Below are 119,298 nucleotides of genomic sequence, written 5' to 3'. Positions count from 1 at the left end.
TGTAAGTACGTTCTCCTACCATTATGGGCAAGACCATTTGAACTACTAATCGTTCATTACCGGAGGGAAAGGGATTGTTAGTAATGGAGATTGAGAATCCCATTGCTAGCAATATACCCAACTAGGTCGACCTCCTCGCGGTTCTCCTTGGAAACTATCATAGTTAATTCCTGATGAATTCATCATGATGGGCTAACTGGCCTGTTTTCATTCTCATCTATCACTCTTCACTGGTGCTCCGCCAGCGTATCCCGTTAGCGCATGCAGGGTTACCATACCATTTTCAGCCATAAAAAAAAATCGTTCATTACCAAAAAAATTCTTTATTTGTATTTACGTTAAATCACAATTTTAGTTTAATTCCAAAGATTTCAACCATGATGCAATTCCCGGTCAGCAGTATTAAAATATATTTCTTTATGACAAACATAAACTGTACTGTATTTTATAATACTATAAATAAATAATTAATTAATACTATAACTTCTTTCCTTTTTTTTTTTAATTAGTATTGAGAAATAATTCTTGTAAAAAGTAATTTACAGTGGCACCCTGCACTTTGGTTGTTTTGTTAAGAGAGGGACTGGCTAAAACCAGCGCTGTGCAGCTATTCACATTGCGCTGGGACACTCACAGCATCCGCTGAGCCGGTTCCTTTCGCCGAGTATGGGACACTTTTTGTATATGTTATTTATATTTTATATTGTAATTGTACGGCAATAAATGTTTCTATTCTATTCTAATTAAATTAATTATTTTAAATTAAAAATTAAATTGATTAAAAGGAAAAAAACAACTTGGTGGTGGTAAATATTTATTAAGCAACCAATACAATACATCACAAACTTTTGATCTCGTATGCTAATAGGTACGTCATTGAATTATTACTAATATTATTTCACTTGAGCATCACAAGCGGGTTTTCAGCTGCAGACGTAAAAAATATAGCTATGTCTACATTATTAAGTTATTCGATTAAAAAAAAAAACTCGTCGCTCTGTTTGCGATACCATAATTTTTTTATGCAACTTAGAATGACAAACAGGCTGACGACCTGCCTCATGGACAGTGGTAAATGTCGCCCTTGATACCCTTCATGCGTTGCCATTCTGAGGGCTAAGGCGTTATGCCTCTGTACCCTGTAATATTATTTAGCATTTAGACTTTTAATGTCTGGAGATTTGGCTACCAATCCTAAGGACTATTACAATACTTAAATAATATAGGATCCTATATTATTTAAGTATTGTAAATCCGTTATACCGCTTCAAAACTAAACTCCTGCACTATTGGTAAGTCTGTTAGAATTTACCACTTGCTTAATTTATATATTTATTTTAACCAAATTTTACTTCAAAATCGTCATAGTCGTAGAATACTGACGGATCTGACAAAGATTACATATAAAGATCCGTCAGTATTCTACAATTATGACGAAGCGAGGTATAGAGGTTTCTTCAGGGTCGGCAATGCGCGCGTAATGCCCCTGGTATTGCGGGTGTTCATAGGCTACGGTAACCACTTACCATCAGGTGGGCCGTATGCTTGATTGCCACCTCAATGGTATAAAAAAAAGTAACGCTCAAATGTAATAAAGCAATAAGTTTTTAACTAATAAAGTCTTTTATTGCAACGCATGAAGGGTATCATGGGCCCAGTAGTTTAATTCTAAATTACATTAAAAAAAACTTTTCATAAATAGAGTGATTAGTTAAGTGATATTTACAATCATATAAATTGAAACATTTATTTATGAATATAAGTTGACATTTACAAAATTAAAAATAAAACACACAGCTGTCTCTTTATATTAATATGTAGATTCTTATACTGTATAAAAGTGTCATATATAATATATTAATTTATTTGGTTTATTTATATATATATATATATATATATATATATATATATATATATATATATATATATATAACATTCAAGAAGAGTATATTCCTTCTTAAAGGGTCGGCAACACACCTGCAATTTCTCTAAGGTTGCGGGTGTCTATGGGCGGCGGTAATCACTTACTGTCAAGTGAGCTGCGTGCTCGTTTGCCCCTAATGTTATAATAGTACATTACTGCAGCAGCCAGCAACTGAGGCATTGATGGACGAACGTGCAAATCTGGGCCGAGGCGAAGCCGAGGCACACATACGTGAGTACATATATATATATATATGAAAGTTGTAATTGAATTCATTGTCAAGCCAATTTCGATTTTGTTGCAATACAATAAAGTATATTGCAATCATCGAACACTGAAATAGCGCGAATGAAAAACCGAGTACTATATTACGTGTAATAAATAGCATATAAAACTATTATAATCATATAAATGCGTGTCATTGTACCATTGCATTATGGGTTTTGCATGGCAATTACTGGCGCCCCCCAGGAGGGGGGCTTATGTGTTTTAGATAGGCATTTATTAAAAAATAAAAGCTACCCAAAATTATATTTAACAATGAGATGGATAAATTCGATATTTTTGATAAAATAGAATTAATATTTTTTAATTATCAATTATACTTAATTCTATGATTAACTTATTTATTTTTTATTTATTTATTTACTACATTAACTGGATGAGCTTCACAGTTTTCTAGTTTAATGAGATACATACATATGCATTATACTAAATGAATCGTAATATGATTTTAATACTAATAAGTGTGATTAGGCCACCGCTTCCTTTCCCGTGGGTATCGTAAGAGACGACTAAGGGAGGGCGAGGGATGGGCAGCAGCTTCCCTCTTAAAACATCTCCAAAGCCTTACAGCGGTTTCAAAAGCAAACATAGCAACTACTGACATAATCCCACATTACGAGAGAGGCCTAGGTTCAGCACTGCAGCACTGAATGTATGACAGATGATATGATATCCCCCCCCCCCCCAAAGGGGAGGCAGTGGACATAAAGGCTGATATGACGATAAGAATTTTAATATAAATAAATAAGAGCGCCCCCTTAAGGTGTTATCTTTTGAAAAACTGTAAGCAAGCATCACAATCGCCACAAACCTGACCTGACCGCTTCTCCCAAAAGTTGGCTACACCCATGTGTGTATTCCACCCATTCCTTTTTTTAACTTAACTTCCCAGAACATTAAGTTGTACTTTGTGATGTAAAAGTGCCAATTAAGCCCGCCACCTCAGACTTATCGCCATAATCTTACTTGGCCCTCCCCTCCCCCCACCCTAGGCCAAAAGCTGGGTACGGCCATGAGTGGTCTTATAAATACAATAAATATTTCTGTATATTAATTAATTATGACATTCATTTTATAAAAAAAAAAGTTCATTGTAATAACTGTGAAATATTGTTATGAAAGAGCGGTTTCACCTAACACAAGCAATCTCTGCTTGACAGGAGATAAACTCTGTAATGTACTACTTTTGTATAAATATGTTATTATCAGTGTCATCGAATTATAGACAAAATTCGTTCCTTTGGCGAGCTAGCAATAACTTTAATACTATTTCTAAAACTCTTAATATAGATCTATTTTCGAAAAACATAATATCAGTGGGAGACCAACTGAGTAGGCAATTGTTTATTCATAGTCAGTTTGAATAGCTATTGTATGGACAAGGAGGCCATATTTAAATCAAATACTTGTAATTAATTTTTACTTTGTATTGCATTCATAATTTTTTTTTGTTTTCGATCTTGTTTGTTCATTTTTTTTTTTCAAGCTTTTAACTTCACTTTTTTTGTTAACTCCTATTTTTGTTGCTTTGTGTACAGCGCCTTGTATCTATATTGTTGCTACTTGTGAAAACCTATTAGTGGCTTATTTTGTGATCCTAAACTGTACTTTTTGCTCTAGTGTAGCCCTAGTTTTCCTGTAAATAAATAAAAATAAATAAATAATTAATTATTATTTTTTTTGTTAGCTCTTAAAACGTTCTCAGTTCGTGCTCTGTGATATAAAAGTGCCAATAAAGCCCGCCACCTCACACGTGACAATACTCTTAATCTACTAGTCTAATTAACTTATAAGGCGCATATTTCCGCTCATGCATTGCGTATTTACCTCTCTATTAAAACACATTCACCCATTGACGAGACATTATTCAGTTACAGTTATTATGAAATAAAATTTCTAATTATTCAAAAATTAAGAGTTGATAACACATTATCACAGGGAGAAAGGGATTGTTAGCAATGGAGTTTGACAGCCCCATTGCTAGCAATATGCCCTATTAGGTCGACCTCCACGTGGTTCCCCCTGAAAACCATCGTGAACAATTCTTGTTGAATTCATCACGATGGGCTATCTGACCTGCTTCATCCCCACCTATCATCCTTCACTGGTGCCCCGCCGGTGTATACCGATAGCGCGGGTGGGGTTACCATTCCATTATCACCCATTGAAAACCACATTATCACATTTTAGTTGATAAAATTATTAGTCCATAAAGTTCATATATGGTATATATTTTTATCTAAGATTTTTTTTTCTAGTAAAATAATAAACACAGTCCTAATATAACATAACAAAAATAAACAAATATAACTATTTGCTGAGCCAATTGACCAAAATTATTAAAACCAAATAACAATTTATATATAATAAAGTTATTATGTATAGACATTGTTAAAAAAAAAAATATTTTGTAATAGTAAAAGTAAACTGTAAAAGTTTGTTATCCAAAAAATATCGGATCACAGACTTTTAACACATTCGAAAATAGATATCCGACCGATATGGGCGATATCGAAATGGGCGATGACCTATTTTCCGTCGTCAATGTCCAGTGGAACCCAATATATAGATATCAGATCGGTATCCAAATTAAATATGCCTAGTGTACATGCATGCCGATTCCGTCCCTTTTCCCTCGAAGCACACGACCGATTACTTACATTATTTTAATAACCCAAATGTAACAAACAATACTTTTAATACACAAAACAAAATTCATCGAGATCAATGCATTATTATTTACTTTTTTATATTATTATATAATACTTAATTTTTATTTATATATATATTTTCTATTGATGATCGTAAAAAGCAGAATAATAAATAGTATTCGAAAATTCGAGAACAATATTTATATATTTTGTACAATATAAATAATCATATAAATAATTTCAATAAAGCATTAATGTTCGCTCGCCTTCGAGTTAGTACACCTATAGAGTTATACATAAAAAAAAAGTTTGAGATTAGAAATATTTTTTTTATATTCAACTTTTGAAGATTAATTAATAAATAAAAAAAAAACTAAAAAAATCGTATAAAAATCAAACCAACACAAAAATATAAAATAATTAAAGAAAAAAAGAAATTTGAGGTAGTTAACATAATAATAAAGAAAATATAGTTAAAGCGTGCTTTAAGTTGTGGAAAAGCTATTGACTTTTATACTATATTACTGTTTAACCAACCTTAAAAAAAGGAGATGGTAATATGTTTATCGTGTTTTTTTTAATATTATAAATTTCCACTTAACCAAAAATAAGAAATAGCTAAATTAAAAATAATATCACATTTCTAAATTAAATACAAATAATTCGGTTTAACTGCAGAGAGAGAGAGAAAAATATATAGAAATTTGCATTATATATATATATACATATACATATATACATATATATATATATATATATATATATATATATATATATATGTGTGTAAAATGAAGCCTCTAAATAAATGCACATTCTTAATTGTATTTTAATATTTTGAAGGCAGGCACCATATCGTATTATTTTTCCATCACAATAAAAAAAAAACAAACAGCTAAATATTATACATACATAGTTTCAATCAGATGCTTTTGAATTTACATGCAAATCCACGATACAGTCGTGAAGAGCTCCATACAATTGCATACACACACACGCTGCTCCTCTTGTTAACGACCCGTTTATTTTAACCCTCTCTAATATATTCTAATAACTTTGAAATTCAGAATTTTTAAATTCACATTTGGACTATTTATAAATGACTATCTTTTACCCGCGACTTCGTCCACATGACCGGGATAAAGCTAGTAAACACTAGCTGGAATAAAAGTCGCCTATATCCCATATAGTATATGGACACCAAATAAATACTTTCGTATAGATATTAAATTATTGAATTTTCCATATTTAGACCATTTATAAATGACTATCTTTTACCCGCGACTTTGTCCACATGACCAGGATACGTTTACTAGTTGGAATAAAAAGTCGCCTATATCCCATATAGTACAATCAAATTTCATAGCGATTGGTTAAACCGTTAAGACGTTAGAAGGTAACAAATTCATTTTCACATTTATAATTTTAGTAAGGATTTTCACCTAATTCCTGCTTTGGAGGGTATAACCGTGGTTCGATAAGCCACGTCAGAATCCTTCGCGTATAACGAAGGCAGTCTAGAAATGACGGTAGAGGGCGACAACTTTACACGAGTAGTACCGGAGAGTTAGCTAGAAATGCAAACAGATACGCAATTTTTTTTAGTTCTGGCTACAATTAGAATTCATGACCTTGGGTGTTTGTAAGACAACTAGGTCACGAAAATCTTTAACCCTTCTTTGCATGATTTTTTTTTATTGGTGAAATAAATCAAGGTTAAAAATCATATTCAAAATTAAAGAAAAAATGGTTAAAAAAATAAATTTGACAGCTATGTTTTTTTATCTGCAATGGACATTAAAAAGGTATCCATACACGATCAACTTAAAGTGAACTAGTTCTTTTACATAATTTTTGAGCATTCAATGTTATGATGGAAATTTCCACCATTATGCAAAGAAGTGTTAAGAAATGTTTAGAATTGTAAACTTATGTGTCTTGGGTTGCCTCATTTGAATTACTAAATAAATCCTATGGTACGGTATTACCAAACCAAAGACCAATATGGCTTACTTTGGTCTCTTACTATATCAGATTATTTCCCATTCGCTCTCGAAGTTATCGTCTGGAGATATGATATTTTGTACATTATTTTTGCTCAAACCATTTTGCTTTTCTAATTTCAGTTCAATATTTTCGAGATTCCAATTGTTCGGTAACTGTACCAGTTTGGGCACTAAATTGAATGGGCTAATAGTTTTTGCTATTTTAACGTTTTCTACCGGTCGATCTATTTTAACCGGTTTTTCTTTTTTCACATCCGCTTTTAGGTGTTTCGGTGTAACCGGTTTTTCGGTTTCGTTTACCGGTTGTACGTCAATTTGTTTGTATGTTGGTACTACGGTAATATCGTTTGGTACTGCGTCATCTTCTTGCGGCTTGTGACCGGTGATGCTGAGTGATTCGAGGTTCAGCATCTTGGCTAGAATCTTCTCTTTCTCCTCTATTTCTTGTTCTAGAAGCTCGTCGTTTGGTGGTGCATTGCTGGAAAGTTAAATGAAATCATTCATTGTTTATGTTAATAAATTCTCAGTTTAAATAAAACTAAGATTTACACGAAGGGCTCCCGCTGAAAATCAGTGCTGTAGTTCCTCGGCTGCAGCGTAACGCTGAGCGGGGACGATTTTACTAAACGTTACAAATTTAAATTAACACATACACCTCCTATACACTTTTTTTTATGGGTGGTAATGGAATGGTAATCCCGTCTACGCTATCGATATATGGTGAAAGATAATAATGAATCTGAAGATGAAAGCAAGTCAATTAGCCTCTCGTGATGAATTTAACGATAACTCAGCACGACGGTTTTCAAAGGGAACCGCGTGGAGGTCAACCTGACAAGTTATATTGCTAGCAATGGGCTTGTTCCTTTTAATAGATGATGATGGAAAGGTGATCCCGCCTGCGCTAACGGCATACACTTTTTTGATGGGTGAAAATGGTATGGTAACCCTGCCTGCATTAACGGGATACGCTGGTCGGGCACCAGTGAAAGGTGATAGTTGAGAATGAAAACAGGTCAGTTAGCCCATTGTGATGAATTCATCAGGAATTAACCATGATAGTTTCCAGGGGGAACCGCGAGGAGGTTGACCTGGTTGGGTATATTGCTAACAATAGAATTCTCAGTCTCCATTACTAACAATCCCTTTCCCCCCGATATTCGCACTATTAACAATCCCTTAAGGGCTGATATGATGATAATGATAATACATACTCATATATGCTGACGTTCATCAAGCATGGACTGGTATAGCTGACGTTATCCAATTTCCTCACGGGGGTCGCAAGCCGAGGAGTACTGGCCCCGGAGCCGCCGTCTTTCCTCCTGCTCCTCCGGCTATGTATCAGTTCCTCGTCACACTTCTTCTCCATTATACTGTTATACAACTTCAGCTTCCTCTGCAATTCCTCAGATTTAGCTCGTCTGATCTCGTCATCAGCGGAGACGTCTCTGAACTCGTTTATAATCGATTCCAACACATTATTCGAGATATCATTCGGTAGGTGCTTGATGGGCGGCAGTTCGAAGCACTCCTCGGCACTGGCGACGACGCCGGTCTCAACGTCGTTGGTCGTGAAGATGGAGATGGGTTGCTCGAGCACGCTGGTGATGTAGGGTACCGTCTGGTCGAGGGTGATGTCCCGCATGGTGTTCACCGCCTGCTGCAGGGACGTCGTCAGCGACTTGGTCATCAAGTTGATCGGTTGCTCTGTTCGGGAAGGAATACGAAGTTGCTTTAAAAATAACCTATTTGTAATTCACCAGAGGGAGATTTTGTACAAGCGTCGTTTCCTATTCGTGTTTCTACCGTGAAGCAATTGTGTTTGCATGGCTGTGTTTCGGTTTGAAGGGTGGGATATGGCAGTGAATTTACAGGGTACAGAGGAATAACACGTAAGTTCTTAGAAATGGCAACGCATGGGGGGTATCATGGGCGAAACAGTATACTCTGTTATGTCCGTGGTACTGCTCATGTCTATAGGCGACGGTTACCACTTTCCATCAGGTGGGCCGTCAGCTTGTTTGCCATTCTAAGTTGTATAAAATATCCTTCTCCATCCTATGTAATACGTATATATAAAATTTCGTAGTGACTGGTTAAGTCGTTAAGTCGCTATCAGGTAACAAACAAACTCACTTTGACCTTTATAAAATTATTAACCCTTAGCACTTGAACGGCGCTGCAGCGGCGCCCGAGTGTTTTAAAACTTTAAATCGAACTACGCTGCTACGACGCTACGGTCTTTTGTAACTGGATCTCCTTATTTACAACATGCGATAAGATAGTTTTCTCCGAAGGCCGAAATCGTCTCGAGTTGCTGGTTCGCGCAAGCGAAAAAGGCCTAGAGTGCAAAGGGTTAAGGATATGAGTATGATATTATTTTTTACCAGAGGGAGACTTTGTACAAAAGTCGTTTGCTTGGGCACCTCTGTCCCATTCGTGTTTTTACAGTAAAAGCAGTTGTGTTTGCATGGCTGTGTTTCGGTTTGAAGGGTGCGCTACGGCAGTGAATTTACAGGGTACAGAGGGATAACACCTGAGTCCTCAGGAATGGCAATCCATGGGGGTATCATGGGTGAAACAGTATACTCTGCTATGTCCATATTACTGTTCATGTCTATAGGCGACGGTTATCACTGTCCATTAGGTGGGCCGTTAGCTTGTTAGTCACTATTTTTTTTAATCCTACACATAGTTTTTTTTTTAATCTTAAGGCCTACATAAGTGCTAGTCAATAAACTTTTTTTACGGACAAAATTTCTTTTTGTGTAAGCTTTTTGCTTACACAACATGTGTGCTTTACAGCATGCTATTTTAGGGGTTTTATTGTGAATATTCTAGGTGTGTAGGTCTCGGCATAGAATAAGCAACCTCTTCATTTCCCGTGGGTATAGTAAGAGGTGACTAAGAGAACTTGGCATGCGCAGCATGGGAAATGGGCGGCAGCGTCCCTCTTAAAACTTCACCAAAACCCAAACTGCGTTTGCCAACTTGCATACCAAGCGTGGCAACTACCGGCAAAACTTCCCTGCTGGGGAAGGCTTGTGGACAGTTAACGTTTACATCCAGCAGTGGACAGTTAACGGCGGATATGATGGTGAAGATGATGGTGATTAGTCTAGAATTTACGCTGGGATTGTCCCTCGTTGGTATTTAAAACTGAGGGTAAAGCCGTGTGCTTGGGTACCTCTGTCCCATTCGTGTTTCAACCGTGAAGCAGTTGTGTTTGCATGGCTGTGTTTCGGTTCGAAGGGTGGGATATGGCGTGAATTTACAGGGTACAGAGGAATAACACCTGAGTCCTCAGGAATGGCAACACATGGGGGTATCATGGGCGAAACAGTATACTCTGTTATGTCCATGGTACTGCTCATGTCTATAGGCATCGGTTACCACTTTCCATCAGGTGGGCCGTCAGCTTGTTTGCCATTCTAAGTTGTATAAAAAAAATCATGTCCGCAAACAATTTTGCCCCTAGTTTACGCAGGCAATTAGTTTTTAGATTTGCAAATTAATTGGTCTGGCTCTCTAAGTATAAATATTGAATATATAGCAAAACAAAAGCAAGCATTAATACATAGCGGGCTTCAAACTATAGACTGCATAGATAACAAAATTATTTTCGACATAAACACACAATTTCCTTTTAATTTTGGTTAGAATTATACATTTATAATTAATAAAGATACCTTTATAGCTATAGAGAAATTGCTTTAAATTTGACGCACTGGTAAAAGTGATTAATATTTTCTCTCCTGTATGCCCATGTAGGATTCTACTCTGTGGTTCGAAGCCAGCAACATAGCACCATTGCTCAAATACATAAATATACCAAGCGAGAAGCGAAGGTGTTGCGTTGGATTGAAAATAAAAATGCATAAATTACTACCAAAGTATATTTACATATAAGTACAATGGCCATGCTAACATTCAATCTACACTCTAAATACATTACAATAAAATACAATATCCAATAAGCGTTAACATTAGAAATGATTTTTTTAAGAATACTAGAACAGGGCAATCAATATTTGATAACAAAACTTATTTCAATTTACTGAACGGACGGCATAGCAAAATATTAGGACCAACTATGTATAGATGTACTAAAAGTAAAGGTATCCATCACAGTAAAAAAATACGATCGAATTGAGAACCCCCTTTTTTGAAGTCGGTTGAAATGCCCCTGATTTCACCTTTTGGACGAGATACATAAGCCTACGAAATAATAGATATGGGTAGTAGCATAAAGAACGGACGGAAACAATTTTGAAGTCAAGTTCCAAATTGCATTACACGTAATATATCCATATGTATATAATTAAAATGTATGTATATATAATATTTCCACTGCCATATCTAATATTTTTGGCTTTATTATTATTATATTTACGTTAAAGTACACCCAACTTAGCATTTGAGATATCGTGCTATGAATAAAAAACAAAATATTGTCGGAGACAATGCTTAGATGAGTGGTGACAATCAACAATATCACACTATTATATAACATACAAAAGCTTATACGAGCTGTGAACAACATATATTTTATATATTTAATAGTCTTAATTGAATAGTTGATTGTGGTATTTTATATAAGTTTATATAAGGCACTTTATATATGCTTTACATATTGAAATATAAACAGTTGTGATGCTGTGATGTACATGTATATGATATGTGATATATCGTGTATATTAGATATAATAAAACTGAAAATTATATATATATATATATATATATACTGAAAATCAGCGCTGAACGAACATCAGTCCAGCAAAAGCTGAGTTTGTACCTATTGCCAGGCGCATACGATTAATGGACAATATATTGATATATATATTTTAAAGTAACTGAGCCACAATTGATTGAAATATAATAACTAAAAACTACACTCGCGAGCAACTAAATCGACCCAACCCACGACGGCGCACATATGCATTGATTTTACTAAAACGACAAATGTCAATTATAAAAATGATATTGCATTCGAAAGCTAAAGAATTATGCTCTCATTTAACATCAATACCCTTAAAAAAAAAAACTTAAGCGCTGATTTAATGACGCATTTTAATTGGGCGCCAGGGAAAATTTGCTCTATAAGGTATCCACGAGTTGCGCTACCTGCCCCTGCTACAAAACCTTGCCCAAAAATTATAATAACATAATAAGTAGTATTTGATATTTTTGTGCAACATAGGTTTTTGTATTTTATGCACAAAAAATATTAATTAACTCTTGCGCCACCTGCCCACTTCTATCTGTTCTCCTTTAACCAAATGTTGTCTGTAAGAAATTGCCCTAGCAATAAGACCACTTTTTGTACCTTTATGTATATATTTTAATCTGTACTTTATGCTACTGTATTTTACTTGAATTGTTTTATGTTACTTTATTTTATGTTACTGGTGCAATAAAGAGTTAAATAAATAAATACAACTAATTCCCAAGCATAAAGTTTGATGATAAAAATTAGATTAGCTAATCTAAACATTTTAAAATACGGTAAGAAATTTTGTAAATATGAGCGTGTAAATTACTCACCTGTGACTTTTGAGAAATAACTAGTTATGTAAGAAAACATTCTTCAAACGGTTAAATACTTAGATAGTTAATTCACAATTGGTTAACTTAGTAATAACCGGACCTCGTATCGTTACTGTGTTTTTCTTGCTATCGAATATTCCATAACACTTAGAATATTGTTAAACAAAATAAAAACACTAAAAATGAAAATGGAAAACTCAACAAATGACACATCACAGAACAATTTAAATTACTTTTGCTTTTATAAAATAAATTTGAAAATTGTATAAAAAGAACAAATAAAAAAAAAGTAAGAACAAATTAAATTAAAAATTACTTTGGTTTAAAAACAAAAAAAAAACATTAATTATATTAATTAAATGTAACATTCGTACGACTCGTCATAAAATAACCCACTGACTGTATATATTATAAAAGATTATATGAATATGGTTTATCGCATATTAGATATGGAAGGAAGTAAAGGCAAATTGTAGATATAACTGGCAAAACCACAGAAACACAGAAAAAAAAAATAATGCACACCTAAACAATATTAGAATGTGGTTTAAAATTGTATATATATTTTATTAATAAATACTAAAGGTTTTGTTCGGTACATATGGATTTGGACATCTATGCATGATACAGTATATGTGTGTGTGTGCGTGTGCGCGCGTGTGTGTGTGTGCGTGTGCGTGTGCGCGTGTGTATGTGTGTGTGCGTGTGCGTGTGCGCGTGTGTATGTGTGTGTGCGTGTGTGTGCGCGCGTGTGTGTGTGTGTGTGCGTGTGTGTGCGCGTGTGCGCGTGTGCGTGTGTGTCACGGTAAGTTACTAATTTCAGCGTAAGCGACGCAATGAGGAAGATCTGACTCACGGACGGGACTTTTCGTTTATCAATCGAAGAAGGCACTTTACGTTACGTACCTACGTACTTGTTAATTTTAGCCATAATAGTTATACTTCATGTTAAATATTTAATGATTCATACTTGGTACTTTATATTCTATATGTATGATTATGTTCGACAAACAAAAAACCGATTTCTAATTGTGGCAAAAAAAGTTATATTGATTTAAAAACTAAACTAGTAAATAGATTTTAATAAAATTTCTATAAGACCAATCTGTAAGTATATTAAGCAAATAAGAAAATAAAAAAAAATAGGTAAACGTCTTGACGACATATTTACTAACATTTGTTAATAGTTAACGAACTGGCCACTGCATAGAGGTGAATGTATTACAGCATGACACATGCTTTAAAATACTAAACAATTTAATAAATACTGTTATGAAATATTGTAAGAAATATAATTGATTTAATAAAGTTCTATTGTAGTTAACACACAACAAACCTAGGACTGCATCAACCTCCGGCCAGGATTAGTGCGTCATACAATGAAATTAATGCCAAATTACCTGAAATTGATATAGTGTACGATAATTCGAATTCCTACAGGAATAAATTGCTGAAGCACTTTGTACAACAATCTTATGAAAATTAACTCTAATTGCCATAATATATATTTTTTTAATATTTTTTTAATTTAATTCACTCATAATCTTATTTTCTGATATTGCTCACAACTTAGATTACATGTTTATTTTTGTTATTTACTTAATTTTCTTACACTGTATAATTATGTTAAAGCAAATGTTGTGAATACCTATAATAGGCGTGTGCATTAATATTGTATTGTATTTGATGTTTGTTATACCTATATGTTATAATGCAATATGCTGTTGGTGTTCCTTAAATAAATAAATAAATAAATAAACACGCTTTAAACAATTCGTGTTTCTACTTATACGACATATAGACTTTTTAAAGAGCATACCAGAAGGTAAAATAGAGGGCAAAAGAGGAAGGGAAGACTGAGAAATAACTACATTGGGACAGATAAAGAAAATACTCGGTGTCATGTCGTATAGAAAGATCAAATATATGACCTGGAATAGAACTGGCTGGAAGAGAATGCATGTTTTTTTTTTATGCAACTTGGAATGGCAAACAAACTGACGGCCCACCTGATGGAAAGTGGTAATTATCGCCTATAGACATGAGCAGTACCATGGATATAACAGAGTATACTCTTTCATCCATGATACCCCCCCATGGATTGCCATTCCTGAGGACTCGGGTGATATTCCTCTGTACACTGTAAATTCACTGCCATATCCCACCCTTCAAACCGAAACACAGCCATGCAAGCACAACTGTTTCACGGTAGAAACACGAACGGAATAGAGGTGCCCAAGCAAACGACTTTTATACAGTCTCTCTCTGGTAGTTACACCGACAAGAGCAAACTCTTAAATGTAAAGAGATATCCTTGAGTTATACAAAGCAATTCTATTATGATTTGTATATGGTTTTAGCCTCCCAAAAATACAACACGATGTGTGACAATAACTTCATGGACGGATATATTAATTTCAACGGTTTTTTTTTTATTGATGGGTGAAAATGGTATGGTAACCCCGCCTGCGCTAACGGGATACGCTGGCGGAGCACCAGTGAAGGGGGTGATAGATGAGAATAGAAACAGGCCAGTTAGCTCATCATGATGAATTCATCAGGAATTAACCATGATAGTTTCCAGGGGGAACCGCGAGAAGGTCGACCTGGTTGGGTATATTGCTAGCAATGGGATTCAACTGCTATTAAATACTAAAATATCACTTATAACAATATCGCGCCAAATTAAGACTCCTGTCTGCAGACTCTAATTTATAAAATAATATTAAGTAATTCTCCTTAATAAAGTTCGTTTTTGTAATTTTAGTAGGAGAAAATAAAAATGCCTCATATGTTTTTATTTTGTCCTATTAACAGTAGATACTACTGATATTAGCTGTGGATAACTTCAATAGGTCGGGGGGAAGAGATTGTTAACAGTGGATTTTTACAGCCCCATTGCTAGCAATATGCCCTTATAAGGTCGACCTCCACGTGTTTCCCCTTGGAAACCATCGTGAACAATTCTCGTTGAATTCGTCACGATGAGCTAACTGACCTGCTTCATTCTCATCTATCATCCTTCACTGGTGCCCCGCCGGTGTATACCGATAGCGCGGGTGGGGTTACCATTCCATTATCATCCATAAAAAAAAACTTCATTAGGTTATACCATTCCCATCCCATAGCATTATAGGGTCAACTCGACCTCCAAGCGGTCTCTCTTGATACCGTTCTTATTAATACCTCGCCAATTTATCACTATAGACCGATTGATCTGACTCCGAGTAAACCAATAGTGCAAACTGAGTTACCATTTCATTTTTACCTATTAAAAAATTCTAATAAAAAAACACTTGTGTGTATTTAAATAAAAATGCCAATAAGCTGGCAACCCAAATAGTTTTTTTAATGGGTGATAATGGAATAGCAACCCCACCCGCGCTATCGGTATAAACAGGTGGGGCATTAGTGAGGGATGATAAGTGAGAATGGAGCAGGTCAATTAGTCCATAGTGACGAATTTAACGGGAATTGTTCACGATGGTTTACAGGGGGAACTACGTGGAGGTCGACCTAATAGGGCATATTGCTAGCAATGAGGCTGTTAAACTCCGTTGCCAACAATCCCTTTCCCCCGCAATCTACCTATAAGAAAGTAGGTAATCGTTGTCTTCAAACTTATTTAAAATTTAAACAATACAATTCCTATAGATTAATGATGAAATCTCAAATTTATACAAGACTAATTAGGCTTTAATTAGCTAGCAAACTTAATTACTATTCATAATAAGTAAGGGAAGGAATCAATTATAGACTGTCTACGTTAACATGGCACGTCGCCTCCAAGTTTTTACTTCAGTGTGTGCTATATACAGACATTGGTGATTTATTTGTGTTTGTAACATGTTTTTTTTTATTGGATGAAAATGGAGTGGTAACCCCGTCTGCGCTAACGGGATACGCTGGCGGAGCACCAGTAAAGGTTGATCGATGAGGATGAAAACAGGTCAGTTAGCACATCATGATGAATTCATCAGGAATTAACCATGATAGTTTCCAGGGAGAACCGCGAGTAGGTCGACCTGGTTGGGAATATTGCTAACAATGGGATTCTCAGTCTCCATTACTAACCATCCTTTTCCCCCCCTTTGTAACATGTTTAGTAGACTATTAGATTCCTTGTTTAATATTTTTACTCAAACATTTTTAATTCTTTGTATTGTGCAAGAGACGTGTCATGTTATGGTAGACAATCTGTGGTAGAGCCACGCTGTAATCCTATATGGTATTGCAGCATGAATGGGCCGGCTCGACCGGGGAAGTACCACACCCTCACAGAATACCGACGCTAAGTGGTTGCATTTTTAGTGCGATCACATTCCGTATGGTGAGTGAGGGAGTCCGGTGGCCCATCCCAAACCCATCCCATACCCATCCCTTTCCTATTCCTAAAATCCTTTCCCCAACCCCGTCCCCCTATCTTACAACACGCAACCATGGCAGTGGAATTAAAAAAAAAAATAACATACCCCAGGGAGGTACCAGTAACCATGTTGCTGGAGAATCCTCCCTCGAGCAACCACGCTCGGGCTGCCCTGCGTATTCTGGGGGGGGCAAAATTCCGCTCTTTGGTACCAAGGGCAAACGGAGCAATATTTCTACGGCATCCCCTTCGCTCAATGTGAGCTTCTGCAACATCAGGGGATTACATTCTAACCTAAACGCTGTCCACCACCACCTAGAAACGGCGCGGCCGGCATTGCTCTTTCTAACGGAGACACAGATATCCTCTCCAAACGAAACTTCATACCTGACGTACCCGGGCTATAAACTTGAACATTGTTTTGTTTCGCGTGCCGGTGTATGCGCGTATGTCAGAGAGGATATCTGTTGTCGCCGCCTTGGAAGTCTTGAAGGAACGGACCTGTCTATTTTATGGCTGCGTGTAGACTGTAATGACCATCCTCGCGTCTATGCATGCCTATACAGGTCCCACAGCGGTAACATCGAAACCGACCAACTCATTGAGCACGTCCAAATGGCTACAGATTCCCTGCTCGAACAGATTCCTTCCGCTGAAGTCGTGATTCTTGGCGATTTTAATGCCCACCATACCGAATGGCTTGGTTCACGTACAACCGACTATGCGGGAAGATCTGTTCATGACTTTGCTTTGGCTTATGGTCTGACGCAGCTTGTTTCCTCGCCCACGCGAATACCTGATGTGTTGGACCATTCACCTTCACTGCTGGACCTTCTGCTGACCACCCACCCAGACAACTATGTGATTTCCGTCGAAGCTCCGCTTGGATCATCGGATCACTGTCTGGTGCGGAGCGAGGTGCCTCTCATGAGTCCGATTCCACCACGTTCTACGGGTAGACGTCGTGTTTGGCACTACAGGTCGGCAGACTGGGATGAGATGCGGATTTTTTTCGCATCTTACCCATGGAGGCAGGTTTGCTTCGCACTGGGGGATCCCAACGCCATCGCCGATTCCATCGCCGATGTGGTGCTCCAGGGAATGGAATTATTTATTCCTAACTCTGTGGTACCTGTCGGTGGGAAATCCCAGCCCTGGTATGGAGCCTCTTGTAGAATAGCATCTCGCCTGAAACAGGAGTGCTTCCTAGCCTGGGCCAAAGGTGTGGCTTCGCGAGATTCTAACATCAGTGCCCTTAAAAGAAGTATAACTTTGCCTCTAGGTCCTTCAAAAGAGTTTTGGCCACAGCGAAGTCAGAGCATATTGGTAGAATTGGCAAGAGATTGGCTAGTTTACCTTCGGGATCTCGAGCTTTCTGGTCTCTTGCCAAAGCTGCACAAGGGAATTTCTGTCAGTCATCTTTTCCACCATTGCGCAGGGAGGATAACTCGTTGGCTCTGAACGCCAAAGAGAAGGCCGATCTCCTTGGATCTCTCTTTGCATCAAACTCGACGTTGGATGACGGGGAGAAACTACCGCCGACCATCCCGCGTTGTAGGAGCTCTATGCCGGATGTTAAATTCACGCTAGGATCAGTGTGTAGAGCACTTCTCTCCCTTGAAATCCATAAGTCGAGCGGGCCCGATGGCATTCCTCCAATTGTGCTTAGGACGTGCGCACCAGAGTTGGCTCCGGTTCTTACGCGTCTTTTTCGGCTCTGTTACTCATCAGGTATAGTCCCAAAGTTTTGGAAGACTGCTCTGGTGCATCCGATCCCTAAAAAAGGAGACCGCTCAGATCCAGCTAACTATAGGCCCATAGCTATCACTTCCTTATTCTCGAAAGTCATGGAATCAGTTATTAACCATCAACTGCTCCGGTACCTAGAGGATCGCCAGCTGATCTCAGACCGCCAGTACGGCTTTCGACGGGGACGCTCGGCTGGTGATCTTTTAGTTTATTTAACACACCGATGGGCAGTGGCAATCGAGAATAAGGGAGAGGCCTTAGCTGTTAGTCTGGATATTGCGAAAGCCTTTGATCGGGTGTGGCATCGGGCACTAATCTCAAAACTACCTTCGTTTGGGTTGCCTGCGAGATTGTGCAGTTGGGTCGCCAGCTTTCTTAAGGAACGTAGCATTAAGGTCGTAGTCGACGGAGCATGCTCTGACTTAAAACCTGTGAATGCTGGTGTCCCGCAAGGCTGTGTACTATCTCCGACACTGTTTCTTCTGCATATCAATGATATGTTACAGATCAGTGATATTCATTGTTATGCGGACGACAGCACAGGAGATGCATTATACACCGGTCATGCAAAGATCTCGCGGGCACATACCGATGAGCTTCGGAACAGACTTGTGTCTGAAATCGAAACTTCACTCGATAAAGTTTCGATCTGGGGTGAACGCAATCTTGTTCACTTTAACCCTAAGAAGACACAAGTCTGCGCGTTCACCGCAAAAAAGACACCGTTTGTCGTATCACCTCACTTTCAGGGCACTTCCCTTGATAATAAGTCGAGTCTGGGGATTCTTGGCGTCGATATATCTAGCGACGTCCAGTTTTGCGGTCATCTGGAGGAAAAAGCTAAGATAGCTTCCAAAAAGTTGGGGGTGCTCAATAGGGTGAGACGGTATTTCACGCCAGAAAACCGCCTGAAACTGTATAAAGCTCAAGTGAGGCCACACATGGAATACTGTTCTCACCTGTGGGCAGGAGCGCCACAGTACCAACTCCTTCCGTTAGACCGCATTCAAAGTCGGGCAGCTCGAATTGTTGACGATCGGCGTCTTACTGTCCGGCTCGACCCACTGAAACTGCGTAGAGATGTTGCATCTCTGTGCGTCTTCTACCGAATTTATCATGGGGAGTGCTCTGAAGAATTGTTCGGATTGATACCTGCTGCAGATTTTCACCATCGTACAACCCGCCATAAACTAAAATTTCATCCCAACCATCTGGACGAGTGGCGGTCCTCCACCGTGCGTTTTTCAAGGCACTTTCTTCCACGCACAACCACTCTTTGGAATCAACTTCCAGCAGCAGTATTTCCGAACCGATACGACAACATAACCTTCAAGAAAAGAGCATATTCCTTTTTAAAAGGCCGGCAGCACACCTGCAATGCCGTAGGTGTTGTGGGTGACCATGGGCGGCGGTAGTCACTTACCATCAGGTGAGCCGCATGCTCGTTTGCCCCCTGTGTTGTAAAAAAAAAAAAAAAAAATCTATATACATATATATATATATATATATATATATATATATATATATATATATATATATGTATTTATATATAATGTATAAGTATAAACTATACAAAATGGAATATATATATAACTACTAATTAAAAAGCACCCTGTTACAACTATAATTAGCAGTATGTCCGAATATACTCAAACATACTGAATACTGGAAGTTTCACAATTATATACTACATAGTCTATTTCAATAGAATTTAGTGAACAGGTTTCTTTTTTTTATTTAAACCCCGATATGCGACCACATCATTCTGAGCGAACACAGATACGACACGCTCCATGAATACGCGAAAAGGAACGTTCCACTCTCAACGGTTGACCCCATTATGGCAGCTTATTAGTACTTTTTCGCGATACGCTTGAAAGGCTAGAGCAGTGTTTTTCAATCCTTTACATGACGCCACCCCCTTATTTTGTAAAAATGTCTTGCGACCCCCTTAGTATGTAAAAATATCTTGTGACCCCCTTAGTATGTAAAAATATTTTGCGACCCCCTTAGTATGTAAAAATATCTTGCGACCCCCTTATTACGTAATTATATCTTGCGACCCCCTTAGTATGTAAAAATATCTTGCGACCCCCTTAGTATGTAAAAATATTTTGCGACCCCCTTAGTATGTAAAAATATCTTGCGACCTCTTACCCTCCACGGTTTCGAATGTGTATGAATTTTATTATAGTACAATTATGAAATCTGTACAGTTGTATTTATATTCACAGTTAGGTATCGATTAAATAAAATAAATAATACATAATAAAGTATCTAAAACAAATATGTAAATCTATGTTTTAAGTAGTCTATGTATTTACGGAACTGTTGATTTTTCACTGCTTCGCGACCATCCGCGACCCCCTTGTAGAGGCTTGGGGACCCCCTAAAGGGTCGCGACCCACACTTTGTTATGTCCATAGTACTGCTCATGTCTACGGCGACGGTTACCACTTTACATCAGGTGGGCCGTCAGCTTGTTTGCCTTTCTAAGTTGTATAAAAAAAAACTTTAAAAAACACTGGGCTAGAGGTTATAGTACGAAGGAAACCCGTCACGGCAAAGGCCATTTCACATTGTTACGGTACGGTTCGCGTAAGAGTTGGCAAGCTTATTTGTCATTAATTTTTATTGAACTTTATTGTTACTTCATTTTCTCGCACTGTATAACTATGTTAAAGCAAATGTTGTGAATACCTATAATAAGGCGTGTGCATTAATATTGTATTGTAATTAATGTTTGTTATATATGTTATAATGCAATATGTTGGTGTTCCTTTAAATAAATAAATTACTGTCTAAATAAAATCATTAACGAGTCGAAACATTTAATTAATTAATTTACTGCTATTATATCAGCTGAGTGAATTAGAATTCATTTATTTGCTAAAATAAGGTAAATTTTATAGATGTTACATTAGAAGAAAATTAGTCCAGTCTTAGTCTGTCACACTGTAGGCGTGCAAATATAAAAACTCAAATATAAAATAATAAAAAATAATTATATAAACTGTCTTTTGGTTGGGACAATTATTACTTTTTTTTTTTATACACAGAGGTGGCAAACAAGCATACGGTCCACCTGATGGTAAGTGGTTACCGTAGCCTATGAACACCTGCAATACCAAAGGTATTACGCGTGCGTTGCCGACCCTAAAGAAACCTCTTTCCCCCCTTTTGAAGAACCCCATGCTGTAGTCTCTTGGGAAAACCTCAGCAGGGAGCTCATCCCACAACCTGAGTGTTCGTGGGAGGAAACATCTCTGAAACCGCGCAGTACGCGACCATTGAGGCTGTAGGACATGAGTGACATGACATTAATTTGTTTACACTTTCACTAAATTCTATTGAATCAGATAAATTAAGCTTCAACGCCCCCTTACGTGTAAGTAATACCCGGTGCGTGTGAAAAGGCACTTATGGTATATTAGTTGCTTTATCGAATTTAAACCGTACTGCAGTGCAGTCTAAGTACACTTTGCAAAAACACTGATCGTGCATATCCAAAATTCACATTTCACAAAAATATTCTAGTTAAATAATTTAAAAATCATGCAAATATGTATGTTATGCTCACATTAATCTCGATGACAAGTACAGAAGAAATTACATAAAATACATTGATAGAATAACTAAAATTTACCTTAAGTACAACCATGCAGAGTACAAAATTCAATAAAAAATAATCACCATAAAGATGCACCATAAAAAATTAAGGAAATGCCTTACAAATATGCTACTATAAACTACTCAGCATAATAAACTTAGTATATATAATTTGCATGCTATAAGCATTTAAAATAAAATCCAGACTAGGGGATATCAAATTAGGTACAATTCATTACTGTAAGTCTTCATGTTACTACGCTACAAGAAACTACATAATTATATATATAAAAATACTTTTATGTAGTCCTATTGTATATTTGTAAAATTATGTAGACATATATAAAGTTCATTGTAAAAATTAAAAAGAGTAAAGTCTATTCTGAAATGCATTTAAACGCAATTTCTAAAACTTATCTCTAATAATGACCTCAATTTTGAGGTCCCATTTCTGTAAATTTAATTAATATTTAAATTTTATAGTTTCGCAAAATTACATTTTTATAGACCGTCATAACATAAATTTATAGTAATTTAGAAAGTCCTTAGAATAAAAATTTCGCTATGGCAACAATTATCATTAACTGTAGAGACAGGTTTAGAAAAATGGCGCCTTAGAGTCAACTTTATTTTCTAAAGTCAAATTGGATTATTTTTATTATAATTAAAACTTTTCTTTATTCTTTCTAAACTAAATAAGAGATGTTATAGTATGATTTCTTTACAAATTTGCACTTTATTAGGTAACATATATTTGTGCACGTCGACATTTTTCCTAAAAAACCGTCGTAAAAACATATTGAAGTGTTTTGTTCAATCCTCTTGTACTAATTTCCCCTATTTGAATTTAAAGGGCAAATTACTCTAATATTTAAAATTGATTTATAGGAAGTTTTAGTTTATATATATATATATATATATATATATATATATATATATATATATATATATATATATATATATATATTTCATTCTCAAAAATACTAATATAGTTTTAAATCTATATATTATTAGTGTAATTTACTTTTCGCTTTTAATTTTTTTTTTTTGTTTTTCGTTGGCTCCTCATAAAAAAGCAACTTTTTATTATAATTCTTAACTTAACAAATTTACAAAGTTTAAAGATTTAAGTATCTAAATTGGCCCCGTATTAGTGTCTCACTAGCTTACTTTCTTATAAGTATGATGGCAAATATGATTTCGTTGTCTTTTTGAGTAGTGAAATGTTAAGGACTGTTTTACACCCGACGGAGCGCAGTAAATACTTATGAGACTTAGGTATTATTAAGTAGTTAATAGTTAAGTACTTATATATTGGTGTAGAGAAAAGATTGGAATATATTACAATTTATAGAAAATAATTATAGAAGTCGACTCTGTTATTCTTAATTTTTGGTAGTCAGTTTTGAAGACATCATTCAAGCATATTGTTAATTTAAATGAAGAATATGGTCCACCAAGCAATTAATATAGCGTAAAGGCGCTCGCAACATTCAAGTGACCCTAAAGAGAACTTTATTATGTTAACTTATTAGATTACTTGCCTTACGTTATAAGGTTTTGTCTAAGACGCTCCATTATGAAGGCGGAAATCAAATCACGTATATATAAATATTATTACGATACACTTCATAACATCAAAGATCATTCTGGAAGCTTCTAAAAACCACTTACCTACCTAACATTCATTATTGTCGATTTAAGTCAATAATTGTAAACTAATAAAAAAAAACTATGTAATTTGGTAACAAAAAACGTGTCAGTGAGCTAAGCGCTCCGTTCGGTGTGGAATTGACTTAACCTAGCTAGCTAACTAGCGGTGTGCTTGGTGAACAGACCTGGCGCCAGCGCGGCCGGCTCGGGCGAGTGCGCGAGCCGCAGCAGCGACCGCGGCCCCTCCAGCACGAAGATCTCGTCTTTGTTCACCGACACCGACAGGATCCTGGCAATATATATATTTTTATAAAACTTAAAATAACAAACAGGCTATCCTATCCTATCTGATGGAAAGTGGTAACTGTCGCTTATAGATATGTACAGCGTTATGGTCATAACAGTATACACTGTGACGTCAATTGTTACTATTCCTGAGGACTGTGGAATTAAGTCTCCGTACCCTGTAATTTTTACTGTCATATCCTATTTTTTAAACTGAAACACAGCCTTGCAATTACAGCTGTTTCATGACAGAAATGACAGATTGGGACAAGGATTTCCATTCAGTCGACTCTTGTATAAGTCCCTGTGGTAATTCTTCTGAAATTTGTGATCCACGAACATCCTTAGACTAATTAGTCATTAAATATGTATGCAGTATAAATTGTTCATTATTCTATTAATGAAAATTTTATATAGCACTATCGACCCGCCCCGGCTTTGCACGGGTACACATTACATCACGTCACATTAGTAACCTATAAATTTATCAGTGTTCCTCTACAATATTATGCATGTATTATACATACAAACCTTCCTATTGAATCACTCTATCTATTTAAAAAAAATCGCTTCAAAATCCGGTGCGTAGTTTTAAAGATTTAAGCATACATAAGGACGGACAGACGGCGACAGCGACTTTGTTTTATACTATGTAGTGATGATACACAGAAAATAAAAAAAAACAAAAATAGCATTTACATAACATTACGTATTCATCATATAAAAACTCCTGCATGTAAATAAACATACATAAATAGTTATTTTATTATTTACCTCATACCACACCTTGACATATAACAGTATAATGAATTTACAAGGAAAATAAATCCAATTTACAGGAAAATTTACAAGGAGGATATTTCAATTATGTAGATACCATAGTAGCTTGTATTATTTTATAGTAATTAAATGTGTCGTATTTTCCTGCATGCCACACATAGTAATACGACATATTAAATTCCAGCCTGAGTTTGCTCTTTTTGCGAAATAAAATATTAGTCTCACTTCAATATTAAAAATACTTTACGCAACTTAGAATGACAGACAACCGCTTGTTGCAAAGATAATAACAGTACTATGGAGATAGCAGAGTGTAATTTGTCGCCCATGAAAACCTTTCCCAATGATGATTTCCCAAAGTGGGTTGATGTCAGGCAGGCGGCCGGTCGTAAAACTATAAGCCAATTTTTTTCATAATATGAATAAAAAACCATATTACGCCGACCCCAAATAATAATTGGGATAAGGGTAGGAAGATGATGATGGTACCCTTTATTCGTTGCCATTCTTGAGGACTATTTTTATTATTATGAGTATTATTTTTATTTTTTTTTATACCACTGAGGTGGCAAAAATAACATACGGCCCACCTAATGGTAAGCGGTTACTGTAGCCTATGAACACCTGCAATACCAGAGGCATTACGCGTGCTGTGCCGATTCTAAAGAAACCTCTTTACCCCCCTTTTGAAGACCTTTCGATCGACCGATATTTCTTTATCACCCCTCACTTCACTAGTACCTCAACAGCGTATACCGATAACGCAGACGTTCTAGAACTTAAAAAAAAAACATGAACTAACCGCCTGAGGTCATCCACAACAGCGACCGCGGTCAACGACCTCGGGTCCAATATGTACAGGAAGTGCTCGTTGTGCGACACGAGGAAGTGTTCGCGGAACACATACAGCGGCCCCAGGTTGTACTCCCCGTCCGAATGAGAGTGCTTCCGGAGCGAGGGGTTCAGCAGTTCGGCGACTGTCAACGGATTTGATATTGCTTCCTGGAATTAAAAAAAATAATAATAACACTCATTTATAAACACGGTAACAAGTAATAAACTAAATTTAGGTATCAAAGTGCTTTATATATATATAAACGTTTACCATCAAACAAGCATACAGCCTGTCTGATGGTAAATGGTCACTGTCGCCTATGGGCGCCTATAATGCTAGGGATGTTACGTATGCGTTACCGACCTTGAAGAAACCTTACTACACCTTTTTTGAAGAACCCCATACTGTATTTTCTGGGAAAAACCTAGGCAGGAAGCTCATTGTACAGCCTGAGCGTTCGCGAGCGAAAATTCCTCTGAAACCGTACTTTTTGTGTTGTCACATACTAATGAAATGAATTCTTAATTTAAAATGAAGAGACAATACTTTATTTGGTGGAGGAATAGAAGATTTTTCAAAATTCTTTTTTATTATGGTCTTATAAATTGTTATTTATATATATCGTCTTTGTATTTATGACGCTAAGGTTAAAGTTTAATGACAGAAGACGTCTGGCATAGAAAACTGACACCCTAGATACGGTCGAGGTAATGTATATGTTGCAGTCAAAACTCTTAACCAGACAAAAGTACTATTGACTAGCGAAGTCAGTCACAAGTACTTTCGACTGAACAGGTTGGTCAAAAGTGGTTTTGACTGAAAATTATCGGTTATTAGTATTTTTGACTGCAAATCTGCGGTTAGGTTAGGTACTTTTAACTGTTATTTTAGTAAAAAGTATTATTGACTTAAACATATGGTCACAGTCAAGAGTACTTTTGAATGACTTCGCTAGTCAATAGTACTTTTGACTGGTTAAAAATTTTCAGTGCAACATATATATGGTATGTGGGAGGTACCTTGAAAAGTAGCGTCTGGTGCACGGTGCCGGCGCGGTCGGCGCGCCACAGCCGCAGCCCGGGCCGCGCGCAGTACGCCGCCGGCGCGGCGCCGCCGCCGCCGCCGCGGGCGTACGAGTACGCGAACACCGCGCCCAGCGAGCACAGGCTGCCGACAGACACGACATTACCCTCTACTGCTTTTAAATGGACTGTATTGAGCTTACACTGGCGGGTCACCATTGAGAATAGATAAGTGATATACGAGGTTTGTCCGGAAAGTACGTATAAAAGTTTTTTAAAAATTTTATTTTACAATTATTCAGGTAAATCAATTTTATCCCCTTCAAAGTACTCCCCCTGTGACATAATGCACTTGTGCCAACGCCGTTTCCACTGTGAGAAGGCTCCTTGAAAGTCCTCTGGTTGTAGGTTTCTCAGCTGCCCCGTCGTAGCTTTTTTTATCTCATTTATGTCCCCCAAATGCCGCCCCCGAAGTACCAATTTGGTTTTTGGGAACAAGAAGAAGTCACACGGGGCCAAATCCGGCGAATAGGGGGGTGTTCGGTCACCGTAATGGAATTTTTACTCAAAAACTCACGGACAACAAGAGAGGTGTGGGCAGGGGCATTGTCGTGGTGAAGAATCCAACGCCCCTCTCGCGCCAATTCTGGACGAACTCGTGCCACACGAGCTTTGAGGCGTCTGAGCACATCGACGTAGAATTTTCCATCAACTGTCTGGCCTGGAGGGACGAATTCTTGATGGACAATCCCCCGAACATCGAACTCTTTCTCGGCCCTCTCTGAATCTTTTTAGCCACTTGTGGACGGTTGGTTCCTTCACAGCATCATCCCCATAAACTGTTCTGAGATCGGCAAAAATTTCACGGCCATTCTTGCCGAGTTTCGAGAGAAACTTGATTACGACGCGCTGCTCTTCAACGGAAGCGGGCTCCATGCCGACGGGGTTTCGTTAAGAGGTAACTTCACAGATGGCGTGACAAGCCAGTTCGCACCGCACGGCGGTCAGACCAGAACTGAAGCATTGTTAGGGACATAAGGAAGGGGTCCTGCGCTTACCTGGCCTCCCCACTCCTCTTTCTCGCATTCCAGAACACTTTTATACGAACTTTCCGGACAGACCTCGTATTATAGTAACAGACAATTTTTTTTTATGGATGATAATGGAATGGTAATCTCGCCTGCGTTATCGGTATACGCTGACAGGACACCAGTGAGGGAAGATAGGTGAGGATGGAAGCAGGTCAGTTAGCCTACCGTGACAAAAACACATATGAGTAATGTATACATATATTAATTACAATAATGGGTACTATGTCATCATATGTCGCGTACAGTATGAAGCGAAAGATGGCAACACCGGCTGTGCCCCACGATTGGTTCACTATTTTACTTAAAAAAAAAAAAAACTTTTGCTATAATACGTCAAAGGACGACTTTTAAAATTCAGATTGGAATGACGCAACGGCTCGCTCGCTACGACTTTACGATTAATAAAGGTTTTTTTTTTGTTTAAACCCAAAATCAGAACACAATTAAACTGTCAAGATAATAAATGTCTTGGCATTTTGCAATTGCTTATAAATACTTATATTTTTTATGATATTTAGAAACAGAGGTGTAAATTGTATCACCATCCATGACCTTGAGGTCAGAGAGTTTTTAGGTTTAGTTTTACAAGAAATACATTTCTTTAAATAGTATTTTTACGTCACCAAAGGGCCTTGTGCCCATATGCAAATTGGGATTTGCCCAGTTCTGCTTACAATTCCAAATGATGCAAACTTACTACCAGTAATTAATTAGTTAACTTGTCAAAGCGGAAATAAACAAATAGAGTATTATATAACCAGGCAATCATAATCCCCAAAAATACATGTTTTTTTCTATACAACTTAGAATGGCAATCAAGCTGACGGCGCACCTGATGGAAAGTGGTAACCGTCGCCTATAGACATGAGCAGTACCATGGACATAACAGAGTACTGTTTTCTGTTTCGCTCATGATATCCCCCATGCGTTACCACTCCTGAGGACTCAGGTGTTATTCCTCTGTACCCAGTAAATTCACATCTACCCTAGTTTGGAGACTGATGGTAATGCAGACTTTTTTCTCCTTCAATATAAATTGTAAAAATTGTAAATTGTACTTTATGCAACTGTATCTCACTTGAAAAAAACATATTATTATTATTATTAATACTAATGCATACCTCTTGCGCTCCTTCTTGCCGAGCTGCGAGACGTGCCAGCGGGCGTCGCGCCGCTCGCACACGATGCTGCGATACACGCTGGACACCAGCAGCGTGTTCTGGTAGTAACTCATCTGGACTATTTCGTGCTCTTCGTTCACTATCTCCATTGACTTGCATAGATGCTATATAAAGACAAACATAATAGATTGCATAAAAATGACTTGTAAAAGTACAAAGTTTACCAGAGGGAGACTTTGGACAAAAGTAGTTTGCTTGGGCATCTCTGTCCACTCGTGTTTCTACCGTGAAGCAGTTTTGTTTGCATCGCTGTATTTTGGTTTGAAGGGTGGGATATGACAGTGATTTTACAGGGTACAGAGGAATAACACCTGAGTCCTCAGGAATGGCAACGCATGGGGGTATCATGGGCGGAACAGTATACTCTGTTATGTCCATGATACTGCTCATGTCTATAGGCGACGGTTACAACTTTCCATCAGGTGGGCTGTCAGCTTATACGCCATTCTAAGTTGCATAAAAAAAAAGACGTGGGTAAAAACTAATAGATAATTTAGTGCTCACCATATAAAAATCTATCTCAGTCATGATGATAACACCATTCTTGTCACCAGAGAACAGTCTCATGCCATTTTTAGACCATTCTATTGCTGTTATTTTGCTTTTGTGAAGATCACCTATTGTATACCTGTAAAGTGATTATAATTTACAATATAACAAGTATGAGAGAGGATTATCAGAATATAACAGAGAATACTCTATGTTGCGGTTTGAAGACTGATGGCAGTGAAATTATAGAGTATGAAAGTATTGTATTGGAATTCTAATTTCTTCTTTGCTCTCAAGACAAACTCAGAGTGGCAAACAAAAAACCCATCTGATGGAAAGTGTTAATTGTCACCTATAGACACAAACAGTACCATGAATATAACAAAGTATACTGTGTCGCCCATTTATATGTTGTCATTCCTGAGGATTAAGGTACCGTAGTAGAGGTATAACTTCCTCTGTACCCCTGTAATCTCATTTAGCATTTAGCCAAGTATGTCACTATTTATTTTTCTAAACCTATATAGATTTGAAATAGGTTGGTAGCCTATAAGCCTTACAAAGTATGGTGACATGGCATAGACCTCAGGAATGGTAATGCATGAGAGGTACCATGGTATCAGAGTGTATATTGTAATGCCCATGGTGCTGTTTGTATCTATAGCCTATGGTAACCTTTTCTTACTTTCCATCAGATAGGCCTTTAAATAGCATTCCATTCTAAGTATCATAAAAAAAAATTAAATATTGATTGGTTAAATTAAGATTTTATAAGTGTAATTTTGTGTAAGTATAAACCACCACAGAGCAAAAGGTCCATAAAAATTATATAGCCTTACCTCTCAACTTTGGGTTCTACTTTAGGTTTAAATGTATCCGGAACATTCTCTGGATGCTCCTTCGGTATTTGGAACACAGTGACCTGACCAGCAGCATTGCCAGCACCCACCATGAAGTCCACTGTGCTTACGATCTTCACATAAGTTATGGGGCTCGTTGTTGTCTGTATATAACAAGAGACTTATTGTACATGATCCATTTCAAGAAAAAAAATATACTTCATTTTTATTTATGTTTATTTAGCATTAACAAAAGTTTGTAAGTCTAAGTAAGTACAGCTTCACAAAGGAAATCTAACATTTATTCATTGTATAGTATTTTAAAAAAATGTCAAATAAACTAGTTCAAATTCAAATATTTTTTATTAAATAGACTTATTTACAACTTCTTTTAAATTATCATTTTTTATTAGATTCTTTTATTGCATTTATTTAGAAAATAAAACAAAATCCATTTAGACACCTATGATTAGGCAATTGGCGATTTATTAACAGACAGAATTCACAAAGTAAAAAAAATATAATTTGCAATGATAAACTATTATTTTAAGAATTTACTATCCTCAAAATGTTGTTAATAAATTGTTATAAAGAATCTATCAATCCAAGTTTAGTAAAAATATTGTTTATCACATAAAAAAATTTTTTTTGGTAACTAAAAGTTTTTAAATTGAGAATTTCAGTTCCATTTTCAAATTTCAAAAACAGAAGATGTTTTTAAAACCTAAAAAAGGAAGTAACAAATAAAGACATAAATAGTAATATGTAAATACAAAATTAACTGGTACAGATAACAAATCCATTAATGTATAAGTAAGTCATATGTAAACAGTGATAGAGCCATTATCTCTATAATAGGTATACTTGTGTTTTCCTTATTTTTCAAGTGATAAAAGTAATATTTCTGTTTATTTTTCTTACATTGGTATCTACATAATAAGTTATAATAATAATTGTTGTTATTCAACACATATCAACAATTATATATTATACTTTACTGATTTAAAACATGTCAATAAAAATAGATACAAATTATTCTACATTCATATTGATATACAAATGTTAAACCCAAAAATACTTATAAGGATACAAAATTAAAAGAAATAAGTAGTTGTTGTGGGACATAACATGACTGATAGACAATTAATTACTGTATATATTAAAATAAATTTGTAATAGAGATGTTTACAAGCAGTATGTTGCAAACATCACAGATGATTAAAAATGAGGGTATAATATGATCGAATGCACTCTATTTTGAATACCATTTTTTCAGTTCCGTGTGCGTATTTTGGTTCTTTTTTGTATATCAATACACCTAAACTAGTACGGTGTTGTGAATAAGGTAACACAAGATGTGATTTAATATTGCGACATAAAAACAAGTCACCTATCTTATCTATCGAAAGTATATATAAAAGTGTTACAAGGTAAATGAAAGCGAAATTAAAAACATATGGATGTTTACGTAGGTATTCTCCTACCTCACATCTTAAACGTTGGATGTTTCCTTTTTTCCGATCGTACCAATACACCAAGCCGACATTTGTTCCCAGCGCAATGTATTCACTGACCGCATCCACACAAGTTAGGCAGAGTTCATTAGAAAATAAACCATTTTGAATGCGAGGTGGAATTAAATTTAAAATATGCGAGCAAGGTGTCCATTCACGAACAAAACCCTCTTCTGCTCCTGCAGTCACTTCCATTTTTCTAGAATTTTAATACCGTAAATTTACTGAAGAAAACACTCCTTGAAGATATTTATCATGTCGTCTTATTATAAATTATTTATTTTATTTTAAACAAATTAGTATACATAAAACTAGACTAGAAAACGTTTGACAATTGATTGATCTGCTTTTGACAGTATACTCTTTGACATTCTACGGATAGCCAATATTAAGATGAAATCATAGACATTTTGCCTTTAAAAAATCATAGACACATTTCCAATTTCCAATGTCTCCATAGGTACGTAAATTGTAAGAATTTGTCTTTTGTACAAAATTTACTCAATATTGCTACATGCCTATGATTAGGCGCCAGGATCCATAAATTATTTAACAATAATTATAGATTCAGAAAACGTTAGTTACAATACTTTTCGTTTATGGCAAGCTTAATATATTCCCTGACTTTCCATACCAACATAAGAAAATTAAGTGTACACTTGTCATTTTCTTGTTAAACTAGGTTCATAAGGGAAAGCATCTCAGTACTTAATATTAATAACAATAAAATAAAAATGGCAGATTCAGCCACAGAAATACCAAGTATCCTGGAAGAGAGTGTTAAGGAAACCGTCAAAAATGTCACGGACAAGCCGCCCACAAGTATTGAGGGTCTTGCTATCGCATACTTGAGTTTAGTTATTATGGCTATATTACCCATATTTTTCGGGTCATTTCGGTCTGTAAAGTATCTGAAGGAGCAAAAGGTGAGTTTCGTCACAACTCATTATTTTTGAGAGTTTCTAACATAATTTTCATGAATAAAAAAGTGACCAATAATAAAGCTACACATAGTTCGTCGTGGCATATGTTCCTCATTGCGTGTAGGTACGACGTACGTAAACTTTGCGTACGCATAAATAACCTAATTGTAATATGATAACAATAATTAATTTTCAATACACTTCGTTAAGTGTTGTTATTGTAAATTAAAAATAACTTTATTTTAATTATTTAAATCTATTTGCATAGATAATAAATATTTATTGTTATTTTAAATATTTATATAAATTCTTGCATACTTATATACATTATAGGAGAATTAGAAACCATTTTGTAGCAAATAAAACATGATTAAAATGCTATTAATTTTTTTTTAATTCAGATACCATTTGGAAAAATGGATAAATGTAACTAATGAGACTATTAATTTGTATTATAATTATGTAACCATAAATTTATTTATGGTTAATTAACAGTTATTTGGTAATTGATTAAATCATAAAACATTATATAAATGATACATAAAAACTGATAATTAAATGATAATAAAGAGAATCATTTTACTTTATCAAAGTGACATTGTTTTCTTGACTGTTTGTTTATTGGACAGTAACAGACATCATCTGTATGTTATGCATGGTACAGGTTACAGCTGTTACTTTGGTAGTTTTTGTTGTAAATGGACTATAAAGTAAAATTATTGGAGTCAAAGTTAAGCTAATAATCAGAACAGTCTTTAACAGTTGAGATGTTAAATCCATTGAATTTTTGTAACCTTTTATTAAACTGACATCTGCACCATGCATACAACTTAGAATGTAGACATCAAATTTATTTTAGTTGAATAGTTGAAGAACAAATTATATTAAATTATGAATGAATAACTAACTCATTCATTACAATCCTTATTCATTGCCCACTGCTGAACATAAAGCATCCCTACAAACGGCTATCAGGAAGTCCTGAGCCATCTGCATTTACTGTCTGCCTGTAACACATTTGAGATCATGACTCCATTTAATGATAAGTTGTTATAATAGTAGCATTAATTGTACTTTAGTAGTCTTAATGATGTAATAAAATAGTAATTAGACCATATCCATACATGAGAGTTATTTAAGAAATAATTATATGAATTATTTTGATAATAGTAGGGGAAAAGTGGTTAATAAATAAACTGTATTACTATGGCACACACATGAAAAAAGGAATTTACTGAATTTACTGGGTACAGAGGAATAATATCTGAGTCCTCAAGAATGGCAACACATGGGGGGTATCATGGGCGAAACAGTATACTCTATTATGTCCATGGTACTGCTCATGTCTATAGGTGACGGTTACCACTTTCCATCAGGTGGGCCGTTAGCTTGTTTGCCAGTCTAAGTTGTATAAAAAAACCATAAAAAAAAGGAAATTGTTGTTCTATATATTTTGCTTTTTGTTCTTTTTTTATGTTGCTTTTTTTAGTTTTTCATTCTTTTATCTGTTTTACTCTATATTATGTGTATATTTGTATTGTAATTTGTGTGCTGTAAGTAATGCAAATAAATTATCTATATAGTTAATTGTAGGTACTGAAACTGGCCCATATAGTAATGGGACTTACCCAGAGCAACAAGTAATAAAAAAAAAGAGTAGAAAGGGTTTCGAGTGCCAATTTTGTGTAGGTGAGAGCAGTGTGGCATTACATATTGGTCAAATGATGAATTTTAAAGTCATTGCAAAACTTTTATCCATAGATGGTCAAATCTATATATAAAAGTGTTGCACAATCATAACTTATAGGAAATATAAAACAGATTAGGCAGCAGTGGATAATAGATAATTTGATAATTGAAATATTTAATGTTTCCTTCTACAGGAGTCTGGCCAAAGTCATGAGACGATGTCCAACAAGGATGCACTCATGTTCCCACTCATTGCATCCTGCGCCCTCTTCGGTCTCTACGTGTTCTTCCAATTCTTCTCCAAAGAATATATCAACCTTCTTCTCACTGGATATTTCTTCTTCCTCGGTGTGCTTGCTTTGAGCCATCTTCTTAGGTAAGTAACTATTTAATTCTTTTATTTTATCAATATTAATATGGAAACTATGAAGGTGCAAACCTTTTCAATTACTTTATTTTTATTATTTTTTTATTTGACTATATAAGTATAATACAATTTTCAATTTTTTTAAAAGATGTGTAATGTTTTTCCTTATTGACAACCATCAGAGACTACAAATTGATATAAAGAGATTTATATAAGTTAATGCACCTAATTCAATGTACAGTATATGAGGTGCAAATTGAAAATCAGTGTTTCTGCTTCCGCGGGAAGTTTAAGCTGAATTGGCATACTTTCATTTCCATAACACTAACCGATTTTAACTACACTTTATATATATATATATAAATATTATTATATATATATATATATATATATATATATATATATATATATATATATAAATGTAATTTTTTTTTCTATTTTTTTTATAATGTTGCTATTACTTGCAGTCTAAGTATATGTAAGTGTTGTAGATTATTGAAATAAATTTTCATTCATTCAGTATAAATCTCTAAAATCTAAAGGAGTTGCTACATCTCAAGCTTTTCAAGTAACTGCTGATTTTTTAAAGATTTATTTCCCATCAGTCTAATCATATTATTGATGGTAACCATTCGAAAGTCGACACTACATGTAACGGTTGAATTTTTATTTCCCACCAGCCCGATCATATCGTTCATGGTGCCGGCGTCGGTGCCCAACGTGCCGTATCACATCCACTTCACGCGCGGTGAGCGCGACGGCCGCACCGACATCGTCAACTACAAGTTCACCTCGTATGACGTCATATGTCTCATCATATCGCTCTGCCTCGGCGCTTGGTACCTCTTCAAAAAGGTATGTTGGTCCCAATAGTAATCTTACTGATATAATAAAACTAGATGGTGTCTGTACATGGGAGATATTTAAAAAAAAAATATGATGGATTGCAGTGTCCCTCTTAAAACATCCTCAAAGGGCTAACTGCCTGGGTTGCCAACCTGTAAGTGTACCAATCACTGGCAAAATTCCCCTTATGAGGAAGGTTTAAGTCCAGCAGTGGACAGTTAATGGCTAAAATAATAATAATATAATATAAATGCGAGGATTTTTATTCTATTCAAAAGTAATAATTTTCTTATTGTTGAAAAACCTTTTTATATGTAATTTCAAATGGCAAAGAATTTAACTACCTACCTGATGGAAAGTCGCCTATAGACAAGAATAGTACTATAGATATAACAGAGTATACTTTGTAAGCCCATGATATCCCTTATGCGTTGCCATATTTGAGGATTAATGTGCTTTACCTCTGTACCCTGTGATTTCACTGCCATATCCCACCCTTCAAACTGAGGGGGGAAGGAATTATTAGTAATGCGGTCTGGCAGATCCATTGTTAGTATATACCCTGTCAAGTCGACCTACTCATGGTCCTACCTGGAAACCATCGTGCTGAATTCCAAGTGTATTTATCGCGACGAGCCGATCTGCCTTTTCATTCACACCTATCGTCCCTCACTGGTGTCCCGCCAGTATATACCGTTGGCGCAGGCGGGGTTACCATTCCATTATCACCTATTCATCTATCACCCTTCAAACTGACTAGTTGTGTTAACTATGCAAACACAAATCCTTTTATTCACTAATTTTTTTTTTCTCATATAATAAATAATCTTTCATTAGCAGACTCGTGTCAAAATAAAAGATTTATTATCACCTCAATTGTACATAAAATACTTCATAAAATACTTCATAAAATACTTTACATACATACATACATATCTGTCACGCCTGTCTCCCATTAGGGTAGGCAGAAACAATGGAACGCCAAATGCTTCGATTCAAACAAACCTCTTTCGCTTCTTCCACATTCATCAATCTTGTCATACACGCTCGTCGGTTACGGGTACTTTTAATTTGGCCCTTCTTCAGCACGTCGCCTATTTGGTCGACATACGTCCGTCTAGGGCGGTCCCTACCGACATCTCCATTCATTCTTGATCGATAAATCTCTTTCGTAATTCTTCTTTCATCCATCCTCTCCAAATGACCAAACCAACGCAACATTCCTTTTTCAATTTTTGTCACTACATCGTCTTTCAGTCCACACTTCTCTCTAATCACACTGTTTCTTACTCTATCTTTTAAAGTAATACCACACATACTTCTCAAAGCTCTCATCTGTACAGCATTTATCTTACTTTCATGCTTCTTCTGCCATACCCAAAATACTTTATTGAGGCCTTTTTAAATTTAATTTGACATATATAAATTCTTACCCTTTCTACAAATGTATATAAAATTTTCGAGTTACAAGTATTTCTACAATTCTCGGTTAATCAATCCTTCATTCACTTCCACTCTTCTTCTCTCTAGTCTTTTAATTATTCGTGTCATACTTTCATTAACCTGGTGTCTTTGAAATGCAAAAAAAATGTCTAATTCATGTTATGGAAGCACTTCCAGTATGTGGCACGTCTAGTGATCTTAAATCAGTGTAGTTATGTATCTGTGTTTAGGTCGCTATGGTAACTAGATGTTCATATATGGTTGTTGATTGTAACATTAAATATATTATTCTTTGCTGATTCTTTTTAATAATTCATACTTAAAAAAAAAAAAAAACTCGACTAATTTCATCTTAATTACCAACGGATATTCAATAGAATTGATAAAGACGTATTAATAAAATCTATTTGGTAGTTACTCGTATTTAATTTAATTCAAATTAATATATTGCCCAATACCACTTTTTATATTTTTTACCTTTAAGCAATGGAATTTACAAACTTAACAGAAATTGACACCTTAGTCTCAACTTACACTCTTTATCTCCATATTGTTCATTGAAATATCGACTTTATCGGCATTACATGTCATATAAGTATAATCAAAATCGAATAAATGTATTCGACGACTCGTCTTTTTCTGCATCGCCAGGTGGGCGATACCGAGAATCGGTCATATTACTGCTTACATGTTGTTTTTGTTCTTACGTACTTAGGCATGAGAATTAAATTTAATATACATATGTGGTTGGTAAAATTTAATTATTCTTTGAATTATAATAAAAAAATATACCCCTCGTGGTGAGTCATATTGTACCTTTTTTTTATACGACTTAGAATGGCAAACAAGCTGACGGTTCACCTGATGGAAAGTGGTAACCGTCGCCTATAGATATGAGCAGTACCATGGACATAACAGAGTATACTGTTTCGCCCATGATACCTCTTATACGTTATCATTCTTTAGAACTAAGGAGTTATGCCTGTACCCTGTAATTTTATTGTCATATCCTATCCTTCAAACCGAAACATAGCCATGCAAACACAACTGCTTCGCGACAGAAACGCAAATGGGATAGACGTACCCAAGCAGACAACTTTTGTACAGTCTCCCTCCTTTCCCTAATATAATATAATAATTTAAATCTTTCTACATGCAGTTTGTAAACTAATATAAATATAATTTATACAACGAAATATAAATTACTAATAAATAAATTATCGCGGAGAACGTAACACTCAACACCTCCATATTTTAATAATAATATTAGAAAATGTGTTAAAAAAATCATTAACAATAATATAATTTTCAGCACTGGATCGCCAACAACTTATTCGGTATTGCATTCGCCATCAACGGGGTGGAACTGCTCCATCTGAATAACGTGGTGACAGGGTGCATCCTGCTCTGTGGCCTGTTCCTCTACGACATCTTCTGGGTATTCGGTACCAATGTGATGGTCACAGTTGCCAAATCTTTCGAAGCGCCCATCAAATGTAAGCAAAATTTAATCTAATTGGATTACTATTAATCAGTGTAATCTAATATTTTTTTAATGTGTGTAAATGGAATGGTAACTCTGCCTGCACTGTCGATATATGCTGGCGGGGCACCAGTGATAGATGATAGGTGAGGATGAAGGCAAGTCAGTTAAAGAAGCTTATGGTGGTGATATAGGCTGCAGTGTCCGTCTTAAAACATCACCAAAAGCTAAACTGCGTTTGCCAACTCCCCTGGTAAGCGTAGTAACTAACAAAAAGTGTATTAAAAAACAAAACCCTGATTATGAGGTAGGCTATGTTCAGCAGTGGACAGTTAATGGCTTATAGAATAAACAAAATTTGAGTATAAAGGATTTCTGTATGAAAAGTTTACTAAATTACATTTCTAAGCTTTTTATTTTTAAAATTTATTTAATTTAATATTTTATTAAATAATATTATATTAAATAAATTTTTATAATTTAAAATTTTCTCTTTGTCATACCAGTTACGAGTAATAATAAAAACAGTTTGGTACAATAATATAGCTTAAAAGATTGACTTATTGCTAAAGCACTCTTTTCTGGACAACCTTTGGGTAGGACAGAAAAGAAAGAAGGGTCAACACGGTACGTGTTTAATATTTTTTTTTTTTAATATTCCAGTGGTGTTCCCCCAAGACCTACTAGTCAACGGTTTCAACGCGAGCAACTTCGCTATGCTCGGCCTGGGCGATATTGTGGTACCGGGCATCTTCATCGCCCTACTTCTCCGGTTCGACAAAAGCCTGAAGCGCGGCTCCGAGTTCTACTTCCGCGCCACCTTCTCCGCGTACATCCTGGGACTGCTGGCCACCATCCTGGTGATGCACATATTCAAGCACGCGCAACCCGCGCTGCTGTACCTGGTGCCGGCATGTCTGGGCACGCCGCTCACGTTGGCGCTACTGCGGGGTGATATCAATGCTTTGTTCAAGTAAGTGAATTCTCGTCTTTTCTATCCTAAAGAGGGTTACACTCATAGCATACATTCTGCTAAATGGCTGCTTGATATTTATGCTTATATACGTTTATTTAATTTTGCCTGAATTTCCTTTTGTTTGTCTCGTCTGCTCAGGCTTTAAAGTGTGACGAGAGATTATTCGACATAAATTTTAATAATTGTCTACAAAAATAATTTCAATCATGATTATGGGGCGAACACAACAGTAGACGCTATTGCTTGCAAAAACAAACATTAATATCGGTTCATTCTAAAATTTCATTTGGTTCATTGACTACTCATATGTGTAACGTGGCCACAGATAATTTTTTTGAGAAATTGGAAATCTCTTAAAACTAGTTGCATTGAGAACCTCTTTTTTAAGTCGGTTAATTAATATTCATCTGTTCCAGTTACGAAGATCAACCAGCAATACCTGAGACAGCGGCCAGCGACAGCAAGTCAAAGAAGACTGAGTGAATTGCAACCTTAATGCATTCATAAGCACAAACCGCAAGCACACTTGTGTTTTAAGTACATTACAATATATATATTTATTTTTTTACATTCACGACAATGCTACGGGACCATTATAGCATGGACGAGTTAATTTGCATTTTAATTTAAATAAGGGGATGTCTATTATGTAAAGGCTGTTTTTTTATTTGAACCCCTTAATCCCCTTTGACAAGATTGAATGACCCCTTCCGCCCCTTAAGTGCGATTTATGGCAATAAATTATTTTGCTTTATTAGAATGTTTTAGTGAAATAACATGAGAATTAAAAGTTGAAATAAAGTGGGAAAGATAAATTAAAAATCTATAATAAGGACGCCCTCTAAAAATAAATTTAAAGCTGACTTTAGAAAATGAAAAGCTGACATTATTTACTTCCCTTGTTCTTCCATGGTGTTCTTTGATGTGCATTAAGGTTTACAAGTATGATTAAATTGTTATATTAATCCGAATTTCTCATACAGGTGCAGTTGGTAAAAGTATATCCATATGAAATACAGTGATAGGTTTCATGGAACTCCACCATTTTCCCCATAACGAAAACTATGTAAATAAAAATTAAATGCTAGTTGAGAACAGCTGGACTGATTTAGCCAATTTATTATATAGCTCGGGTTTTTAGGTAGAAAAATGTAGAATTTGGACAGGATGTCTGTTAAATTAGCTAGTTTAGAAAACTGAAACTTTCATACTAAAATGATTGTGTGAATAATAAAAAATAAAAAAAAAATTATGACAGTTAACACACTATTTGTATTTGTCTGGAAATTTGTATATATGTTGTATTTATAAGAAAAAATATAAGTTTTCAGGTCCCCATAGTCGTTTAGTTTGGGATTAGATCATGCTGAATATATTCAAGTTTATTTTTTTTAGGTTATTCAGTTTTATGAATGCTATCACTGAGTTTTTTATTGTACACTTTTTTCAACTAACACTGTACGTTTATTGGAATTGGCCAGATATTTATATACGGTCGAGGTCGATGCATTTCAGATATTTTTTAATTAATAATAATTTATAAATATGACTGCAAAAAAAAAAAATATCTGTTGGAATTTTCCCAACAGGGGAAAAGCAATAGGTTATATGTGACATACATTCTTATATAACTTAATATGTAACTCCTATTTTGTTGGGCTCTGACTGCGCTGCGCTATTGTAAAAGAGCCCTCAATACTTTAGTAAAATAGTTTCATTCAATTATGTACTTTTATACTTTTTTTTTTTTAAATCCAATATGTTATTGTATAAAAATATCTAAAAGGCTATATTGGGTATAGCAATTGCTTTTCGCATTCTCATAATTAGGTTGTATATTAGAATAGAGATGGATGTTTTATAAATTAAATATATTGGACCGTGTAAACATAACACTGTTATTTAAAATATATTTTTTTATTTTTTTTTTTTTGTTTTCTTATATTTTTTTTTCAAAGTTCTATATCTTATGTTGATAATTTTCTTAGAAATCATTGTAAATATGTATTATTTTCATAGAAGAATTGTTAACATTAGTTAAGATTTTGTTTTGTTAAACCAATTATGGTCAGGCCGAGATTTTTTTTCAATTTTCAAGTTACCAAAACCGTCACAACTGTAAGGAAATCGCTGTTGTCCAATAAAATCTACTGTTTCGATGATCTATACATATAAACCATAATGATAAGATACAATAAACTATTTACAATACACTTTTAGTACCCTTATTGCCCTGCAAGGGTACCTCTTTAGTATAATTAATCCTATAGTTTGTAATTTTTTATGCTACTAATTCATGGCAGTAGCAAGAGGGGTCGGAGGGTGGCATTGAGGGGCAATGCTTTACCTTTAAAGGCCCAATGCCCTATCAAAAAAATCTTTTGACCTACCTTCAACTAGGATCTAGCTACGGCCCTGTACTAATTGGAACAAGTCGAAATATAATGATGCCCATGAATATTAATAAATTTCCTATAGGGAAATCGTTAAAATATGAAATAATAGCTTATACAGCAAACGTTATATTTACAAAAAAGCTACATACAGAGTTAAATAACATATATGAATGGTTATGGTGGTGAAGGTCCCCCCTCTACGTTATACTGCGTCCAAGGAGCTACAACGCTGATTTTCAGCGAACATCCTTCGGTTAGACCTTAATTTTATTATTATTAAGGTATCATTACTCACATATTGAATACAGCTTATTTACTACATATTTTTTAATACAACTTACAATGGCAAACAAGCTGACGGCCCACCTGATGGAACCGTTGTGAGTGGTAACCGTCGCCTATAGACATGAGCAGTACCATGGATATAACAGTACACACACATATTGTTTCGCCTATGATACCCCCCATGTGTTTCCATTCCTTAGGACTCAGGTGTTATTCCTCTGTACCCTGTAAATTCACGCTATATCCCACCCTTCAAACCGAAACACAGCCATGCAAACACAACTGCTTCACGGTTGAAACACGAATGGGACAGAGGTACCCAAGCAATCGACATTTGTACATTATCAAGGTAAGGTCATTAAAATAATAAATTTTAAGCCTTCCATACAAATTGCGACAGTCACGTGGTCGATTAAGTATGGAAAATCTAACGTGAAGTACAAAATAACTGTAATCTAAGTGAAAACAACAGAGATTATGAACTTTTATAATCCTCCATTTTAGGAGATATTTCGTTGGCACGTTATCTCTGATTATACCCTCTATAAAACTCGACGTGAAGATAGTGATGTCAAGTAAAATAAATATGACTGTATAAATCTTAAGTTCCTGACTCAGACTATTTAGTACGTAATATGGTATACTAAGTCTGTGGTTCCTGACCATATTGGTATACACGGGTATACCACTCCATCTTCATCAATAAAAATAATCAATATAGCATTGTATGAGCTATGTACAGATATGTAAGTACCTAGATGGTTTTATAAAAAGGTAAATAATAAAATTGGAAAGAAAACCACATTTGTTTTATTTTTACCACATTTTAATATCGAGTGAATATATTCTATTGGTATGTAGATATAAGCTCTGACAGTCTGATTATTTAAGTGCTTAAAATTATTTGAATAAATCTTATTTCTATTATATTTAAATGCAATGGAGGAGACAGGATGTACTTGACAATATTTAATAAACGACACTAACAACGATGATTATATATATATATATATATATATATATATATATATATATATATTTTTTAATCTATTCGTAACAAAGGTGGAAAATTAAATAATTCTACTTTTATAGTTTGTGATTTTTTTTTTTTTTTTAATTTTTCGTATATAACTGAAGAATATTTTTATAAAGAAAAGTAAACGACAATCGTAAATTGCGACTCTATGGAAATAAAAAAAAAAAACAAATTATTTATTTTTCCACTTGCCACATGCCAACTATTTTACTTGTATAAAGTTATCTATAAATAATAATTTTATAGCAGCCTTCCATTCCAATCAATTTCAGTCTCAATAAACATATTTATCCGACTTAAAATTTCACACAAACACATAAGCCCACGTGATGGAAAATAGTGCCTATCGCTTATAGATATGAACTATCATACCATGGCCATCACAGAATACACTGTAACTCCTCGGGTGAGAACATTCAAAACTAATTTACTAGGCCTGTGTACTCTGTACCTTGTAATTTTACTATCAATTCTCACTCTAAGGGACTACTCACACTTATTCAGCTCCATTCGCGTTTCGCTGAACGATTTTGCTCACACTTATACAGCTCTGCTTCTATCAGCCGCGTACGGCGTCGTAAGAATGAGAAAAGCCGTCATAGCGTGCTATCTCCGCTGAAACGCTTGTCCACTGTGTGCGACGTTGAATATGCTGCATTTCGTAAAAATAAAACAATTATAATTACTATAAAATACGTCTGCACTCTTTAATCCTTGCGTACATAATGATTACGCAATAATAAATCAAATTAATGCAGAACAATACAGGTCGCAACTTGTCGACGAGTAGTCGCGAAACATCCCTGTAAAGAGCTGTTTCGCCGCGTTCGACGCTGAATGCGGCGGAACAGCGCTGAACGCGGCGGAACAGCGCTGAACGCTCTCTATAGCATTCGCATGATAAATACACATTTATCCTCATTGTTTCATGACGCGGAAAGCTGAATGGATGCGTACACGTCTCCATACAAAATCGTTTTCTATGGACAAACGTTGAATAGAGCTGAATAAGTGTGAGTAGTCCCTAAGCCGACCCTCGGCCACACAAGCACAGCCGCTTGGCGGCTGAAACACGTATGGTGGTAGATTATTTTAGGCGCATACATTAAATTATAGCCATCTGTATGCGCAGATATCATCCACTCTCGAGTTTTACTCTAGTAATCAAACATCACAACCTTTTTATTAGTCTTTAATATTAATCCTTAGACATACATATAAAAAAATAATAATAATTTATTATTTATTGGGCGTTTTTATTATTTACCATACGGCACGATATCGTACGATTTTATTATTTCTATTTAGATTTAGATGTAGAATAGCAGACATTAATGCAAATCAATTTCACGTTGCAGTGAGTATTGGTAACATATCCAAGTAACAGAGTATTGGTAATGTATCCAAGTAACAGATAAATATATATTTAAAACGCGGAAGAATTTGTTTTTTTTTATTTCTTTTAACTTTATATTTATATATATATGTGTTGCGAACTCCTTAGTTATTTTTAAAGGTTTTTATTTTTATTGTATTTTTATACACTTGTTTCCACCAATTGTCACTTTTGCTCTTAGCTGTCGTAGTCTATCTTTCGTAGTTTTCTTTATTATAGTTATTTTCCTTTTAAACCCATTGTTTGATTACATCATATACATCAATATACAGTCCATAATATCGCCCACAATATATATATATATATATATATATATATATATATATATATATATATATATATATATATATATATATATATATATATATATATATATATATATATATATATATATATAATAGATTTAAAAAACCTGTTATTATTGGGTAGCAGTTATAACAAATATTATGTTTGTCCTGTTATAACCCACGTCTAGTTTCGATATTACTATACGATACTGAATTTCTGTGAATATCAACATATTTAAGGGGGTTGGCATTGCCCACCCCAGAATTGTCTGGTGCCCACCCCAGGATCAAGAGTGGAGCTTATGAGCAAAAACATGTCTGGGAATACTGAAAAAAATATCTGTTGGAATTTTCCCAACAGGGGAAAAGCAATAGGTTATATGTGACATACATTCTTATATAACTTAATATGTAACTCCTATTTTGTTGGGCTCTGACTGCGCTGCGCTATTGTAAAAGAGCCCTCAATACTTTAGTAAAATAGTTTCATTCAATTATGTACTTTTATACTTTTTTTTTTTAAATCCAATATGTTATTGTATATGATGCCCATGAATATTAATAAATTTCCTATAGGGAAATCGTTAAAATATGAAATAATAGCTTATACAGCAAACGTTATATTTACAAAAAAGCTACATACAGAGTTAAATAACATATATGAATGGTTATGGTGGTGAAGGTCCCCCATCTACGTTATACTGCGTCCAAGGAGCTACAACGCTGATTTTCAGCGAACATCCTTCGGTTAGACCTTAATTTTATTATTATTAAGGTATCATTACTCACATATTGAATACAGCTTATTTACTACATATTTTTTAATACAACTTACAATGGCAAACAAGCTGACGGCCCACCTGATGGAACCGTTGTGAGTGGTAACCGTCGCCTATAGACATGAGCAGTACCATGGATATAACAGTACACACACATACTGTTTCGCCTATGATACCCCCCATGTGTTTCCATTCCTTAGGACTCAGGTGTTATTCCTCTGTACCCTGTAAATTCACGCTATATCCCACCCTTCAAACCGAAACACAGCCATGCAAACACAACTGCTTCACGGTTGAAACACGAATGGGACAGAGGTACCCAAGCAATCGACATTTGTACATTATCAAGGTAAGGTCATTAAAATAATAAATTTTAAGCCTTCCATACAAATTGCGACAGTCACGTGGTCGATTAAGTATGGAAAATCTAACGTGAAGTACAAAATAACTGTAATCTAAGTGAAAACAACAGAGATTATGAACTTTTATAATCCTCCATTTTAGGAGATATTTCGTTGGCACGTTATCTCTGATTATACCCTCTATAAAACTCGACGTGAAGATAGTGATGTCAAGTAAAATAAATATGACTGTATAAATCTTAAGTTCCTGACTCAGACTATTTAGTACGTAATATGGTATACTAAGTCTGTGGTTCCTGACCATATTGGTATACACGGGTATACCACTCCATCTTCATCAATAAAAATAATCAATATAGCATTGTATGAGCTATGTACAGATATGTAAGTACCTAGATGGTTTTATAAAAAGGTAAATAATAAAATTGGAAAGAAAACCACATTTGTTTTATTTTTACCACATTTTAATATCGAGTGAATATATTCTATTGGTATGTAGATATAAGCTCTGACAGTCTGATTATTTAAGTGCTTAAAATTATTTGAATAAATCTTATTTCTATTATATTTAAATGCAATGGAGGAGACAGGATGTACTTGACAATATTTAATAAACGACACTAACAACGATGATTATATATATATATATATATATATATATATATATATATATATATATATATATATATATATATATATATATATATATATTTTTAATCTATTCGTAACAAAGGTGGAAAATTAAATAATTCTACTTTTATAGTTTGTGATTTTTTTTTTTTTAATTTTTCGTATATAACTGAAGAATATTTTTATAAAGAAAAGTAAACGACAATCGTAAATTGCGACTCTATGGAAATAAAAAAAAAAAACAAATTATTTATTTTTCCACTTGCCACATGCCAACTATTTTACTTGTATAAAGTTATCTATAAATAATAATTTTATAGCAGCCTTCCATTCCAATCAATTTCAGTCTCAATAAACATATTTATCCGACTTAAAATTTCACACAAACACATAAGCCCACGTGATGGAAAATAGTGCCTATCGCTTATAGATATGAACTATCATACCATGGCCATCACAGAATACACTGTAACTCCTCGGGTGAGAACATTCAAAACTAATTTACTAGGCCTGTGTACTCTGTACCTTGTAATTTTACTATCAATTCTCACTCTAAGGGACTACTCACACTTATTCAGCTCCTTTCGACGCTGAATGCGGCGGAACAGCGCTGAACGCGGCGGAACAGCGCTGAACGCTCTCTATAGCATTCGCATGATAAATACACATTTATCCTCATTGTTTCATGACGCGGAAAGCTGAATGGATGCGTACACGTCTCCATACAAAATCGTTTTCTATGGACAAACGTTGAATAGAGCTGAATAAGTGTGAGTAGTCCCTAAGCCGACCCTCGGCCACACAAGCACAGCCGCTTGGCGGCTGAAACACGTATGGTGGTAGATTATTTTAGGCGCATACATTAAATTATAGCCATCTGTATGCGCAGATATCATCCACTCTCGAGTTTTACTCTAGTAATCAAACATCACAACCTTTTTATTAGTCTTTAATATTAATCCTTAGACATACATATAAAAAAATAATAATAATTTATTATTTATTGGGCGTTTTTATTATTTACCATACGGCACGATATCGTACGATTTTATTATTTCTATTTAGATTTAGATGTAGAATAGCAGACATTAATGCAAATCAATTTCACGTTGCAGTGAGTATTGGTAACATATCCAAGTAACAGAGTATTGGTAATGTATCCAAGTAACAGATAAATATATATTTAAAACGCGGAAGAATTTGTTTTTTTTTATTTCTTTTAACTTTATATTTATATATATATGTGTTGCGAACTCCTTAGTTATTTTTAAAGGTTTTTATTTTTATTGTATTTTTATACACTTGTTTCCACCAATTGTCACTTTTGCTCTTAGCTGTCGTAGTCTATCTTTCGTAGTTTTCTTTATTATAGTTATTTTCCTTTTAAACCCATTGTTTGATTACATCATATACATCAATATACAGTCCATAATATCGCCCACAATATATATATATATATATATATATATATATATATATATATATATATATATAATAAATAGATTTAAAAAACCTGTTATTATTGGGTAGCAGTTATAACAAATATTATGTTTGTCCTGTTATAACCCACGTCTAGTTTCGATATTACTATACGATACTGAATTTCTGTGAATATCAACATATTTAAGGGGGTTGGCATTGCCCACCCCAGAATTGTCTGGTGCCCACCCCAGGATCAAGAGTGGAGCTTATGAGCAAAAACATGTCTGGGAATACACATTCGTCCATTTTAAGGGATACACCCGCCTTTTTGAAAAATAATCCTGCATACGCCAATGATAATGGCAAATTTAACTCTCCTATTATATCGCAACGATAAAATCGTACAATACCGTACATTAAATACCGGAAATTAAGAAAACGCCCATTTTACGATTGCTTGGCAAATACATCAATATCGGGACCGAACCTCTAAAAAAAATTAGATTTAAACCGAGAATTGTTGGACTTGAGACTGTTAAACAATACTCAAGACTCCAGTTCTATCCTGACCATATTATATCATAATCAGGTAACAAAATATCTGCATACAAATATTTAAAAACATAAAACTTTTTTTTTTTACTCGGATACAGTCTGCTTGTCCTGGACTGGACATAAGACATTGTCTAGTGTCTAACAATAAAATACGGGATGAAATCAAAATATTTATGGGTCCATGGGTCTACAAACGCCATTTATGCCCAAAAAACTTAGTTAAAAATTGAGAAAATATTTTGAGTCCACCATACCAGCATGGCGGCTCAGGTGATCCAAGACAACGGTCTTGACCCCTTTTGTTAGATAGGTCTCTCCCATAGACCGCCATAAGGAACGCGTTATTAGAGTTAATGGAGGAAACCTATGTTCAGCAGCGGACAGATAAGAAGGTAGTATGGGAGAGTACATATTTTTGTTTTTTTTTTAACCTATTGCCACTTGAGATAAAATATTACACTGATAGAGCTCTCTCTCTTAAAAATATGTTGTTAATTTCGATATCATACTGTAAACTCTATTTACCGGGGGTTCAAGGGATTGTTAGTAATGGAGACTGAAAATCCCATTGCTAGCAATATACCCAACCAGGTCCACCTCCTCACGGTTCCCCCTGGAAACTATCATGTTAATTCCTGATGAATTCATCATGATGGGCTAACTGGCCTGTTTTCATTCTCATCGATCACCCTTCACTGGTGCTCCGCCAGCGTATCCCGTTAGCGCAGGCGGGGCTACCATACCATTTTCACCCATTAGAAAAAAAAAGAAACACTATTTACCGTATTTTTCTTATTATCCGTATTTTATCGTATTTACTCGAATCATCGACAGCACATACAGTACAGTAAGTATTGATATATAGACACTGATTAAGTATATTTCAATATATTTTTAATGTGTAATTCTGCATTTGGGAACCTTACATTAATAATAGGTTGAAAAAATAAATATATTTCAGAGGGAGACTTTGTACAAAAGTCGATTGCTTCGGTACCTCTGTCCAATTCGTGTTTCAACCGTGAAGCAGTTGTGTTTGCATGGCTGTGTTTCACCTGAGTCCTCAGGAATGGCAATGCATGCAATCGACTTTTGTACAAAGTCTCCCTCTGGTAACGTCTCCATATGGCTCACTAAATGCTTTTCGAGTAATTTTTTTAACCTATTAGTAATTTATTGATAAGATAGGTGATATGGAGGGTTTAAACACGGTACATACTCGTTAGGTTGACTAGACGAAATGCTTGGATTTGTTGTACTCAATTTACTCCGCAGGTAAGTTCCTATTGGTATAGCCTAGGCCTACACACTCTATCACGTGGTGGTCATCACTCGACTGGACATTGAACTTTGTCTGAAAAAATAAAGCAAAATCACATTAGGGTGACGACAGATGACGTTAGTGCGGCGATAAAGGTTTTTTTTTTTTTATACCACGAAGGTAGCAAACAGGCTTACAGCCCCTATGATGATTAACGGTCACTATAGCCTGTGGACGCCTGCAACACTAGCGGTGTCTTTTTTTTTAATGGATGATAATGGAATGGTAACCCCGCCTGCGCTAACGGTATACACTGGCGGGGCACCAGTGAGGGATGATAGGTGAGGATGAAAAGACAGGTCAGTTAGCCCATCGTGATGAATATATCTGGAATTCAGCACGATAGTTTCCAGGAGGGACCACGTGAAGGTCGGCCTGACAGGGTATACTGCTAGCAATGGGACTGGTAGTCCCCGACACTAGCGGTGTCAGGTGCATGTTGCCGACCCTGAAGAAACCTTAATACATTCTTTTTGAAGAGCTCCATCTTATACTTTCTAAGGAAAACCTAAGGCAAGGAGCTCATTCCACAGCCTGAGCCATCGTGACACGAAACTTCTTTGAACCCGTACTGTACACGACCATTTGGGTTTTAGCGTGTAAAGGTGGAATTCCTATTGATGGCGAGCGATGCGATAATAAAGGGTGGCTGTGGGCATCACTTCGAACAATATAAAAAATGGAAGTTACCTTAGCAACTAGTTCAGCAACGTGTATAGCCGTTTTGGTATGTAACGTCAACTCTTCAGTTTTCACAGCAGATTTTCCATGCGCCAACGCCATGTACAAAATTACTTGGTCCTGTGAACAAATAAATAGTGCCGGCGTTAACTAGGATAAGAGATATCTGTTTGCGCCTTTCCCTTTTGTGTGTATAAAAGTTTATGGGTGCAGGAACTCTTCGATAACTCGTTTATTGTTACTTTTGTGAAATATGAATTTATTATATGATATTTATTAGGATGATTCGTCTGCTAATTACAGAGAGCGAGTGAGTGAAGCACTTGCCTGTCACCGCAGTACCACACCGTCGATGTCGCACTTCGCTCCGGTGACGTTTTATCCATTTTGCTCAATAGATGGCACCAACAATATCTTAAATGATAGTCTAGGATATATTCCATTTGTCTATCAAATTTCATCCCAATGAATATTCAAATATTTTTACAGTACGCACTGTACACATATGCTACGGCCTGCTCCCGATGTACCTCACGCCGCTACCCATCCCGCGGGTAGGGGGGAAAAGGATTGTTAGCAATGCAGTTTGACAGCCCTATTGCTAGCAATATGCCCTATTAGGTCGACCTCCACGTGGTTTTTCCCTGGAAACCATCGGGAACAATTTTTGTCGAATTCGTCACGATGGGCTAACTGACCTACTTCATCCTCACCTATCATCCTTCACTGCTGCCCCGCCGGTGTATACCGATAGTGCGGGTGGGGTTACCATTCCATTACCGCCTATTAAAAAAAAAAAGAAAAAAAAAACCCGTCGTCCATCTCACGGCCTGCCCCCGTTGTACCACACGCCGCCGCCCGTCCCGCGGGCTGCCCCTGTACCCACCTGCGAGTAGCGGTCGAGGCAGGCGCGGCCGTGCAGGCTGGCGGCGAGCTGGCGGCCGAGCTGGCGGCCGACGTCCCGCGGCGCCGTCCCTCGCCGCCCGAGGGCGCTGCCGCCGACCGTACACCTGCCACTGGCGCCTCCAGGACCGCTCAGCGAACACGACACGCTGTGTATGCCACGAGTATAATTCATTAGTTAATATTCTGTAGACGGATAGCGAGAAATGCGAGGAATGAGACTGAGGCGTTTACGATCCGGTTGAATTAAATTCTGAATAATATTAATATTAACGAATCTCTCTAAGATACGTTTAATCTATAAGCGTATAGTCCCGGCATAGAATGGGCCAACCCTTCCTTTCCCGTAGATACCCAATCTATGGGGTTATTTTTTTATGGTGGAAAATGGAATGGTAACCCCACCTGCGCTAACGGGATACGCTGGCGGAGTACCAATGAAGGGTGATAGATGAGAATGAAAACAGGCCAGTTAGCCCATCATGATGAATTCATTAGGAATTAACCATGATAGTTTCCAGGTGGAACCGCGAAGAGGTCGACTTGGTTGGGTATATTGCTAGCAATGGGAGTCTTAGTCTCCATTACTAACAATCCCTTTCCCCCCAATCTATCGGGGATAATGATGGTACAGCATATATAAATGAAATCTTGTCAAGTATGATTGGGCAACAAACATTAATATATGTACAGTATTCATGGGCTCAGCTAGACTCAAGCTTAAGGTAGGGCAAAAGAACTTTTTGGCAGGGCAGAAGTCATAATTAAGTAACTTCGAAACAACGAATCTAATTTTCTTCGGACCTTTCATTTTAAGGTAGGGCATTGTCCCTCAATGCCCCTCCTCCAACTACGGCCATGATGGTATTGCTGTAGTCTTGACTTAATCGCGTGTTTCAGTCATCGTAATGCCAACATTATACTCACACAATACCGCTACAGTTGTCCGGCGCAACATTCCTGTCCTCCTTATAGCACTGGATGTTCAGCTCCTCACATTCAGACTGCAGTTGTTGCTTCACACCATCGCACATTTCGTATGCCATCTGTAAAATTGTATGACTATAGAACACATAGTGTAAGTGCTTTATATTATTTTCAATTTCGTGTATAATATATGTAGTATATTTTATATATTTAAGAGATTTATCGAGCAAGAATGAATGGAGATGTCGGTAGGGGCCGCCCTAGACGGACGTATGTCGAGCAAATAGGCGACGTGCTGGAGAAGGGCCAAATTAAAAGTACCCGTAACCGGCGAGCGTGTATGAAAGATTGATGAATGTGGAGGAAGCGAAAGAGGTTTGTTTGAAACGAAGCATTTGGCGTTCCATTGTTTCTGTCTACCCTAATGGGAGACAGGCGTGACAGATATGTATGTATGTATGTTTATATATATATATGTAAGTATATTTGTTATTTATATATATTTATTCGTTTATATATATAATTTTAGTATGTATGTATATCAATAATTACTAGTACCGCATTCGAGTATCCTGACACTTCCCTATGGTTGACTGAGAGAGAATGCTTTTAGCATTAAGTCCGCCATGTACACATACATATATACCAGACGAGACCTGCATAAATACCAGACGAGAAACGCTAGCAAATTAGGGAGACTTTGTACAAAAGTCGATTGCTTGGGTACCTCTGTCGCATTCGTGTTTCAACCGTGAAGCAGTTGTGTTTGCATGACTGTGTTTCGGTTTGAAGGGTGGGATATAGCGTGAATTTACTGAGTACAGAGGAATAACACCTGAGTCCTCAGGAATGGCAACGCATGGGGGGTATCATGGGCGAAACAGTATACTCTGTTATGTGCATGGTACTGCTCATGTCTATAGGCGACGGTTACCACTTTCCATCAGGTGGGCCGTCAGCTTGTTTGCCATTCAAAGTTGTATAAAAAAAACCGTACCGCGAACTTCAATAGTAACAAAGTAAACAAAAGCGAACTTATCTCTTAAAGAGCTTCCTTCCAGTCAACCTAACACAGTGGCATAGGAAGTAGTGAGCGGACAGTAACAGTGCTAAACAGAAAACTAAACAACAAAAATAAATATTTATGTACATAATTTAAAAATCATTATTATAATCATTCAATTACCATGACCAGAGACAGTAGAGTTACCTTTAGAGGCAGCACACCAGCCACGTAGCTGATCCCCTCTACATTGGTGAGGGTGCCTGGGTCCAGTAACGTGATGCTGTTCAGCCGCTTGATGGGCGTCACGTCCACGGTCACGTGACCACCGCCCTTCGGATAATACCTGCGACATAGCATAACACGTAACTGATGAATAGCCCCACAGAGGAATGGAACATTTTATAATCTCCTCCATGGAGACAGTTGAAATGAAAATAGGTGCTGTATTGAATTTATACTATAAATATTTATTTTTATGATAAACTTTACGGGGTAGGCATTGGTTATATTTTAATCTATTCTCCAACTCATCAACCATCATCTCCTTTCTCTTTTTTTTTATACAACTCAGAATGGCAGACAAGCCGACGGCCCACCTGATGGAAAGTGGTAACCGTCGCCTATAGACATGAGCAGTACCAGGGACATAACAGAGTATACTGTTTCGCCCATGATACCCCCCCTAATCTCTTGATACGAGGAATGACCTTTAGAGAAATCATCACAGCATATTTTATATGGTTGCAGGCTATTTAAGCAAAAAATAAATATAATTACCAGGAACATATTAAATTGGCTGTAATTTCGAATAATAGGCAAGCAAAAGAGGGTCTTAAAAAGCTTGTACTAAATATACAGAAGTAAAAATTTAATATAAATATCCAAATATAAAAAATAAAAAGAAAAAAAAATGAATATAAGAAACTTACCCTCTCTTATGTATTTTTAAAGAAAAATCTCCACCGAATTTCTGCAGTAGTGGTCTAAAGACCATATCCATATAGTCGATCTGCGGCGCCATGTCTGCGTTGGTACCGCCGCGAAGGTCCAGGGTCACGGGTCCGTCTGCCATCAGGGCGCAGGGTAACGCCACTTGCAGCAGAAGACTGATGGAACTGTGACAATCATATTAACTATTATGGAAGCCATAAGATGCCATGAAGGATTAACTCAAAACAATGCAATTACTTTACAATCTAATGTACTAGACACCAGCTGTTCTCCTTTATCTATTGTAAATTTCCTGTAGGCTTGTGTAATATCAGTACTGCGGGGGGATTGTTAGTAATGGAGACTGAGAATCCTATTGCTAGCAATATACATAACCAGGTCGACCTCCTCGCAGTTCTCCCTGGAAACCATCATGGTTAATTATTGATGGGCCAACTAACCTGCTTCATCCTCACTTATCATCAAACTCACTGGTGTCCCGCCAATGTATACCGGTAGCGCGGGCGATTATACAACTTAGAATGGCAAACAAGCTGACGCCCCACCTGATGGAAAGTGGTAACCGTCGCCTATAGACATGAGCAGTACCATAGACATAACAGAGTATACTGTTTCGCCCATGATACCCCCCATGCGTTGCCATTCCTGAGGAAATACATATATTGTAACGCAATTATAATTTTGAATGAATACACGATCACATCTTCAAGTGAAAGAGAGGGACAGTGTGCGAGAGAGAGGGATGTATGTTTTACCCTTGAGATTACGATTTAGAAAACGAGCTATAAAGACGCATATTTGTAAAGACGATAAATAAAAAGTTTTCTTTTAAAAAATTGTCTTATGAAAAATATCAATCCCACATATTATAATGTATTTACCCAGCAGTTTGTGTATCAGCCATATAGTGGCCTCCTTTAATCTTTCCTGGTGAAAACTCTATCTCCGTAGATCCTATAGTTACACCCTTCAATTTTGCCTGGCACATCTCTCCCACTAGCTGGATTCCTGAAACAATATAAAGTTTCTTTATGCTATACTAGCAACCTGCCCCGGCTTCGCACATATTCTTTACAAAAAAGACATAAAATAGCCTATGTTATTCCGAGAAGATAAATTATTATTATTATAATACATTATTTTAATCTATCTCGTGGAGTTCAGTCAGCGTTTGCAATGTAAGTGCCAATTAATGTGTTTATTTACGACATCACATTAGAAACCTCTAAATTTATCAGTGTTTCTCTACAATATTATGTACGTATTATACATATAAACCTTCCTATTGAATCACTCTATCTATTTAAAAAAACCGCTTCAAAATCCGGTGCGTAGTTTTAAAGATTTAAGCATACATAGGAGCGGACAGACAGCGATAGCGACTTTGTTTTATACTATGAAGTGATTGATAATCAAATGGGGGAGGTTTATGTTCAGAAGTAGACAACGATTGGTATGATGATGATGATGATGATATTGATAGTAATATACAATATTAGCAAATAAGTCTGACAGAATTATTAATTAAATATTATACTTATAAAATAAATAAATAAATAATTACTAATATTATATATGTATGATATACACTGGCGCGCATGATACGTCAACCTGTTAGGGTTTTTTTATACAACTTAGAATGGCAGACAAGCTGACGGCCCACCTGATAGAAAGTGGTAACCGTCGCCTATAGACATGAGCAGTACCATGGATATAACAGAGTATACTGTTTCGCCCATGATACCTCCCCATGCGTTGCCATTCCTGAGGACTCAGGTGTTATTTCTCTATACCCAGTAAATTCACGCCATATCCCACCCTTCAAACCGAAACACAGCCATGCAAACACAACTGCTTCACGGTTGAAACACGAATGGGACAGAGATATATTGCTATGGCACTATTAGACTCCATTATTAACAATCCCTTTCCCACAATTTGTCTGTTACTTCTCACACACACAATAAAAATAACATCCTTTTTTTCTTCTATTCTGCAATTGATTTTTACTTATAGAAGACTCATAACACTGATTCTTTAAGGTTTTTTATGCACGTTTTTTTTTTCTCTAATAGTTCTAAATTTAAGCAACCATGTGCTGATAATGTTTATACCTTTTAAATGCTGTGCCGCTAAGCCTGGTTTCCTTCGGCCAGCTCTTATATTGTATACATGTACTGGTACAGACAACAGTGCACTCAGAGAGATCGATATGCGAAGTATTTGACCACCCTGCAATTAATAAAAGATTTAATGCAATTTGAAATGGCAAACAAGCTAATAACCCACCAGATGGAACATGACAACAGTCACTTTCAGACATGAACAGTACCATGGACTTAATAGAGTATACTGTATCGCTCATAACACTCTTCATGCATTGCCATTGTTAAGGACTAAGCCTATTAATATCAATATAAAGAGCCACAGTCACTACAAGATATAATTCTATTTTATAATACTTTTTTTTTATAACTAAATTTGAAAACGATCAATACAAAAAAAAAAAAAAACTCTTTTAATATGTATATTTATGCAAACAAGCTGACGGCCCACCTGATGGAAAGTGGTAACTGTCGCCTATAGACATGAGCAGTAGCATGGACATAACAGAGTATACTGTTTCGCTCACGATACCCCCCATGCGTTGCCATTCCTGAGGACTCAAGTGTTATTCCTCTGTACCCAGTAAATTCACACCATATCCCACCCTTCAAACCGAAACACAGCCATGCAAACACAACTGCTTCACGGTTGAAACACGAACAGGACAGAGGTATCCAAGTGACCTTTGTACAAAGTCTCTCTTTGGTACGTACTTTATGTACTGTTATTTTGATAGAAAGATATTACAAGATTATGCTAAGCATTGCCATATTTAAGAATATTTTCCAGTGGATCTGACTCTTTATTTATAGCGCATATAGGCCATTTTGAGAGGATGGATGAAAGAATTAAAAAAAAGCAGCAATGATTGAGCACTAATAAATGGATGTCAATAGGGACTCCTAGACCAAATAGACAATATGCTGAAGAAGAACTTTAATTTGGCTCTTCTGTAAGAGAATATATGAAAAGATTGGCAAATGTTGAGGAAGCACAAATTCCATTATTTCTATGTATTGTATGTACTTATGTATATATTTTTTAACATATCTTTGTTTACAGCTAAAATTTCCACTCTTGGGATGGGCATCAGACAAAACACAGATCATCATCAGCCTTACTAATGTTATAAATGTGAAAGTGAGTTTGTTTATTACTTAGTGCCCTAATTGCTTAAGCAATTCCAATGAATTAGGTAAACTATTTGGGATGGAGAAGGACCAACTACTTTTTGTACCAGGCGGTGGACACATTCCTATCCCATTAAGGGCAATCCTGAAAACAAATTGTTTATGAAAATTAAAATTAGAAATTTTTTATTACCCCTTCTAAGACGCTTCCATCAATGTCTAAGAATTCAGACATGACAAATTTTGTTGATTTTATTACTTAACTAAATTTTAATTTATTTATCTATATATATTATTATTAAAAATAATAAATATTTTTAATCAAAACACTCATAATGGAATAATCACGCAAGATATGTAATAATTAGTCACTTTGACGATCGTTTTAATAAAAAAATTTACGCGAAGGACACAATACGATTTTTATGAATTACGGTCTATGTTATTTAAACAAAGAAGAAACAAATAAATTTCTATGTTTCGACACAGAAGAAAAAAAATTACAGATGCCGGTCGTTCAAAGAGTAAATCGTAATTTGTCAATTTCATAATTTGACAGGATCGACCATAGACACAGAGCAAGTAATTATTACGTTATACGAGTTGGCAGTGGCCTTATATCCACAAAACCTGGAAAAGGAAATACATACATGCCTTTTCAAAGTAATAACACAATAAAAATAATATTTGTACGATTAGCTATACATGCCTCCATTTAAAATATCGACATCGAATACAAAATTTTCAACTTTTATAAAAAACATGTACTATAATATAAAATTAAGTAAGTTTAGTTACTTTATTTTGTGGTACTTCATTTTAAATCAAATTTTTTTGATAGATAATTTGTATTATTCACAAATTCTCTTTGGGGTATTGAACAATTGTTTGAAAAATTTCGTAAATTTTATATATTTTATTTTTTTAATGGATAATAATGGAATGGTAACCTCGTCTATGCCAACGGTGTACGCTGGCGGGGCATTTTTTTTTTTTTAATAAAGATTGATAAGTGAAAATGAAAAAGCAGATCAGTTGGCCCATCGCAATGAATACGTTTAGAATTGAGCACGATGGTTTCCAAGGAGAACCACGTAGAGTTCGACCTGACAGGGGATATTGCTCGCAATAAAATTGATAGTCCGCATTACTAACAATCCCTTTCCCCATATATTTTATATTATAAAGCAGCTAGAAATTTTTATAACGATATATATAGATATTAATAATTTGGATGGAGGACTATTTTTTTTTTTTTATGCAATTTAGAGGGAGGAAAGGGATTGTTAGTAATGGGGGCAAATAAGCACCATTATTAGCAATGTACCCTCTCAAGTCGACCTCCACGGGGTTCCCCCTGGAAACTATCGTGACTAATTCTAGTTGAATTCGTCACGATGGGCTAACTGATCTGCTTTCATCCTCATCAGTCATCTATCACTGGTGATAGCGATACCTGCCAGCGTATCCCGATAACGTGGGCGGGGTTAACATTCCATTATCATCCATTAAAAAAAATTGCAATTTAGAAGGGCGAACAAGCTCCATTCATATATATACATTCTATAGACATGAACAGAACTATGGACATAACAGAGTATACTGTGTCGCCCATGATACCATACGTTATTATTCTTGAGGACTAGTGTTATACCTCTGAACCTTGTAATTTCATTATAATATATAAATATTTGTACAAATATTAATTTACGTCAGTATGTTGTTGCTTGAAAAAGATAATATGCATTACATTTTCCAGATTTCATGGACATAAGGCCGCTGCCTACTCTTATAACATAGTGACTACTTCCTATGTGCTGGAAACTTTAAAAAATATTTTCAAAAATAAGTTTTAATAGAAAAATAAAAAAATTGTCTTTCAAATATTTTTTTTACCAATATTGGCTATTCCTATGTTTGTTACCTATTCACGGGAATCACCATGATAAGAACGGAAGAATCATAGATTATAGAAGTCGAGAAGATGAACGATTCGTTATTTCATTTAATTCAGCGATTGAATGATAGATTGAATGAGATAAATGGAGTGATATTTGTGCAAAATGTCAATAATTGTTTTGTTTGCTATATTTTGCACATTTTTTTAAGAAATTTCACCGTAAAGCAGAAAATACCTAATTTAAATAGCTTCAGGTGACGCCAGAAACTCATATTCATGGAAAATCTGTACTTCTAAATTGATTTTTTGTGAAAATGCAGAGGAAAGCATGTTTCCCCGTGGCAAATTGCAGTATCAAAATGGTATGCAAACTTGTTGTTCAACTTTTACGATTCATATAACGCTGTTGTTGTTTAAACTGTCACTTGCGGTCTTATGTTTACTGTTTCCGGCGTAGTTTTTTTTTATTTTTATTGTATTTCTCAAAAATAAGTTTTATGTAAATGATTGTTTATTTGTCAGCCGGATAGCATAAGTATGCCTGTCCCGGAGAATATGCTATGCGAAGATGAAAGTGAACAGCAGCAACGGCGACAGCAGCTGATAAACTTCGGCCACTCACAGTGGGGCTTCAATAATTGGAGTTGGACAGTGACCAAGCAGGAACTTGGTAAATACCTTACTGTTACCTCTCATATAGGTATTTTTGTTTATAAGTGGAAAAACCTCTTTGGTCATATTTGTCTATAGTATTTTATATATATTGTAATGGTCAATTGCTTTATGGATTATTTTTCGCGCGTATTTGTTCTCTAATTTGTATAAGTAGGTATTAAAAAAACCTGTTCTATAATATACCTTTATGTCCCATTAGGAGTCTAGTTGAAAATTTTTAAATATTAAACTTGAGTAATTTTTGAGATTATGTTGATTGTCTGCCAGCAAATTATTTTTATGATATTTTGAATTGTTGTTTATTTTGTTTAATATAAATCGCAATTATGTGTATAATAATTAAATATAATCTGACATTTAAATTGACATTAATGCATGTATATTAGCTACCTATCAATATGATTTTGCTACACCTAAACAGGGTTTCATGTACTCATCATAAGTACTCTATAATATGTACAAGAATGCATTATAATAATAAATAAATAAATAGTTTTTGCTTTAACATTTTAGAAAATACCTATAAATGACATCTGTACTGTGTAATTCAGGACATAATTAACTTTAACCCTTGTAATACAACTAAAGGGCTTACCAGTTAAATGTCAAAAGTATCAAAATTTCAACAGTTTGTAGGTTTTTTTTTATGATGGATGAAAATGGTATGGTAACCCAACCTATGCTGACAGGATACGCTGGCAGAGCACCAATGAAGGGTGATCAATGAGAATGAAAACAGTCCAGTTAGCGCATCATGATGAATTCATCTGGAATTAACCAAGATAGTTTCTAGGGAGAACCGCGAGGAGATCGCCCTGGTTGGGTATATTGTTAGCAATGGGATTCTCAGTCTCTATTACTAACAATCCCTTTCACCCCACAGTTTGTGGGTTATGCATATGAGTTATAAAATATTGTATAAAAAAATTTTTAATGTGTCTAATGTAAATTATGTACAATAAGTACTTAATCATATTAAATAAAAACAATTGTATTAAACCACATTATGATCATGTTATTATGTATATAGTTTTTTAATTGTTAACTATGTTTATTTTTTGGTTTTGTCTGTGTGCCTCTTGGCATAAGCTCTCTATTCAAAGCAGACTTTGAAAAAATCTGATTTTTATAATAAATATCAAAAATCCGATGTTTTGATATATATGTGATATATATCCCAGCTAAGAAAAAGAAGTGAATTCATTCTATGAGGGGATAACACACTTAAAAATGTGAAGGGAATTTGTAAAATAAAATAAGTGTCAAATTATTACTACATTTATTATTTAAAAAAACTTTTAACAAGTAACAAAAGAATTACTTAGTGTTTATTTGAGATATATTTTTTTAATGAACAATTAAAAAAACAAGTACCTATTATTATAATAATAATATTTTTATGAGGTTGCCATTTTGGGAAACAATCTAAATTATTCTGAATTGTAGTTTTTCACTATGTGTTGCCAGGGTAAACATTAAACTCCAAAATTTTTAGTTCAGAAGACAGGAAAAAATCAATTGATATTTATCAAGATAAAAATGAATTGATATATATAGTGACATATATATCTTTGAACCCTGATTCAAAGTAATCTTAAACTGTCTTAAAGATGTCTTATGCAACCATGACAAAATATTGTTAGTAGTGGGGCTTATTTATTTATTTCTATATTATATAATATCATCATCATCATCATCATCATCATACACATATTATATACATCAGGGGTGGCCAATGTAGACTGGACTAACAATCAACTGGTTTATCACAATTATTAGTCCAGTAAAGCAAGGCAAAATATAATATATTGCTATTCTAGCGGAAGATGTTTAGACGCATACTTACATTATTATAAATAAGTAGTTATTAAGAATAATTTTCGGATTTATGTATTCTCTCTTAATAAAATAAAAAATACTACAGTACTACATAATAATGTACTGAACTGTGTTGTTTCATTTGAGATTTCAAGAAGTATGTAATTGGTAGATCGCACAGGGTTTCGTTAGTAAACAGTAGATCTTGGATCTAGTTAAGATCTTGGATTTAGTAAAAAAAACACACAGAGAGACATACCACATACACCACACACACGCATGTACACACACACATTCATAATACTTATTCATACATGTGTATTGGTGATGAGATCTAAAAGAAATAATTGCATTATACAAATTAGTTACACAATTGTCAGTACTGTTAAAGAACCTATGTTTAATATCTATATGCATGTATATGATAACACGGGTACTGCTTCTTACAGGACAGGCTAAGCCTAGTGTAGGAAGCAATGATAAATTTTGTGCCAATACAAACATACTTTGTTAAATAAATATATCTTTATATCTTAGTTAAATCGGTCACCTCTGATATATATGTTTAAAAAAAATTGTTTTGCAGATTTTGTTGACTTTACAAATGGAAAGTATTGTGCGGGCGTGGTGGCATTTGTCTCAGTTACGGTGAAAAGTTTTGACATACACAGAGAGAACATAGGCTACGCCACATCTATTGCCAATAATAAAGGATTTGCAATTTATAAATCTAGAAAGGTGAGTTTACATATTTTAATATGAAATTCAACCTCAATCTTCAATCATTTTTACGATAATGTTATGTTGTTTTTAGTGTTTTTCTATTTCTAAATAATAGAAATACAATTCTTAAAATGATCCACTTGTTTGATTAAGTATTCTACAAATGCCAAAACATTAAACTGTAATTTGTTTAAAACTTAGAACTCCAGTACTGGTATGATTATGGGTAGTTAACAAATTTTATTAACTCATACAATATTTTCTATTTACAGTGTGCTGTAACAAATGCCCTGCGAGAGACGCTGCTCAGTTTCGGCGGAAGCGTCGCCACCGAACTAATGGAGATTTTGGAGATCAACAAGAATGACATAAACGGCGTCGCCGCCGCCCCGCCGTCCGAGCCGCTGCCCGAGAACAACCAGAACCTGCCCAACAAGCCCACCGAGCCCAAGAACTCCCCGCTCAACAAGAACGCGAGGAAGGACTCGTCGGACAGCTGCGGCTCGACCGCCACCAACATGCGCTCGCCGCACCCCGCCGTGCCCGCGATCAAGAACGCGGCGGCCGGCGCGCCGCCCGTGGCCAAGGCGCACCCCATGCCCGCCGGCCTGCCGCCGGGCCGCGCGCCGCCGCCGCCGACACGCGCGCCGGTCGCGCCGGCCGCGCCGGTCGCGCCGGCCGCGCCGCCGCCGCCCGGCCCGCCGCCCGCGCAGCCGCCCGCGCCGCCGCGCGCCGCCAACCCCAACGTAAGTTTCGTGCTGCCCATGATGGGCGGCGTGGTGCCGCCGCTGTACGCGCCGCCGCCGCGCCTCGCGCCGCCGCACGTGGCGCCGCCGCACCTCTTCCCGAACACCTACTACGAGTACTCGGCCGGCCCGTGGCACTTCACGTACGAGAGCTACGACCGCCACCACGGTAACGTAAACTTGAACTTCAACATTCCGCCGAAGAACCTGGTGGTGAACAGCCGCTCGGGCTCGGTCGAGTGCAAGAACGCGTGCGGGGTGCGGCAGGGCCAGGCCGGGCCCGAGGGCGAGCCCGTGCAGTACGCGCCGCCGCCGCAGAACCAGGGCTGCTGGATCAAGCCGACGATCTTCTACGATGGGTTCTGGACCGAGCAGAAGGTGAAGAAGTGGGTCGCGGAGCAGGTGGAGAAGCAGTTCCCGGAGGACGCGTCGCTCAAGTCCTCGTCGCCAAGCAACAACGGGCAACCCGAGCCGCCCACCTCCAAGTCTTAAGTGTTTATACCGCGAGATCGACGATGTCTGTAGACCTGCCAAACTTAACAGATAATTAAATAATTTTATATATATACTAGCTGACCCCGTAAACGTTGTTTTACCACTTATTGCGAAATATAAAAATCGCAATTAAAATACAGGGGTTGATCGTAAAACGATGAAAATTTAAAGTTGTATGTATTTTCAATGCTAAATTATAATAAAATAAAAAAAATAATTGTCAAAAAATTTAAAAAAATATTTTGGGGTGGGTCACCCTTATCATTGAGGGGTATAAAAAATAGATGTTGGCCGATTCTCAGACCTACCCAATATGCACACAAAATTTCATAAAAATCGGTAAAGCCGTTTCGGAGGAGTTTGGTAACAAACACCGTGACACGAGAATTTTATATATTAGATAAAAATGGTTGTGTAACAGGCAAGAATGTTAATCGTCTAAAAAGATTCTTTAAAAAAACATTGGTTTGGTGAACATGATTTTGGAAATTAAAAGCAAAATAAGAAATAGTTTGCAAATTAATGATAAGTACAATTTATGCAATGATTATTGTTTTGGAGTTTTATTGCTGAGCGTCTTCGCTCTGGAATATTAAAAAATATTTAATTATTTTTGTTGAAATATACAGACATTGTCGGTCTATGGTACGAACACTATACATACACACCCCCTTATTCATAAAAAAATTAAAACACCATATAAACCTATTTTAAAGCTGTTAAATGTTTTGTCTTTTTCATTTGTGCTAAATCCTTAATTTGAAACAAATGTGTGTCACATTAGCAGTTAAAAAGGTTTTGTAAGTGGGTTTTAGTTTTTTATGAATAGGGCGTTAAATCTACAGGTACCTTTTCTCATGCTGATTTTAAGTAAAGCTCTCGTTTACACGTTTTATGGTTTTTATACCACATTGTCGTATAGTTGTATAGATTATAGACTAGTTTACTTCCGGTTGCTAGTTAGTTTTAGGTAATATTAGGTGTGTTGGAGGTGTAAGTTGTATCTCAGAAATGGTACACTATTTTTTAAAGAATTTTTCCATGTTATATTGAAATGTTAGTGCTAGATTGATGTTGGACGGAGAATCGCTTATGACCTTTAGGCCATAAACGATAGTGAATTATGTTTTTAGAACAGAAATTGCTAGACAGTATACGCATCTGTGCTCACCGCAGTTATATTAATATTTAAATTTTCGCGCTGCGTGTTTTATGGTTTCTAAGAGATGGGAATTAAAGCCATCATTTAGCTAAACTATGATTTTTTGGGATTTTTATATCTTCCTATTAATCCACTGTGTGGAACAGTGGATTAATAGAAATTGATTTTAAGAAATTGATACCATTTATTATAAACGATGCAGGATTACACAGTTACGTTTCTATTACAAGGCAGAGCAAGGAAGGGAATCAAAGACAACAACAAAAGATACTTTTTTTTTCTTCTTTTGGCTTTGGCTTTACAGATACTTGCACATTAAAATACTCTGACAAATGTTGCCATGTTAGATACAGTGTTGCCACCACTGAAAAAATTATAGTCCAACATGGTTAACTGGTTTAACTGGAGTTATTTAAGTTTATATAAATGATCATATAAATTCCCATCTCTTACAAACCATAAATCGCGTTAACAGATGACAGTTTTAAATAGTATTTTTAAATAAATCCAATGCACATATTTGATATTTACTATAATGCAACATTTCTATACGAAATATTTCTTATTGTACCGAATTAGTCAGGAATCGATTGGATCTTAAATCTGTTACATTGAATAAATTTTTATCTAGAATCTAGATAGAATTCATTACGAATTTTTCATGCGTAATTTTTATTACCGCATCGATTTTACGACCACGTATTGAATATTATTTACGCGTAGTTTTTCCCGCCTTAAATAGATTTGTAGTTTTGGAAACTGTCGACAATTCGTCTCCACAGGTTCACCTCTATTCCATTCGTGTTTTCCCGCTAAACTGTTGTGCTGGCACGGTTGTGTTACGGTTTTAACCATTTGGATATAACAGTGAAATTACAAAGTACAGAGACGTAACATGACGTAATACGTTAGTTCACAGGAAAGCCAGTAGCGTATTATTCGAACTGTACTGTTCAAGTATCGTATATAGGCGACGGTTACCACTTTCCATCAGGTGGGCCGACTGCTCGTTTGCCATTCAAAGTTGTATAAAGTTTAGCTGCTAAATTGCCACTCAACTAAATTACTAAACGGTATGAAATAAACAAGTTGTTTATTGAACGGGTTGTCGGTACATTTTAAATATCCAAATATGACATTTAAGACAAAAATATATCATGAAATGAAATGATCAATTAATTGAAACGGAAATGTTGGTTTAAGCAATAAATATTAGTCAGTGTTTACCAAAGTAAATGTTATATTTGTAAGCAATTAAAAAAAAATTGTTTTTTTTTTATTTACTTATACAATTTATTAAGTCCCTTTTAAAGAAACTAAGTGTGTGCTGTGCACGTAGAAATAAGAAGGGCTTCGAGTTTTTAAACAACAAATAAAAATTTGTTAATTAAATATATATATATATATATATATATATAAACGCTATCTAGCTTCACAAGTTTGTGTAACTTGTAAGTAACATATAGACCGTGTGCTATTTGAAAAAGGAGTCAATTCTATTCTCTCTGCTTACCCCGCAAAAAACTCGGTATGAATCTCTAATCTCCATGCGTTAGACTAAAGCATGCATTTATACAGCTGTGGTGAACACTGTGCTAATTACAAAGTTGGATATATCTCCTAAGTTTTTCGACTATTTTCTAGTGTTTATTATATTTTTTTAAATACTATATAGGCATAGGAATTGGGTAAATGTGTCTTCATCTTTAAATGTGGAATTGCGAACTGTACATAGGTATATATGTAGTTTAAAAATAAGAAGTATTGTGTGAACTTATGCGGTACCTATGTTTTTTTTTTATTGTAATAAATTGTTTGGAATTGCAAAATGTTTGATTGTTATGTTTTATGTTCGACCATTTATTTTTGTTTCGACCTTAGATATAATGATAGCGTACATTTTTTTTAAATAAGTGAACGGAGTATTAGAGGGATGAATTCCACGGAATATTTAAGTTTTTTTTTTGTTTTCTTGTTAAAATAGGTTATTGAAATTTCATATGCAGGTGTTTTAATCTTTTATTTTTTATTCTTACATAGATGTTTGTAAATTATTCTAAATTCGAATTTGAAAATTGGAAACTTTTGAATTTTCAAACTAGGTTTTTCCCGAATATAACACGTGAAATATTTGAGTATAGTAAATATCTTAGCACAGATAATATAAATTTTAGTTGACAAGTTGTGACAACAAATTAAGAATAAACATGATAGTAATATTGCCATGGATTATATAGGTCTCTCTTAAAGTCCATAAATATGTTAATTGTGAAATTAATCAAATATATTTTTTTTTTAATTTGCGAATGTCCATATCACTGGTTAGTTAATTAGAATTAGACTGCCAACATTCGAAGATTGACTACTATAATTATTGCCAGAAGTTTCACAACCTTCCATATTAGCCATCAATCACCGACTGCCATTCTGTCCACGCACGTTTTGCAACACGTGTTTCACGTCTAAACGAGAGAAAAATATATATATAAAAGTTATAAAAGCTGTCAGTACGTCAGCAACAAGGGGTTTATGATTTAAAATTCACCATTGTAGATGAAAACGTTATACTATCCTCATTTCAGCCATAATTCGTCCACTGCTGGACATAAGCCTCCCCCATAGACTATACTACTATACTTATTGAAAATTGTTCAACAAATCCTGTTATGTTGGTGCAATAAAGTGTTAAATAAAAAAATAAATAAAATAAATAATAGACTGCCATAAAAAAAGGTCCTGAACCACCTGCATCCACTGACTCCCTGCAACACATTTTAGGGTCGTCACTGCATCTAGTGGGGGGACTATACTATACTATATCATACTAAAATTCCTTAGAATTCATTCCATAAAACTGAAGTTTTTCATAGTCACGATACGTCAATTATTTTTGTACTTTGCATAATATTAATCATTTAACCGCACAGTTTATTATTTATTTATTCTTTAACGTACACATTGTGATAAAAAAAAATTATGTAATGTACAAAGGCGAGCTTATCTCTCTTAAGATTTTTTTTTTCCAGCAAACCTTTTCATGCGAATTAAATTGTTATTTGAAAATAAAAATAGGCAGTCCAACGATTTGTGCACTTTGCAATAAAAACACTTAAAATATTACGAAATGTTTGAAACATTGTTTTTAAATTTTATGTTCTTTTAAGGATAGTTGTTCAGTTTTATGTTTTGAGGGTTTTCTGTGTTTCGAACCAGTCTGATAACGTCAAATATCAATTTTTAAAATCCAAATATTTTTTTTTATATTTTAAAAGCGCTCTTGTAATCAATTATAACATTATTCCTGCTCACAGTTGCACATAATATATCCCTAAATATGCAGCAGTCACTTGTATTTAAAATTTTGCTTTACAATTAATATAATTAAAGGTTGTGTCCCACAAAAATCGACTACAATTTTGATAAAACCAGTTTTTTTTTTTAATTTTTTTTATACAACTTAGAATGGCAAACAAGCTGACGGCCCACCTGATGGTAAGTGGTAACCGTCGCCTATAGACATGAGCAGTATTATGGACATAACAGACAGTTGTTTTGATCTAAAAACTACTGAACTGATTTTGATAAAACTTCTATGGGACCAATTTATAAGTACATACTTTCAGATAAACAAAGAATTTTCCAAATCGGTTTAGAAGGGACAGAGTTATGAGGTGACAGATTTAGAAAGAAATAAAACCAAATTTAGAATGTCCTTCTTTTTGAAGTTGGTTGAAAAGGAGGTTCTGAAATTGGTAGTTTAGTTTTGAAATCGAAATAACGGGTTTTACCACAACAGTGGTCGGTTTTTTGTGAGTCAAAATTTTAATTATAACATTTCAGTTTTATCATATAATTTCGAAATTTTAATACTAAAAATATGGCACTACTATGGTATTTTTAGTTTAATAAAGTTTATTATAAATACTTTTTAAAGAAATTTTATTGTTAGAAAACTTGTTTCCACTTTTGTTATATAAAACATCTGAACCGACCAATGGATAATGTATCCACGTACATTGATCATAAGACTCAGTTCCCGTAAACAGGAGGTGGCGGACGGTGTGAACGAGGAGGAGGCGCGCGCGGAACGCAAGCGGCGCCAGAGGCTGGCGCAAGAGGAGTTCCGACAGAAACAACTCTCTAAACAGAAGGCCGGCCTCGGTTAGCAGGTTTCATACACACACACAGCGGACGTAAACATTGAGAGAAAATGGGTTATTACACTATAAAATTAAATCATTCCGTATATTTGGGGTCGGGTATGACTTCCTTTTCCATAAATCCCTATCAACCATCATAGGTATGATACATGCTCATTCCTCTTTCATGTCATGTCCTTAATTTTTCCATATGATCCATCCATCTTTCCCAGGTTGTTCCCTTTATATATGTCCATTTTTTATATTTACACTATATCCATTGGTGTATTTCATATTATTTTCCTGAGAGGGCCTAGCCTCTTATAAAAGGTATATTATTCGTGTTTCAACCGTAAAGCAGTTGTGTTTGCATGGCTGTGTTTCGATTTGAAGGGTGGGATATGGCGTGAATTTACTGGGTACAGAGAAATAACACCTGAGTCCTCAGGAATGGCAACGCATGGGGAGTATCATGGGTAAAACAGTATACTCTGTTATGTCCATGGTACCGCTCATGTTTGTAGGCGACGGTTACCACTTTCCATCAGGTGGACCGTCAGCTTGTTTGCCATTCTAAGTTGTATAAAAAAAAAAGACGTCATGTCCACAGCACGGGTGGGCACAGCTTACTGGGCCTATACATACATACATATCTGTCACGCCTGTCTCCCATTAGGGTAGACAGAAACAATGGGACGCCAAATGCTTCGATTCAAACAAGCCTCTTTCGCTTCCTCCACATTCATCAATCTTTTCATACACGCTCGCCGGTTACGGGTACTTTTAATTTGGCCCTTCTTCAGCACGTCGCCTATTTGGTCGACATACGTCCGTCTAGGGCGGCCCCTACCGACATCTGACTGGGCCCCTCTTTAATTACGCCTATGACCATATATATATCAGATATATATGGCATTTTTTTATAAATACCATGGGATATATAAATATTATGCCATCTAGGCCCAAACTAAGCAGAGCTTTTATTGTGGGTAGCTAGTAACTACTAAACAACAGATACCTAGAGATATTTTTTTTATTTTACAAATATTTTTAATTATAAATTCATATTCATATTTATAAAGGTATAAATATCCAGCCAATTTAATAGAGATGTAAAATAAAATAATATATATATTTTTAAAAATATATATTTTTTTAAACTTAATTATAAGCATTTTGGAATAGTAATTTTTTTATGAATCTACCGCTACCCAATTTCAGTTGAGAAGAACAGGCAAGAAACTCCGCTGTTGCTTTTTTCATATAAAAGTCGAGTTTAGAACAAAAATGTGAATACATCAATATATTGATAAAAAAAAGATCCTACTAGAAACACCTGTTCACGAGTATGACGGATAAATATATACTATGAATAGGTACATATTAATATTTATATTTATGGAAACTTAACTTACTTTACGAATGCGAATGTGCTATTATTGTGAAATTATATAAATAAACATATATTACATTAATATATAGGTATTAAGTATGTTTGTCTGTTATTTAATACGCTTAGTACAGTCTGTTTAGTTTTCGGCTAGATGGCGTTGTATATGTCCAGTAGAATATATGATTTTTTTTATGGATAATGGAATTGTTACCCTAACTGTGCTAACGGTATAAGTTGGCGGGGCACCAGTGAGAGATGATAGGTGAGAATGAAAAGGCAGGTCAATTAGGCCACCGTGATGAATACACCTGGACTTCAGCACGATGGTTTACAGAGGGGCCCACGTGGAAGTCGACCTGACAGGGTAATTTGCTAGCAATGAGACTGGTAGTCCGTATTATTAACGATCCCTGCCCCCCCATTTATATGGAGTAATAAAATTTTTAAAAATACTCATTTTAGATAGATAAACTTTTTATTTGAGCCATTTATGACACACGTAAATTTACAAATGAGTTTATACAATCAGATTATTTACAGTTTTCAAAATATACAACAAAAGATAAAATATGAAAATATGGTTTCGCCATGTGTGTCGCAGTGACCCAAATAGGCTACAGCTCAGTAATAGTTTTGCTTAAAAGCAAAGCACTGATTTTCAGCTGCAGCCTGAAATTTTACCATTGATGATTGTGTTATAGTGTAATAAACCCATAGATATTGGCTTGAGATCTGGTTTACATATTTGGTTAGAATAATAATACACAGTTATGTATGGCTGTGCGTTGGTATGTAAGGATTTCATGTTGTTTTATAAAACAATCGATTGGGTGAAATGTCAGTGTTGTGCATCCTAATTTGAATTATTTTTAAGTGACTTAAGAAAGATATTGTGAATTCAATTGTGTTTAGTGTTGTCTCTAGCGCATTAGGAGATAGTCTATGGTTAGAATTTTTTTTTCTTAATTAAATTACTTTTTTACTTTTATTTTTTATTTTTTTAGACGTGACATGGGTCCTTCTGACACCTATACTTGAATTATACCTATTTAGATAAAATACTTTAACAAGTTGAGTGTGAAACGATCAGCTATGGTCAATACGTTTTTTTTTCTTAGTGTTTAAGTATCAAATCTCTGGTCCTACACACCGTATCTATGAAAGCCTGCAGGTATCATATTTTTAATTATAATACATATATTTATTTATTTAACCCTTAAATACCTGAAGTTTCAAATTTGATACCGGGGTTATAAATCGCATTGGGCGCCTACAATCGATTTTATTTTAATATTTGTGCTGTTTACATGTTACCAAATGTTTTTTTTCAAAATAAATATATAAAAATATCGTTTTGATTTTTTTTACTATTTTTCGCCATTAGTAAACACAGTAAAGGGTACACTTATATATTTTTTTATTTGATTTAAAAATCAGGCTTTTAAGGGTTAACACTTTATTGCACTAATATTACAGGACTTGTTGAAGGATTTTCAATAAGCATACTGTAGTACATAAGGCGGTCTTATTGCTAAGCAATCTTTTATAACCTTTGGGTAGGAAGAATTAAAGAATGAACAGGTAGGTGGCGCGTTAAAAAAAAAATACGTATTTGATTATAATAAAAGCGCCCTATATTGAAAAAAGGTTGTTTTTCTCGAATACTAGATATTATCGATCCAAATACTCATTAACTAAAGTTGAAACTGTAACTAGGGAGGACCCGGTACACGATTTTTTTATTTTCATCGCCTTTTCCCAATTTCCGGCCGTGTGAAAGAATTCTTGATGATTATAAATAGCTCATCATCATCGTCATCATCTTTCTACCCTAATCCCATTTATTATTTGGGGTCGGCGTAATATGTTTTCCTCTTCCATTCTTCTCTATTCCCAGTCATTTCCGCATTCACTGCCATTCTGGCCATATCGTCTTTCACTCAGTCCATCCATGTCTTTTTAGGTCTTCCTCTGCCCTTATAGCCATTTACATTCATTCTTAATACTTTTCTAAATAACTAATGCATATTATTTTGTAAAAATATTGGCATGTTCTGTTTTTTATTTCTCGAAATAACAGTGAATAAAATATAATAGTCATCATCATTTCAGCCGTTATTTGTCCACAGTTGGACATAAGCCTCCCCCATAGACTGCCATAAAGAACGGTCCCGAGCCACCTGCATCCACTGAATAAAAAATAATAGAAAGAAGAGAAAGTTTTTGCGTTAATTGACTAGCTAAGTAATGCCCATTTTACACGACAGGCCAGATTCTACTTTTATTTTACAAAGCTTTTACTTAGTAGACGAATTTTTCAATAAAAAAAAAATCTATTATAGTTGTCGACGCATAAATTAATCAGTTCCTATCAAAATGGGACATTTGCATGCTATTCTGTAATGGCTAAATAGGCACGAAACTTTATGTAATATAAGACCACCGATATTTACCCTATTTAATGCAAATAAATTTATTATTATCAGCTGTGTTCTTCTCTAGAAATCTGTCCGATTCTAGAATAAGGGCATACATACGGGTATGCGACCCCGGCGTCCCGAGCTGCTGCAGTGTCCCAGTCCTTTTCACAAGTGCAGATTCCTCCCCTCCCCCCCTCTTTCCTTTCCCACATAAGTCCCTTATTCCTTTCATTCACCAATTTCCTTTACGCATTTCCAACGTTCCCTTCCTTTTTTCCTCAATCCTTTCTTCCAAACCGTCGCTGGCGGAAACCACCAACAAATGCGTTCCCAAAGAGGGTTGACGTCAGGCAGGTGGCCGATCGTAAAACTAAAAACCGAATCTTTTTGTAATATGGATAAAACCATATTACGCCGACCCTAAATGATTGGGATAAGGGTAGGAGGATGATTATTTATTAATCATGTTGAAAAATATGTAATACGTATGTGGTATATATACTTAAATGACAATACTTCGCTGTACCGGCCACCGGAACGAGGGAATACGCGATATAATGTTTTTATGAATATAATACGCCATATCATATGATAAGTGTCGAGTTTGTTATTCGTTTTGCTATATTAAATTGCTTTAATTTGCATTTTAGTTTTATTATTTTACTTACATGAGTATTTGTGGGTGTCATAATTTGAAGCTTATGTCTGTCCGTGCGTGTGTGTCTGCGTGCGTGCGTGTGTGTGTGTGTGTGTGTTGTGTGTGTGTGTGTGTGTGTGTGTGCGTGCTGTGTTTGCGTACGTGTGTGTGTATGTGTGTGTAATCCTTACTAATATTACTAGCTGACCCGGCAAACGTTGTTCTGCCGTTTAATTTTTTTTTTTCTGGATAGGGACACCCTAACCATCTAGCGGTATGAAATATACTTTACGACCTATTCTCATAACTACCAAATATACATAAAAAAATTCATAAAAATCGTTCGAGCCGTTTCGGTGGTATTGGACCCCAAACACCGTGACACGATATTTATATACAAGGAAAATGTGAAAGTGAGCTTGTTTGTTTGTTTGTAAACTTATAGTGCCTTAACAGTTTAACCAATCGCTATGAAATTTGGTACTATATGGGATGAAGAAGGATATAGGTTTTTTTTTCATCCCAGACTTGTTACATATATCCCAGTCACGAAGACTAGGTAGCAGCTAAAATCTAGTAAATATAAAATTGAATATAATAATTGATAACGTCATGCTAGACCAAAGACTGTTCCTTATCTACAAGCCTAATTGACTTGGAAACAGATGATGTATTGATTTGCAATTGATTAATGAAAGAAAAAATATGGTAGAGAGATTAAGATTGGTGAGGTAGACATATCAGTAGAGGCTGCTCGCTATTAGATAGAACGTATGTCCATCAAATAGGTGACGTGGTAAATAGAGGAAACTACAAATGTAGTAAGTTTATTTAATTCCCGTTAACATATATATATATATATATATATATATATATATATATACCTACACTATGTTAATTAACGTAACCCATTCTTTAAAACTGATGGTAGTATTCATTAATAGTGTATCAGAACATTTTTTTTTAATAGAAATAAAAATTGTAAAAATAATTTTTTTTATAGATCCTATTAACTAATATTAACATCAGTTTTAAGGAATAGGTTATGTTAGTTAGCATACTATATAGAAAGTTTTTAAATAGTTGTGTATCTTTTGTCTATAAGTCGTATAATTTCCATAGTGCAAACTCTGCTTTGAAATTAATGGCGCTGTGTACGAAGTCCCATAATATAATATTTATTTACCTCATTTCAATATAACGTTCCCAGTTTAATAGACCTATTCTCGACTTGAGTTTAGATCAGCATTTACCAACCATTCCCTTGTCTGCAGATAGCAAACAAGACTTGAGCAAATCCTGCAGTATCGACAACTTGTTACTGGGTATACCTACACAAGACATTGTTATAGAAGAGAGCGGTGTGGCTGTAGACACATCGAATGGCAAAAGAAAATCGCCAGCGCACGCCGGGAACGTCACCAAGCGACGGCTGAGCTGCGTTAAAAAACTTGATGTTGTACATACAGAGTGAAGTACAATAAAGAGGCATAGAGGGCAGCACTGTAGCAAAATAACGGACATATTAGAGAGTTGTGAAATGGGAGAACCGTTTCCAAAAGAACAGAGAACACTGAAAAAATATCTGATTGAAGTTATTTATTTATTCCCTCTTAAAAATATAATGAACATTTAAAACCTGTCTAAAAGAGTCGATTCTGAGGTGCAAATAATTTAAGAAATAAATTAGTTAAGAAACTACAGTTATGTTTTTTACGAATAAATCTCATTTCATTTCATTTCAAATTACACCTATATATTAAAATTGCATTGATATAACAGCAAACTCTGTAAGTACCAATATCGCCGTGTAGTTTCAGCATAGAATAGGCCACCCCATCCTTTTGCTTGGGTATCGTAAGAAGCGACTAAGGTAACTTAATGATCGAGGGAAGGACAGCGTCCCACTTTAAACATCTCCAAAGTTTAACTATGGTTGCCAATCCACCCTTCAAGCGTGGCAACTATTAGCACAACCCCTCTTATGGTAGAGTCCTATGTTCAACAGTGGAAAGTTAACGGCTGATGCCAAGACGAAGTACCAATATGAAATAATTTTCTAATACATTTCGGTCAAAGTTAATATAATTTTACTTTAAAATGGAACTACAGAAGAGTAATTATCAAATTAAAGAGATAGATTTAGAAAACTGACGTCTCAGAATCGACCCAATTTCTTTCAAATATTTTAAATACATTTTGTTTGCAGATATTTTTATACTCGTATTGATGACGTATTATTATTATTACATACAATCAAGTGAACACAAAATTGAAACGAACAAATAATATATAACCGTTTCGAGCTTTCTCATTTTTTAATTGTGGCAACATTTTTCAAGGTTAAAATTTTGTTACCATTTTTCACGTTGCCATTTCCCTGGTACAATATAGGAAAGAATGATAAGTAAATAATAAAACCATTGCACTAAGTAATCAATTTTATTTTTAAAATCACTAACGTGTTACGCTCTTACACATTACTATGTACATGGGATATTACTAAAATTCACGTAATCAAGTTAATGTATTCAGGTAAATTAACTCTAATATCTACGACGAAAACAAATTAAAATATACCTTGACACAAAAAACTTACGAGCTACATTATTTATGTTCCGACTATATTTGACAGGCAGACATAGACTTGTACATTAGTAGGTAAGTAACACAACATATAAGCCCGTAAGAACAAACATAAAATAGTAATAAAATTAATTCTGGTTTCATAATTGAGATTTTTCGTATTGTTCTTTACAGATAAAATTGCCAGCCATTATTGAATCAATTTTTTAAAATACACTATTGGTAGCCATATCTAACACCTGTCAAACACGTCTGTAATATTAAAATACATAACTTGGTTATTCATGTACTACTTAATATAAAATATATCGAATTCTGTACTCATTAAAGCACATTCACACGTCAAAAATACATGAACACAAATACAATTTGCGGCAACTTGTATAAACAATAGCATAACGTGTGTCGACTTTGTTTGAAACAAAGTGAAAAAACAACACATACACACACATTGTAATGTTTGTTCAGTTGTAAACACGAACTTCGATAAATTATAAGTATATTGTATCAGCATATTTGTTATTACAATTTGCATGAAAGAATATTATTATTATTATATAATAAATAGTGCTGATATTAATGATTAAGGTAACAGGTTATGGGCCCATTCTTATCCTCAACTACTAGTCACCTAAATTCTACAATCGGTGTTCAATCCAAATCGGTAAATAATAAAAGACTATCGATCTATTGATGTTTACCGATGTGCGTCGAAAGGTCGACTTTAAATTTAGGCTCATTAAAAATAATATAATTACATATATCAACTTTATTAAAAACAATATAACGACCAAGCAAGCGTTTATATGCACACTTGATCTCTATTTCAAGTTACAAAGTTTAGAAATAGCGAAGTTAGAGTTCACAACTATATATTATAATTTTAACTTAACAATATTGTTGTCTCGTTTTAACACGAGTAAAAGAGAATATTATTAAAATAAAGACGATGCGTCACCGACAACTACGTGTTTTAATGCTACCATACACCATTCACATACACATACAAAATTTTCAACTACTTAAGATGTAACAAGCAGAAATTAATTAAAATCATAAACTTCGCAAGCACGAAACGCAAAAATATTTATACCATTATCCATAAGGACGTGAAACGTCTAATAAACCTACTTGGTTGTGGTTTGTCTCTTTCTTTCAAGTGAAGTTCTCAATTTGAAAGGTAGTGATGCAAAACTAGGTTTATTGGAGGAATGACGTCATCTATACATATAAAAAGACTCGTTACCGCTATAGGTGATATATTTTACATTTCAATGTATCTATATGTTTATTTATTATTCTACAGTATTGCATATGTTTCGAATTATTTGAAAAGGATCGTATAAAATATTCTATGTAAGTTTAAATACTTGATTAAAAATATAATATTATCTATTTGAGAAATTACTCAATGACCGAATATGTACGATTACAACTATCAATTTATACATACAAATTTATTAGTATTGCAAAAGTTTAAAGCCATAGTGCGATTAATTATTTGTGGGCGATTTTTTTTAGTATTTTACACACGTGACAATATTTCTTAAAAAAAATCACCATCTTAAGTCTATTAGTACATATGAAATTTGAACCTTAAGGCATGATCATAAGTTTCCATTTGACGCGATCGCTATCCACAGCTCGTTTTAAATTTAAGTAGCTTTCATTTTGATTGGACTAGCATAGCTGTAATTCCATTTATATTTTTTTGCAAATGATTAACAATTGTAGGCACTTTATACGGATTTTTTATTTATCTTATCTTTGGATGTTAGTAGATACAGTTTATTTCAATTATAGTTGATGAAAATGTAAACAAACGAATATTTGAGTCGACCATAGACAATCTGCTTCCTATAGCAGTACGAATATTTATTTATTAAAAAATTAGTTAGCTTTTCATTAAGTAATATTGAAACAGGCTGTACATATAAATATTGTCAAGAGTGTAAAATTTACAGAATTTAATATCTATACAACAGCGAATACAGAGCTGTTTTTTAATATGTTCGATATTAAGCAGGCAAAGGTCGCTAGACCATACAGCCTTCTTGAGTAGTGTCTAAACAATTTTAGAATTAAGATATATATATATATATATATATATATATATATATATATATATATATATATATATATATATATATATATATTATATTAGTTTTGTAGGCGAAAACTCAAACTATCAAATGATAGAGTTTGATTTCTCAGCGGTTTTCAATCCTCGTATAAAATATTGATATTTTATTAGATTTATATTGATTACATATTGTTGTTTATTCGATTTTGTGTCGACTATAGATTATATTTTTAAAATTAAAACTATCATAATTGCAACGAGCGATGACAGCTCGGTAGAGTAACGCTTGACTGCGATCCATGAGTTTCTAACATCGAAACACAGTTTAAACCTTTGAATTTTACAAATTCATGTTTAGTTTATTTAGAAATGATTATCACTTGCTTCGTGCTCAGGAGGGCACGTAAACCGTTATCCAGTAAGGTACAAAGCCCTCCGTGTAAAACGAAAGCGGTCTAAAAATTATTGACATCAGAGGGCGCCACTCTCGGACGAATACCATGCGGTGAAGGAGTCACAATACAACGTATCAATATTCAATCCCCAGGATATCGTAAATAGAATAAAATACTTGAAAAAGAAGATAAAACTACAAAGTCTATAGTATCAAGTACCATAATCTGTAGTCTTAATACCATAAGAATAAACAAGATGCAGTGAAACTCATATACAGGTAGGTAAAAGTACCTTATTCACGCTTCCACTATTCGCGGATCTAATCCGTACATATTGGTAAAAAGGATCCGGCGTCCTTTGTAAACGTGTCGACAAAGGGACTAATAAAAAATTAAAACAGACCTTATTACAACTATACCTAAAGTACGTTGTCAAATGCTGTCACCGCTGTATAAGTGGTTAGCTTAATAGGACGCGAATTATTAGTGCGACAAAATAATATATATATATATATATATATATATGTGTGTGTATTACAAAAGGCGGTCTTATCTGCTAAAACAATTTTTTCCAGGCAAACTTTGGGTAGAGAAGAAAAAGAACGGTAGCTATTAAGCGCAAGTTATCGTGTTAAAAAAAACAATTATTGTACATAATACATCTATTGTGAAAAAAAAAAAAAACCAGTGCCCACTACTAGGATGTTGTCATGAGTTTTTACAATGACGAAGGTCGGATTAAGTTAGTTTATATGTATTTTTTTTATTATCTCACCAATTTTTTTTTTTACATTTATTTCTTTGAATCTTTAATAATATTAAGTTACAGGCTAGAACTACTGTGTATAAAATTGCTACAGTTCTTGTGATTTAGAAGCGTTATTGCATGAAGCGTCTCTAGACAAGTGGCAAGCGAATCTATTGACGGAATCGACGTCGCTAGCGAGTCCGTGAGAATAGAATGAGATAGCAACGCCGGATGTCTCATTCCAACTCATGGACTAGCTTTCGATAACGATTCCGTCGACAGATCCGTTTGCCACTTGTCTAAGAGAGCGTTTATTGTTTATAAATATTTAAAATAATTTAATTTTGTTCAAAAATTGTCAAGTAATTAAGTCTAACATGAAACTTAATGCTGAAATTTTGAATTATTTTTGTGCATAGAATGTAAGACGTTGCGTTTTTCATAAAACCTATTAGGACATAACGGTCAAAAATATACTACTTGGATAACATTTTGTTATTTAAACATCAAGACTATGTTACGTCTGATATGAAATATGAAAGGAGACGTCTTTAGGCCCAGTCATTGTACAGAATCTCAAAAAAAAAAAATTTGAAAATTACGATAATTATTAGAAAATCAAAATAAGATTCATCTACTAAATAGTTTATTGGCACAAATGTGTTTTCGATTATTCTTTACGGTTTCAGTACAAATGTAGAATTGAGAATGAAAAAGCCATGTATAATATATTTTAAAAATATGTATTTTTTTTATACAACTTACAATGGCATACAAGCTGACGGCCCACCTGATGGAAAGTGGTAACCGTCGCCTATAGACATGAGCAGTACCATGGATATATCAGAGTATACTGTTTCACCCATGATACCCCCCATGCGTTGCCATTCCTGAGGAATCAGATGTTATTCCTCTGTACCCAGTAAATTCACGCCATATCCCACCCTTCAAACCGAAACAGCCATGCAAACACAACTGCTTCACGGTTGAAACACGAATGGGACAAAGGTACCCAAGCAATCGACTTTTGTAATATATATATGTAAATCATTGCATAAACTATAAAATAAGAATTTATGAACCAAAAAATTTTAAATTTATTTAATTTGATTGGTAAAGCGTAAGACACTAGTATTAATTGAATAAATTATTGTAATTTATTTAAACTTGCAATGCACAATTATATAAGTATACATACGGCGGACTGAATGGATATAACATGAAATTTGTAACTGCACATATGTTTATGCAAATAAATGATTGATCGATTGATATTAATAATAATAATAAAGTCGATTGCTTGGGTACCTCTGTCTCATTCGTGTTTCAACCGTGAAGTAGTTGTGTTTGCATGGCTGTGTTTCGGTTTGAAGGGTGGGATATAGCGTGAATTTACTGGGTACAGAGGAATAACATCCGACTCCTCAGGAATGGCAACGCATGGGGGGTATCATGGGCGAAACAGTATACTCTGTTATGTCCATGGTACTGCTCATGTCTATAAGCGACGGTTACCACTTTCCATCAGGTGGGCCGTCAGCTTGTTTGCCATTCTAAGTTGTATAAAAAAAAAACGCAGATATTACGACACCTTACGTAATTGACAGTTATTTGGTAATCTTCATATGTCATTTCTACATTCAATTATAAATCAACACGACGTTGATATACCACCAAGTCTTGCTTTGTGTTGCAATTATCAAATTTTTAATTTATTTTGTGCCAGAAAATAAAGAAAAATTGTTAGAAAATTGAGTGTTGCATTCGGAATAGATCAGGTTCGGCTTTTTTTTATGCACTGGGAACATTTAGGATACACTAAGTAACAATATTTCCAGGAATTTCTGAAATGTCTTTAAAATAAACTTTCACGGTAGGCAAGGGCAGAGTTTGTCAGCATTATGGGAAGTGATATAAAACCATAATTGTTTACTACTTATAGAGTTTATATCGTAGGCATATAAAAACGCGTATCATCGCCGTACAAAGATGTCTGTAATTACGGAACAAAGGGAAACAAATACTATAAAATCAGTGTTTTTCAACATTTTTCATGACACGACCTTAGCATGAAAAAAATATTTGGCGACCCCCGACCCTTTGCTTTTTTTCATGTATTTTATGACGTTAGAAAAATGTTTATTTATTTATTTTGTGATACATAGGTAACAATGGATGGTAAAACAATATAAGTCCTCTATGATCAACCCCATCTATCGAGGTATACAATGTTGTATAAAATGTTGTAGGGACTTTTTCGTTATCTAACGCATTGGATGAGTCATAGGTTTTTTTTTGTTAATATGTATTAATATACAAATGTTTTAATTATCATTATTCTCAATAAACCTATTTTTATAACATTGTTTTTTTTTGACAGAGGTAGTTTTCGCGACCCCCCAGAGGGTCGCAACCCACATGTTGAAAAACACTGTCATAAATAATTAATAGACATTTATTCGTATATATATACTGTAAGTAAAACCTAATTATTGTTTAATACAAAATACAAATATGAAAGCACTGTTTATTGGTTGACATTTTTTTTCAAGGAGGGGGTACTTGTTAAGCCTCCCAAGTAATTTTCTTTAAAAATATGTATATTTACACTGTCAAATATATAAAGTATTGTAATACATGGTAAAATTAAAAGTGATCATCATTTAGGTGGTAGAGCCACGCTGTAATACCATATGGTATTGCAGCATGAATGGGCCGGCTCGACCGGGGAAGTACCACACCCTCACAGAATACCGACGCTAAGTGGTTGCACTTTCAGTGCGATCACATTCCGTACGGTGAGTGAGGGAGTCCGGAGGCCCATCCCATACCCATCCCATACCCATCCCTTTCCTATTCCTAAAATCCTTTCCCCAACCCCGTCCCCCTATCTTACAACACGCAACCATGGCAGTGGAATTAAAAAAAAATAGCATACCCCAGGGAGGTACCAGTAACCATGTTGCTGGAGAATCCTCTCTCGAGCAACCACGCTCGGGCTGCCCTGCGTATTCTGGGGGGGGCAAAATTCCGCTCTTTGGAACCAAGGGCAAACGGAGCAAGATTTCTACGGCATCCCCTTCGCTCAATGTGAGCTTCTGCAATATCAGGGGATTACATTCTAACCTAAACGCTGTCCACCACCACCTAGAAACGGCGCGGCCGGCATTGCTCTTTCTAACGGAGACACAGATATCCTCTCCAAACGAAACTTCATACCTGACGTACCCGGGCTATAAACTTGAACATTGTTTTGTTTCGCGTGCCGGTGTATGCGCGTATGTCAGAGAGGATATCTGCTGTCGCCGCCTTGGAACTCTTGAAGGTACGGACCTGTCTATTTTATGGCTGCGCGTAGACTGCAATGACCATCCTCGCGTCTATGCATGCCTATACAGGTCCCATAGCGGTAACATCGAAACCGACCAACTCATTGAGCACGTCCAAATGGCTACAGATTCCCTGCTCGAACAGATTCCTTCCGCTGAAGTCGTGATTCTTGGCGATTTTAATGCCCACCATACCGAATGGCTTGGTTCACGTACAACCGACTATGCGGGAAGATCTGTTCATGACTTTGCTTTGGCTTATGGTCTGACGCAGCTTGTTTCCTCGCCTACGCGAATACCTGATGTGTTGGACCATTCACCTTCACTGTTGGACCTTCTGCTGACCACCCACCCAGACAACTATGTGATTTCCGTCGAAGCTCCGCTTGGATCGTCGGATCACAGTCTGGTGCGGAGCGAGGTGCCTCTCATGAGTCCGATTCCACCACGTTCCACGGGTAGACGTCGTGTCTGGCACTACAGGTCAGCGGACTGGGATGAGATGCGGATTTTTTTCGCATCTTACCCATGGAGGCGGGTTTGCTTCACACTGGATGATCCTGACGCCATTGCCGATTCCATTGCTGATGTGGTGCTTCAGGGAATGGAATTATTTATTCCTAACTCTGTGGTGCCCGTCGGCGGGAAATCCCAGCCCTGGTATGGAGCCTCTTGTAGAACAGCTTCTCGTCTGAAACAGGAGTGCTTCCTAACCTGGGCTAAAGGTGTGGCGTCGCGAGATCCTAACACCAGTGCTCTCAAAAAGAAGTATAACTCTGCCTCTAGGTCTTTCAAAAGAGTTATAGCCACAGCGAAGTCAGAGCATATCAGTAGAATTGGCAAGAGATTAGCTAGTTTGCCCTCTGGGACTCGAGCTTTCTGGTCTCTTGCCAAAGCTGCACAAGGGAATTTCTGTAAGTCATCTTTTCCACCATTGCGCAGGGAGGATGACTCGTTGGCCCAGAACGCTAAGGAAAAGGCCGATCTTCTTGGATCCATCTTTGCGTCAAACTCGACATTGGATGACGGGATGAAATCACCACCGACCATCACGTGTTGTAGGAGCTCTATGCCTGACATTAAATTCACGCATAGCTCAGTGCGTAGAGCACTTTTCTCCCTCGAAATCCATAAGTCGAGTGGGCCCGATGGTATTCCTCCAATTGTGCTTAGGACGTGCGCACCAGAGTTGGCTCCGGTTCTTACGCGTCTTTTTCGGCTTAGCTACTCATCGGGCATAGTCCCAAAGTTTTGGAAGACTGCTCTGGTGCATCCGATCCCTAAAAAGGGAGATCGCTCAGATCCAGCTAACTATAGGCCCATAGCTATCACTTCCTTATTCTCGAAGGTTATGGAATCCATCATTAACCGTCAACTGCTCCGGTACCTAGAAGAGCACCAGCTGATCTGTGATCGCCAGTACGGCTTTCGACAGGGACGTTCGGCTGGTGATCTTTTAGCTTACTTAACACACCGATGGGCAGTGGCAATCGAGAGTAAGGGAGAGGCCTTAGCAGTTAGTCTGGATATCGCGAAGGCCTTTGATCGGGTGTGGCATAGAGCGCTGCTTTCAAAGCTACCTTCTTTTGGGTTGCCTGCGAGACTGTGCATTTGGGTCGCCAGTTTTCTCAAGGAACGTAGCATTAAGGTCGTAGTCGACGGAGCATGCTCTGATTTAAAACCTTTGAATGCTGGTGTCCCGCAAGGCTGTGTACTATCTCCGACTCTGTTTCTTCTGCATATCAATGATATGTTACAGATAAGTAATATTCATTGCTATGCGGACGACAGTACAGGAGATACATTATATACCGGTCATGCAAAGATCTCGCGGGCACATACCGATGAGTGCCGGAATAGACTTGTGTCTGAAATCGAAACTTCACTCCATCAAGTTTCGATCTGGGGTGAACAAAATCTTGTCCAATTTAACCCCAAAAAGACACAAGTCTGCGCGTTTACCGCAAAAAAGACGCCGTTTGTCGTATCTCCTCACTTTCAGGGCACTTCCCTTGATAAAAAGTCGAGTCTAGGAATTCTGGGCGTTGATATATCTTGCGACGTCCAGTTTTGCGGTCATCTGGAGGAGAAGGCTAAGATAGCTTCCAAAAAGTTAGGAGTACTCAATAGGGTGAGACGATATTTCATGCCAGAACACCGCCTGAAATTATATAAAGCCCAAGTCAGGCCGCATATGGAATACTGTTCTCACCTGTGGGCAGGAGCGCCACAGTACCAACTCCTTCCGTTAGACCGCATTCAAAGTCGGGCGGCTCGAATTATCGATAGTCAACGCCTTACTGTCCGACTCGACCCACTGAAACTGCGCAGAGATGTTGCATCTCTGTGCATCTTCTACCGAATTTATCATGGGGAGTGTTCTGAGGAATTGTTCGGATTGATACCTGCTGCTGATTTTCACCACCGTACAACCCGCCACAAACTAAAGTTTCATCCCAATCATCTGGACGAGTGGCGGTCTTCCACCGTGCGTTTTTCAAGGCACTTTCTTCCACGCACAACCATTCTTTGGAATCAACTTCCAGCAGCAGTATTTCCGAACCGATACGACAACATAACCTTCAAGAAAAGAGTATATTCCTTTTTAAAAGGCCGGCAGCACACCTGCAATGCCGCTGGTGTTGTGGGTGATCATGGGCGGCGGTAGTCACTTACCATCAGGTGAGCCGCATGCTCGTTTGCCCCCTGTGTTGTAAAAAAAAAAAAAAAAAAAAAAAAAAAAACATTGAATACATGCCCAATATGGTATTATATATAATATAATATATTATATATAGCACTGCTACAATCAACACGAATAAAACGTTCCATTTATAAAACCATCATGTATAACTCATAAATACATACTCCTTAAAAACCCTACTCTCCTTTTTTCGTTAATTTATGTTATACAGTGTCAGCCATCGATGTGGATAACATGATACAGAACTATAAAATTTACACTGTTTTAAGGAATTACAGAAAATTTATTTAAAATATACTTCATTTCGACTCTTTACAGGATCAATGGATTTAATTAAAACATAAAAACGGTTCCCTACAATACCAGCGTTTCGAGCAGCGCGCATGGCCTGTGGCGGGGGACTTCTTCGAAAATCGGCGTGGAACTCAACGTGTATAAATTGCTTTATAAATTGACCCTATACGTTTGATAGTGTAATATAGCACTTAGTAGACTATGTTACGTGTTACCAATCGAGGTGAGGAATAAATATTACAATTATTACTCACTAAATGCTACGCGGCTGCGTACAACAGCGTGCGGTGTTACGGCGACCTCGCACAGTTACGTGACATAAAGCGACAATCGCTACAATATCGTCCACGTTTATAATACGCGACGGTGCAAGCCTAGAGTAATTAATGGAAGTATAGAATAGTTTAGTCATAGCCATGTACCGTATCCGTGTGGCTGGTTCACACTCAACACACCTGCCGAGATGTTCCGGTTAATCTACGAACAAAAGAGACATTCATGTTGAAATTATTTGTATAGGAAAACCAGGATTACACTAATATGTATAGAAAATGTCTAATATTACATACAGGGGGGAAAGGGATTGTTAGTAATGGAGACTGAGAATCCCATTGCTAGCAATAGACCCAACCAGGTCGACCTCCTCGCGGTTCTCCCTGGAAACTATCATGGTTAATTCCTGATGAATTCATCATGATGGGCTTATTGGCCTATTTTCATTCTCATCTATCACCCTTCACTGGTACTCCACCAGCGTATCCCGTTAGCGCAGACGGGGTTACCATACCATTTTCACCCATCAAAAAAAAAATTACATACAAGTTACGGATTGGATATTTATTTACCAGCTATTACCCACGACTTCGTCCGCGTAATCGTGATAAAAATTTGCCTTTTTTTTTTTTTTTTTTTTATAGAACTTAGAATGGCAAACAAGCTGACGGCTCACCTGATGGAAAGTGGTAACCGTCGCCTATAGACATGAGCAGTACCATGGACATAACAGAGTATACTGTTTCGCCCATGATACCCCCCATGCGTTGCCATTCCTGAGGACTCAGGTGTTATTCCTCTGTACCCAGTAAATTCACGCCATATCCCACCCTTCAAACCGAAACACAGCCATGCAAACACAACTGCTTCACGGTTGAAACACGAATGGGACAGAGGTACCCAAGCAATCGACTTTTGTACAAAGTCTCCCTCTGGTAAATATTGCCTATATCCTTTTACGTCCCATACAGCACGTGTATACCAAAATTTCATTGCGACCAGTTAAGCCATTAAGGCACTATGGTAACAAACAAATAAACACACATTTATAATTATTGCAAACTCCTTAGTTATAGATTTTATTTTTATATTTCTTTTTATACTTTTTCTTTTATAATTGACATTTTGCTCTTTGTCATTGTCGTACTCTGTCTTCTATAGTTTTCTTTATTATAGTTATATTTCTTTAAAAGCATTGTTTAATTATACATCAACATACAGTCTATAACAGTGTTTTTTCAATCTTTTTCATGGCGCGACCCCCTTATTATGTAAAAATATCTTGCGATCCCCACCCTTCAAGATTTCGAATGTGTATGAATTTTATTATAGTACAATTATGAAATCCGTACAGTTGTATTTATATTCACAGTTAGGTATCGATTAAATAAAATAAATAATACATAATAAAGTATCTAAAACAGACATGTAATCGATGTCTGTTATATGTAGATACTTCATTATGTATTATTGATTGATTGATTGATTGATTGATTGATGTATTTACGGAACTGTTGATTTTTCACTGCTTCGCGACCTTCCGCGACCCATAAAGGTTCGGGGACTCCCCAACGAGTCGCGACCCACACTTTGAAAAACACAGATCTATAATATCGGATACATTGTTAGTCCTTCACTCACAATAATATTAGTAAGGATCAAGAGTGATTGATCCTTACTAATATTGTATATATTTATAATAATATATAGCATTCTTTTCCTATTAAATAACTTTATTGTAGTTTTACAATTTATAGCATAACATACTTCTTTTGAAACTAGCAGAATTATGATGAAAAAAATTATGTAGTATTATTAAATACAGAACAAATTGCTCTATGTTGCCGTCTTGTTTTATATTTATGATAGATGTTATGCCAGTGTTCCCAGTATGTTATTGCCATATCAAACTTTTTACATGGAAACAGAGCCATTCAAGAACAGCTGAATCTTAATATGAGTAATAAAATGCATCAGTACCGGTCACTAGACAGGCACTTCCTCGGCCTCCTTCTCGCGCTGGCGCACGGCGACAGCGGTCTCGACCAGCAGGTACAGGCACTTGAACTTGTCGCGCTCGCCCTCCGCCCCTGTAGCCGCCGACGCAGCTGCACTGCCTGCGGGCACCACCTGTACACAACAATCACTCTCTTGATATCCATAGTATTAACTTTGCTCACTAGGAAGGAAAGGATAAGTAATGCGGATTACCAATCACATTGCCCTATACCCTGTCAGGTCGACCTCCACGTAGTTCCCCTTGGAAACAATCGTGCAGAATTCTAGGTATACTCATCACGGAGGGCTAACTGACCTGCTTTTTCATTCTCAACTATTATTCCTCACTGGTGCCCCGCTAGTGTATATTGTTAGCGCAGGCGGGGTTACCATTCCATTACCATCCATTAAAAAAACTTTGCTCACTAATTAATGACTATGTAGCATACATCATTTTAATACACCACTTTTCTTATTGACAGGTGCAAGCTGGATCCCAATATGATACAACTATTTGTACTAGTAAATATATTATAACGGTGAGGTCGCTCCGTGAGGCCTGTGAAGATCCCAGGAAGCTTCTGCGCTTCTGGGCGGAGCTGGGTTGGCTGTACTAGCCACAACTCATACGCACAACGGCCCAAATGAGAGGCTAAGCGGTCCATATTACATTAGATTACAATCGTGGGAACGGTAAGGTCGTTCCGTGAGGCTTGTGAAGATGTACCTGCAGGCGGCGCCGCAGCGGGTGCAGCGGGTGCGGCAGCTGCGGCAGGTGCGCGAGCTGCGGGTGCCAGCCGCCGGCCGCGCCGCCCTCGCCCGCCTCGCCCGCCTCCGCCTCCTCCGACTCAGACGTACGCACCGTCACCACGGCCGCCGTGCTACCACCCAACATAACACTATACTTTTACTATACGGGACCAAAACACTCGTCGCCATTGCATTTGTTATTGTTTGTATCTATGATAAGTTTACTATTGTAATCTTTGGGAGGAAACAGTGAAGAGTATCTAAGAAAATAAAATTCACAGCACAAAATGTTTTTAGCTTAATTATAAACAACAATAAGTTTCTTTCCTTTGTTTTTCAGTAATTGATAAAAACGTTGAACTACACTGATAGAAATGATCTGTTAAACGGAAGCAAAACAGAGGGAGACTGTGCTTGGGCACCTCTGCCCCATTCTTGTTTCCACCGTGAAGCAGTAGTGTTTCGGTTTGAAGGGTAGCAGTAAATTTACAGAGGCTTACATTTGCCTCTGTACCCATAGAGGCATAACACCTTAGTGCTCAGGAATGTCAACACATAAGGAGTATCATGGGCAAAACAGTATACTCTGTAAATTCCAGGGTAATGCTCATGTCTATAGGCGACGGTTACCACTTACCATCAGGTGGGCTGTCAGATTGCTTGGAAAGTTGGAAAAAAAAGGAAACAATTTCCAGATGGACAATAAATTATTTACCTATCTATCAAGGACAGGGAACCCAATGACATGTATTGTATTTAATTTTATTGCGCAAACGTAATACGAAATTAGCGTAACTTTGAGTCATAACTTCAGCGCTATTGGGAATTTTATTAATTAAAAAAAAAAAAGAATTACGAAGACATTTTTAAAAGAGTTTATACTGTAAAATATATGTAATTTTATCTAAATTAGTTTCTCAATGTAAATTAAGCTTTATCACAACATTACATCATATTAAATCTGATGAAAAAAAAAAATAAATAAAAAAAAATTCAAATTCGTAAAAACTATTGGTATTTACATTAATACCTATGTTTTCAGAACTTTTTTTTTTATTCAAATTAGTTATTGTCGAAAATATATCTTGGATGTTTTATTTTATATCATGAAGGTGATAAATAAGCATACAGCTCGTCTAATGGCAAACGGTTAGCCTAGTACGCTTGCAACACTAGGGGTGTCACATATCCATTGCCAATCCTGAAGAAACTTTTATATGCTTATAATGTTTCACTTGAAAATACAAACATGTATATTGTAAATATACTTGTGTTACTGCTTAACGCTGCTCACTCACCCCCTAGCGGCTGGATGCAGCTCTCTGTCCTCCGGCCCGTAGCGTATGACGGACTGCCACACGGAGGGGTCGTATTTGACCTCCTCCTCGCTGATCGCGCTTGACGAGTAGCCTTCCTCGCCGTCTGCTATGTCATCTCCGTCGCTGCGGTACACCAGTAGTCCGTCGCTGTACTCGTGCTCTGCGCTGCGGTCTTGCTCGTTCTAGAATAAAGTCATTCGTTTTATTCTAAGTACTAACTCCGTGTATATTATGCTCTGACTGGATTAGGAATGAAAGACTCAGGAAAAAGCCTTTATCTTTGATCTCTGGATTGTCCTGGACATTGATGAGGGAAAAATGGTCATCACTCATTTCAGTATCGTCCATATCGGTCGTATATCTATTTTTATTATTTATTTATTTATTTATTTTCTCCACAAATCTTACAGAATGTTACATGAAAAAATACAACTATATATGTATGTATAATTAAAGTGGTCTGTAAAACTTGTGGGAGACTGGACCCTAAACTAGATCAGAGATCTGTATCTCAGGAATCCAGGCCCCCAACTCGGACACCATGTACAGCTTGCATTAAGCTAAAATTAAAATTTGTGAAAACGAATATACAAAATAAAATGTGTGTGTGTGTGTGTGTGTGTGTGTGTGTGTGTGTGTGTGTGTGTGTGTGTGTGTGTGTGTGTGTGTGTGTGTGTGTGTGTGTGTGTGTGTGTGTGTGTGTGTGTGTGTGTGTGTGTGTGTGTGTGTGTGTGTGTGTGTGTGTGTGTGTGTGTGTGTGTGTGTGTGTGTGTGTGTGTGTGTGTGTGTGTGTGTGTGTGTGTGTGTGTGTGTGTGTGTGTGTGTGTGTGTGTGTGTGTGTGTGTGTGTGTGTGTGTGTGTGTGTGTGTGTGTGTGTGTGTGTGTGTGTGTGTGTGTGTGTGTGTGTGTGTGTGTGTGTGTGTGTGTGTGTGTGTGTGTGTGTGTGTGTGTGTGTGTGTGTGTGTGTGTGTGTGTGTGTGTGTGTGTGTGTGTGTGTGTGTGTGTGTGTGTGTGTGTGTGTGTGTGTGTGTGTGTGTGTGTGTGTGTGTGTGTGTGTGTGTGTGTGTGTGTGTGTGTGTGTGTGTGTGTGTGTGTGTGTGTGTGTGTGTGTGTGTGTGTGTGTGTGTGTGTGTGTGTGTGTGTGTGTGTGTGTGTGTGTGTGTGTGTGTGTGTGTGTGTGTGTGTGTGTGTGTGTGTGTGTGTGTGTGTGTGTGTGTGTGTGTGTGTGTGTGTGTGTGTGTGTGTGTGTGTGTGTGTGTGTGTGTGTGTGTGTGTGTGTGTGTGTGTGTGTGTGTGTGTGTGTGTGTGTGTGTGTGTGTGTGTGTGTGTGTGTGTGTGTGTGTGTGTGTGTGTGTGTGTGTGTGTGTGTGTGTGTGTGTGTGTGTGTGTGTGTGTGTGTGTGTGTGTGTGTGTGTGTGTGTGTGTGTGTGTGTGTGTGTGTGTGTGTGTGTGTGTGTGTGTGTGTGTGTGTGTGTGTGTGTGTGTGTGTGTGTGTGTGTGTGTGTGTGTGTGTGTGTGTGTGTGTGTGTGTGTGTGTGTGTGTGTGTGTGTGTGTGTGTGTGTGTGTGTGTGTGTGTGTGTGTGTGTGTGTGTGTGTGTGTGTGTGTGTGTGTGTGTGTGTGTGTGTGTGTGTGTGTGTGTGTGTGTGTGTGTGTGTGTGTGTGTGTGTGTGTGTGTGTGTGTGTGTGTGTGTGTGTGTGTGTGTGTGTGTGTGTGTGTGTGTGTGTGTGTGTGTGTGTGTGTGTGTGTGTGTGTGTGTGTGTGTGTGTGTGTGTGTGTGTGTGTGTGTGTGTGTGTGTGTGTGTGTGTGTGTGTGTGTGTGTGTGTGTGTGTGTGTGTGTGTGTGTGTGTGTGTGTGTGTGTGTGTGTGTGTGTGTGTGTGTGTGTGTGTGTGTGTGTGTGTGTGTGTGTGTGTGTGTGTGTGTGTGTGTGTGTGTGTGTGTGTGTGTGTGTGTGTGTGTGTGTGTGTGTGTGTGTGTGTGTGTGTGTGTGTGTGTGTGTGTGTGTGTGTGTGTGTGTGTGTGTGTGTGTGTGTGTGTGTGTGTGTGTGTGTGTGTGTGTGTGTGTGTGTGTGTGTGTGTGTGTGTGTGTGTGTGTGTGTGTGTGTGTGTGTGTGTGTGTGTGTGTGTGTGTGTGTGTGTGTGTGTGTGTGTGTGTGTGTGTGTGTGTGTGTGTGTGTGTGTGTGTGTGTGTGTGTGTGTGTGTGTGTGTGTGTGTGTGTGTGTGTGTGTGTGTGTGTGTGTGTGTGTGTGTGTGTGTGTGTGTGTGTGTGTGTGTGTGTGTGTGTGTGTGTGTGTGTGTGTGTGTGTGTGTGTGTGTGTGTGTGTGTGTGTGTGTGTGTGTGTGTGTGTGTGTGTGTGTGTGTGTGTGTGTGTGTGTGTGTGTGTGTGTGTGTGTGTGTGTGTGTGTGTGTGTGTGTGTGTGTGTGTGTGTGTGTGTGTGTGTGTGTGTGTGTGTGTGTGTGTGTGTGTGTGTGTGTGTGTGTGTGTGTGTGTGTGTGTGTGTGTGTGTGTGTGTGTGTGTGTGTGTGTGTGTGTGTGTGTGTGTGTGTGTGTGTGTGTGTGTGTGTGTGTGTGTGTGTGTGTGTGTGTGTGTGTGTGTGTGTGTGTGTGTGTGTGTGTGTGTGTGTGTGTGTGTGTGTGTGTGTGTGTGTGTGTGTGTGTGTGTGTGTGTGTGTGTGTGTGTGTGTGTGTGTGTGTGTGTGTGTGTGTGTGTGTGTGTGTGTGTGTGTGTGTGTGTGTGTGTGTGTGTGTGTGTGTGTGTGTGTGTGTGTGTGTGTGTGTGTGTGTGTGTGTGTGTGTGTGTGTGTGTGTGTGTGTGTGTGTGTGTGTGTGTGTGTGTGTGTGTGTGTGTGTGTGTGTGTGTGTGTGTGTGTGTGTGTGTGTGTGTGTGTGTGTGTGTGTGTGTGTGTGTGTGTGTGTGTGTGTGTGTGTGTGTGTGTGTGTGTGTGTGTGTGTGTGTGTGTGTGTGTGTGTGTGTGTGTGTGTGTGTGTGTGTGTGTGTGTGTGTGTGTGTGTGTGTGTGTGTGTGTGTGTGTGTGTGTGTGTGTGTGTGTGTGTGTGTGTGTGTGTGTGTGTGTGTGTGTGTGTGTGTGTGTGTGTGTGTGTGTGTGTGTGTGTGTGTGTGTGTGTGTGTGTGTGTGTGTGTGTGTGTGTGTGTGTGTGTGTGTGTGTGTGTTACTGTTTAATTTCCATAATCTTTTCCGTTTCTTGGTAACTAAGGGAACTCAAATATTGAAATGACTTTCTCTTTAATATATATTTAGTAGTATTGTATATGTTAATTTTTTTGTTTATATGATTATATATTCTACCTGCACGGAAATATAAAAATTTTTGAGCAAACGTTGTCTTCACGGAGGTAGATCTACCCAAAGCATAATTTCTTCTACTCATTAAAATATTTTTACTTGTGTTTATACTTAATCTTGTATGTTGATAACGCGCAACATATAATAAGTAAAGCTGTCTAACTGTAATCTATATTCAAATAGATTAAAAATCTGTTATCCAATACTTTTTTTTTGGGGGGAAAGGGATTGTTAGTAATGGAGACTGAGAATCCCATTACTAGCAATATACCCAACCAGGTCTACCTCCTCGCGGTTCTCCCTGGAAACAATCATGGTTAATTCCTGATGAATTCATCATGATGGGCTAACTGGCCCGTTTTCATTCTCATCTATCACCCTTCACTGGTGTTCCGCCAGCATATAACGTTAGCGCAGGCGGAGTTACCATACCATTTTCACCCATAAAAAAAAAAATTTTTTTTTGGATAGCAGACAACATAACATTCATTATTGAAGCAGTAGATAGATATTGTAACTAAAATATATGGATATTCCTGTATATTATCCATACCTACTTTGAATAAAAAAGGGGTGACAAAATAATTACTGATTGAACATTAATAAATTATTAAATTACTTCTTGAATAAAAGTTTACTATATTATTACTCTATAATAATAAATTATACTGTATAGTGACATATACAATTTAATGTCATATATAAATGAAAAAGTAGTATAAAGAACTACCTAGTGGATATAATAAATACCGAACTATTAATGACACTATGTACTAGGAAAATTTACTTTATAATTACAATAAGTTTGGAAGTCTATGGTTGCTATATTTTTTCCTTACTTACATTTACACTTATAAATTAAAATTAATCTAATAAGTTATGGACTAGAAATAGAAAAAATATTTATTAGCCATTTGACATTACATATACTTCAGTGAATACTGAATGGGACTTGCACTCAGCATATACTATAGCGTTGAACATTATCACATAATATATATATATATATATATATATATATATGGAATATATATCATAATATATATCATATATATATAATATCTATTTTTTGTAAAAGTATATTTAATTTATATTATATTATATAAGTAATTAAAATTAAAAATATATACTCATCAGTAATTTGCATAAACATCAGTTGATATTAAATTTTTAAAAACATTTCATTTGGCAGTCTATTGTGGAATGCTCTCGCTTGGCTGTGAGCAGAAGTAGATGGAGATGCATTGCGAGGACCTCAATCAAGGAGGGCCTCATCCACGATCCACTGTCATTATAAAAACCACGACCACTCTGTCAAGAGTGTACGACCGAAGAGATTTAATTTGGCAACTAAGTACTATATTTTTGTGAAAGATCAATATTTATTATTATTACTAAGTAATAATTAATTTCCTTCTCAATATTTACTGAACATATATAGAGTAGAACTGAGTAATTAATTCTATCTCGATTCTAAATTCGTAAATGAGTATATCTATCTGGACTGTATTTTAGTACAACGTAGTAGCAACAACGTAGTAGGAGCAACACCGTCTCACAGATAACCTAGTACCGGTGTCCTCACCTCAACCTCGATGCCCTCCCAAGATGTGACGACCACGCCGCTGCCGGAGCCACTGCCCGAGGCGGCGGGCTGCTTGCGGCCGCGCCGTGATATCGTATAGTGTAACGGGTCGTGGCCCTCCCGCCTGATCATCTCGGGCAGAATGCGCCGCCGCGCGTTGATAAACCAGTTGCATACCTGCCGATTTGAAATATCGATTGTTAACCGAACACAAAAAAAAAAAAACTTAATATGAATTTTGTCGAAAAACCAAGTATTCTTTTTCTGTGGTGCAGTGGTAAGCATGTTTCTTTGCGTAGACGAGATTCCAGGTTTGATTCTTGGTCGGAATAATTTCGGAAATCAACTGAATGAATGAACAGGAAAGGAAGGGGGTGGTTTATTCTATGCTGGGACCACATGTACGATTCTCAAGATACTGATGTACAAACATTATTTGTCTACATAATATAGAAAAAGACATAGATAAGCTGGGGAAAAATTGTACAAAATTTTTTTTTGTTGAAAGATATTGGTTGGTGGTTATATGTTTTTTTATATACAGCTGCAAATAAACAAGATGACAGCCAGCACAGAACTGCACCATTGATATCATGGAATACACTGTAAGATCTGTAATAACAATTATGGATTGCCATTCTTGAATACTTTAGAATAAATAAATACTATGGTTTTATGCATATAAAATAATATAATATCACATATATGTTTTATTTTCATATTATGAATACAAAATAAAACTATTTTCAATTTCTTTTCTTAAAAGTAAATTAGATATTACAGAATACACTGTGACATCCATGGTATGCATGTACAGACAGAGGTAGGTATATCCATATAAACTACTTCTGTATAAACTTGCTTCTATATCTTATTATATTATAGATAATAGAATATTTAAATTTTTAAAGCAAGAATATTTTATAGGTGAGCGCCATCTAGAAGATTTAGTCTGTACTAACATCATTTAAAAACTGTACATTGTTGTAAAATACTAGCAATTACCAATAGATGGCGTTACGTATTCTACAAAGAAAATTTTCTTCCAACATTTATCATATTGCTGATGGAAAAAGCGTAATGTTATTAAAATAAATTTCACAAGTTTTATACAGGTCAGTGCTACATGTGGCGCAGAAACATACTTTGTAGCGAAATAAGATGAAGACTTATATGAAATAAAGATGATGCATCACTTATTTGAAATATTATTATTAACTGTTTAACGCGGCTTTGTCTGAGTGTATCAGTCCATAAAGTATTATTGTGGTAAGTTAGGATATAACCTACCTATGTACTATATTTTATTCAAAACTAGTTAGGTATTAAATTATGATTGAATGATAAACATCTATATAAATTTCAAAATTCATAATATTATTTATTTTTTGCATTCAAACATACCTAGCCAATTTAAAATGCGATCATAATAACATATGGCGTTATTAACTATATTTAAAATACTCATTAGATGAATACTCACTTGTAAAACAGTAAGATTAGCCTCTTGGCTGAGCGTGAGCTTCTCCGCGTCACTGGGGTACGCATTGTATCTGTGATCGTACAGCCAACGCTTCAGTATCTTCACTGAGTGCTTGGGCAGGTTCCCGCGGCGCTTGCGCACCGTGATGATGCCAGGCGGGGGAGTCGGCATCCCGTGTGTCATGCTCGTGCGGCGAGACCGGTCTGCTTCGCCATCTGTGCCGCTTTCATTGTCGTCCGTCGACGAGGTGGACGGGAAACGGTCTCGTGCTGCGGGCCGATGGAAATATATAAGTTTTTTTTTTTAAGTCCACCGTGATGGTGTAATAGCTTAACAAACCGCCTGGGGAGAAAGGGATTGTTAGTAATCGAGTCCATCAGGTTGATCTCCACAAGGTTCCCTCTGGAAACCATCGTGGTTAATTGTTATGAAATTCGTCACATTGAACTAAGGGACTTGCTTTCGTTCTCAAATATTATCTCTTACTAGCGCCAGATCTTCATAAACTGTAGCTATGAACCGTCTCTACCAAGTCAACTTAAAAAAAACCGCATTATAATAGGTCCATTCATTTAGAACCTACTATGTCACAGATACACTACAGGGAGACTGTACAAAAGTCGATTGCTTGGGTACCTCTGTCCCATTCGTGTTTCAACCGTGAAGCAGTTGTGTTTGCATGGCTGTGTTTTGGTTTGAAGGGTGGGATATGGCGTGAATTTACTGAGTACAGAGGAATAACACCTGAGTCCTCAGGAATGGCAACGCACGGGGGGTATCATGGGCGAAACAGTTATGTCCATAGTACTGTTCATATCTATAGGCGACGGTTACCACTTTCCATCAGGTAAGCCGTCAGCTTGTTTGCCATTTTAAGTTGTATAAAAAAAACCCTTTTTTGCATCAAGGGTTGGCGACCGGAAGATGATTGGGGTTGTCCAATCGAGGGCCGACTACTCTTAGGCCGTCAGTCTTACTTTATGTCCCCTAATTTGCACTCTATCCCCAATTTTATATACTCAGTGTGTACAATAAAGCAGGCATCTCGCCACCGGTATCTAATAGCGAGGACGGGATACCTGAACAAAAGCACCTGCAACTATTATAAAAAAGGATCTATATAATAACGTGTTGAGAAAACGGACATAGAGGTAATTTATGAGTAAATTACAGTGTCATATTACACTTCCTTGATCCAATGTATGCATGATTTGCAAGGTCTTTGTATGCTATTAGCATAGACGGGCGGGCCATTCATGGACACGTGATGCCCGAAGAAGATAGTGTTGTAAGAAAAGTATTGTGTATAAATGTCGACGGTATTAAGTTATGAAGAAGACCCAGAAAGAGATGTATGGACGGTGTGAAAGATGATATGGCCATGGCAAATTTTTTTTTCTTTATATATTTAGCACACAAAATATATAATAAACTACTCGCTAGTATAACAGACATTGTAAGGATGTAATTTCGAGAGTTAATTGTCAGAGTGGTAATTAAGGCAAGTTTTTATACAATACGGGACTATTTAATTTTTAAGAGTGACATTTAGTATTTTGCTATATAAACGTTTTAAATACAACCACTATTAGAATAATACTAATATAATTAATGGTATTTTGACTATTATTAATTCATGAGACATATTTACGATTATATATGTACATCAAGTTACTTTTAATTTTTAAATTACTATTTGCATGACTTCATTACTATAAGATCATTACATAAATCCATAAGGTAGGTAAGGTATATTATTGTTTAAACGTAAATAAATTATTTTTATTTTAGAAGGGGGGGGGGGGTGAATAGTGAGATGACTGCAAATAGAGATGAATGGAAGAAAACGTATCATACCAACCTTAAATAGATAAGGGATATAAAAGATCTTTCTTTCGTTTTTTTTTTATTTCCACAACAAAAACAAAATCGAAGGTTGTGGCCAAACCAGTTATTTTGATTTAAAAACTAAATTACTGAAAATATTTTGATATGATAAAATTTCTATGAGACCCAATCTGTAAGTAAAAAAAAAATTAGATAAAAAAAAATGCAAACCTGTTTGTATGACGTAACAATTTGGCAGTGAATTTACAGGGTACAGAGGAATAACACCCGAGTTCTCAGGAATGGCAACGCATAGGGGGTATCATGGGCGAAACAGTATACTCTGTTATGTCCATGGTACTGCTCATGTCTATAGGCGACGGTTACCACTTTCCATCAGGTGGGCCGTCAGCTTGTTTGCCATTCTACGTTGCATAAAAAAAACAAACATAATAAAATATAACCGAATCGAGAACTTCATTTTTGAAGTCAGTTAAAAAGGGCAGGAAGAAGAAGACAGGTGGTGGTTCATTAATCTATAAAAAAAAAAAAAAAACTAAGGCGCAGATAATATCCGTTCAAGTTTACGCGCACGATGCGTTGTCGATATTACAATTTCATGAGTCAACATCGAAAAACCGGGTCGAGCGTGTTTGTTTACGCAAATGTAAACATATTTTACACCCAACAACAGCGGTTGAAACATTTCGCTCGGAATTTTTACCGTTATAATGCTTCGCTTGTGGTTTCTAGTCCTTGTATTGGATCTTCGATAATTGGACTGTATTGATTTGATATTTTTTTATGATTTAAAAAAACAAAGTTCTTTGTTCGATTTTAGTGAATGTAATGAAGTGTATTGAACTTCAAAAAGAATGATTCTCAATTCCATTTTATTTTTAATGTTTGTTACTCTATCACAAAAAAGTGTATAAAGAATCTTTCAAATCGGCTTACAACAGTATGTCGATTTGGGAAATTCTTTTTTATTTGGTCTCGTACAAATATTATCTGAAACAATTCAGTGCTTTAGTTTTTTAAATGAAAATAACTGGTTTTGCAATAATTGTTTTTTTGGAACACAATTTTACAAAATCTTATTATTTGTATATATATATATATATATATATATATATATATATATATATATATATATATATATATATATATATATATATATATATATATATATATATATATATATACACGTAGTTACGTCCGCCAATTCAGAACCAATTTCGATAAGGGGAAATAGCTAGCCATGTAACGTACATAGGCTATCAATATATCTTGTCAGGACGACCTTCACATGGTCCCCACTGGAAAGGTGCTAACAAATAACAAACTCTCTTTCACATCCTTACTAATATTTTAAATGTGAAAGTGGGTTTGTTTGCTTGTTTGTGACCTTTATAGTATAACAAATTATTTATTTTATAACAAATACATATACTATATGACATGAATAAAGTTATAAGCTACTTTTATCCTGATCAGTGAACATATCTCGATCAAGCAGACGAAGTCGCGTGCAAAAGCCAAGCTTACAATTTAAGTAAAGATTGTTAGAGATAGTATTTGTAATACAAAGTAAATATCGACCTAATTCTTATATCTGGGATGCGAATCGTAACTCGCGTGGCCGACAGCCGCGGGGGCGAGGATCGATCGGGGTGAACGACCCGTGTGACGCAACCGACGCCAAGGGCATTTGTATTTACAAGCGGGAATTCAGATCCTGCCTCAATCCGACTTCGTTGGCTAAATAGGTTTTTAATGTACGAGAATGGAATGGTAACTCCGCCCGTGTTAACGGTTAACGGCGATGGAGCACCAGTGAGGAAATAAAAGGATAAAAAGGCAGATCGGTCAGTTCAGCGTGATGAATTCACTTGTAAATAAGCACAATGGTTTTCAGGGGGGACTGCGAGGAGGTTGATCTGACAGGCAATAGGGCTTTCAGTAATAATCCCTAAGTAATGAATAGATAGTTTTTTTTTTTATATAACTTAGAATGGCAAACAAGCTGACGGTCCACCTGATCGAAAGTGATAACCGTCGCCTATAGACGTGAGCAGTACCATGGACATAACAGAGTATACTGTTTTGCCCATGATACCCCCATGCGTTGCCATTCCTGAGAACTCAGGTGTTATTCCTCTGTACCCTGTAAATTCACGCCATATCCCACCCTTCAAACCGAAACACAGCCATGCAAACAAAACTGCTTCACGGTTGAAACACGAATGGGACAGAGGTACCCAAGCAATCGGCTTTTGTACAAAGTCTCCCTCTGGTGAAGAAAGAACGATGAAAACCGATCACTTTAGGCTAATTAAACCCATCGGACCGGTATCCATATTACCTACACCCACGCTTAATACTTATCTTAATGTTTTTATTCAATGTTAGTGAGCGAGCAAACCAGCGGGACACAGTAATTGATATAATTTGATTAAACAATTGAAATAGTGTACGTATTGTGGAAATTATGTCGCGACAATTCGAAATTGTTTGTGTGGCATATGTACGACATTACGAAAGAGTTTGGACTTTGACACGCTTAAACATTATGCTGAATTGAAGAAACATTAACCATAATGTATATTAATTATATTACAAAAACATTTAAATGTAATTATTATAAATACATATAATTATATAAAATTCGTATTTACTTTTTCCCAGTTTCGAAAAGGAAGAACTTCCTTTCTGTAAAAAGATGCTGTAGTAGGGGTCTTTCTAATGGATGATAATAGAATGGTAACCCGCCCTACGCGGGGGGAAGGGTTTGTTAGTAATGCCGACTACTAGACACATAGTTAGCAATATACCCTATCAGGTCGACCTCCACGTAGTTCCCACTGGAAATCATCAGGGTGAATTCCAGGTATATTCATCACGATGGACTAACTGACTAGCCTTTTCATCATCATCTATCCCTCACTGGTGCCCCGTCAGCTTATACCGATAGCGCAGGCGCGGTTATCATTCAATTAAATAAAAAAACCCGCCTGGTGCTATCGGTATACATTGGCCGGGCACCGGTGATTAGTGATAGGTGAGGAACCATAGGGCTTACTGTAAAATATTTTTCGAAGTTTCGATGCCGAACGAAAAACAAATTTGATGTTATAATTACGTAATACACCGCATAAAAATATTAAAATATCGTTCGTTTGGGCTTTTATGGTAGAATTTATGACAAACAAAATGTTAAGCTCCATTCACATAGGCACACTATTTCGATAGGATCAAAAACACAAAATTGAGTCCAAAAATTCGGAATTTCATTTCATTGTAGACCTCCAGGTCAGTTAAGCCATTGTGATGCAGTAGGGGTAGGACTAAACTAACCTATAGCGATAGAGGGAAAGGCCATTTGTTGGTCGGTAATGGTAATGCTAGCAATATACCCTATCAGATAGACCTCCACGCGGTCTCTACTGGAAAGCTACACGGTTAATTTTTATAGAATTCGTCACAATGGGCTAACTGACTTTTTTTTTATATACAACTTAGAATGGCAAACAAGCTGACGGTCCACCTGATGGAAAGTGGTAACCGTCGCCTATAGACATGAGCAGTACCATGGACATAACAGAGTATACTGTTTCGCCCATGATACCTCCCATGCATTGCCATTCCTGAGGACTCAGGTGTTATTCCTCTGTACCCAGTAAATTCACGCCATATCCCACACTTCAAACCGAAACACAGCAATGCAAACACAACTGCTTCACGGTTGAAACACGAATGGGACAGAGATACCCAAGCAATCGACTTTTGTACACAGTCGCCCTCTGGTTGCTTTCATTCTCAATTATTATACCTCACTAGTGCGCCAACAGTGTATACTAATAACGCAAGCGGGGTTAAAATTTCATTTTCATCGATTAAAAATTAAAAATTTTCGAACGCGAGATGTAATAAGCTTCCCTCGTGTAAACCCCTCTTAATTCTATGGGAAAGAAGTAACTGCTAAATGCTATTGTTGTATTATATGTACTAGACTCGCTAGACAAGTATCTAGGCTAGCTTCGTTGGACTGTGGATTGCACAGTAGATAACGCGACGTGACATTTCCTGTACACCGCTCAGTTTAGATTATACCTACCCACTTCGATTCAAACGCAGTTCAACTATTGTCAATGTACACCTACTATATTGGAGAGAAGGAATTAGAATTAGGATTAACAGCACCGACCGAAAGTTTGTAAATAGATAGATAGATAATTTATTTGCATTACTTACAACACACAAATAACAATACAAACACACACACTATACAGACATACACAGTAAAAGAGATAAAAGAAAGAAAAACAATAAAAAAAAAATAAAAAGCAAAATATATAAAACAACAATTTCCTTATTTCATGCGTGTGCCAGAGTAACACAAAATGGTCACAACTCAGTTTATTGCTTTGCCCTCAAAAGAGCGAAACACTGATATTCTGTTGTGGCTATTGTAATTGTTATAAAATAGGATATTTTATACACATATAGGATTCATTGTTAACAATGTACCCAATCAGGTCGACCTCCACGCGGTCTCCCCTGGAAATCATCGTGATTAATTTCTAACGATGGACTAATTAATCTACTATCTTCCATATATTTTTTTATGTAACTTAGAATGGCAAACAAGCTGACGGCCCACCTGATGGAAAGTGGTAACCGTTGCCTATAGACATGAGCAGTACCATGGACATACCCCCCATGCGTTGCCATTCCTCAGGACTCGGGTGTTATTCCTCTGTACCCAGTAAATTCACGCCATATCCCACCCTTCAAACCGAAACACAGCTATGCAAACACAATTGCTTCACGATAGAAACACGAGTGGGACAGAGGTGCCCAAGCAAACGAATTTTGTACAATGTCTCCCTCTGGTTAATACTGTGATGTTATGGATTATCATAGGTAAAATATTTTAATACAATAATTTCAACTTAAATATATTAGTAATTGAGTTCATATTAGTCCTTATACATTATGTTGTGATACCAAATTGAAATTTTAATATTAAAAATAGATTTAGAAAAATTGCGCCTCAATCGACTCCAACATGTCGAACAGACGAAGTCACGGTTATCAACGAGTCAACAATAAAATTAATATCTTATCTCGTTTTAAATTAGGTCATTGATACTCGTATTTACCGAAAGCTTCCACGTTCCGTAATAGGAAACTTCATTTGATGGCATCGTCACTACCAGATAGATAACCTATGTTTTATTACTAATACATACGATGTATAACATACGAGTAGTTAAATTAACAAACGATTATAGAAAGAAATAATTATGCTTATTTATTTGTAGGTCACGACCTAGTTGTATTTTTTTTTTGATATGTGATAATGGAATGGTAACCCCGCCTGCGCTAATGGTATACGCTGGCGGGGCACCAGTGAAGGGTGATAAATGAGAATGAAAACAGGCCAGTTAGCCCATCATGATGAATTCATCAGGAATTAACCATGATAGTTTCTAGGGGGAACCGCGAAGAGGTCGACCTGGTTGGGTATATTGCTAACAATAGGATTCTCAGTCTCTATTAGTAACAATCCATTTCCCCCAGAAAGGATTGTTAGTAATGGGAACTAGCACTCCCGTTGCTGACAATAAACCCTATCAGGTCGACCTCCTCGCGGTTCCCCCTGGAAACTATCTTGATTGATTTATTGTTAAATTTGTCACGATGGGCTAACTGACCTGCTTCATCATCATCTATCGTTTCTCACTGGTGCCCCGCCAGCGTATACCGATAGCGCAGGCTAAGTTACCATTCCATTATCATCGTCTATTTAGAGATATTATCTCTATTTTTTCAATAAAAAAGGCCAATCGTTGATAATAGCATTCTATAGGTGAAAGAAATTCTAAAACTAACAAAGATTTTTTTTAATTATATAAAAAAAAATTACAACAAACAAAAAGTACTAATAGATGTCATTCAGTGTGTGTTTTAGTTTATTCCTTACAAACAAACAAAAATCTTTTCTCTTTATAATATCGGTTAGAAGACCTACTCCCTGGTGATTATAATAGATTACAGAGTTGCGTACACGACAATTATGCAGTAACAGTAATAATCGACTAACGATGACTACTCCAACTGAAATTACAGTCGTGAGTTTATATTCACGAGTGTATTTTAGACGTGGTGGTTAAAGCCATTTTAAGCGACTTCATAAAATAGCAGATAAATTGTCCCGTGTTTTTTCAAGCGGCTTCAAATAAGCGGCGGTCTCAATTAAGTTTTATATATATATATATATATATATATATATATATATATATATATATATGTTTGTTACCTTATAATTTCATCAGTTGTAAATAGATTTGATAAATTCTTTATCTGAAAGGGTGTACTTACAGATTGTTCCTATAGAAAATTTATCAAAATCGGTTGAGTAGTTTAGTCAATTTTAGTTGTTTCAAAATCAAAATAATTGATTTTGAAACAACTAAAATTGGCTTCTTTGTGGAATATTCAATCTTATTTATTGTACATTGACCTATCTGTTACGTTGTGCTCCTATGTTACGTTATATCCAAGTAAATTGTAAACCGCTATTGATAATTCATTTAGTGATCGATGATTAAATGAAGGAAAAATGTGTTCTTTTTTTTCCAATGAGGTGGCTAACAAGCGACCTCATTGAAATAAAAAAAATCGTTTCCCGCGTTGGTTTCATATAAATTTTATAGCGATTGAAGCGGCCGTTGTTCTTTGAGGAATAAAACATTGCTTGTTGTGATGTAAAATATACATGCAGGCTCGAATTCGTGTTCCAAATTCAAATATTTCTCGCTGTTTTTAACGGTACAAAATCTAGACTTGAGGTTTGTAAACTTTTAAGACAATGGAACGCCCAACAAATACCTTTTATTTATGGAACCCCATATTAAATGATTACAAATCAAAACACTTGGGGGGAAAGGGATTGTTCGTAATGGAGACTGAGAATCCCATTGCTAGCAATATACCCAACCAGGTCGACCTCCTCGCGGTTCTCCCTGGAAACTATCATGGTTAACTTCTGCTGAATTCATCATGATGGGCTAACTGGCCTGTTTTCATTCTCATCGATCACCCTTCACTGGTACCCCGCCAGCGTATTCCGTTAGCGCAGGCGGGGTTACCATTCCATTTTCATCCAATAAAAAAAAATCAAAGCACTTTAATTTAAATAAGAACAATAGCTTTTATTTTAAAATATTTTAAAAGTATATAACACCTTATAATTTTCCTTTAACTTCTAAAGTGAAGAAAGAAATTGTTTCACTGTTTAAATAATTTAAATCCTAGTAACTTCTCACGGAACCCTTAGGTTCTGTGGAACCCATTTTAGGAATCGCTTATCTAGACTTCTACGCTTTTCAACCTAAAGTTGAACAGTATACTTAGGGCTGCCATCCGTCCGGAATTCCTCGGATTTGTCCTAGTTTGAAGGGCGTCCGGGGGCCGTTTTTGAAAAGTGTTCGGTTGTAACCTGGACACTTTTGTTGTCAAGGGAAATCCACAATAACCCTATTTTTATGTAACAATGTTTTTATTTTTATTACAAAAATATTTTTTCAGAAGTGTTCGGGTAAAAAATCATATTTCGCCCAAATGTCCGGGATTTTTGCCGTGTTTATCCGGTGTCGGCAATTTAGGTGATGGCAACCCTAAGCATAGTCACAATATGCCATGAGCCAAGATTGAATTGACAGTTCAAAGTACCTATTGTACTGTAAGACGGATATAATATCATTCGTATTGTCGTATGTAGGTCGCGGGTAACAATGTAGTGCGGTGTTGCCAGGCGGTCCACCTGTTGGTATTTCTGTCCCTGTATACTAAACATAATTTTTTTTTTGTATTGTATTATGTTAGACGTTAACTGTCCACTGCTGAACATAGCCTCCACCATAAGAGGGGTTTTACCAGTAATTGCCACGCTTGGCAAGCAGGTTGGCAACTGCTGTTTGGCTTTTGGTGATGTTTTAGGAGGGACGCTGCTATCCATCTCTCAATCATAAGCTCCCTTAGTAGCTTCTTACGATACACACGGGAAAGAAAACGGTGGCGTATTCTATTTGGACCCCTACACGGCAAATATTACATTTACTATACCATAAACAACCCTTTGAGCGCTTTTATAATATACCATAGTGCAGCACGACAATATGGTATTTTTTAAACATATTTTTGTTGAGGCTTAAGTACACCTGAGCGACTATGCCAGCATCATAGGGATTGTCTGAAAGTCACTCTGTCAGTCCGTCAGGGGCACCTTTACCCATAGATATATAAGATGTATAAAGTATGAATGTGGATATAAGGAAGACTTAAAAATAAATGGAAGGATTGTTTTGAAAGATGATACGGCACTTTGATGTTAGCCAAAAGGCCGAGAAGCGATAAGATGGAACAGCCAGAATGGGAACGAATGCGGAAATGACGGCGAGTAAAGAATACTAGTGCCGCATTCGAGTATTGTAACACTTCCCTAAGGTTAATTGAAAGAGAATGGTTTTAGCATTAAATACACCCTTGTTCACATACCTTTAAATTATTCACATACTATTAAAGAATAAATAAATAAATAATATATATAAGATGAATGGATAACATATTATGCCCATCCCATATCTGTTAGACAATGTGATTTGTCGTAAATTTTACTGGTAGTATAAATGTGATAATTAAGATTGTGTTCCAAAAAAAAAAAAACTGCAATTGTGGCAAAACTAGTTATTTTTATTTAAAAACTAAACCACTAAATAGATTTTGATAATTTTTTTATCAGATTAACCTGTATCCTGTATATGTATATCTTTTCAGGTAAAAAAAAAAACCAAATAAGTTTTTCAATTGATAAAGTTATGAGATACCAAACATAAGAATACATCTGAATTAGACCTCTTTCTGTTGGGAATTGTTTAAAAATTCATGATGGATATACTTTTTCTCACTCAATATTTATTTCATATGAACTAATTTGTTTTTAAGCTGTATATATTGTGTAGTTACAATTACTACTTAATTTACTGGGTACAGAGGAATAACATCTGAGTCCTCAGGAATGGCAACGCATGGGGGGTATCATGGGTGAAACAGTAAACTCTGTTATGTCCATGGTACTGCTCATGTCTATAGGCGACGGTTACCACTTTCCATCAGGTGGGCCGTCAGCTTGTTTGCCATTCTAAGTTGTATAAAAAATATATATATAGGCAGCTTAAAAACAAATTAATTCATATCTCATATTCATTACATTGTATATTCAACAATATTTGACTTTAGACTTTTTAATATTACACTGACTCACACCCAGTACAGGAGCAATTGCTTCAGAATACGAGCTTTCACTATTTTCAGTGATGTATGTCGAAGGGATCACGGAACAGATATAATATATTTAATAGTAGCAACAGTTCTATAAGAAAAACAATTGCAGATTATTCATTGATTGATTTTAACAACATTTAGCCTATGCTTTTTTCATTTATTAATTATCAAGAATTTTAATTAGTATATGTGGTAGCTTTTAATTAGCATATTGTTATCATGTATAGTTAATTATTAAGCTATTAAAACTGCAAACTTTCTTCAAAATTAATAAATAAATATGAAATTTACTTTGTAATATCTAACTTAGAAATATAAACAATGACTATGATTGTATTATAACATATAATATCTAGAGAGTACAGTTATCCAGTAGGTCAAGTTAATCTAATATGTGCATATAAATAAGGTGCGGCTTGTCCAAATAAATCCATTGTGTTATCAAACCATACATTTCCTAAATTTATTCTAGTCTGGGTACTTCATTTGAATCTCAGTACTACTACAAGCTGTTATGTATTGGTTCATTTTCTAATTGATATAAATTATGAAAGATACTGCTTACAATTGTAAATTTTATCAAACATTAATTTTGCTTGCAACTTTGTATGTGTGGATTTTAAGAATAGGTAACCACTTTTAGACAACAAAACAAGATGCAAATATTAAGTTAGATTTTTAGGAACACAATGATAACCTCATTCAATTTGGTGCAGCAGTTGTTGCATGATGCCAAAGCAAACATACAGACAGACAAAAATTCCAAATAATTTAAGTTTGGTTTCTATTGCTCTCATCAAAGATATATGTATATGTTAATTCTAGTTAAAATTTTATTATTTTAGTAAGACAAGATTAGCTGTAATGGTTTCCAGGGGAACCCCAAGAATTTTAATGATATGGATATATTGTTTTTTCTTTTATGGGTGAAAATGGTATGGTAACCCCGCCTGGGCTAACGAGATACGCTGGCGGAGCACCAGTGAAGGGTGATACATGAGAATAAAAATAGGCCAGCTAGCCCATCATGATGAATTCATCAGGATTTAACCATGATAGTTTCCACGGGGAACTGCGAGGAGGTCAACCTGGTTGGTATATTGCTAGCAATGGGATTCTCAGTTTCCATTACTAACAATCCCTTTTCCCCCTATGGGTATGTTGTTAGTAATTCGGTTACCAGACCCCCTTTCTAATAATCTTTTTCTTCCTGACCTTTTTCAAGAATCACTTAGTTGTGCCCAATCACATAAACAAAATTAATAAAATGTAACATAATGTATTGTCATTTGGTCCTGATATAGAATGAGCGACCCCTTCCTTTCTCATGGGTGTCATAAGAAGTGACTAAAGAAACTCAAAGTTCAAGGGATAGGCAGCAGCGTCACTCTTAACACACCTAACTGCATTTGCCAGGGGGGAAGGGATCGTTAGTAATGGGGACGTTAGTCCTTATTATTATCAGTATATCCTAGCGGGTCGACCTCCATGCGGTTCCCTCTGGAAACTATCGTGACTAATTTATCATTGAATTAGTCATGATGGGCTAACTGACCTGCCTTTTCATCCTCACCAATAATTCCTCACTGGTGCCCCTCCAGTGTATACCGATAGCGCAGGTGGGGTTACGATTTCATTTTCATCCATTAAAAAAAAATAACTGCAGTTGCCAACCCGCCTGCCAAGAGTGGCATCTATTGGCAAAACTCCTTTATGTTGGGATGTTTATGTTCAGCAATGAATAGTTAATGGCTAATATGATGATATATTACATAAGTAGGTGTAAAGAATTAAGTGAATATACCAGTTCATTAAAAAAAAAACTAGAAACACAAGATATAGGTGGTGAGGTAATTCATTATCATCAGCATCATCACCAACAGCAGGAAAACAATATTTATAAGAAATAAAGTTAGCTATATTGGATTGCAGCATTAACACATAGCTTTAAATTTGAACAACTCTGCAATAGTTATAAAATTTAAAATTGCTTACACCTATACTTCCAATACAATATAAAATAGGTATAAATGTACAATATCAACAAACCGATAGTAGCGCCACCTACTGCACCGCGTGATCTAACTATAATGACTCGAGTGCCGCCATTTTGTCATCCCTCGACGCTGTCATTTGACTGTCATCAAGACATTATACAAGTCAAAAATGAATCCGATAACAACAACAAACAAACACAAAATAGTATGATATGGTAATGTAAGGGTTTAATACAAGTAAACATAAGTTCATGGTGCAATAACGTATCGATCGGGGGCCACAGAATGGCTGTAGACATCACGTATCGAAAGCAAGTCTAAAAATAACTACCACGTGCCGAATTAAAGGTTCTACGCAAATTAGGAGCATTTTGATGTTCATTATGCCCATTGACGCTTAAATAGAGATCATAATTTACAGAAATTATGTAGAAATTAAAATAAATAACGAAACTGTAACATTAACAAGTGAACAATGTGGCGTATTGGCGCCATTTTAGTTTGCGAACACGGGCTCATTAAGTGACGTAACAGGGCTGAGAAACTATGTAAATGTTTAAAAAACCACCGCAAAGCCATTTAATTCAATTTCAATAGCGAATTTTTGGCGAAAAGGGCATTGTTTTTGTATACATGTCACCTTGACATATCATGTCAAATTGACATGCCATGGCGGAAACGTGGCGTCGTTTTGGACCGGCTTCTTACCTCCAGGCGACATGGATTGCTGTCTATTTGATACTCGAGCCTCTCTGATAATTTCTCGGGTTAATTCTCTGACGTCGCGGCGTTGCTGGAATACCGCCATATCGGGCCGGTCGCGCTGTTCTTGTGCTATACCGGCCGTAGGAGGTAACATCGTCACTTAATCCATATGAATATCGTTTTTCACATACAGTCACACGTAAATACTTATATTGTTCACAAAATGTCAGCAGTAAATTGAAAGTTCACGGTAACTTTTAAACAAAATAATTTATCTACGCACAGCAAACCGAACAGAGCGCGACTGACGTACGGGGGACGGCGGGAAGCTACTGCGCCGTCGCGCAGCTATCCCTTACTATCGCAAATGAAATCGTATCGTTATTTCTCTCACACGGAAACGCTTTGATGACAGTATGTAAGTATAAAATGTCAAAACAAAGCGTGGGCTCTATTCAAATGTCAAACGGCCAATAGTTTACAAATAAACAAGCGCCATCTATTTTTATTCCTTAGCACTAATAAAGAAATGGGCACAAATCTATTTTTAACGAATCGGAAAAAGTTTGTCAATCAATTGGTTAGTAGTTTGAACGGATTTGTTGCGTAAGTTGTTCGTCGATACGTGGATTTTTTGGCTTCGACTAATGAATTTACAAACTTATTTATTTATTTAAGCATATATATAAAGGAAATAATTTATAAAATAATTTTTACCCAGTTATATATTAATTCTTCGTTTCTTGCGGAATAGACAAATAGTTTTTTTTTATGCAATTGGTATAAAAAATAAAATAATCTGACACTCTACCTGATGTAAAAAGCCAACCGTGGCCTACAGGTAGACAAGTACTTTTATGTATTAGTTTATTATGTTTCTATACGATTTCTGATGATTTGATTGTGTTAATCTTTTTGTATTGACCTGAATGTTATTTTTTTTTAATGGATAATAATAAAATGGTAGCCCTGCTTGCGCTAACAGTATACATCGGGGGGTCACCAATGAGGGGTGATAGATGAGAATGGAATCAGGTCAGTTAGCCCATCGTGGCGAATGAAACGAGTATTAATCATAATTATTTCTAGGGAGAACCGCATGGAGGTCGACCTGACAAGGCTTGCTAGCAAAGGGGCCATTAGTCCCTATTACTAACATTCCTTTTTCTCCAGTATAAAAGGTGAGAATGAAGCAGGTCAGTTAGTCCATTGTACTGCTCATGTCTATAGGTGACGGTTGCCACTTTCCATCAGGTGGGCTGTCAGCTTGTTTGCCATTCTAAGTTGCATAAAAAATATATATATTTAACAAACATACTTTTTTTCTCGTTTATAATATTAGTAAGTATTTATATTTTTTTATGGTCTAATACACGTGAAAATCGAAAGGTGAATAAAATGAAATGTAACAAATATAATTAAACATTATTATAATTGTCTAATCGTATTAATTTCTAGGAATACTATTACAATACATAAAATCATATTTGAATAAATGTGAAGTAACAATGAGTGAAAAATGCAGGGTGTACAGCATAGAAGGCGTGGATTCAAATCCCGCCTGTTTCGAAATTTGCAATTATGTAGTAACTAGAAAGTCAGCGCTGTGGTCCAGCCAAGTGCCATAGCATATACTACGTCGGAGTACCACATATATAAATATATATATATAAATATATATATATATAATATATATATATATATATATATATATATATATATATATATATATATATATCTCTGAAAATTGATTTTATATATTTATTTCATAAACACATCACTTCAGAACGGTTGCACCTATTTGGCTAATTCTAATAATTTATTTATATTAGCTGAATTGCCGTTTAGTCACGGCTTAGAATCGCCTTTCCTTTCCTGTGGGTGCCGTAAGAATCGACTAAGGAAACTTAATGATAGAGAGATAGACAGCAACGTCTCTCTTAAAATATTATCGAAACCTAACTGTGATTGGCAACCTTTCTTTATAGCGGAAGTCTATGTTTAGTAGGGGACAGTTAACGGGTGATATGATGATGTTGGGGAAATATAAAATGATAAATATTCAAACATACATATGGACGGATTTATTATGCTTCAATAAAGTTACAGTTAGTTAGACATAATTAATAACACACCTACATGATAATATTATATATAAAAGGTTTCACACACTAATACAATACTTAAGAGGAGCTATTCATAGATTTGATCAGCCTCGTGTACACCATTTCAGGTGCCTTCTTGTAATGCTGGTAATCCATGTGAGCGAAGTACCCCTCTGGCACTTTGTAGTACTCCGTCACATTGGGCAGTTCCCTGTGCAGCCTCTCGACGTCCTTGGGGTGCGACAACCAATCCTCCTCACTGTAGTACAAAACGACAGGGGTCTGGATCTTGGATACATCATATACTGGTGGCTGAACTGAACCATACATCTTCTTGTTGATCTTAGCGCCATGATCGTACATTCTAAATTCACGGGAAGCAAACGATTGGCTGTACTGCTTTATTTGTCTGGTCGAACCTCCAGCGGGCAAGTGCCCTGTGATCATCGGAATCTGAGCGGGTTCCATGTGCTCCAAATTTACTCCGGACATGACAAAGTTGAGGTTGGAGCAAATCTTCCTACATCCGATCTCCTTTTCGCACATTTCGCCTCCCAATGTTTTAAGCAGTTCTTTGGACGGGTGGAACTCGCCATCCATAAAGTATGGGCTGAGTTGCTCATGGAGATCGCTGGTCGGAGCAATCATGCGGACCATGGGGCTGCGCACGTGGCTCATGTACACCATTGGGGCCATAGCGTACATCTTTATTATTTTGTCGCCGTATTCGGGCATAGTGGACGCCATAGCGAAGAATGCGGTGGTACCCTGGTCATAACCAACGTAGTACAACTTCTTTTGGCCAGTGATTTGCAGGACGTAATCGATCAGGGATGGCAAATCAACGCGGGCGATCTCATCAACGCTGAATTGCCAGAAGTCCTTCTGAGCTGGGTGTTTCGAGACGTGTTGGCGGCCATATTTGTTTCCGCGGACGTTGCCTAGCCATACTTCGTAGCCTTCGTCAGCTAACAAGTAAGCTAGGGAGTATTCGGGGCCCATGAGGAGCCAGTCGTCGGCGCTGCCGTATAGGCCGTGCATTAGTAGGACGACGCCCTTCGATGCCACGCTGCGAGTACGCCTGGCCGTGTATTTCATGATGCGGAACACCGTGAGGTAGTAGCCATCGCCAGTCTGTATGGTGTGCTCCTCTACTGGATACCCATATTTCTTCAATAGTTGGGTAGCGTTAAAATAAACGTCCTCGTCTTCCTTCTGGACGGCGAGCTCGTACATTTTGTGGAATGTCTTTTGGCTGTCTTCATCGATGTGTTTCATTGACATCTGTGCGTCGGCGAAGAGTTTTTCGATTTGTTCCTTCTTCTTGATCTGCGAGTGGGGGCCGAGGGCCATTTTGATGCCCTGGAACTCGATAGCGTCACCGTGCGGTGCTTCTACAGGTTTCTTCATCATTTGAGCAGTCATATTCTCGTCGGCGTAGACGGGAGGCATGTACATGTCCTCGGGACGGTGTTCCCCGGATGATTCGCTTGATGAAGAGCGTTTGCTTGTTTGTAGTGTTTCGTCATATTCGGAACTGTGGACCTTGCTGTACTCCCTCTGTACACGAGGATGCTGTTGGTAGTATCCGTCCAGGTATTGCAGAGACTCTCCGGGTAGTTTCCCGAGTAGTTTCGGCACGTGTTGCTGTGGGTAGTCGTACTGTTTCTGTTCTTGGACGTGAGAATACGGTATTTCTGTGACTCTTTGGACAGGCAAGAACTTATCAAGCTTGTCCTTGAATTGATGCACTTTCTTATGGATATTTTCGAGCGGTTCACCGAAACGCTCTAATATGGGCCGTCTTTCGAAGATGCTCCCTGCAATATGGCGGGCTAGCCCCAGGCACAGCAGTAAGCACACCGCCTTCATTGTGACTGTAAGTGTAAGAAAAATATGCCATGCCGATGTTTTTATACAATTATTTTGTAGATTCAGCGCTTTGCAGCACGTAGCTCCGTTCAGTGACGTGATTTTATTAAGATACTTACACACCGATGCAATTGCTAGCACAAACTGAAATGTTATGAATTCATCACGTTTGTCTGTATGTTATCAGTTATTTTACTTACGTTCGATCATTACGAATTTTATCAGAAAGGTTTATACTTAATGAGAACTACAAAGAGATTTTCAAAATAAATATGTTGTATAATAAGGTCACGTATGGGCACCACAGAATATCAGCGCTGTAGCAATTCAATTGCCGCAGCACATGCTGAGTGGTGACCACGTTGGCAATAATAAATGTGAAGTTTTTTTTTTTTAATTCATAATGTATGTAACTTTTTGTTGTTGTCAATAAATGTTTTCTTTCTTTCTTTCTTTCTTTCTTGTACTTTTATTATTTGTAACTAAGTAGTTTATTTCTCATGCAACTATTTATCTGTTCGTATAAAACATTTTTTTTTTTAATATTTTAAGGGCTTTTACCTTCTTCAGGTATATCAGTCCTATTGTACCCTGAACTGATTTCTCCAACAAAACTTTATCTACCTTCCCTAGACGCGGAAAGAGAAGAATTAATGGGCATCAATAATTTACAGAGATGTTCAAAAATTTCTGGTTTAAGTTCAGCTAACATAGTTTGAATAAGACCAACATTCAATTTATTTAAGTTAAAGTGGCGCATGTATTCTTCTCTTTCCTTCGTGTTAATACGACACTCTAATAGAATATGATGCACATCATCGATGGTACTACAAGTTTGACAATGGGGTGACAAGGACTTTCCCATCATATGTGCAAATTTTTTTGATGGATAATGACCAGAACGTAAACGAACAGCTAATTTAATACAGTACCTATTGATTTTAATTCCACAAAACCATAATACATAATGTACCAGGATATTTTAATAGACTTTTTAGTGACTGTATACATCCGTAACGGCACGATATTTTAAAAACTACTGTTATAATCGACATATCATCCATATGATATACTATTAATATTGTAGAAATTTGTAAAACATATTGTTATGACGTTAATAGATCTTATTTAGATCCCTAACATTAATTATTCACAAATATCCCCCTATATATTAATGATTTGTTCCTTTTTCTTGATCGGCGAGTGGGGACCGAGGGCCATATTTATGCCCTGGAACTCGTCATCTTTATAATTTTATTATATTAGTAACTGAGTTGTGGCCATTTTGTATTGCTATGGCACACTCACAAACAAAAGTTGCATTTGGTTTTGTGTATTTTTTTTGTCATTTATGTTATCTCGCTCTTTTTTTGTGTATGTATGTTGTAATTTGTGTGCTGTAAGTAATGCAAATAAAATTATCTATCTATCTATCTAGTAGCTGATCCGGCAAGCATGGGGGGGGGGAGGCATTGTCAGTAATGTGGATTTTTTTTTTAATGGATGATAATGGAATGGTAACCCCGCCTGCGCTAACGGTATACGCTGGCGCGGCACCAGTGGAGCAATGGAACTGATAATCCGCATTATTAACAATCCCTTCTCCCCCAAGTTATGTGGACTATCAGTCCTATTGATAACAACATAGCTTATCAGGTCGATCTTCGCTATAGTGCTGAATTCCCGATATATTCATCACGATGGGCTAACTGACCTGCCTTTTCATTCTCACCTATCATCCCTCACTGGTGCCCCTACAGTGTATACCGTTAGCGCAGGTGGGGTTACCACTACATTATCATCCATTAAAAGAACAGGAAAACATTGTTTTGCCTCCTGCCGGGTCGACTTTTTTTTTTATCGCGTTAAAAACTATTCTGTCTCTCAAGTAGGTTGGTCACATTTACAAAGTTTCTTTAAAACAGTTTCGGAGATTAGACAGGATTAAAATTTATTACATATGAATTTGATATTTAATTAAAATTACAAAACACTATATCGTGTGTATTTAAAATACAAAATACAGTATTTTGACTATTTTTTATTTAAAATATAAAGTACAAATTATAGTCAGGTATTAAGTAAAGTAAATTACAATAGAATTAATCCAGCCTAGTCTATTGATCAGTAAAAGAAAAAAATATTTTCATGAACATGATATGTTTATTATGAAAGCTATCGAGTGCTATTTTCTGCAAAAACGCACATCATGCACCAAGAACGCTAAATAAAAAATTATAAAAAATAAATAAAGGTTAAATATATATTTGGTTAATGTTGACTACCAGAACCATTGCTAGCAATATACCTTATCAGGTCGACCTCCACGCGGTTCTCCCTGGAAAACATCGTGAATAATTATTGTGGAATTCGTCCCGATGGACTAACTGACCTGCTTAATCCTCACATATCATCTCTCACTGGTGTCCCGCCAGTGTATACCGATAGCGCAGGCGGCGTAACCATTTCATTACCACCCATAAAAAAATAAAATAAAAAAAAAAGGTATACGTCTTGCAAATATGACGGTGTGTCGTCACCTTTATAATAAATGCTTCAAGTACAATTTTGTATGTAGGTAACATATTCGAATAGAAACAGTTATTTAAATATTTATTTAAATATTTTATTTATTTTTTTATCATCATCATCATATCGCCCGTTAATTGTTCACTACTAAACATAGGCTTCTTTCATTAAGCAATGTTTTGCCAGTAGTTGCCACGCTTGGCAGGCGGATTGACAACCGCATTTAGGTTTTTGAGATGTTTTAAGAGGGATGCTGCTGCCTATCCCTCGCTCTGCCTTAGTCGTCTCTTATGACACCCACGGAAAAGGAAAGGGTGGTATGCCGCTACTGTCCATCTCTCGCCCTCCCTCAGTCGTCTCTTATGACACCTACGGAAAAGTAAGGGGTGGTCTGTTTTATGCCGGGTCCACAGGGTAATTTTTTTTTAAATACTAATTAATTATGTGTCACTAAAGAATTCTCAGGATGTCGTTAGAGCTGTATCAAGTCACGTGACCAGTGTGGTAATAATAATTTTTTAATGGGAATAAAATGGAATGTTAGTTCTGCTTTATCCGTATACGAGTACACTGGCGGGGCACCAGTGAGGTATGATAGGTGAGGATGAAGGCTGGTAAAATGGCTTACAGTGATTAATTCACCAGGAATTAAATCAAATCAAATCATTTATTGCACGAATATGGGTACATACATTAGTTGAAAAAAATAATTACATGTCCGTTATTCCATGTTCTACCATATCGGCATGTACAATATAAAATTATAGTAATAATAACTTATAACAATAAAAATATGTGTCAATAATATGTCAATAATAATAATAAAATGTAAAAAATGTCAATAAAAATAATTAAATTGCATGTGTAATATAACCACAATGTTATAAACTTGTTATAAATCAAGCCAGTGTGGTGAACTAGGCCAGAATCCTCGTCTAACGTAAAGAAGCCCAAGCCCAGCAGTGGGATGTTAATGGTTTTTTCAACCGACTTCAATCAGAAGCAGGTTCTCAAATCGGTTGTATTTTTTTTTTATGTTCGTTACCTCATAACTCCGTCAGTTGTAAACCGATTTGGAAAATTATTTTTTTTATCTGAAAGAATATACTTACAGATTGGTGCTATTGAAATTTTATCAAAACCGATTCAGTAGTTTAGTTTTTAAGTCAAAATAACTGATTTTAATGCAATTAACTCGTTTACCATCAGACGGGCTGTATGGTTGTTTGGCACCTTGGTGGTATAAAAAAAATTAAGAAATAACACAATCTGAATCTTTTTTTTTTATTTGAAAAGACAGTACCTATATCTTTTCATATGAAAAAGGAATTTTCAAATTGATTGATAACCGACGAAGTTATGGGGTAACAAATATAAAAAAAAAATACAACCGAATAGTTTCTCAAACTATTCTGTTTTTGAATGATGTTCGAAATTTAAAAGTTATACTTACATGTAACTAGTTTTATATTCCAGACCAATTATCATATTGAAGACTAGGCAGCATGGTCTCCGACCTTAGCCTGTTCCACAACAGAACAAACGTACTAAAAAAAAAAGTAACTAGTTTTTTACCCGCTGCTTAGTCCGCGTGGATTTCAGTAGTAGGAAAACCAATTACTTAGACTACTTCTAGATGGCGTATTAATAATAAAATAGAATAGAATTAACTGTGTACAGTAAACATTGCTTTGGACTTGACATCAGTATCAACAGTAATAGGTACTCTAAAGGGCATGCAACATAAAACATACCTGCTCCAGTTTTAAAGATAGATCTTCAAAATATTAATATAATACAAATGTGATAAACGCATATAATTTTTGCGTGATACTGGAACGAACATACGGATAGATTGGACAAACAAAAATTCTAAAAAATTATCATTTGTTTTCCTTTGCCTTTATTAAGATCTCTCATATAGTGTTTTTTTTTTAAATATCCCCATATGTACAGACATCGTTTTGTTACAGTTTTAATATATTACTCATTTTAATAGACGCGCCGCGAGACTCCGGTCTCGGACTCGACGCCGCCGCGAAAGTGACGGCTATTATATTACTAGCGACCCGTCCCGGCGTCGCACGCGTGGACATTTTTCCATTTTAAAAAAATGGCCATTAAGACTGCATACGCGACGGAAGCTTAAAAATGGAGTAACTTCTCCCGTTTTCCCAACATTTCAAGTAGCGTGATGAAAAGTATACTATAACCTGCTTAG

The 119,298-nt window shown here is 36.1% G+C and overlaps 6 protein-coding genes across 9 annotated transcripts; 2 read left to right on the top strand and 4 right to left on the bottom strand.

Moving 5' to 3' along the window:
• Window positions 1-801: 801 nt before the first annotated feature.
• Window positions 802-32,192, bottom strand: LOC113521786 (WD repeat-containing protein CG11141). Of its 2 annotated transcripts, XR_008253447.1 has the most exons (10): window positions 31,797-32,192; window positions 30,313-30,476; window positions 29,489-29,612; window positions 28,925-29,088; window positions 26,710-26,857; window positions 25,658-25,857; window positions 23,976-24,079; window positions 8,078-8,573; window positions 6,300-7,341; window positions 802-3,845 (listed from the first exon to the last, which is right to left on the bottom strand). XR_008253447.1 is itself a non-coding variant. In XM_052899959.1 (9 exons), the coding sequence occupies exons 1-9, from the start codon at window positions 32,019-32,021 to the stop codon at window positions 6,888-6,890; spliced, it is 2,079 nt and encodes a 692-aa protein (XP_052755919.1). In that variant the 5' UTR covers window positions 32,022-32,192; the 3' UTR covers window positions 802-6,887. The 2 variants fall into 2 exon arrangements, 1 of the variants encoding a protein (XP_052755919.1); XM_052899959.1 differs by having other exon boundaries at window positions 802-7,341.
• Window positions 32,193-32,470: 278 nt separating this feature from the next.
• On the top strand, window positions 32,471-41,766 carry LOC113522000 (minor histocompatibility antigen H13). Its single transcript, XM_026907712.3, has 6 exons — window positions 32,471-32,752; window positions 34,633-34,814; window positions 35,486-35,660; window positions 38,407-38,590; window positions 39,241-39,550; window positions 39,970-41,766. Exons 1-6 carry the CDS (start codon window positions 32,561-32,563, stop codon window positions 40,034-40,036), a joined length of 1,110 nt encoding a protein of 369 aa, XP_026763513.1. The 5' UTR covers window positions 32,471-32,560; the 3' UTR covers window positions 40,037-41,766.
• A 5,149-nt stretch (window positions 41,767-46,915) lies between these two features.
• LOC113522001 (RNA 3'-terminal phosphate cyclase) lies at window positions 46,916-58,248 on the bottom strand. The gene is made up of 9 exons (XM_031910017.2): window positions 57,920-58,248; window positions 56,605-56,722; window positions 55,372-55,498; window positions 54,469-54,654; window positions 53,744-53,882; window positions 52,534-52,652; window positions 51,590-51,755; window positions 50,713-50,823; window positions 46,916-50,055 (listed from the first exon to the last, which is right to left on the bottom strand). The coding sequence occupies exons 1-9, from the start codon at window positions 57,959-57,961 to the stop codon at window positions 49,966-49,968; spliced, it is 1,098 nt and encodes a 365-aa protein (XP_031765877.1). The 5' UTR covers window positions 57,962-58,248; the 3' UTR covers window positions 46,916-49,965.
• Window positions 58,249-59,746: 1,498 nt separating this feature from the next.
• Window positions 59,747-77,384, top strand: LOC113521136 (DNA repair protein RAD52 homolog). 2 transcript variants are annotated; one of them, XM_052899964.1, is made up of 6 exons: window positions 59,747-59,988; window positions 60,149-60,296; window positions 62,706-62,857; window positions 63,115-63,588; window positions 69,292-69,406; window positions 75,109-77,384. In XM_052899964.1, the coding sequence occupies exons 1-6, from the start codon at window positions 59,941-59,943 to the stop codon at window positions 75,306-75,308; spliced, it is 1,137 nt and encodes a 378-aa protein (XP_052755924.1). In that variant the 5' UTR covers window positions 59,747-59,940; the 3' UTR covers window positions 75,309-77,384. The 2 variants fall into 2 exon arrangements, with proteins under 2 accessions (XP_052755924.1, XP_052755923.1); XM_052899963.1 differs by lacking the exons at window positions 69,292-69,406; window positions 75,109-77,384 and having other exon boundaries at window positions 63,115-67,073.
• An 8,340-nt stretch (window positions 77,385-85,724) lies between these two features.
• On the bottom strand, window positions 85,725-110,923 carry LOC113521785 (iroquois-class homeodomain protein IRX-6-like). Of its 2 annotated transcripts, none has more exons than XM_026907439.3 (7): window positions 110,575-110,923; window positions 96,692-96,960; window positions 95,209-95,385; window positions 90,293-90,495; window positions 88,972-89,143; window positions 88,227-88,376; window positions 85,725-86,450 (listed from the first exon to the last, which is right to left on the bottom strand). In XM_026907439.3, the coding sequence occupies exons 1-6, from the start codon at window positions 110,723-110,725 to the stop codon at window positions 88,233-88,235; spliced, it is 1,116 nt and encodes a 371-aa protein (XP_026763240.2). In that variant the 5' UTR covers window positions 110,726-110,923; the 3' UTR covers window positions 85,725-86,450; window positions 88,227-88,232. The 2 variants fall into 2 exon arrangements, with proteins under 2 accessions (XP_026763240.2, XP_026763241.2); XM_026907440.3 differs by having other exon boundaries at window positions 88,972-89,125.
• A 1,717-nt stretch (window positions 110,924-112,640) lies between these two features.
• LOC113521783 (lipase 3) lies at window positions 112,641-114,548 on the bottom strand. The gene has a single exon (XM_026907437.3). It carries the CDS (start codon window positions 114,546-114,548, stop codon window positions 112,755-112,757), a length of 1,794 nt encoding a protein of 597 aa, XP_026763238.2. The 3' UTR covers window positions 112,641-112,754.
• Between the last annotated feature and the right edge of the window lie 4,750 nt (window positions 114,549-119,298).

This window comes from Galleria mellonella, unplaced genomic scaffold (genome assembly GCF_026898425.1).
Source record: "Galleria mellonella isolate WM207_F2 unplaced genomic scaffold, CSIRO_AGI_GalMel_v1 utg63, whole genome shotgun sequence".
Taxonomy (NCBI): Eukaryota; Metazoa; Arthropoda; class Insecta; order Lepidoptera; family Pyralidae; genus Galleria; species Galleria mellonella.
The sequence above is the reverse complement of the archived record's forward strand: the minus strand, read 5'-3'. Positions and strand labels throughout refer to the sequence as shown.

Bases quoted from the DNA above. Each gene is read 5' to 3' on its own strand.
- LOC113521136 (XM_052899963.1), top strand. From the start codon at position 59,941: ATGCAGAGGAAAGCATGTTTCCCCGTGGCAAATTGCAGTATCAAAATG. The intron at 59,989-60,148 runs GTATGCAAACTT...TTTATTTGTCAG, and splicing joins CAAATTGCAGTATCAAAATG to CCGGATAGCATAAGTATGCC. The intron at 62,858-63,114 runs GTGAGTTTACAT...TTCTATTTACAG, and splicing joins CAATTTATAAATCTAGAAAG to TGTGCTGTAACAAATGCCCT.
- LOC113521783 (XM_026907437.3), bottom strand. From the start codon at position 114,548: ATGAAGGCGGTGTGCTTACTGCTGTGCCTGGGGCTAGCCCGCCATATT.
- LOC113521786 (XM_052899959.1), bottom strand. From the start codon at position 32,021: ATGGAAGTGACTGCAGGAGCAGAAGAGGGTTTTGTTCGTGAATGGACA. The intron at 24,080-25,657 runs GTTAGTTCATGT...ATATATTGCCAG, and splicing joins GTTGTGGATGACCTCAGGCG to GATCCTGTCGGTGTCGGTGA. The intron at 7,342-8,077 runs GTATGTATTATC...TTAACTTTCCAG, and splicing joins ATGAACGTCAGCATATATGA to CAATGCACCACCAAACGACG.
- LOC113522000 (XM_026907712.3), top strand. From the start codon at position 32,561: ATGGCAGATTCAGCCACAGAAATACCAAGTATCCTGGAAGAGAGTGTT. The intron at 32,753-34,632 runs GTGAGTTTCGTC...TTCCTTCTACAG, and splicing joins AGTATCTGAAGGAGCAAAAG to GAGTCTGGCCAAAGTCATGA. The intron at 35,661-38,406 runs GTATGTTGGTCC...TATAATTTTCAG, and splicing joins CTTGGTACCTCTTCAAAAAG to CACTGGATCGCCAACAACTT.
- LOC113521785 (XM_026907439.3), bottom strand. From the start codon at position 110,725: ATGTTACCTCCTACGGCCGGTATAGCACAAGAACAGCGCGACCGGCCC. The intron at 89,144-90,292 runs GTGAGTGAGCAG...GTAAAAGTATAG, and splicing joins CTGCATCCAGCCGCTAGGGG to TGTTATGTTGGGTGGTAGCA. The intron at 88,377-88,971 runs GTACATCTTCAC...TGTTGTGTACAG, and splicing joins CGCTGCGGCGCCGCCTGCAG to GTGGTGCCCGCAGGCAGTGC.
- LOC113522001 (XM_031910017.2), bottom strand. From the start codon at position 57,961: ATGTCTGAATTCTTAGACATTGATGGAAGCGTCTTAGAAGGG. The intron at 54,655-55,371 runs GTAAATACATTA...TGATTGTCACAG, and splicing joins GCTGATACACAAACTGCTGG to TTCCATCAGTCTTCTGCTGC. The intron at 53,883-54,468 runs GTAAGTTTCTTA...GCTATGTCGCAG, and splicing joins TTAAAAATACATAAGAGAGG to GTATTATCCGAAGGGCGGTG.